The 140,762-nt window shown below is 51.0% G+C and overlaps 4 protein-coding genes and 1 long non-coding RNA gene across 5 annotated transcripts; 3 read left to right on the top strand and 2 right to left on the bottom strand.

Moving 5' to 3' along the window:
- Positions 1-42,369: 42,369 nt before the first annotated feature.
- On the bottom strand, positions 42,370-45,567 carry LOC127014433 (uncharacterized). The gene is made up of 2 exons (XR_007766179.1): positions 45,317-45,567; positions 42,370-43,089 (listed from the first exon to the last, which is right to left on the bottom strand). It is a non-coding gene; the product is annotated as an uncharacterized LOC127014433 (long non-coding RNA).
- Positions 45,568-46,883: 1,316 nt separating this feature from the next.
- Positions 46,884-76,784, top strand: GATA4 (GATA binding protein 4). The gene is given in 7 exon segments (XM_050893821.1): positions 46,884-47,265; positions 47,268-47,537; positions 66,566-66,735; positions 69,452-69,577; positions 70,756-70,843; positions 71,117-71,259; positions 72,394-76,784. Coding segments are annotated over 7 exon segments (1,233 nt in total). The 5' UTR covers positions 46,884-47,012; the 3' UTR covers positions 72,577-76,784.
- Positions 76,785-78,319: 1,535 nt separating this feature from the next.
- NEIL2 (nei like DNA glycosylase 2) lies at positions 78,320-86,075 on the top strand. Its single transcript, XM_050894372.1, is given in 5 exon segments — positions 78,320-78,374; positions 80,707-80,897; positions 82,517-82,521; positions 83,578-83,774; positions 84,228-86,075. Coding segments are annotated over 4 exon segments (657 nt in total). The 5' UTR covers positions 78,320-78,374; positions 80,707-80,759; the 3' UTR covers positions 84,545-86,075.
- A 546-nt stretch (positions 86,076-86,621) lies between these two features.
- FDFT1 (farnesyl-diphosphate farnesyltransferase 1) lies at positions 86,622-101,398 on the top strand. The gene is made up of 8 exons (XM_050893618.1): positions 86,622-86,723; positions 88,029-88,126; positions 93,306-93,489; positions 95,958-96,086; positions 96,522-96,713; positions 97,765-97,941; positions 98,204-98,356; positions 99,605-101,398. The coding sequence occupies exons 1-8, from the start codon at positions 86,622-86,624 to the stop codon at positions 99,824-99,826; spliced, it is 1,257 nt and encodes a 418-aa protein (XP_050749575.1). The 3' UTR covers positions 99,827-101,398.
- A 1,731-nt stretch (positions 101,399-103,129) lies between these two features.
- CTSB (cathepsin B) lies at positions 103,130-113,519 on the bottom strand. The gene is made up of 10 exons (XM_050893721.1): positions 113,430-113,519; positions 108,060-108,211; positions 107,407-107,492; positions 106,888-107,002; positions 106,523-106,641; positions 105,745-105,830; positions 104,891-105,037; positions 104,125-104,241; positions 103,445-103,573; positions 103,130-103,351 (listed from the first exon to the last, which is right to left on the bottom strand). Exons 2-10 carry the CDS (start codon positions 108,183-108,185, stop codon positions 103,254-103,256), a joined length of 1,023 nt encoding a protein of 340 aa, XP_050749678.1. The 5' UTR covers positions 108,186-108,211; positions 113,430-113,519; the 3' UTR covers positions 103,130-103,253.
- Positions 113,520-140,762: the final 27,243 nt, after the last annotated feature.

Here is a 140,762-nt window from a genome sequence, read left to right as displayed (position 1 = left end):
CACAGGTCCCCACAGATCTGTTGTCGTATCTGTGTGACACCAGATAAATGTAAATGTCTCAGGAAAAAAACGTCTTGGGGTTGGAACTAGATGATCTTTAAGGTCCCTTCCAACCCAAACCATTCTATGATTCTATGATAAACCCTAGAGCATCTCAGAGGGCACTAGATGCCTACATGTGTGCAGCTGAATGGATGCGTCTGCTCAAGCTAATGACCTCTAGGCTCCCTTTCCAGTCACTGCAGACCCTTGCAGACAAGCAGGCATGAATTATTTGACCTCTTTGAGACGCCTGCTTTAGGCTGAGACGAACTGTGCCTTAGAAGTGCCTGTCTCTCTTTGCTGACTACAAAGTGAGCTCGAGGTGATTAGCTCAGCTCTGGATGTTTACAATGCGTACGGCAAAATTTGGCCAGAAGCCTCTCACCCTTGGGCCTTTGCTATTCTACATGTCCCTGTGTCCCTTCCAAGGCTGGGTTTCTAATAGAAAAAGGGAAAAGAGAAAGACAAAGAGGCCCTCCCACTCTGTCTCTGCTTACATCGTCCTTACACTAAATGGAGAAGATCCTAATAGGATATTTAGAAGAGGTTAGCTCTTCAGAAGCCTCCGTCTCTGCCCTACATCCTGGACGCCTGCCAGAGCAAAGCCAAGGATAACAAACCAGCTTTCGTTCAAGTATTCTGAGCCAATTAAAAAAGACAAATTAGTTTGGCCTTATCTCTCCCTCCTCCTCCCCCTTCCCACCCGAGAGACAAGAGGGGATTCGCAGAGGAATGTTTCTCCTCTGTGATGGCTCTGCCTCGCTGAACTCTTCAAGGTCTATGATGGATGAAAGCTCTCTCTTCCATTATGCTTCCGACAGCCTGCTGGGTCCTAATGGGACGGGGGGCAGGGGCAGCGGTGGGGGGACTGGAGTGGCAAAGTAGGGAGAAAGCTTTACACGGGGGATGAAGGCAATGGAGCTAATGGACATCTCTTCCCCATCCAAGCTCAGCCTGAGGATCTCTGCAACCTTGCAAGCCCCAGTGCAAGATAAACAAGAACTACCCTGCGCTATCTGCCCTTTTCTTTTGTTTTTCTTTCTTCCTCTGCATTTTTTGACATGCAGTTGCTGCATTTTCCACGTGCTGCAAGCAGAAACTCTGGCATGGCCTGGGTATGCCAGGAGGGAAAAAAAAAAATGCCAGGAAAGGCTTTTGGGAAGAACTATCTGGTTCAGTTCTGGGCTTTTTAAAGATATCACGTGCTGGTTTGACCTCTGCCATGGTCTGAGCTCATCTGCATGAAAAGCAGGGCAAAAACATCTGAGCGGCCGCAATGAGTCAGAGCAGAGCTCTATCTGCTTACGCGCTCTTTCCCAACCCTGGCCACTAGCAAATGTTTATGTAAAGGGTTTAAGAAGCAGGGCAAGAGGAGCAATACATCAACAGGCTCAGCTGTGCTGTGGCCACATGCTCGCTGCACCCAGAGGGGGTTCAGATAGGGCACCCCAAGAGACTGGGTGCTCCACCTGAACCTCATCTGGGTGAAGCAGCATCCCTGTGCTCAGACCACAAAGACATTGCCCTGTGCAGGTTTAGGATGGCTTAGGTTGGCACTAGTTGGTTGGGGCCAAAACTGTGCCAAGCATTGTGGTGATACAGACAATCAAGTTCCAGTATCTGTGCTTGGCACTGTTTAATTTATTAGTAGAGCTGTGTCCTGTGACGGAAAAGATCATCTCATTCCCAAGATTAGGAACCCACTTGTTCTTGTTATTCATGATAACGCTGAGCTCCTTTCATCCCACTCTTGCACTGTCTTTATTTCACAGCTGGGGGAGACGCATGATGAGACACTGCAAGGAGGGGAGTTTAAATCCCATCTTACTTCCCAAACTAACACTCTACCCAGTGGGTAACTAAATATGTCTTGCTTGGCTAACTGGTTGCCTGGGGAAGGCAGGGACAGGACCCAACACACACTGCAGATAACCCTAAGGTACTCTGTCCCCACTCCATGGACCTTGGGCTGAAGAAAGCCAAAACATCCAAGCAATTCAGGAGAACAAGACTCCTTCGTTTCCATCCAGTCTCAATCTCCTAGACTCTTTAGGGATTTTGCAATATGCTGCTTCTGAGAGTCTAAGAGAAACACTCCAGGATGTCTTCACAGTAAGACTGTATCTTTACAGAAGGAGCAAGAAAGACTTTATAGAAAGGTCTTGGGGAAGTCTCCAGTCCCCTTTGTGAAACAGCTATTGGGAAGGAGTTGCATGCACTTGACTTTCTGCTAATGCTGTCCAATAGTTGGCAATGTGGAGAAACAGCAGCAGACCAGGAGGTATGGGGACAGCAAGAGGACGGGCTCTCAGAGACAGAGAAAGGATGAAAACACAAAACAAGTCAGAGGTCCATGGAGAGAAGAAGATGCTCATTTGCACTTTGTTAGTTCCATGCGATTTGGGCTGAGAGTTGGGTTTGAAAGGCTGGTGGGGGCAGGATGGTGGTGGTGTGTGGCGTTCTCCCTTCTTCCTGTTTAATCAGCCTGACCAGCCACTGCTGTTGACTACCAGGATGCCAGAGAGCCCCAGATTTCCCACAGCACAAGCATCTCTCAGACAACAGCAGTGCAAGACTCCTCCTACCTTGCCCTACCACTTGCCTCTTCCCCACCACCACCACTGCTTTGGAAGGAGATCATCACAGGAAGGTTAGCTCCTGATCTGCATCCTTACATCTGCCCCGCAGGGACCCTGCAAGCAAGAGTGGTTGGGATGGTATGGACACTCCTTGGGTAAAACCTAGACTAAGGAAAAGGGCTCACAAATTATCTAGGAAGTGGTAGCCACGTAGAGCTCCTGGAGACGGGAGACGTGCACAAATGGGGGGGTCACACTATATCCTCCGTAACTGCAATTTTTTAAGGACCTGGTCTCTGCGTAGTGTCTGCAGCAGCAGGGACTTTGCAGAGACGTGGCCAACGCCAGGCACAGCCTTCCCAGGGCAGAGTTGTGACTATACCCCATGGGCAAGGCGCCAGGAAGGTTTTCTAGGAAGCACTCAAAGGACCCACGGGGCTTGAGGTCAATGCTGCAGCACTTTCACATCAGTCCTGGGGACAGAGAGTGTAAAAGACTATCAGAGGCCCAGGAGCAGTCCCTTGGAGGGGCTCTGGCCGGTTATAAAAGGAACTGGTCTCTGCTAAATTCCACAGGGAGGGAACATGCTGTAATTACGCTGGTGCTGTCTCAATCGACAGTGGCACAAACCAGAACCTTCCAGTTCTGCGGTGAACAACAGCAGAAAAAACGCCTTGTGCCCTTGAAACAGGGAGCCTGCAAATTAAAGTTTAGTCTGAAGCTCCACTCCTCTGCAAGCTCAGCCCTGGCCTTGGAAAGGGAGTGTGCATGTGGGCTGCTGGAGAGGGAAACAGTGGGAGAAAAAGCAGGAAAGGGAGAGGTGGAGGGGGAGACGTGAAAAGGAGAAAAGAAAGATTTAGGATAAACATATCCCAGCTGATAAGCAATCAGGGTCAAGACGGGAGGGACTGGAAAACCTGCTCAGAAGGAATGAATGGAGGGGCTTTCTTTTCTTCAGCCATGCAATGAAAGGCATCACGGCCTCTCTATATGCAGGAGCCTACAGCCCCTCCCTGCCATGCCAAAGGCTGTGTACACAGGGCATGAAACACTTGATGCCCTCCAGAGTTGGGAGCTCACCTCCGTCTCATATGGAGATGACCAGCCTGATTTCCAAAGGGTCTGGGTCACCACTGGTTCTGTGGGTGTCAGAGAAACTTAGCAAGAAGAGAGCAGAGTATTTCCATGGGCATCATATAGAAACTCTGCACTGGGAGCTGAGTATTTGTGAGAATACAGAGTAATCTCCATAGATCAAAGGGTTGTGGGAAAAAGGAGAATTTAGTAAAGAGATTCTGCACGCAACAAGATAGGATTGATGGCGGCCAACCACAAGGCAACAGATCAACAGGAGCAGAAGAGGATCTGCATTGCAGATCAGAAGCTGAGCATGAGTCAGCTGGTGCAAAGGAGGTTAACTCCACACTGAGATGTAGAAACTGGTGCATAACCTGGGATACAGGAGGTCCAGACTGCTCAGTGCTGGAGCACAGGGTCCGGCTTGAGGCATCACATGGGGCTACAGGAGCAAGTGGAGGGAATGCAGAAGACAGCAACAAGGATGAGCAGGGGAGTGGAAAACACAGACAATGAGGAGCAGTTGAAGGACATGGAGCGTTCGGTTCAAAGATAAGACATAGGGTAAATGTGATATGTACCTCATTTGCCTGTCTAGGGAGAGAGTAGAGAGGAAGAACAGTGTCTCCATCACTAGTGGTTTACAAGAACAGGCTGCACAAGGAGGAAAGGTTATGGAGGTCTAATCCAGCCGAGGGAGGAGTGTTTGGACTGGCTGAGTTTTTCAAGGGCCCCTACCTGTTACAATATCCTTCACTCCTGTTCTCTTTTCATTCCTCCGTTGCTAAAGATTTGCTCAAGATTTGCTCAAGTTGCCCTCCTGATGGTCGCACCTTGTAGCCCATAGTCTAAACGGTGTTTTTAGAATCTGTTTAGCTGCTGGCAGCTCTCCCCATTGGTGATCCATCAAGAGCTTTGCTCAGAACGGTAGGCAGAGCTCGGAAAAAGCATTTTGCAAGCAACACATTTGGTGAAAGTCTGTCCTGCAAATCTTGCCCATTGATAATGAAGCAGCAGGGAGTGAAATATGCCTTTAAAGGGGGAAAAAAAAAAGTAAAAAATTAAGAAGAACAGAATGAGTAATAAAGAAAGGACAAGTCCATTTTGAAGAGGTGAAGTACTAAATCACACAGCTTTCCTGTTTGCTTATGACCTGCAAACCCCGCAGGACCAGTGTAATAACACTGGTATAAAAGCACAAGAAAACATTTCCTGGATTACTCCAAGTTCTTCTGGTGAAATTTCTCACTCTGGTTTCTCCATCACCTTGATTGGGTGAGCTGTTAACCTTACCTTGAGCAGAAGCTCCATGACCATGAATAAGCTCTTGTAAGCACTTACCAAACTGGCTAACAAGTAGGTGCCAGGTCCCCCTCAGCAGTCCTTCCAGGTTTGCCGAAGCAAATCCAGCTGGAATCTCCATCCATCAGCTAGGTAACAAAAAAGGATCTGCCCACATCCTTTTCCTAAATCCCCCCTCACTTTTCATGAATCACAGCATTCAAGGTCCCCGTGGTCTCACCTCCCATATAGCTCAACCCATTATATTTCAGCACTGTAAGTATGATATTCAGATGTAGCTCCCGCCCATAACTCAACAGCTTGCACTTCGCTAAAACATTGCTTCCAGAAAGGCATCTGCTCTTAATTTAAATGTATCCAGGGATGAAGAACCTGGGTAGCCCATTGACTAATTACCCTCAGAGGTAACCACAAGCCTGGGTGGTTTGGCTCTGCTTTGCAGCCATGGGAAGGCCATTTTTGCTAGATTAAAGAGATTGTTCGCATCAGGCATTTTTCTCCCCAAGTAATTCTTCTCCAGTCACCTCTCCATCTCCTTTTCTGATAAGCCGACCAGAACAAGCTTTCTGGGCCTGTCACGCTAAGGCTTTCTCTTCACTCTTCAGATAATTTCTGTAGCCCTTTTTTCCATGCCCTTTCTCATTTTTCAGTATCTTCTTTAAAGCAGCAATGTGGCTTTCCCAGTGTCTATCTCTGCCTTCACAGAGAGAAGACCTCTCTGTTTTAAGATATGTGGCTGGTTAGAAATGACAGGCAAAGAGCCAGGAGGTTTTATAAAGGTATAGAAATTAGGAGGTTTTCATCTTTCCTTTTCTATATTTTCATTCATTCCTTCCTGTTTACAGTGACAAATCGTAATAAAAACTTGACTACAGAATCTATATTTGAGGAAACTCCTATATCTTCGGGGAGCGCCGCTTTTCACCTTCATTTTCGGAAAAGAGTGGGAAAATTTCAGAAATGGGAACATTTCCTGCAGATTTTTTTCTTTCCGTCTAGCTACACCAGTCAAGGAAATAGGGCCAAGAACACCCGTTGGCACCGGCCCACAGTCACCCACACCATTGTTAGCAAAGTCTTTGCCATGGCCTTTGCCCTTGACCAACCAGCAGGTGAGCTTCTCAACAAGTAGTTGAGCTTCCCAAGACCTAAGTCCTACCTGGAAGACACGACCTGCGTGAGTAGGGATTGCCTGCCCACAGTAGCATTGACCCTGGACTGCAGGGACCTCCAGCCCTGCCTTTGGTCCTCAAGAAAAGTTGGCTAATTAACAGAAGAGCCAAAGTGCAGTATTGCTGGGTAGTGGAGAGAGGTGAAGGAGAAGGAGATGTTGCTCACTTAGGGACTAGTGGATGTGTTAGATGAGCCACAATGCCTCACACGCATGGCTTTCTTTTCAGGCCCTCAATACAGCTACCTCGACCCGGTCCAAGGCAGATGAGGACCACCCTGGCTTTAAAGCAATGCACACCCCAGAGAATATTGGAAGTGGGATCCAACATTGTTTTGGGACACAGCAAATGTGAAAGGTCACCACAGGCCAAGGAGTGCTGGGTTTCACAGGCAGAGCTTTGCACCATCCTGTTCTGCAGCTGAAAGAAAACCCATAGAGTGCCTAAAAGTGGGTGTCGCACCTCATCTCCTCATGTCCAGCAATGCCAATGAAATAAAACAAAATCAGAGCAAGGACAGAGCAATGCTTCCCCAACACCCTCTTCCAGCCTCTAGCAAGTTACATCCACGTGACATCCTGAGCTGGATGAAGCTGATCTCGTGTTTAATGGCCCTCGATAGACTGTTTTTCCTCCGCTCAACTGTCCGGTTGCTTTTCTGAACCCACATGAACCTCTAGCTGGGCTGGAGTTCAGCTTGCCGGGTTTGATCCCGCGCCCTGGTGTCATGAGGCCAAGCTTCTTGCAGACGCTAGGTTTGAGGACGTGGTGGGGGCCAGAGGAGCCCTATCAGCCTTACCCGCCACTGAACTCCCGCTGACACCGAAAGGAGCCAGCCAGACTCCCCGGAATGCTGAGCGCAGGGGAACTGCGCAGGCCACGTCCCAAACAAACAGGAGGGAAGAGGCAGAAATTGGTCTGTGTAAAAAATGAGAGGGGGAAGTAAGGGGCAAAGTGAGAAGGGAAACGTCTGATTCATTATACGCTTGTTTTGCTTTTGTCTTCTCCAAGGAGGAAGAGGATGGAGCGCCGTCGAAGACAGAGACAGAAGGATGTTTCCTGGCCCGGCCTGGGAGAGGATCAGATAATGGGCAGATAACAATAGAAATGATGACTGAGACGAAACCGCAGCCATTTGCCCGGCAAAGAGAGCAGCTGGCCCTGCCGTGGGCGGCCGGAGGCTGAAGAGGAAGAGGCGAGAGCACAAACAGCTTCGCTGGCTGGTCCAGGTAGGACCGCTGTGAGCCGAGACCCTCCAGGGCGGCTGCACCCCATTGCATGAGCGCTTCCACGTTTTTATTTGGGGTCTGAGGACACAACAGCAAATTCAAACCATAAATGTGGCCGGAGATGGGCAGTAACCATTTACCGTGACTCCTTCTGCATGCCATGGTTCACGTCTCTACTCTTGCTTTCCCTTCATCAGCAGTTCAGACACTGCCACCTAAGCACTCTGTTTGAACCCAGGTCTGTTGAGTCCCCATCACAGTAGGATTTCCACAAATCTGATGGGTGCCATCCTGTACAAAGGGGCAATAAATCAAACTAACTCCGAAGGTCTTCTCAGAAAGATGTGTTTCGATTTCTCCATTGCAAGTAAAACATGCTGTGGTCTTCACACATCTCCAGGGGTCCACATGCAAACGTAGTCATCCAGGGTACGCAAACACAGATGCAAAAGTACGGGTAGGCAAATGCAAAAGTCCCAGGCTGAAGCCTGTTCTGTGTGGATGAAAAGTGCTGTTGTTCATGTCTGAATTAGTGGTAGACAGGACACACTACTGTGTATGAGGTAACTTCCAGCATCAGACCCCAATGGAAACTGCTGCAAGATGCGTATGTACGTACCACTCACCTTCTCCTCTGGGGAAAGCATGTTGTGTATGAGTACTCCTGCAGCTGGAGAGCGATGTCGGTCACACCCCAGACAATGGCCCAGAGGATGATGCTTACACGTGTTTGTCCAGGGTTAGTATTAGCAGTTCACTGTAAGTTCCTCTTGTCTCAAGGGTAAACTCTGAAGAGATGCAAATGGGTCCTGAGTAGCTTTTTGGAGCTCCACAGACTCTTCCTATGTATCACAGAAAAGCCTTGACTCTGACTCTAGCTATTAAACAGGAGTTTAGGGGTGTGTAGCAAGACACGTGATTGCTTATCCTTCCACATCAAACAAGCCTGCTGAGCCGACACCAGAGCTGCTGAGCTGCTGGGGTGATGGATGTGCAGCAGACACCTATCTAGAGCCACACAATACAACCCCTCGCCCGGAGTGAGTCACCCAGTAGTTGAACCCAAGGTCCTAAATCAATGCTGTCCTCTGCTTGGTCACACTGTGAATCAGGCACTAGTGAAGCAGCCAAAGTATGAGTCATACCAGGTTATTAATAACACATTAATTATTCTACGGCTTCTACAAGTGGCTATACATACTTTCTGAGGACGTACCCCGGCTCCAGCTTCTTTACCGGCCTACGGGGCTTGAGTGAGGCAAAATAGGAAATGAGCAAGTTCATTATAAGCAGTGGAAACCCAAGCTGGCACATGTACCTGCAAACATCTTCTGATCCTACCTCTGTGCACAGAGTCAGGCAGAAAGGATAAGCACGAAATCCCACCAAGGAAGGAGCAGAGAGCACCTGATGCGGTCCAGCCCCCTCACACCAGAGACCGCTCCAAGAGGGAGTTACAGTGGGCTTGAAAATACTGGTGCTGCTGACTTTGGCCAAGGGATGGTCACACAACAGGGCTGCCACATGGGCTGGGGTAGCTGAGTGAAATCAGGCCATAGCACTCAAGGATGATGCTCAGGTATGACTCCAGATGGCCCGTGCCCCGGGTTGATAACCTCAGTGCTGCTCTTACTGCTGCTGGATAGGCTAAATCTAACATGCTTAATCCTACCTGGCCATATAACTCATGTTCCTGTATTAACATAAATTCCATGTGCTTCTCTCTTCCCACGTAGCAGCTGAAGTGACTCTGCCCCTGTTGCTGTAATGGAGATGGGTCCTGAGGATTTAAATGTCAGGAAGCAAAGCCTATGAGGCCACTTTGTCATGTTACTACTTCATGCAGGTAGCTTCATTTGTCCTTCCCATTCAACCCCAGAAATTTTTTAAGCCATTGGCCACTTAAGGATGCTAAGTTGCTGGCTGTTTTTTGAAAACAGATGTTTAGAGATGTGAAAAAAAATGGGGGAAAAGCTACAGCGGGAGCTCAACTAGTATATCAGCCAGTGAAAAGCTGCCCGGGAAAGTGCTGTTAGAGATGACCCGTGCTGCAGGACAAATCTGGGCTCACCCTGCCACCAGCAGCTGGGCCAGTCCAGCTGCAGAAAGCCAGGTCTGCACCTTCTGGGGCTTGCAGAAGGAACCAGAGAGGACATTTATCCTGACAAGTGAGCACTTCGGTTAAAAATAGTCTGGAGGGGGGGAGAAGAAATTATGTTCATTAAATTGCTGGCTGCAAATAGTCTGCTCAGCTCAGGCTGGTAGCCCCCCTCCACCACCCAGCCAGCCCTCCCTCCCCGCTCCATGCAGGAGAAGGGTTCCTATCTCCTGAGAATCCCGATAAACCCTCCTCTCGCGCCCTCCCCTTCCCCCCCCCGAAATAAAAGTGAGCTGTCTTAGTGCTAGGATGCAGAAACCACTTCCAAGCCAGCATTACATCAACATTGCAGCTGATAAAGGGATGCACAATGGAGTGTTAGACTAATAGAAAAACACAGCTCAGATAAGGCAGGCTCCTGATAGCCTGGGCTGATGTAAAATGCCATTGTCTCCCTTTCTGTCAGCTGAGTCACGGAGCGATAGGGAATTCCAGTGGCAACGGGCAAGTCAGGGGTCAGAAACCACAAACCCTGGGCAACGCAAATCCCCCGGTGTGGGCACTGGTGGGCAGAGACAGAGCTGGGGTGGGAGGACGTTGCCTGGGGCGTAGGTGGTGGCAAATGCCCCGCGGTTGCAGGGATGGGGAGAGAGGATGAAGGATGGAAAGGGTCCAGGCTGCAAGACTGAGCCAGGCTCTGTGTGCAAGGATGTACCCGGTGTAGATCCCTCAGCCCCACCAGTCCTGGCATGGGATCCATCGATTTTAGTGGCTTTTCCTCGCTGTTTCACCTCCCTCCCACTACCTCATCCATCTCCTGTATTTTCCCCGGGTACTCTGAAGTCAGGGAGGGTGGGAAGTCAGCTGGAGAATGAAGGGGAGGAGATGCTGATGGCACTGCCCTGGGTAACTGCAGTCTCCCAAGTTCTTTTGGCTCAAGATCATCTCTTCCATGGGGCTTGAACAGCACCAGGCACAAGAGGGGCCGAATCTCATCTCAAGCTGCTGTCTCACGCTAGTCTGAATGATAAGGTGGGAGAGGCATGGAGAAGGACACCATGCCCGCACCCACCCGGGTGCCCGGAGCCAGAGGAGGATGTCTGTCTCCATCCCTCCTGTGAACGGGAACTCCCAAAGCCCGCCGAGGGCTGTGATTAGTCCCCCGGCCGGCGGGTGAGGGTGTTTTTCCCTCTATGGGCTCTGCTCTCGTTTTCCTGTGCTGCCCTTTGATCTCCTCTCACACGGCCCCAGCCCGCAAGGCTGCCCCAAAGGAGGAACTCCAGATTACATGACAGGGTTATGTCATTTTTCCAGCGGACGTGCTGGCCTGCCTTTCAGTTGAGAGGGCTTTTTTTAGTGCCGGCACTGCACTCATTGGCCGGACAGGTCCTAGAGAAACCCTGCGGTGGGGACGCGGCAAAGACCTTGTGCCCCAGTGAAAATCTGGGCCAGCCAGATAGGACACAAGACAGGCTCAGGAACCAGCCCTGGTCCTTCTATCTGTGTTTGCTCGCACCTCCGTGGGAATACGAGGGGTTCAGAGCCTGCCACAAGCCAGCTGGTGCAAGATCAGCCCTGGCTGAAGCCCCAGTGTAAAGGCAGAGCATGGGTTTTATGCTGGGGAATGGGTGCTGCCTCCTACCCAAGTCCTTGGAGGTGGAGCAGACCTACAAGGACATGGCACATTACAGGGGTAGAAAACATGAAACTCCAGTGACAGAGAATCAAATCTGGCTGAAAATCTTCATAGATTGTCCTTCTGTTTCATCAGAAGCGGAGACTTTTGCTGAAAAGTAAACAAACAAAAAAAAATCATGTTTGTTTTCGATAAAGCTTTCTTACATATTTTTCTTCTGAAAAATTTCTGATTAAAACCTTTCTCTTCTCCCCAAACTAGTGGGCTTTCTTACCAGTCTGGACACTTGGGGACCACTTCCTCATTGTTCAAAGGTAGAAGCAAAACCCAAAAGGTTGAAGAGTGCAAAAAAAGGAGGATGGAGGCCCATCATCTACATGATTGTGAAGGAGCCAAGATGGCCAGGCAAAGCTGCTGAAGGTGGAAGATGGTGGAAGAGACCCTGTCACATAAGGAACTCTGATTCTTGCATCTTGATCCTAGCTATAGTCTCTTTGTTTCAATAAACTGACACTGACCAACCGAAGGAGCCCCCCATGTCAGTCCCACTACAAACTCTTGTGAGTGTGGAAAGACCCAGCCTGAACCTGGCTTCTGATACCAGCCAGATGGATGGAGGGTACTTTCTTGTCGTAGTGCCTGGCTTTAGTACTTAGGGATACAAGGAAGGACAGAAGGTCCTCTCCATTTGGAAGAAGAGAGTGATGGAGGCTCAAGCCCGCCTTGCTCATCAGGACTGCTGGGAGTACAGTTTGTGCCCTGATTGCATTGGCTAGTAGAGGTGTGCTTGTGAAGGACAAAGACAGTGTTCCAGAAAGTGCTCCCGAAGTGCTAAAGGCTTCTTCTGACTCAATCAAGATGAATCGGTATTTCAGAGGTTGACCCACGCTCCCTCAAAACTCAATATCCTCCTGGAGGTTCCCATCCCCTGGAGGTTCCTACCTCTTGTCTATCATTGACTGAGGCAAACATGGGCCACAGTCTGCATGCATTGGCGTGGATCAGGGCTTGCGGTCTGCCAGCACTGATCACCTCCAGGACAGAGCAGGAGAAGAGGTCTGGCTTTGTATGGAAACTGCAGGGAGATGTTCACGGCAGAAATTCATTATCTGCTCTGGAACACCACCAGGGCAATGGACTAACACCTCTGTTCCCATGGGGAAATCTTTAATGACCACAGGTTTTGCAGGGAATTTTCCATGAATAAAGGACCATTTCACACAATTAAAAGCATCACCCCTTCTGGAAAGAAAGGGTCCCTGGAATAGCCTCTCTCTTCCAGAAGAAACTATGCCACCTTTGACTCAAGACTACTTGAAGAAGAGGGGCTCTGCAGTGCCGAACTGCAGCCCAGAAGAAGAAGGTGTTTCCCTGTGACACGTTTCTTTGTTGAAATGATCAAAGCCGCCTGAAGGCTCAAACTACAGTTGATACGACCTCAGTGCTGTGCTGTTTCCCTCCCCTGACCTCATCGGTTCTTAGATCTGGCTTTGAAAGGCGGAAGCTGTGTTGTGTTAGCTGCAGACATGGTTGAGGACTGGGGACCAGGCTTCAGAGACCCAGGGAGAGGGGATGTGGGGTAGATTCTGGATTTCAGGAAACAGAACAGCCTGGGTCTGGTCTCAAATTCTTGCAGATGCTCAGCGCTGTGCTTTGGAAATGCTTCAGTAGGAATAGTTACGAAACACAAGAGTCTCCGCACCAGATCCTCAAAGATCTTTTGAAGCCAATGGGATTTCCTTATCGATATGACTGTGGGGGTGTCGTGCTCTCATGAAAAACCCTTTACCTCCCACAGTACAAAACCCGTGGGGAGATCCTCTTTATCTGCAGAGAAATTCATAGTGTTTATCCTTCCACAAAGATCTTGGATGGGATTCAGCTGAAAGATTCAGGAACCTAAATTTAGGGCTTAAGATGGTTGTCATCACTGAAGATGCACTAGAGCAGCCAAGATGCCCACATGGGGCTGGAAGGCAACGGAAATAGAGGTGACTCATGCCCTTCTGTCCAGCAGCTGGGGATGAAGTGGGGATATCCCAAGGCTGACCTAAGCCTGATGCCTGGATTAGCGTGAGTTAATCTGCTCCTCTGCCTTCATGAACTGGATCTCCAGTGACTATTATGGGAGCTCAGGCACTCAGAGCCTATGGAGACCCTTCCAATGTACGTACGCAGTGCAGGTGTCTGATCCTGCAAGAGGAATCCCTCCCTCCATCCCCTTCTGCCAGCACAGGGAGGCCTCAAACTAAGCAGAAAGTTACTCCTACCCATTTTAAACATAGTGTTATTACCATGGACCTTCACTCAACAAAGGCCTAGCTTTTTCCCTTTCCTCTTATCCCTCCAGTTATACTTGACAGTAGCTGTCTCCACATCAGTGCAAGGCTTGGAGGCCACCAAAGAGCTCAGACCATCACCTACAGTGGAGACCTACCTGGTCACCTACTCCCACTGTAGGTCTGTTTCCACGGCAAAAACCTACCGCTGGGTCTTATTTTGAAGCCAGCTCCAAAACCACTTAAATCATGCATGTGTTGGGAGAGGAGCTATGAGGATAAACTCTGGAGAGTGCAGCTGGGCTGTTGCAGATGGTTTAGATCCTGAGAGCCAAGATCCCACCCATCAGCTCACCCTTTTTCAAGAGAGACAGAGACTGCTGAGTTTTTGCTGGGGAAGAAAAATACAGTCTGGCATTCAACCCTTGAAAGGTTTCCGGCCCCTGGATTAGATGACCTCAGTATGCCTTTTTCATATCTGCTACCACAGATACAGGCCTAACTTGAGCCCGCTGGGAATTTTTGGACAAAACTACTCTTTTCTTTTTTTTCTTTTTAAATGGAGAAAGCCAGTTTGTTTAGCTTTTTTATTATTATTATTACTATTATTATTATTACACTTTTCTATGGAAATGTGCTTGTTTCAGTGAATCCTGTAAAAATTGTCAATGTTGGATGGAATTTCTGCTCAAAATTATCACATTTCTCATCCTATAGATTTGAAGACCTTTACAGTCCAAATCAGCCATTTAATTCTCAGTTTCTCAGAACAGGGATCAGCTTTTACTCTTTGGACATCTCTTTTTAATGTTTCCCCATGACAATCCACAGCTAGGCACAAGGGTTCACTGCTTTGCGAATAAATGGCCAGAGAACGGCTTCCCCACTTGAAAACAGTCTCCGGATTTCAGAGTTCTGCACAAACCCTTTTTTTTTTGCCTATCCTGAAATAAAATTAAAAGGAAATGCACACCCTGTCAAAAAGCAGCGGCTCGTATTAGGTCTCCTATCCCAACGCTCTTGATGATAGTGTTGTTTTCTCATCTTTCTTGCTTTTTTCCGTGTTAGCTGGGGGGCAGAGGAACCAACTGACTCCAGTCCTCCGCTAGCCTGCAAGACAGGTTGTGGCTTGCTGCTTATGACCAAATGTTAAAGCATCTTGGCTCCCTCCCCTCAAACCCCTCGTAGCTCGGTGGTCCTGGCATCCTGGGCAACACCACGTCCTCTGAAGGAGCCACGGAAAGGGAGGATAGCTGTGGCTTGGAGCAAACAGTGATGTGATCCCAGCTTCTCTCCTCAAGGATTAAAAACGGTTCAGACATGAATGTTTAAGACACTCTTCAGCTATGCAGTGCTATCCTCAGCTTGTTATAAGTCAGCTTCTTTATACCTGCATCCTTTTCAGTATTCTCAGACAGCTGGTCCAGTCTCTATCAAAGTCAATGGAAAGTCTTCTACAGAGCAAAGGTATTGTTGCTTGCAGGTGGTGCCTTTCCATGACCTCTGCCTGCATATGTGTGAATACAGCACCCGTTATGATGCACTGTAATGGTAGAAGATGTCCATATTATTTACTATGAAATCTGGAATTGCCTTCTTTATGGAAAACAGGCTGACTTAAAAAGCTGACTTCATTTTGGAAGTGATCAGCTTGGCATGCCTTAAAAACATCTTGTTGTCATGCAGCACCAAATACATTCTCCTGCCCCGAGATGACATTGTAAAGTGGCTGGAGTCAAATCTTCCCAAAGCCATTATTGAATGTCTTGGCCCACCTCAAGAAATTGATTTTCCTGAAGGAGACAGCTCCCAGTCTGAGCATCGCCACTGCCAGCCTCCTGAGAGCAGCTGTGGGGTTAGGAGAGATGCCAGCAACCAGAAATCCACTTTTTGCCCTGGTACACCAAATCGGGGCTAGCAGAAATCCTCCATGCAGCAATCATTGCCACTAAAAACACACCCTCATGAAAGCTGGTTTGCAAGTATGACGGTGTCCTATCTGAAGGCAGGAAGCTGAAAGGTCCAGGTTGTTTCGGTTTGTTTTGCTTTTCAGGGAAGGAAAGGAGTTTCATTTTCAATCAATATCTTTATGTCAAAGTTTGGAGTGGAAAAGACAACTTGTGGCTCAAATCAGTTTGAAACTGCCCTGAGGGAAATGGAAATTCTGCAGCCAAAGAAATTCTAAATCAGGTGTGTTCGTTTTATAAATGTATTTTGAAGAAAAGCAATGACTCTCAGAGTGCGTCCTTTCATGGGTGCAGAAGGGCATATACGCCCTTTGGAGATATGGCTGCTGAATTCCCCTTTTTTGGTCCAACACTTTCCTTCCCCACCACGCCAAGACCCATGGGGGACGCAGTGGGATGGGACAGCTACAACAGCAGTCTGGGTGCTGGGGGTTACTTCCATCACCCCAATGGGAATATCATCCTCTCCTTCCCATGCTGCCAATGGGAAAGGGTCCCGGAGCTGGAGGTGCTGGCACAAAAGGAGACCAGGGTGAGCATGCAAAAGGGGGGGATGAGGATGGAGAGAGCAAGGGGAGAGGCGAGCTGTATCGATTGGTGTGTGAAAGGCCTCCCGGGAGCCCCGTTGCTGAGAGACAGCCCTGGGAGATGCAAGGCTGGAATTAATAACTGCTCCATTGGGGCCCTGTTTGCTCTCCTTGCCCAGAGCCAGAGGACTTTGGTCGCAGCTTATCACCCAGCCGAAAGCCCCAGGAATGCAGTCACAGGCAAATGTGCATGTTCACACAACATCTATTAATCAAATGGCTCCCCCACCCTTTAACCCTTTGCAGGTCAGGGAGGGGGGAGGAGGTGAGCATAGCTCTGCTTTGTCTAAAATCAGGGTCCCAGGAGTCTCTTTAGAGATAGGGGTAAGTCTTCTGTGAACTTTGGTTAAGATACCATCCTCTTGCTCTGCATCCAGGGCTTTTCTAAAATGATATCCCCCACCCCCTTCAAAATGCTTAGGGAACTGATTTTGGTACATGCACCTGAAGACATCCCTTTTCAGTAGGAGCTAAGCATCTAACTGCCTTAAAATACCCTGGAAGTCCCAATCATTGGCCCTGAAAAATTATCACAGACTTTTCTTCCTCTTCACTCTATTTCAAATTTCAGGTGCTATTTGCACTCACACCATGGTGGTTGTTGTACAGCTTCCCCGAGCTGCCCGTGGCTATGGTTCCTCTGCTGATGTAGATGTCCGTAACGGGATGATCTCCGCTCTGAACAGCACAGGGCTAATCACACACACTCTTTCTCCCCAGCTTTCACCTGGGGACACAAAACATCGCAGGCAAATGGCTCTGTTGCAGCGTACCGCAGGCAGGATTTACGCCAACTTGGTGTCTCCATGGCAAGACCAACCACCCTCTTGCCTTGTTGTTGAGTGTTTTAGTCTCAGCAGTGTGCAGCAGAGTGAGTTCCTGCCTTGACACATGAGGTTGAGGAAGGTTTTCAGGCTCTTGACTTGTTAGCAGTTATTTAGGCAGCTAAATTAGCCGGAGAGTCTCTGTAGGCCCTCCATGGCAACGGAAGAGACAGTGGCACCTCCTGAGGGCAATTTAGCACACCAAAGTTAGGTTCCTGCTCTGTATCATCCCCTGGAAGTCCCTGATGACAGACACCCCAGGAAAACATTACCTGCTGAATTAAATGTTGCAAGCTGGCCAGGATGGACATTGCTTCATTGCTTACCCTGAGATGTCACCTCATCCTTGCCAATACCCTGAAATCCACAAGTTGGATCAACAAGTCAGTTAAACATAGACAGACACCAAATAGACCCTTCAGGAAGGCATCAGGGATGCTCCAGTGCTGCAAGGTACATGTGAGCCTGGGAAATGTCAGCTGGGCATTAGAAGATGGCTGCTACAGAGGAGTGAGGCTCTGGGACAGCCTCCCAGATAGGACAAGAAGCCCACCCAACCTACAGATGGACTCTGAGCAGCTTCTGGTGTGGTGACCTAGAGTGGAAGCTGATGCTGCTCCTCCCTGTCCTCTGTCCCTTGTTCCTGGGTAAACAGTGCCCAGCGATAAGGTGCCCATTTGTAAAAGGGATGGGGACTGAGCAGCCCTGGAGAAGTGTGGTCAGGTCCCCATCACCTGAAGTTTTCCATCCAGATTGGCATCTCCTCCCCGAACACCGCCACCACCAGCAGCCAAGTTGGGTGACAGGGTGAGGCTATGGCGTTTGCCACAGGCCAGATCAGATTGGATGACGGGGTCGATGACTTTTAGTCTTCCCGCACCAGGAAGGAAGAAGGATAGATTTTTGTGCGTCAGGCCTTGAGAGGTCGTTAGCCCTGGATCCTGTCCTGTCTACCTTGTGTCAAGAGGAGGAGCATGAACTGAAGCGCTTGAATGAAGACAGAAGGCATCACCCCAGAGGTGGGATTTGGTGTATTTTTACCTGCATTTGAGTTCCTAGCCTAATTCATGAAATCTCCCAGGCTTAGCTCCCAGGCTCTCACAAGCCAAAGGGGCCAGGACAACAGCTGCCTTCTCATCAGGGCAGGTTTCATCTGTTAAGGACAGTGATGGAGACGAAGTACATATTGTTATTAGCTGGCATTTTTAGGTGTGCAAAATTTTGGGTTCTTCTAGCTGTTAAAGAACCAAGCACATCTTTTGGAGCTGAATCATTTAATTTCTGAAGCATCATCACACCCCAGTCTCTGTTTTGAGCCTTGAAAAATTCCCCCTCAGATCCAACTGTGCCTAAAAATCTGGATTCCTTCTGAATGAAACTAACGCAAAAGATGCACTACCGCTGCTAATGGGTCTTTTTGTCTATGGGACCAGAGCAAGGCTGGCCCAGAGTAAACCCTTGCTGAAATGTGTGCAGTGTGGACATCACGTGCTCAAGACCAACCCTTTGGCTACATTCACCTACTCCTACATGGCCACCCCACTGGCTGGTGTAGTCTTTCTTCTTGCTCTTCTACAACCTATTGCATAGGACTTGCCACATGTCTGTGCAGCTTCCAAAGCAAAGGGACCTAGTGGGGCCCCAGCATGAAAGACAAGCAGTAATACTTATTACAGGATCCCGTTCCTTATTCCTGATGAATCAATGCACAGAGAGAAAGAGATACAAACAGAAAAAAATGCATTATGAACCCTGCAGTCCAAACAACCTCCAGCAAACCAGATATTAAGAAAGGGAAGGGGGGGAAAAAAAAAAACCTTCAAGCAATTTGACACTTCTACCTGTAAATAATTATTCATCCAAACCCTAGCGATAAGCGCATGACACTGTCCATGCAGATTAGGACCCCGCCGGAGAAGAAAACCCTTCTTGCTTTCCCTCTTCCCGTCAAAGGCCGTATTGTTCCCAAAGAGTTAACAGCAAAGCAGGTCTGCAATTACCCGGGAATAATGGGGTGTGATTGGGGCACTAAAGAGCTGGAATTGATTTTTTTTCATGCTTTCAGCCCTGGAAGCCCCTCCCTGACTTCCTGGTAACTCATGACCAGCAGGGTCAATAGAGCAGAAATCCTTCCAAAGGGCCAATCTGTATTTGAATTATTTAAACAATGTAGTACAGCCAAGTTAAATGGGGCTTATCAAACGTTACACCTCTTAAAGCACAATTGGAGACAGAAGGATATTAACTGCTGAATGCTCCACCGCTGGCCCGAGAGAGGAGAAGCGAGAAAAAAGGGGGGAGAAAGAAGGGAAAAAAAGGGGGGCCAAGGCAGGCCAATTTGTACAAGGGGAGGAGCAGGTGTCTGCTGCAGGGTCTTGGCCAGAGACGGTCTCTTCTTCCTTTTGGAGACCCTCCACGCTTACCCAAACCGGGGTTGGCTTTACCATCCTGACCCAAGGGAATTAAAAACCCAGACTTGGGGTATTTGAGTGCTTAATCTGCATCATCTCCCCCCCCCCACTCCCAGGATGAGAGCAACTGGGGATATGGCACTAGAGGATACGGGTCTTTTTTTTTGCCTTTCCCGAAGGAAATGCAGGCAGAGATTGTTTCCACGTCACGATAGGCTGTGGGTTATTATCCCCGTGCGCAGCTCGGGATGTGCACTTTGCCCAGAAAGGGCTGAGACACAGAGCCGTCCGCAGGGCACAGTGGAAAAAGGAACAGGAAGCTAAAAAACATAATAATAGCAGGATTTTCCTCCAAATTTGGGAGCCAAACAAAAAACTCTTATATATTGAGAGGGGCTAAGGCCAACCAGGGAAAGCCCAGCTTGCCGAGCAGCCCCAAAAGACAACTGCGAGTATTTTTGCCCATAAAAGCAGTGAGCTTGCTTAGGTTTGGGAGCCAGGAATTTGTCCAGGAAAACAGCTCTTGATTTTCTTACAAAGGTGAAAGCAAAAAAGAATCCACCTGGATGTTTTTCTGGCCATTTATCCTGCTTTACCCCAACCCTTTCATGGTGTTTCAGGTGACCAGCCGTGCATCGGGAAGCTCGGAGGGTCCCTGGTGGGATGCAAGGGGTAAATAGTTCACAGGTAATTTGCGCACTGACTTTTTCACGTGACTTATTTGACCCAGAGAGAAAACAAATATGTTTGCAAGTAAGAAAGCCTGATCTGCCAACAAACTGCAAACAGGCCCCAAAAGAGCCTGAATTCACTAGACAAGGTATGGTTGGGTGAGAAATAATTCAGCCACATACAACCATGCAGTAAGGATATAGGGGAAATGGTATAGGGGGAAAGGGTTTGTGAACGATTTGCGGACCAAAAATGTATAAATATTGGTTAATTGACGTGCAAAGGTTTTACCAGAAAACACTGAGTCTCAAGGAAAGGAGGAAAGAGGAAGAAATGCAAATTAACACTGCTGTCTTAATGACCCACATCCTTCACTAATATAACTACTGTGCTGCCTCTGAGCTAATTATCCCCGTCAATTAATGGGAATTCAAACTGTTTTCTCTGTGCTGTGCGCACAGAGGTACCAGCTTCCCGAGAGCTGATTTTGGGGGGGGTCTTTGCCCACCCCTGAGCTGAGCTGCGGTGCCCAGGCTGAACCTCCAGCCTGACGGCAGCAGGTCGGGGACATGCAGTCAGCCAGAGCTGGCCAGGAAAACCCGGAGGGAAACATTTCCTGCTGCGAGAGGCTCTCCCATCCAAACTGGAACATTTCAGGAGACGTTGCTGATTTCACTGAGGTTGTGGTTTTGTTTTATTTTTTTTTTAGGAAAAAAAAAAAGAAAAATAATGAGGAGAAGGAGAGGAAACTTTTCCTGACTCTGTTCCATTCTTTTTATCAGAAGTTAGGAATATAAGAAGGTGCCTCGCGGCTCAAATCCAGCCCAGTGCTATCTCAGTATTTGACATTATTTGTCATTTGGGGAAGAATTTCAAAATGTTTAGATTTCATTATGGTTCAAAATGAAGCCCCAAACTCAACCCTTCCTCCCCCCTTCTCACCAAGCGGTGTTTGCCATCCTTCCCCAGCCGCACTTTTAGGATTATTGTCTGCCGCAAACCCGAACGGGTTTTTGGGCCAATGTCTGTAACCTCCAGCTCAAACAAAACCGGGCGCTGGGTTTGCTCACTCGGCTGTGACAGATCCAGCCCCAGCCACCCTCTGCCTTCCCGTGCATGTGGAGGTCCTGTCCCCGCCGGCTCTGGACGTCACATCTCCAACGGGTTCTTCCACCTTGAACGCCGGACGTCTCGGCGAAGGTCACCATTGCCAGCAGCCCCTGCTTTCGCACGCTGCCTTCCCACCCTGCAGCACCGGGCGACGTTGGAAGGGGACGGGATGATCACGGTATTGAGAAAGCTCAACCCAAGCAAATGGAGGATTTATAAACTCCTGGCCTAGCCCGCAGGCTGCAAGGTCGCCCCTTATCTGAGTTTGCAGAGGGTTTGCAAAGTGCTGGCAGCCCTCCAAATATGTTTGGGAGTTTTTACTCTAACCTAAGGCTGCCGGACTCCCACATTTGACATTTTCCAAGTGCTGTTAAACGACGAGGCAGCGACCGGGAACAATGTGTGATTATAACAGCCGGCTGGGAAAGGGAAAGCCGCTAGCTGAGGCTTTCCAAGAGCCGTAGCAAGTGTGAAGGCTCAGCAGCCTGGCTGCCCGCCCCACGGGAGCCGTCTTCATCAAGGATACTGCAGGGTGGAGGGGGGTGCTGGACAAAGCCAGTGCTCGCCCCTTGAAAGCCTTTTAATTGCAGCCCAAAGGTGAAATAATGAAGTTTTGCAAAGGGGGAAAAGCTGGGGTACCTTTATCAGAGCTGCTCCGGGAGCATCCCTGCCTGGTTGCCTCTGCTCTGCCTGCAGATGCCCCATAGGCTGCACCATCGTGGTCCAAGACCCTGCAAGGGATCCTACGCACTGCTCTTTGCCCACATGGCTGGGCTACCACCCCCGTTTTACAAAGAAACAAGACAAAAATTAGCCATACGACGATTCAGAGTCAGTAAAGGAGCTTGTGGACTTGAACCCAGGTTTCTCAAGGTCTGAGTTAACCTGCATAGACTATTCTTTCCCTCTGTGCCTTAATTAATCCATCAGTAGCAAGGGTTAACCACAGTTAAAGAGCTGCATTCCTTAATGGATGTGCTCAATATTGCACGATAATTTAAATGAGCTGAGGTGCCCTAATTCTCAGCTGGAATATTTCTGTTATTTGGTGGAAAAAAGGGGAAGAGAGGAAATCCACGCTGAAGACAGATAAAAATAAAAACTTGCTCGTTGTTTTATTTCCCCTTTTTCTTCCTTTTATCTGGCTGGAAAACTGACTGTGCAGGACACTGAGTAAAAGAAAACAAAAGAAAGAGGAAGGAAAACCAAAAAACAAAAGTGCTGTTTTTCCTTCTTTCTTTCTTAAGAAAACAAGCACAGAAAATTCCTTCCCAAATACAGTTTTTCACCCGACAGATGCCCCCACTTAAAAATATATATTTTTGAGAGGGGAAATGAAAGGAGAGGAATGGCTGAGGAGAAGCGACATGTGCTTGAATACAAATTGGACTGGAAGTGCAAAGGGGGTTATTAGTCAGATAGGGAAGATTATTTTACAACTCGACCACCTATACAACCACGCGTGCAACTGCCTAAATGAAATGTTGGCTTAATCATCCTGGTCAAAGTCCTCTGGCTACAAGCAAGGCTTGTGGTACTGTGGATTAACAGGGGGAAAAAAAATTAAGGGATTCTATATACACAGTTTTTCTGGCTTTGGTTAGAAACCCCAGGGTCAGAGTAAAGCTCTGATTTCAAACAACTGTATTTTGAGTGATCCTGTTTATTCCAAGTGTCTGCGGAGGCTTTGACTCCAAGCTATTAATACAAAATAAATAATTATCACACGAGCTATTTTTTCCTCCATTGCCAGAAAAATAAAGCAAGGCGGCCACAGCATCGACACGTGTGAACAGCAGAGAGGGAGTGAGAGGGGGCCGTGGGCTGCTGTGATTTTCTCGGCTGCTGAATGACACACGGAGCTCTGCTGGCAAAGGATGCCGAGCGAGACTGCCTTGGCCAGCATGACGAAGGATGCTTTTGCGACACATACAGGGTGGTGGGAGACTCCCAGGGTGTGTTAGACCACGGGTTTTATGGCATCTAAATCCACTGCTGTTCGAGAGGGTGTGTGACCTGCAATAAAGGTAGCTTAGCCTCTGTCAGCGGTAGCTTCGAAACCTGCCCATTGCAGATCCTGCCAGGCAGATGTGAGCCCAGATGAGGCAGATGTGAGCCCAGATGAGGCAGATGTGCTGGTACAAGACCCTGCAGTGGGTGCAGATGCATCCAGAGGACTGTCCTTCTGTGGGGCTGGGTGCAAATATGTTTTTTGGGTAGCAGCATCCCACCACAGTGCTCCCAAGTAAGGATCCAAGGGATCCCTCGAGGAGTCTCATTCCCCGTGGTGTGGGACCCATCCAGGCTGGCTGGGATGCCCTTGGACCCACGGCATTTGGATCCTCAGGGCAGGGGAGCAAGAGGTCAAGAGATAAAGGTAGTGGGTCCCTGCTCAGCTGCGTTCCCAGCACATGCCAGGGATGGGCTGTATTTGCACACCTGCAGCTGAGCCCCCTCCCACGCTGATGGTTGTACACTCACAGCCCCTTACCTTCTCCACCAGCTGCTTTCCTGGTCCCCTTTTTGCAGGTTGATGTCTTGAGCTCACCAGGTCTCTGCATCTGGGTACCAGATTTTAGATTTAGTGATGGAGGGAAAGGCGAGGGAGGTTCAAATAGTAGCATGCACTCCAACAAATGAGGGCCTCAAAGATGGGAAATAATTCTGCAAAGCCTCTGCAGAGGCCACCTGGCCTCCTTCTGTGGTGTACCTGAAGGACAGCCCTGCTATTTGTCTCCAAGAACCACTTTAAAGTCTCCACCACTTGCTTGTTGTGCGCCCCGTAATAAAGGGGCTTCACCAGGGTTTAGAGGTTCAGAAGTGATGTCAGCCTTGGGGGGCATCGGCAAGGCAAGGAGAAGGCAACTAGTGAAAGGGCAAAGTGATTGCCTCTCAAAACCACAGCCCTTAACCTATATCCATGTCAGGCACTCAAATCTGCTTGGGGAAATGGAGATCTCTGCTCTCCGCTAACACCGTGGCCCCTCCGTTGAAATAAGCACCAGCTGGACCAGGAAAGGCTCTCCCACCTCTGATGGATACAAATCATGGAGGGATGCAGCCTGACCCCGAGGTGTTTCGCATGCTCAGACTCACACAGGCACAAGGAAAGACCTTCAAAGTTGCCAGACAAAGGACCTGGTGTGGAAGGCTCCCTCTGGAGCAGGCGGGGGAATTGATTGCTGCGGAGATGTGGGAGGTGTTTGCTGGAGTCTGAGAGTCTGCAGGGAGAGCACGCGGCTGGAAAACTCTGCCTGCCATTCATATCTGGGTCCTGCAGTTTTGGTGCTGGTTTTTAAGGATCTATTAAACTATGTATTGATCCATCTAGCTAGCTAGCTTAAATTATCAAGTTATAAACAGACATACATTCATTTAAACTGTAAGATCTCCAAGATGGGACTGTGTCCTACAGAAGGCGAGCATTGCAGTGAGGTGTAACATCCCTGTTAAACTACTGGGATGTAGAAGAAGCAGACAAGGCTTCAGATATACAGGTGTTTCTTAAGGAAAAAAAATGAAGATAAGGATTTAAACACATTTATATCAATTCTGGTTCTGGATATCTATCACCTTCAATTTTCTAGAGGCAGGGGGAGGGATCCTACTCTGTACCAGGGGAAAATCTCTACAAGCTTACTTTGTTCTCATCTTTTTCCACAGATATCTCCTAACAGCCAACTATTTTCAGTTTGGAGGAAGGAGGTATAACACAGTCCATCACTGTCACAAATTATACATTTCAGTTTTCCATGTTTGGCAAAATCAGGGCTCAGCATACCCCCGGTGCAAAGCACCAGCTTGATTTTACTGTCACCCTTGGAGACGCCAGTTGGCTGGACCACTGTCATGTTAATAAGGTCTTGATCTCAAATAGAGCACCTGTACACCCCATAATATGGCTAAATACCAATAAAATCGTACGTGTCCTGCCCATCCTTCCTGGCAGGGCTTGGGATCTGCAGTGTCCCAAAGGAAATCTATGAATAACCCAAATCTGAGGTCCCACCAGGACCAAGGCAGGAGAGCAGAGGGGGCCAGCTGGCTTTCCCGAGCCGTGAGCTGTAGGCATCTATTAACAATTAGCTTTTTGGCTCCACTAAGTGCACTCAGCCTGACTTGGTTTTATTGGCATCACCCATCTCCCAGTAAATGTGATAAGAGAGTCTGATTAGCCACGGCGTTCAGACCAGGCTCTGAGCTAGTCTCAGGCACGGCTGTCTGAAGGCTACTTACCACATGTGCTTTCCACGCCACGCTTCCAGGCCCAGGAAGGTCTAATGAAGATTGTCCCTGGACCTCATTGTTTACTTTTAGGCAAGCATCAGAATTAAGACCAATTTAGCTGCCCCTTCTTTTCCTTTTCTTTTTTTCACCAGGCTCAGTCTAAACATGCATCTCAAGAAAGAGACTTTTTTACGGCCAAGACAATGCGTGATAAGGAAAGATCATCTGTCTGCGAGAAAATTACTTCTGTGGGGTTCAGAAAGTGGTCCCAAGGGTCTGATTCCAGCACAGGAACAGCCCCTGGAGAACATTAAAGAATTATAACCCCCATGATAAGGCACTTTCTTTTATAGTTTTTTATTTCATAGCGATAGTCACAGCTTAAAGATAAGAACAACATACATTTTGTTTAACTAGGCTCTTGTTCCTTGGTGTGGGGCTCCCTGTGAACTGGCATCCATCAAACTCTTTTGTGATTTACATGAATACCTGATTCTTCTGATAAGGGAAAGTGTAAGTCAACACAGTTCTGTTGTAATTGGGTGTTACCTGTTTAGATACTGAACTGCTATCGCAGCATCAGTTCACAGGCAAGCTCGACTTTACCTTTTCTTGCTAGGTGCAGAGAGAATGTCTCTTGGTTTTGCATTGGCCCCCAGGTGTTGCAACAAGCTGCCTGGAAGTATCTTTTCTCTTCAGTCTAGTAGAGGTGGCCACAGGACGTTGCAGATGCTAAAAGCCAATGTGCATTCAAACAGTGATGGGAAAAAATTACAGACGAAAAATCCCCAGTTAAAACCAAAGTCCCCACTTCAGGTTCAGCATAAACCCTGGCCACGGGCTGGTGGAGACTGCATGGTCTAGCAAAGAGGTACTACCATATCCTTATTTTGCTGATATAATTATTTATCTTAGTGAGCAGCGTTTCATGCTTATAGTATAAAAAAGATATTACTGATGTGCGTATGATAGCAGCAATCTCTGACCCTCAGCGTACCAAGACTTCTTTGCATTAGATGATGGAGATACTAAGACATCTCAAAGCCTGAGAAGTTTGCAACCTAAAAACAAACCACAAAAGGAGCCCAGTAAAGGATTTGATGACTGCCATGAAGCAGGACTTCTCGGAACAGAGACCATAGCTCCTGCCTTGGACCGTACCACCTTTAATTAGATGCCAGTGTCCCAGGAGACAACTGCTTACTTCTAACAAAAATAAGAGCAGCTGATCTTCCATAACAAGAATAACTAGAAACAAAAAAAGAAAGAAGGAAAGACCACGAACAGCCTGAATCTCTCACCTGCAGGCTCCGAGGGCCAGAGGACTGAAGAAATTAAATGCAAATCACTAACCAAAATGTTCATTTTGGATAAGGAATACCCCAGAGGCTGCCCAGTGTTTGCTCTCTCTCTGCCTGACATCTTTAGCAGAGCCAAGCTCAGGAACCTGAAGTGGAGAAGCAGCATGGAAGTCAGCCATTAGCAGCAAGACGATTTCTTCTGCTTCCATCCCAAGTTTTAATATCAGCCTACAACTTTTCACGATTTCCCTGGCCTAAGCCAGGGCCCCAGCAAACCCCCTGGAGCGGCAGAGGTGTGGGCAGTGGCACAGGACTGCAGCGATCTCTCAGGAACTGCTGGTAGAGGGGCCAGGAGACCATCAGTCAGTGAGATGCAGACTGGGAAGATCCCATACAAGGGCTGTGAAGGGATGTTTGGGTGTATCTCCCTCCCAAAATCAAAAGTGAATCTGGGTGATTTGCCAGCTCCTAGCTGGGATGATGCAGGAATGCGCAAAGGTCTTTTATTAGGCCAAATTCTCCTCTTGGTATGAACCCACTTGATTGCAGCAAAGGTGCAGCAATGCTTTGCCATGAAAGGGCTGTTCATGGCAGATCTCCCCAAACCACAGTGATATCCCCCGTGCTAAACCTACGCCACTGCCCAGATGGGAGGAACATTGCTTCCTGCCGGCAAACACTCAGGGCTGGATAAATAAGAGGAGTAGCAGAGTAAGATACAGCCTTCTTCCCAGGTTCCAGGCCTTCAAAAAGAGTAAGACTCAAAGCCTGGTCCCTTCTCAGCCTCCCCAAAAGCTTCTGCTCAACGCAAAGTCTTGGTTGAGCCCCCTCATCCAAGTGTTGGGCTCCAGGGTGCAGTGGGTCATGCACCACCTAAAACATCATCTTGGCCATGCTTGGCCAAGGGCCCTCTCTGTGGAGCTAGCTACTGGTTGGGTGGGCACCTCTTGGCAAGTGGAGATCATGGCTCTGTTGGCCTCAGGCGTCTTCAGAGGCTGGCAATATTTGATATTGGGAGAGATTTGAAAAAATGCTCCAGCCTACGTAGTTGAAAAGGCAGCTTGTTGTATTGGCTTGTTTTTATGAGTTTGAAAGAATTTCTTGGCCACCACACTGTTACAAGACAGGGATTTTATGGTGGTATAGAGAAAGACAGATATATAGATGTATATTTATATAAAATGCTAAATATACTTTTAGCACGGGAGAGCTGAGGTTTAAGAGGTTATTTCCTGGCTTAGTCTAATTCTCTCGACATTTTCCTTCACACTAAGTGAAATTCTGGCTGAATTAAAGAACCACTTTTCCTCTTATCTGCTGTTCCTGTTATCTAACTCCAAGGCAAAGGCTGGGAGCTGAGAGACAGCCAGGGCATACCATTTTACAGCTCGCCTTCCCACCGTTCCCCTGGGCTTGCATCAAATGCCAGGAAGATTTGTTAAAAAATAGCCTGTCATTCTCAACCCAACTATACAGGGGGAACAGCAATGGGAAAGCCACAAAATAGGTGGCTTTGCTGGATATCTTCTTTTTTTTTTTTTAGGAGGGGTGTCCCAAAATCTCCTACAGACCCCAGTGAAGCAGTTGCACTATGACCTCTGTGGAGCAGGGACCATCCTTTCCATTAAAAGGTCCAGGTCCATTCACATGTGCAAGCCTCCAAGGGTGTTACGAAAAGGGAAGGAATAAAAAGCACCAACCCCGTTCATTATTTACTGTCACTACTTGTTTCTGGCTCCTGAGTCAGGTTGGTGCAACCAGCAGGACCCGAGACACCTCAGCTCCCTCCCTGACTCCACCACTGACTTACTGCTTAGACCTGGACAAGTTCCTCCACTTACTTTCACCTCTTTCTCCACCTTCAGCAAAGTCTCTGTCTTGGTTATAAAGGTTTCCAGTTTTGGGGGAGCAGGATATGTTTGTCCAGCACCAAACACAACCGAGGCTCCTACTTCCAACTGATCCTCTTCATGCCATGGTGAGAACAATACTCGTGCCTAATTAGAGTAGCCCTTAACTAAGAAAGCTCTTTTATCCTTGGAGTTTCCATTAGTGTCTTGTCCCAGAGTTATTCACACACCTTTCTCCAGGATTCCTCCAAGGCCTCCCTTGTCTCAAGGTACCATCAGTCTCTTCCTCGCTTCTTGTTTGTGCATCCCAGACTTTGCAACTGAGTTAGCTGTGCCAAGAGCTGCACTTCTCACTCAGGCCAGGTTTATTAGGTTTGCATTGGCATTGTGTGACGTGTCTGTTCCCTAAGTTAAGAATACACTGCTAGGCAGAGGCGTTTAGAGCCCTTGAAACCAAATTAGCTACTGTCCATTTTGCTCACATGCAGGTTCCTTAGATATATCCTTAATTCAGGGGTTCTTGCAACCCACCCCCTTGCAGCATCCTGCTGTCTCTGGCAAAATCAAGAGAAAAATCAAGAAAAATCAAGAAAAAAAAAAAACACAAACAAAAAAACCCCAAGTTCCTTCCTTGCAGGACCCAGACATCCTTCCAAGAAGTTCCCTGCTCCACAGGCAGCTGGGAAGTGCAGCAGCCTCAATTTCAAAGGCAGTATGGATGCTGGGTCTCAGGAGAAGCTGTTATTTCCAAGGTTTTCCAGAAACGGACAGGGCAGCATATGTATAGGTCTATGACAGACTGCATGAGCTGCAGTTCTGCCACTGTGAAGTTCTGCCTGTAGAGAAGTGTCAAAATAGTATGCCACAGGTGAACATGGTTGTGGTTGGACATCTTCTGGGGGACAGCTGTGGGGAGCTGAGATGGTGACGAGTGCCCAGGCGTTTGTTAGCACTCCTTCCTCCTTTTTTCACCACCCTCTTGCACAGCTGGTGTTCACCTGTAGACCATGAGGCCAATAAATCTTAGGAAGTGGAAATCAGAGATCCACCTTTGAGGGAGCCAAGAGGTCTTGGTTTGAAGCATGATCTCATGCCCAGAGCAACAAAGAGGCAGAGTCCTGTTTGTCCTCCCAGGCCTCTCCCTTGCCTCCTGGGGAACTTTAGGAAAAGCCTCCTGTTTTGATTTCCCCTCCTGTAAAACAGGAGTGAAATCTTCTTCCTCTGAGACTGGCTAGTGAAAAGGCACGTACAGCATCATAAAATGATGGTGATTAGAATGACGTGCCTCTTCCTATCTGAAACAGATACAGATCTGGACCAATAATTCCACAAAAAATCTTGGTCTGAATATCTTTAATACACTGATCTGATTTAAAAAGAAACAGAAACCTGGAGTTAAAAAGCAGGTGGGTTTTATCACCTCTTTTATTATTTAATTTGGCTGGAATGTCTTTCTTTTCTTTTAAGATGAATGAACCTTCTGCTGACAGCAACTCCCTTACTTTTTGCTTTCAAACCAAAATAGACGGGATTTTAGGGGATTTTCTGTTTTAAAAAAAAACCTTCCTCATAGTGTGTTCAGCTGCTGTCCTGAAAAACTCTGGCTAAAACCACAGTAACCTTCTGGGGAAGTTACTCCACGTAGAGTAGTTGCAGCCCAGAACGTTTCTGGTCTCTCCTGCTCTGACAGGTTTAGATGCCCAGTCCTTCAGACATCCACATAAATTCAGGCTATGGTAAGGACAACTTTAGGGTGCCTGGGACCAGGTCAGCATCCCTGCACCTACCTGCCACAAGGCACTAATCAGGGCTTGGACTTCTTTAAAGTTACGCTGAATCAGACGGTGTGCACCTTGGCCAATGCCACCCAGGTGTGGTTTGCCACCCAAGCTCCAGGAAACTCTGCCTCTAAGACACAAAAAACTTGGTACAAGAAACCTTGCCATGGTATATGTCTTCCTAAGACTGAGCACTTGCTTGCACAGCGCCAGAAGACTGCAGCACCACTTGGTGATACCTCCCCATGCGAATCTATGGGGCTACGCGCTTGGATAAGACAAGTTAGCTGTAAATTCAGCTCAAAGCCAAGCCTCACAGAGGTTTGGGCAGTATGGTCTTCATAGATGCGTAGCACTGAGAGGTTGGCTCGCGTTATTGCTGTCCAGCTCCCCAAGAAGTAACATCGCCAGTAAAACATCACGGCTTACTTGGTTTAGGTGAAGATGTAAAAAAATGATCATCAGCATTACCTCAGCGACAGCTAAGCAGGGCTAAACCTGTGGAAGCCCGGTATTTGCTAGTAAAATTCTTTTAAGCAGGAAACATGTGGCTTTACCTCTAGACAAATATCCTCCTGAGCATCAGCGCGAGAGCTGAAAGCCCTCCATCTAGCAGAGCATAAGCTGGAGACCTCCAAAACTTGCCTGAGCAACCTTAGATTTTTCCATAAAAAATAATACGGTCACTTCTTTGCATTTCTTCTAGCTCATCACATGGGCTTGTCCAACCAGCCATCGTCAATGCCTTTATCTCCCTCCTCTCACCCTTGGGGGATGCCACTTCTTGGCCCAGCAGTGAAGAACCACAGCTGACCCAGGAGACCTGTAAAGCAGAGCAGCAACCTTGCAACCCGAATAGAAAATAAAGCAGGCAGCTACATATTTTCTTTAGACAAGGCATATCGGGGACAACTGGAGCCCGGACTTTGCTTCCTCACATTGTGTGGATTCAGAAGGTTTTTTCTTGCTGCAGCAATAGCCCATGCTCACTAGAAGTAACCTCTGCATCTTTAAGTGCATAATTTGTGGTCTCTGCCAAGTGGCCAGGAAATTAATGAAGTTTAAATGAAGAGCTGCTCCCTTTTCTAGCCGTCTGATTATTTCTTTTGATTTAGTATAATCCTGGCAGAGTGCTCCTGATCTAATCACAGGAGCTTGCACTTCATGATCCAATTACTGCCAAGTTTCTGGACGTTCCTTTTGCTTTGATGGGAACATTTAAATGTGTGAACTTCGCAGGGGCTGGCTGACAGCTCTCAGCTCTGGGATCTCATTTTAATTATAGGCCCAGTGGAAATGGGTGCAAATTGGTTGTCTCAAAGCATAATGTTGTGAGAGCAGATTTCTTTCCGTAGGAAAGCTAGAATCCTTTCATTTGGGGGAAAAAAAATGAAATAGCATGATTTTTCACAGACCAGAACATCTACTTCACTGTTAGCCAGTCTTGCAGCCTGTCCATAGCTTAGCCATGCAAACAGCTCCTGGCTCAGCATTGCTTCTAGCCAGAGTCTGTGAATCCTGGTTATTCTTACTCTTACCTACAGGTCTCCACCCCTCTGCCAAACCTGGCTTGAACTCATCAGTAAATTTAAATGTTATCTGGACAAACGTGCAGCCAGCACACTCACATAGTTTCGGTTTTAAAAAGGAAGCTACAGACATAACACTGAGCCTGTTTTCCAACAGCCTTCCCCAGCCCAAACTTGCACAAAGTTGGGCTGAGAACTGATGATTTCAGTGTCTTGGTGAGAGGGTCCAAGACATCTGCTTTGCACACTGATTTTCCAGCGCTGTTGCCCAAACACCATCACGTTGTGCCCTCAGTCTTTCATGACCTAAGGTTGCCGCAGTCGACAATCCCCTCCCAACACCACCAGGCAGAAAAAGCAGCCCCTGGGGTCTGCCTTGCGCGACAGCATCACCCCACCGGCTCCCAGAGCCTTCCTTGCGATGCCGCTGCCCGGTGTTTGCTCATGTCCTCGCATTGTCCCCAAACCTGATATCTCCTCTGTTCAACGTTATCGTCTTATCGCCGCAGTGGCACTGCCGAGCCATCAGCCCTCCACGTTTCGCAGGGAGAGCACCAAGCTCCAGCCGCTGATAGACCTATCTATAAGCCCATTCAGGATTGTTTTGATCAGTGGCTTAATCTCTGTTTGCACGGTCGAATCCCTCCCTCCCTTGTCTGCAAGCTGGATGCGGGGATGAATGTCCCCTCGGCTCGTGCCGTCTCAGGGCCTGGCTACGCGGAGAGCACGTCGCAGTCAAAGATTCACCGTTTGCACCCCACGGGGCTTTATTACCCTTATTTTAGCAGATGGGCAACTGAGGTCCCAAGAGAGGTGCAGTGGCCTCTCCAAAGTCTCAGGACAATTGAGAATTGAGCTAGAGTTTCCCAAGCCTTAAGGACATCCTTCTCCTCCAACAGTGCTGTAAAGAACCGACCAAGTCAGGGCGTTACTGTGCTGACAGCCGAACACAGGAGCCTTGACCAGAGACACCTTTCCATCTAAAGTCTTGATATCTTTTGAAGACGTGACCATTTGCTTAGCTTTATTTACTGAGCAACCCTCTTCCAGTCAATGGAACGGAGATAAGGACATGCAGAGATCTTGATCAGATCAGGATTCATCTGATAGGACAAGAATAGGGTGGAGAAGAAGAAAGAAAAAAAGTAAAAGTAAAAGCTCATTGATGATCCAGGCTCCAAAACAGGCGAAATCTGAAGGGCAGAGCTCTCCCCCAAATACTTCTCTTTTTTTTTTTTTCCAAAAATGGCAATGATGTAAGGCTTTTGGGCTCCAGCATTGAACCAGCAGCAGAGAGAAAAAAATGAGAGCGGGGGAAAGAGAAACCAGGAAAAATGGATAAAAATGGGGAAAAGCTGTATACATTTTCACCTCCTTTTTTTTTTTTCCCCAAACATGAAAAACGTGAAATTGGCCAAGAATTCTGAAGAATAAATCCATCACCAACAGCAGATGTCCTCACTCTCCGCCTTGTGTTTAACATTGGTGTCCAACTTTACACAAGGGAAGGGAACCAAGCCCGTTTCACAGAAGGAGGACCTGGCCTGGAGGCCCAGCTGTACCCACCTGACTTCAGATGCTTCCCAGTGGTGTCTAAATTATTGTCAGTAATGGATGGAAAGGGATGGTTCCTCCTCCTGAGAAGCACCCACCACTCTGGAGTGACTGCAGAGGGACATTAAGCTTACAGGATTTGCCCAAAGGCTCGCCGGCAGCTTGCAGCAGAGTTAAGGGAATTGGCTGCAGCATCCTCAGAAACATCAAGTAAGTTATAACAGAGCCAGGCTTGGGTTTTGGCCAGGTGGCCACATCCATCCTATTGAACTCCAGCTCCCAACTCAGAGTGGCAACAGCCAAGCTCCCTCGTGGGAGCAGTCTCGGCACGTTCCCACAAAGAGTTCGGGATATGTCTGTTTGGTTGTCCCTACGGCTGATGTCCAGCACCCTTGCTCCAGTGTGGCTAAACCTTCTAGGAGACATCCTGCCTCAAAATCTGGTGGGAAACCCTTAGCAGAGAGATCATCCTCCCAGTTAATAGCAGAACAAAGTGGACGCACAGCTGTTCACGGCCACCATCTCCTGATCTCCGCATTTGATGGGACTCCACCAGCTTCGGTCTATGGGCCCCTGGAGAAAGGGAAGGGACTAACCCTGGAAGATAAGGGGCCTGACTCCGGCCTTGCTTTCACCAGCTGCCCCTCAGCCACGGTCCCTGCCTGTGGTAGATGTGGTATGTCTATGACTTGATTTGATCCTGTTCAGCTGAGGATGAAAGTGGAACATCCATTTTGCAATTCACAGGAGGTACCTGGACAGCAGAGGAAAGGAGCGGATCAGAGAGATTTCCATGATTACAAACAACCCCTGAATTTTGCTCACAGCCTTGAATGTCTGAAGAAAGTCGATACGGTGGGAGCAATTCTCCAGGTATCTCCCCCACAGCCAGAGCACCCAGGCTCCATCAGATGCGAACAGCTCTGCATGGCATATTAACTCACGTCACCTCTGATTTGGGGCTGAAATCCCAACGACAGACAAAAGGCAGGAAAATAGACAGGCACAGCTAAGGCTCAAAGATGCTCTTCACACAAATGATCACTGGAAAATGAAAGATTTTAGGGTGCCCTCGAAAAAAACCTGTGATTTATTCCAAATGGGATATGAAGATGGGCAGAACAAAGAGCAAAACCTCTGTTCCTAAGTGCATCTCGCCTAAAACCTCGAGACCAGGGCTGATGTGACCCAGCTACGACGCTGAGATTTGCTCAAAGAACAGGTGAGTAGAAGAAACATCTGCAAGGGGTGATGACAGAAATGTGCATCCTCTGCAAACAAGTGAGAAAAACAACATTGGAGACTTCTCCGTTATCCTGGTGTTTGTGGCAGAGAGCTGTGGCTCTCTTACATTTTTAATAACATTTTCCATGGAAGATGAAAAGCCAGGAAATAAATAGTTAAACAACAAAGGCCCCATTGGGTTTTTTTGTTTGTGTGTGTGTTTTTTGCCTGCAACAACATAAAATGTAACATCTTTTGTCCATTCTGTGTTTTTCCGACTGCATGCTGTTAACAGCCAAGGCTTTTTAGACTTGCAGGCATGCAATACAAAGACAGAATTTTGAAAAAGTTTTTTATTCTCTATATGAACCCCCCAAAAAAGAAGACTCTGGAAAGAAGGAATATATTTTTACTGCAAGCTAAGGAAAATACTTCAAAATGTTTTCAGCTATAATTAGTAAAGCCCATCTGAATTCATGCTCCAGTTATATTGTCCTTTCAAGAACAAAACCTCAACCCTAAACGTAGCTGAAAACAATTGGAAATGTTTAAACTTCTTGCTTATAGCAGTTCAAGCCCAGCTTTTCTTTTTATTGAGTTTAAACAGCAATTCATCCAGAAATGTCTTCGAATCTTCTTAAAACAAGCAAACCAACCAAAACCAAACCAAAAACCCAAAAGTGAAAGTGAAATTCAATTAAATTTAAAAAAAAAAAAAATTGAACTGAACTATTACACTTCAGAGCTTTGTTCAGCCAGAAACAAAAAATATTGAATCGTCCAGTTTGCCGATTTCGTATTTCTACCTCTTCCAGATGAAACACAAATGACAATTTTCTTGATTTTGGGAGGATTTTCCACTGAACCAAACAATGCATTTCCTAATCAGTTCTACTGCTGACATGTGTGTTTTTCAGGAGTGAATATTAGACGTACAGCTCTACCACGGTCTGTAGGGAAAGGTGCTAAAAATTGTCCTCTTTGCATGTCAGAAGAAGACAGTAAATCAAAAGTATATATTTTGCAGAGGAGCCCTCCGTGCGTGCACGCAGCCATTTCTCCGTGGCGGTTTACGTATCTTTGGGTGTTAACAACTGGAATACGCTCCGATGCCTCCGATGTCCCACTGGCATTACAGTGAGACTTCACAGCTGTTCTGCCAAAAATACATAATCCTCTGTTGAGGCACGGGACTAAGTGCTCTGTGAGAGACGGGCCCTGTCCTGGATCTGCTATCCCCCACAAGCCTTTTAATCATCCTTTCCCTTGTCTTCCCAGATAATAAGATCTACCTGCCCTGCAGCGCTGTTGTGAGGCTTAACTTGGTAATCTTTATGAAGTGCCCAGGGATCCTTTGTAAAAGAGAAAAGAAAAAGAAAAGAAAACAGAAAAATCTATGATCCAGCCTGATTCTGGTCTCATATGGCCAAGGAGCGACTCCCGGGGAGCTACAGCTGATCAACACAAGGAAGCCCAAGATCAGCTGTCTGTCTTGGAGGTTATCATCGTAGAGCACAGGACCCATCCTTCATTTAGCCTCTTGGGTACCAGCAAGGGTGACACTGCAGTGACACGTTTTTCCAGCCCATCTGAAGACCTGTGCTTTTGCGTTGTCTTCGCTGTTACGTACTAAATCAAAGTCTGCTTTGTCCCCCTTGCTTGAAATGCTGTTAGTACATCTTTTCTCCAGCGCAATATTCCCCTTAGAGTCAACCATGAAGATGGTGGCCACCTAGATGGGAGGGCAAAGGAAGACCTCTGCCTCCGCCCAGGACCTCCGAAAGGTCAGGGAACCCCATTCACCCTAAAAAAGGTGAGGGCTTCCAGGCAAAGGCATGCTTTTTTTTCCCCCAAAAGATGTCAGCTGGTCTAATAAAAGCTACACCCTCTCCCTGCACTCCTGCTCCTCCTTTATTACTGGTTTTATGCTACTAGCAAGAATGTTAAGCCAAAGAAGTCTCAAACCGGTCATGGGGCAAGACCCCAAGAGCAGGTGCAAGGTGCAGTTCACGCTGTCCAGCTCAAGCAGAGGTTTCACTTTCCTTAATGACAACGGATGAGGATCTCCCACCGCCCTGCTTAAGGCATCCATCCAGTCCCTGGTACCTGGCCAGGGTAGGACAACGTGGGGCTGGGCCCGAGCTGCTCTCTCCTGCAAGCCAAGAGCTATATACAGCTACTCAAAGCACTGTCTGTTCAGCTAGGTACACTGCAAACTCGTATAGCTGCGTGTACAAGCACATCAGGCTTTATCTAAATCTACATCTATATTTTTTCCACCTGGAACAATAGATAAATTGATCGATGGATTAATGGATTGATTGACAGACAATAGCTAGAACTACACAGACATTCAAGTCCAGGTTTCTCCAGCCTCTAACTGGCTTTTTTTTTTTTTTCATTTCCAATAAAAACCTCCAAAACCCAAGCGATGCCCAGGACTCCCCCTCTCCCCCTCACGCACTGCCAGCCCCAAGACTCACAGTGTTCCTCCTGACTTGTATGATGCCAGTGGAGATGCATGAAAAATCAGAGGTGCATCTATCTCCAAGCGCATTGCCTAACAGGTATTACCGTTTATTAATAATATCAACACTGTATTAATGCTCTAAGAATGAGGGCTAATTAGATATAAATTTGCCAACATACCTGAGTATTCTCTCCACGGTGTGCTGCACTGGAGTTTTGCCTAACGGTAACAATATCATTTCATGATAAAAGGAACTTTCACATCACGGTACGTTTTACGATTACAGCGTGTTGTGTATTTTCTTGCTTTTCCCCACAGATGACAAAATGCCACCTTCCCCCAAGATTTTCCATCCTGGACAGCACTCCTAGGTCGGTGCGAAGCTGCGTGCTGAGTCTGAAAGCCAAAGCCGGGCTGGGTTTCAGCAGATTTAAGGGATCATCAGCTCTGCTGCTCTCGAGTAATGCCAATGCATCAGCAATATTAACACCGTCGATACTTGTCTTTACAGTACAAAGCCAAAAGAGGAGAAGCAGAAGAGCAAGCAGGCTCTTCCCGATGGTAAAGGGAAGCTGGAAGCTTTATTTGTGCAGCCATAGGAATCTCATCGGCATAGTCTGAATTCCTGCTGCCGGGAGCGAAGCTGGGGAAGGTTGCGATGTTTGCTTGGCTGGAGAACAGCAGCGCAAGGGGTGCTCTGAGTGGTTTTTTGGTGGGATATTTTTGGAAAGTTGGATGGCCCCGTCATTAGGAAAGAAGAAAATGGCCATGATGTTGCCTCAACTCCAGAAATTGTTGTGTAGATCACAGGGCAATTAGATATAATCCAAAGGAGCTCCGGCAGCGCTTGGAGATTAATGACTATTTATTAGCACCAGCTCTGCTTATCCAGCCTCTGATCCTAAACATCCCCAGCACTGAAGGAGCTGAGTCCTTCCCACGTGCAGTTGTCCTAACACCTCTCAAGGTGTCTGAGGCTTTTAGATCCCCGATTCCCTCAGGAGTTCGGGGCCTCCTTTCCTTTGCAAAGCTGAGGCCGGGGGACTTGGGGGAGGCTGCGTGAGCATCTGCTGGGTCCCAGCCCAGTGTCCCGAGCTCAGGGAATTCGTCTGTGACAGATCCAGGTGAAGAGAGGAAGATTCCCAGAAAGCTCCCAGCTGCCTCCACTGTCCCTTGCTGGAGGACGCTGTCAACCTCAGATCACACACTCACCCTGCGCCAGAGGGTTTTTTTCCTTGTTGAAAAAGACTAGATGTTTTTAAGCCTTTTTTTCAAGTTCTCCATTTTAAAATTGTCAATATTTTGTGTTTTTTGACCGGTAATCTAGTCCAAGGTCAAACCAGCCTCCTGCATTACCGCTCAGTCCTGCCAGCACTTGACTGCACGTGAAACCCTACTTGTCCTTTGCTCATGTGAGAGCATTTCACGTGGATTTGGCACTTGGAGGTTCAGTGCTTGGAGCACTGAGCATCAGTATGAAAAACGACCGTTTGGTTTTCTGGTTTCACTTTTGCTTCTCTTTTTTTTTCCCCCTCTGCAGAATAGGTGGATTAATTCAAGCCCATGCAACCCCCTGATGTGTCAGTGCAGAGAGAGAAATGGTTTTTTTCAGCCCAGAAGGAAATCAGTGATGAAGCCTCCATCCTGACACCGCATCTGCCACCCAGAGGCAGAGGATTTGGGTCAGGATTCGCCCTTTCTCATCATATCCAACCTCACCGCTGCAGTTCCCACAGCCCAGTGCCCGGTGCATGATGCTCGGAAGGGGGAGCAGGGGCATCCCCTCCGGGTCCAGCCCTTCCCTTCCCGGCGGCAGCAGGGCTGGCCAGGGCACTGACCCCAGCGCCGGGGAGTCTGGAGCGAAGCCGGCGGCCGCCACTCCCCGCCATCAGCCCACACCTCATCAATAGGGGCTGACAGCCTTGGCCTCGCCGACCCGATGGCACCGCTGACGGCACTGTTCGGCACAGCTCGGCACGGCTGGGAGTCGGGGCTGCAAGCAGGCAGCCCCCAAAAGTCGGGGTTGCAGGCAGACCCGAGGGTCTGAGGTGCAGGCAGCCCCATCAGCCCGGGCTGTAGGGAGACCAACGGTTTTGGGATACAGGCAGCAATATGGGGAGGTGTGCAGGCAGGGCTGTGGGTCCGGGTGCAGGCAGCCCGGTGGGTCTGAGATGCAGGCAGCGCTGTGGGTCCAGGTGGAGGCAGTCCCAGGGGGTCCGGGGTACAGGCAGCCCTGTAAGTCAAGGTGCAGAGAGCCTTGTGGGTCGGGTTGCAGGCAGCCCCATTGATCTGGGGTGTAGGCAGCCCTGTGGGTCGGGGGGTACAGGCAGCTTCCCAGGTCAGGACACAGGCAGCCTCATGAGTCCAGGGTGTCCAGACATTCCCACAGGCTGGGAGTGCAGACAGCTCCATAGGTCTGGGGTAGCGGCAGCATCACTTGTCAGGGGGTACGAACTGCCCTGCGGGTCTGGGAGACGGGCAGACCGGAGGGTCAAGGCAGCCATGGATCTGGCAGGGGTACAGGCAGCACCACTTGTCAGGGGGTGTGGGGAGCCCCACGGGCCCTGGGGGCACAGAGAGCCCCATAGTTGAGGTGGTACTGACAGCTGCCTGGGTCGGGGCTCAGCGGACAGACTCGTAATAGACTTTCACAGGGAGGGATACACAGATGCAGCCGTACGCGAAGATACAGTGACAGATAAGGATATATAGTGGGTAGGTATAGGCACGTAGGCAGATAGACACATAAGTGAGAGAGACATAGACACGTGGATAGATATGTATAGATAAATAAATAGGTATTTCGGCAAGTAGATAGGCACAAGTAGGCAAATAGACATAGAAATGACTAGAAAGTTACATAGATATATGGGTATATGGCTAGATAGATAGATGGATAGATGGATAGATGGATAGATGGATAGATGGATAGTGATACTGACTGAGGTTCTGCATTGCCAGGGCTCCAGCCCATGCATTTCCAAGCAGCCCAGCCTTCCGCCTGACGCGGGAGGCTTTTCCAGCCTCTCCGACATGGGAAGGGGCTTTCCATCACCGCTGCCGTTACTGCCGGACATGAGGGGCTGTGCCTGGGCCTGAGCCGCCGGTTGGTACCCAACAGCCAGGAAGGTGATTTCACGGTAGGTGTGCTCCGCACGTGTGGTTTTATTGTCATTACGTCAAAGCACCGCGGTGCTTTGACGTAATGACAATAAAACCACACGTGCGGACGGCGGTGCGAGCGGGCCACGGGAACCCGGGCAGTGGCGCGCCCCCGTTCATCCCCCTTGGGCTTCCCCCGTCCCTGGAGGCGATGCTCGCCCATTCATCCCCACACCGGCAGCCCCGAGGGATCCCCCCACCCACCGGTGACGTGCGCCCGCAGGTTCCCACACGGCCATTCATCACGCCGCGGGTGGCGGCAGCGCAGCCCCTCTCCCCCGGGGGAAGCCCCCTTTGTGCAGGGCTTTCACGGCTCCCCGCCAGCTGAGAGGGTCCCGGATCGGGAAATGCAAAGCCCTGATATTTTAGGCTCAATTCGCTTGATTTTGGCAGTAAAGCTGAACAGGAATGTAACACTTTGATTTACCACTGTATTTTCTACCCTGGGACGCCTCTGTCCCCTGCAGCAGGGTTCCGCCACGCACACGCAGCAGCACAGACACGCGTGGCATCACGCAAGGGCACACGTGTTCACATCCTGTGGCCCCCGTTTCCCTAAAGATCCCCGTTCCGGGTGGGTTTCAGATCCTGACTCTCCCCAAATCACCCCAGCACTGACCCTCACCGCTCAGCCTCTCTCCTCTCCTGCTGCATCGGAGCATGAAGCGCTGCTCCACGCACCTCTGCACCCACGGCTTCGTCCTTGAGGAAGTCACTGGGGGGGGGGGAGAAAAAAAGAAAAAGCAATAACATAATATTTGGGGGCGGAGAGGGCAGTCAAGAAGAATTTTCAAATGCCCCTGGAGCATCAGTGAGCCGTGATGCTCTTTGGACACCCTTCTCCCAGGTGGTAGTACCTGGCTTTTGGGAGGGGGGGGGTGTAGGTGAGGCGCGGGGGGCATTTTAGGACCACAGACATCCTGTAAACAGATGTGATGTTTGTTTAGGTAAGTGTCTCTGAAGGTGTGACATGAGACTTTGATAAGTTGGGGGGGGGTGGTAGCCAAAGTAGGGCCCCTCCAGCTCTGACACCTTCCTGCCCACATGCTCCCTCAGTTGTGGGGAGGGGGGGGGGGTTTGTCCCACTGGTTCCCCCCCCAAGCCGTGGGGCCGGCTGCCCACAGTCTCCTGTGGGGTTTCCTTGGGCCAGGATGTCCCAACACGTGGACAGGGGTGCAAGGGGGTGCAAGGTGGTCCGGCGCAAGGACTGCAAGGCTAACTGGGGGGGGGGGGGGCAGGATCAGTCCCAAGGAGGGGGGACTGATTCCCCCTCCCCTAGCAGCACTCCAGCGGGGTTTGATGCTCGGGGGTCGCCCCCTTGGTCGGCGTCGGCCAGATCGGGGGAGGGCAGGAGCCGGCAGGGAGGGGATCAGCGACATCCCCCCCCCCTCACCCCTCCATCCCCAGACCCCCAAAGGCGGTGGGGGGGAGGCGGGGGGAGGCGGGTGCTCTCCGCCGCGGTGCCGCCCCGGGATGTCTCCGGGCTCGCAGGGTGCCTCTCCCGGCCCCCGGCCAGCACCCCCCCACCACCCCACACACACACCCCCGCCCGGTCTGATCCTGCCGCGCTGCCCCCCAAAAAACAGGGGTGCAGCCGGGCCCCGTCCCCTCGGCTTGGGACCCCCCCCCTCCACATCCCAAATTGCACCGGCTGCTCTAATACAAGACGGCGCCGTGCAAACTCCGCCGGCTGCATCTCCGCATCCCTTATACCTATCGATGTATACCTATAGATATACCTCTAGATATATACCGCCCGCAGATGCCACCCAGCCGAGGGCACTGGTTTTTTGGAGCCCGGTTGCTGGCCCCCACGCTGCTCCGGGATGGCCGGTCCCCTCCCGCAGCCCGTAACACCCGGACCCCCGACCCCCCCCCAAAACCCTTCCCGGCTGGCAGGCAAGGCACGAAATAAATAAAATAATTTAAAAAAACAAAAAAAAAGTTCAAAAATACCCGCGCATGCTTGGCACAGCAGCCGCCGGCTGCGTTTATCCCTTTCGCTCTGCTAAAACCACACTTGCACGCTGGTTTGGGGTTTTTTTTTCCATTTTTTAACCATTTTTTTCGTGATTTTTTGAAATTAAAATTTTTGAAAAATTAAATCGACTTTTCCGCCCCTCTCTCCCCTCATCCCCAATCCTTAATGTGGGTTGGTTTTCTTTTTGTTGTTGTTGTTGTTGTTGTTCGCTGCCACTCGCGGGTGCATTTATCAACACCCGGAGATTTAACTCTAAAACCGCCGCGGAATTAAAACTTCGATGCGGGGACAAAAAAAAAACCCAAAACCCGGCATCGTATCGATTTATTTCCTCCCTGGAGGAGAAGAGGGGGCTGGAAAGGAAAGTAGAAAGGCCGAGGTTTGTTCCGCAGGGTTATTTTCAGCCAGGTTTCGTTAAGCGCTTCGCTTTGCGGGCGAGAGCACTCTGTAATCGCAGGGAAAAAAAGCTCCTCCGAGTGCAGAGCAGAGATTTTTTTTTTTCATTGTCACCGCACTCTTCTGTGTCCCATCCTCTGCTTTTTTTCGGGATAAAAAAGTGTCCGAAATCCATCCTCTCCCTCCCGGCTGGGTAGTTTATACCAGGCTGGGGCTCGGCTCAGCTCCTCACGGCATCATTGCTTTTTCGGGGTGCGCACCCCCCGCGACGCGATGCTGGGCACAAGGACCAAGGACCGAGATTTCCCCGGGGAAAGAGGCTGGATCCGGCCACGCACACGCAAAACCGACCACGGGGGGTTTTTTTTGTGTGTGTGTGTGTTTTTTCCTGGAAGAGGCAAAGCCAAAGGCAGGTCCTTGAAATCATCTCTGCTCCTGGTAGAGCTGCTCGGGCGGTTTTAATCGGTTTTAATGGGGTTTTTGCTTTCTTTTTTTAAGGAAAGCGCTGATATTCAGTAGGAATTCGACGAAGCTTCAGCAAAGCGCTGCTTTGGTAGAGAAAATCGCCAGGGATTTTGCAAGGCGTGGAGAAGGAGATGCGTGTCCGAAACCCAGCACATCTGGATACGCAGCTGCTTTGGGAGAAGAAAAAAAAGAAAAAAAAAAAGACATCGATACATTCAATTCTCCCTTCTTTCTCTGCACGCCGATAGCCCTACGTTCATAAGCATATTTTTATATATATACACACGCACACAGCGTGGTATAAACTACACTGTATATTTAGGTATGGGAGTATATACATGTTTATATGTAACACACGTTCCCGTGTCTAATATGCATTAAGTCCCATCTATATACAATATTTGTATTGGTACGTATATAACTACCTACTTATTATCACATACATATTTCCCCCGCGTGCTTAAAGTATGGATATCTGCATGGCACACAGCAGCACCGTTGCCGATATTTCTCTGCACCGTATTTATGCGCCTGTAATTTTATTTCTATACGTGCCTATAACCATCTTCGTGCCTATATTTGTGTATTTGCCCGGATTTAGCTTTAGCCGCGTTTTTAGCCTTTGCCGGTGCTCACATGCATCCCCGCCGGGCTGGAGCCCCCTTTTTGGGGTTTCCCGGCCACAGAATCCCTGTGCCCCCCCCTCGGGTGCCCCGGAGTAACGGGGAGGCGGGGGGGGGGGGGTTGCGGGCGGCTCCGGGGTGGAGGATGGGGGGGACCCCGCGTCCCCCGGGACCCGCTCCCGGCCTCGGGGCACCCCCGAGCGCTCCCTTCAATAAGTCGTTCCCCCCCCCCTTCCTTTTTTCCCCCCCTGCTCCCTCCGCCTCTTTCATACGGAGATTTTTAATTTCCTCGGAGATTTTTTTCTTTCCGAGCCCCAAAAGCGCTGCCAGCCTTCCCTCCCCCGCCCCCCCCCCCCCCGGCAGAGTAGGACCCCCAAATTTCCAAGGGGAACCCCGGAGCCGGGGTGTAGGAAATATTAAGGGTGTGAGCGTTATTGCCGGGGTGCAGGGCTGTAGGACCCCCCCGGCGGCTCTCACAGGCTGGAGCCACCCCGGGGGGAAATGAGCCCCCGGGAGAGGGGGGGCAGTGGGGGGGCTGAGCCCCCCCCCCCGTGGGCTCGGTGCCTGGTGGGACCCCGCATTGCAGAGGGGTGCAGCCGGCCCTGGGCTGTCCCTGCGCTGCACCATTAACCTTTAGACCCGGCGGCCTCTGCAGCGCACGGGGAGGCGGTGGTGGGCAAGAGATGGGTGCCCAGTTTGGGGGGGACACCCCCCCCCCCCCCCAAACAGGCTGGGGTGGAGGGGAGAGCAGCTGCGACCTCTTCACTCTGCTTGGACCAGGAAGATTTGGGGCAGGAGCTTGGAGAAATCCCCCCTGTGCAATATCCCCATGGAAGGGAGGTTGCCTCCAAAGGGATTGGGGAGCTGGGGGGGTGTCTGCCCCCCCCCCCCAGCAAATACCCCTTATTATTTCTGCGAGCTGGGCATGGGTGTCCCTCTGGGTGCGTGGGGAGGTGCGGACCAGGGCTGCCCGGCTGGACTTTGCCTGCAGCGTGGGGCCAGCCGTGCGGCCATGCCCGGGGTGGTGGTTTGATTTTATTATTTTATTCCTCTTTTTTTTTTTTTTTTCCACGGCAATGAAACCTGGCGCCCGGCTGATGGTGTAACAGATACCAGCCACCCCCCTCTTACCCCCCCCCCCCCACCTCTTTCCTCCCATCGCCGCCCACTTCCACGTGACGTGGGCAAACCAGTCAGCGAGTGGGACTGGGGAATCTGGCCACACTGGGGAGCCAAGGCGGGGGGGGGGAAGACAGAGCCCCGCTGCCCCTAACCCCCCCTCCCACGAAGCAGGAGCAGGCAGGAGCCAGGCATCTCCTAGCCCTCTGCCTTCCCCGCAGCGAGGGGGTGTCCTGCCCCACGGCCTCGCCCCCCTCCACCCCTTGCCCCCCCCAGCACTGAAGGTGGGTAGCGCTTCTCTGTCCCCTCGCTCCTCTCCCTCGCTGTCACAGCCGGGACCCCGGCGAGCCCCTTCCTACAGGCCTCCCTTGAAAGCTTCCTCCTATTGTCTCCTCGGGCTTGAAAATGGACTCGATTTTGCTTTTTTTGGTTGATTTTTTTTATTATCATCATTACTATTTTTAAGGCAGGAGGGGAATTCACTCCTTTTTCCCCTCCTGTGGATCCTGCTCCTCTCTGGAGAGTCCTGTGGAAACGCTCCATCCGAGGCTGGTTACACGCACACAAACCAGCCACTCCTCTGTCCCCTGGGTTTTGGGGGGAAGCAGAGCTCCCTTAAACCCCCTTCTTCCCGGCTCGCTTCCATCCTTACCCCTTCCCAACGCTGCCTCTGGCTTCTCCCCCCTTCCTCGGCTGCCTGCCGGTCTCCCGCTGTCCTCCTGGGTATCAGTCCTTATCTCCCGGTTATCTCTTCTGCTGCTAAATTCAGCCCAGCGGAGGGGTTCAGCCTGGGGAATCTGCTAGTTTAATCTAAATCAGTCCCAAGAGTTATTTCTCCAGCCATAATTCCCCCCCATCCAGCCCTTCTCCGGGTGTGAGATGGTTTTCTAGGATCCCTCCACGATCTGCAGAGAAAACAGCATCTCAGATCATTTCACTCCCCTCCCGGACCCACCTTGGGAAGGGTATTTCACCCTGACCCCCCCCACAAGTGTTTTTTGGGGTTTTGCCGTTGCAAGCCACATGCAAGGCCCCAGCGGCATCCCACAACTTGTGCCGTGCCCGAAAATCAGCCCCTCCACCCCAACCCCCCCCACCCACAGGAGCCCAAATCAGAAACAAAACCAACATGGGAAAAAGCACCCATCGCACCCACCCTGCACTGTGACTCTGGGAAATGTCTCCCCATCCGGACCCACGGCATCCCTGGTCCCCAGTGGGTCAGCCCGCTCTGCTTCCAGCTTCTCCCAGCTCCCCACGTGGGAAAAGCGGGGAGGAGAGGGGATTAAAAACACGCGGGAGGGGGAGTTTTGTGGGTGCTGCTAGGGGTCTGCTCCCCACACGCTGTCACTTACAAGTGGGTCTGGGCAGCATTGAAGCGGGGGGGGGTGCAGCGGTTAATGCCCCCCCTCGCCTTTTAAGCACTCCCCTCCCTCCACGCGTGGCTGGCCTTCGGGGGGGTGCGGACACGCGTGGGGCAAGCGCCGGGTGGGAGGGTCGAGGCGGCCTTCCTCCTCCTCCTCCTCCCCTCCTTTCCCCACCGTCTGCCTAATTTAATTCCCCCCCCCCCCCCCCCCCTCGCCCTCCGCAGCTTCAGCCTCCGGGTCGCCTCCCCGCCGCCAGCCCACATCAAACGCCGGCCTCGGGGGCCATTAACAACTTAAAGCACCCATCGTACCTGCGGGACAAAGGTTTTTGCTCCAGGCCCTAGGAGAGAGCATCGCTGTCTCTCACCTTCCAGGCTGTGTACCCCCCTTCTTTCACCTCCCCCCCCCCCCCGGACTGCTCTAACCTCCTTATCTCCTCCGCCCCGAGGGGGGGTCCCGGGGCTGCCGCCGCCTCCTCCCGCATCCCCGGCCGCATCTCCCCCTGCCTCCCCCGGAGGTGTTGGTGGACGGGGCGGGGGGGGGGGGGGGGGGGGGGGGAAGAAAGGCGGGGAGGAGACTGACCGAGGGTTTTAAGCAGCCCAGCCCCATCGTGGAGGGGGGGGGGGGGGGGGGGGGGGGGAGGTGATGGATGGAGCCCGGTGGGAGAAGCTAAATCCAGGCGGGAGCTAAATCTCTCCTCCGGAGGGACGTGGACTTCTTGCTTGGGGTCTCGAAGTGGCGGCCGGACCTGCTGAAGGTGGGGAAGGTGGGCGGTGGGGAAGGGTGGGGTGGGGGGGGTTTGGAGGAAAATTGCATCGCTGGTGGTGTTTTGGTTTTGGCTGGAAGGCTGTACCCACGCGAGACCGCTCCGGCCACCGCTCACCGCAAGGGGAAAGTGGAGCCTGGGGTTTTTCACCCGCTCCCCATCGCTCTGGATTGTGGCCGGGGAGCCGGCTGGGGTTTGGGGAGGCCCGTCGCGAGATGTACCAGAGTTTAGCCATGGCAGCTAACCCCGGCCCTCCGGCGTACGAGGGGGCAGGTGGCTTCATGCACAGCGCAGCCGCAGCATCCCCCGTCTATGTGCCCACCACGAGGGTCACCTCCATGCTCCCCAGCCTGCCGTACCTCCAGAGCAGCGGCTCTTCCCAGCAAGGCAGCCCCGTCTCCAGCCACTCCATCTGGACTCAACCCGGAGCCGAAAGCGCCACTTACAACCCCGGATCTTCTCACCCTCCGTGTCACCTCGGTTCTCCTTCTCCACCAGCACCCCCATCCCTGCCACCTCTTCTCGGGAAGCCGCGGCGGCTTACAGCAGCTCCTTGAACCTTTCTGCTAACGGGAGGGAGCAGTACAGCAGGGGTTTCGGCAGCTCCTATTCCAGCCCCTACCCGGCTTATATGAGCCCCGAAATGGCCACGACCTGGACTTCTTCGCCCTTCGACAGCCCCATGCTGCACAACCTGCAGAGCCGAGGGACGCCCGCAGCCACCCGGCATGCCAACATCGGTGAGCGCAGCCAGGGTTGGGATAGGGGAGGGAGGGTTTCACCCCGCTGCCCCCCAATCCCCCCAAAATTTTGCTCATGCACCCCTCTTTGGGTAGGGCAGGAGGGAGAAATTCAGCAGATTCGGGATGTCGCTGCCGGAGCCGCCTCTCTGGCTGCAAAACGTGGGGGGTACCCGCGGTGCTGTGGTTGCCCCCCCCCTGCACGTACACTTTCTCTGCAAGACCGCCATTTCAAAATAGCCTCAAGGACCACAGATTTCAAAAATAAATATAATTTAGGGTAGGCCTGGCGCGGCAAGAAATGATGTGCCGAGCTCCTGCGCAAGGGCCTGCTGGCTCCACAAATAGCTCCGAGGGGATTTAGGGGCTGTGATGGGGATGACCACGGTGTGCAGGACCACGATGCTCCACGGGCACGCAGGCAGCCCCTTCCTGGGCTTGCTTTAGGTGTAAAATGCGGAAAATTTGTTTGGAAAATGGGGAGATCAAAGTTTGGCCCGTGAATCCCAGATCTTCCCTTTGGGCTGTTTTATGTTATGTTTTTTTCTTTAATTTTTGGAAAGGTCAGTTAGGCTAGAAAAAGCGAAAGCAAAGGGAAATTTGGCGCCGAGGGGGGAGAGACGACGGAGACGGAGAAAAAGAAATGCATCCACATTTATTATTGTGCTTTTTGGGGGGACTCACAGGCACATCTGAACGACCCAGCCCTGTATTGCAGTGTCTCCTTGCCCCAAAAAATCTCAGCCCCAATCTCTCGTGCTGATCCCGATCTCGGAGCCTTTCATTTCATTAAGCGCCCCTGGGTCCTACGGCCAGAAATCGGCCTGAATAGCTTAAAATATTGCTTTTATATTTTATACACATCTTTGTATCGTGGTTTCAGAAACCCTTTTTTCCTCCCCGCCTTCTCTCCATGAAGGTATTTCTGTCGGCTTCGGGGTTGGGGGTTAACAAAGAAAATAACTCAAATTTGTCTGCAGATACGTTCTTTAACTTGAATTTTGGAGGGTAATTTTTCCATCGTGTCTAGCAAGATTTGCTTTATCTTTAGCATTATTTTAAGACGTTAAAGAAAGGAAAGGTGGGCGTCGGTGAAGGCTTGGCCTTGCCAATGCCTTTTGCTTTTCTTTGGGCATTATGAAATTGCTTAAACTGGGGAACAGATTTACCTTTAACAATGAAGTTTTGGCCAACCAGGCAATGTTTTTGGGAAGCCATGAGAAGGTAGAAAGTATAGGAAAAAAAGCAGGGTGAATCGAATAATCAAATAATAATAATTGAATATTATCAACAAGGACATATGTACATTTGTATTTGACTCCCGTGCCATCTCTTCCTTGGGAAAAAAATATCACCTTTTGGCAGTGGTCTGAAAAGGGCTCTTAGTAATAAAAATAACTTGAAACCAAAATAATGCAAATGAAGAACTGCAGTTGCAGAAATACCCAGCAGCTTTTAAGGTGCCAGAAATTGAGCGTAGTGATTTTGGGGTTTCAAGCCCTGCGTTAAGCAGTGGTTTGCGTTGCAGGTCTCGCAGCCCGCCCTTTTGGTGGCAAAAAGTGCTTTTTATCTGGGCTCTTAAATAGCACCGGGAAGACGGGATGCGTTGAGCCAGTCCAGAAAACATTAGCGGTCGCTAATGAAGGAGGAAGGAGTCGGGGACCCCTTTCCATAGCCAGGTCCTGATTTGGGTGCTGGATTCACGGCACCACCTCCGGCATCGCCGAGGGCAGGGCGGCAGAAACCGGGGGATTTATTAGTGTGGCTCTAATTACGTCTCTGCCTTGAATGTGGAAAAAGCATTCGAGTTTTAAATACGAAGGGCTTGGGTTTTGGTAAAAAAAAAAAAAAAAAAGAAACTGCCTGAAAGCTGTCGAGTTTTAAATTCAGGATTAAAATGGATTTTTGGAAGGCAGCTCCCCCGGCAAGTAGTTTAAGGCTCAGACCTGCCCCTTCCCTCTTCTCCCCGAGTCGGGACGCGGCCGCTGCCCGGCTGCTCCCAGCCGGGTCCCTTCTCGATGCCGGGGCGATGCTTTGTACAGGCTGCGGGTATCGAGGAGGTTGTATGAAGCATGTAAAGGCTGGCTGGTGGTTTCTGAGAGGGGAGAAGGGGTTTTTTTTATGAGCAAGCCCTGACGGGCTGAAAAACTGAAGGCACGGAAAGATTTAGTGGGAGGGAAACACCGTCGCGGATTGCACCCATCACAGACCGACTTTAATAGCACATCTGAGCCTGGCTCAGCATCTGAGCAGTCCCTGGCACAGGGGAGCCCAGACTCCTTCCTTTGCCTTTCCTTAGGACGAAAGATATTTCTATTCTCTCCACAATGAGGAATCTCAGGGTGGAAGCAAAATCCTTCCTGCAAGGCTATATTAAATCCAGTGATTTTTGCAGCACTCTCATTTCCCTCCAGTGATTTTGGTTCCTGGAGAACCGTCACCTTTGGATAGCGCTAATTGCAGAGCATCCCTGGGATCACTGGAATATTAACTATTATAATTTTTTAATAATGAAGATCAAGTCTATGCAGATGTAGCTGGATATGCAGACACAGATATACAGTCTATGTAATTGGGCATGGCATTTTTTTCCCCGCTGTAAAGCAATGCACTGGGGAAAGGGAGTTAGTGAAACTGTATACAAAGACGATAGAAAATGGAAAAAGCAAAAAGATCTTTATTTCTACTAAAAGAAATAAGGATCTTATTGCTTTTTTCTAATAAGAGGAATTTTGGCCTGGGTTAAAACGTGCCAATGCAGCTCTGTGGTACAAAGTGGGAAGGCTGGGCGCGTAAATCACATGGGCCTATTTGAAAAACTTTCCCCAGTGTGGGTTCAAAATGCCAAATTTGGGCTTTTCAGGGTAAGTTTGGCGAATGATTTCATTACCCTGAAGGGCAGGATCAGACCCTGCGGTCGAGGCCGTGAACTTGCTCCAGGCATTGCCTGGGATGGCGTTACAGTGAATTCCCGACTTAATGAGGCATGAAAAGGACCCGCTGCAAAGTCCCCTTTCAGGAGACTTCCCTGCCAGCGCCAAAAACCTCTTGAAATCTGTCCCAAAATAAGCACGGACGGGCAGCTTGCTCCTTCCCCCTTCCCCAGGCAGAGGGGAGCGGGGATCGAGGGCAGCACCGGACCCTGACCGCATCCAGCCCGCTGCCGCTTGCTGCCTCCTGGATGTTTCCAGGCTGGGGATGGAGGGCCAGATCCTGGTTTGCCATCCCCACCCCCTGTAATTTTGCTTTTTGCAAAAAAGCAGCGGGGTTTTTCTTTTGCTGTGGCATCGAGGAGGTTGATGTGGTTGGGAGTGGGTCGGGCCGAGGGGCTGCGGGCATTTCTGATGGGTGCTTTGCATTTTGTTTTGACTGAGGCGAAGTCAGGGTTCCCCGAACAGGCACCGTTTGAACACAGCAGCAGCATCTGGGAAGATCAAAGCCCAGAGCAGACGCTCGGTTGGAAAATGTCTTCTCCACTGCTGGTGGGGGAGAGATTGTGAACCAGATCTTAAGCTTTCCCATAGGGATGCTAAGAGATTTGCCCTGTAGCATCCCCGGGGCCGGCATTTCCAGTGATTCATTGGCATTTGTTACAACCCTCTGCTCTACAAGCAGCCCCTGACCTTCCTCACGTACCTAAGGACAAGGTGGCTGCTCCCCGTGGGGCAGCGGGCGATGCAGGGAGCCCAGCATCTCTGCTGTCCCTGCCCTGGGAGGGATGGGGCCGTAGGACGGAGGGATGGGGCCGGAGGATGTGTCTGTATTTTGCACGGGACCCTACATCCCCCGGTTTGCAAGCGGTTGCAGTTCTCACCTCGGCTCCGCCGGCGGGGAAGGTTGGCCCAGGGCTTTGTTCCCCCCCTCCCCGACCCGGGGTTTCAAGCCACCTTCTGCTCTCCTGCCTAATTTAATTGTCACCGGTCAGACTGGGATTTGGGATGAAACCCACAGAATTAGGGTTTCTAATCTTTGAGCAAGATCAAGCTCAAACACGCAACTGATTATTACCCCCCAAATCCCCAAAGAGTATATTTTAAATTGTAAATAAAGCAACAATAATAATAAAAGTATCACCATCACGGGCACTATATCACCCTTATTAGTAATACAATTCCTTAAATGAAAATTGCACTTTATTACCAAATACAAATACATATGTTGCATAGAACAGCCATGGTGTAGTATATAATACATTATAAATGCTCATTAATTTTTGTAACGCAGTAAAACTTAGGGCGATGGATAGTGGCACTGAATCTAAGACTTTATTAAGCCAGGATTAATTATTTTTCTCCTCCGCACACGCACTCATGTACGTGTCTTTATCCCTGTAACAATAACAGCAATATTTTTTTTAAGAGACAGCTGATATTTTCCTCTCTCCGTATTTATTTCCACCAATTTTGGGAGAAAGAGGCGAAATCCTTGGAAACAGATGAGTGTTTATCAGGCGGTGTTTCCTAAAAGAAATTTGGGTCTGATCCTGCTGCCTCTGTGCTCTTCTGAGGATGGGGAAACCTTGGCTCGGCAGGCAGAGAGGGGTCCCCAAAATGAGTTATCCCAAACGCAGCTGGGTATTTTGAATGGGCAAACCATCTCACTCTGAAAAATTAAGGATGCCTCAAAAAAAAAACCAACCCACCAACAAAGCACCAACCAGCAAATAAAACCCTAAAGAGGATGAAAAAGCAGCAGCGCAGTGACATGAGCAAGTTTTTGTGCCTGAGGGTCGGCAGCCTGTTGCTGCTGGGGGAAGATGTGTGCAGGGGCTGTTAAAATAAAGGTGGAAAAATACAATTTTAAGGAAAATTCAATTAAAAAAAAATTATAGTGTAGTCCCGAAACCTGCAGAGACCTTGTTTCTCATCGGCACAGGGCTCTGGGCTGAAATTTTTGCTCCTCGAGCCCCGCAGAGCTTTGCACGTGTAGGAAAAAGGGGTGCAAACATAATGTATCATCTTTCAGAGGTTTTGTTCCCAAATTCATACGCCAGCCCGGTGTGTCCTTCCCTCCCTACAACCTCCTTACTGAAAGGGAGGTGCAGAAATGGAATATTCGGGGATCTCCCCCTGCTCGGCGATGCTGCCGGGGGCACGAGGCAGAGGAAGGTGGGGGAATGCAGCTGAACATCTCGGGTCCTTCGAGGCTTTTGCAACCCTATTATAAAAAGACTTAACGAAGCGTCTGCCTCCCATTTGGGGCTCACCGCTGCCTGCGAAACCAGGCGGGGATCTGTGTCGAGAGCTCAGACCGTGGGCTTAAAGCGGCCGGTTTTGCTCACGCTGGGAGGGCAGAGGCAGAAATGCAGATTTTTTTTGCTGGGACAGCTGCGCCGGCCCCATGTTACGGGGACGCGTGATCCCCGAATAACGCGATTACGCTGCCAAAACCCTTCAGTCGTACTGGCAAGGTTGGGTTGTTATGGGTCCGGCTTGCTTTTTGGGGGTGATGTGTGTAATTATGCCTGTGGGATTGCAAAAAGGGAGAGTGGAAATGCCAAATATTCACCTTGTCGATGGCTCCCGAATTCACGCTGCTGTCTGGCAGGAAGGTGTAAATACGCCTTTGGTGCGCGAGTGTGAAACGCTGCTTAAATAACCAGGGAAATACGTGAGAATGTGCTCTCGCCTCCAAAATTAACCCAAATTATAAAAGCAAATTTCATCATAAGGTTGGATTGAAGGGTTTTTTATTTTGGGGCGGGGGGAAGAAAAAAGCCTTGTGGGTCCCCTTTGTGGGGCAAAACCCTTGCAGCTGTCTATGATAACGTCCAGCATTACAGCAAAATATTAAAATCTCTCTGGCCTTTACAAGTCTTCCCCACATCATCGGTCACGGTGACCTGTCCAAGCTGTAAATACATCTGTAATGACAAATTAAACCCAATTATCTGCCATGCCTGAGCAGCGAGGTCTTTATACATGGGTGCTTACACGTGCGTGACAGCGCTTGAAAATAATTCGATCATCATTGGCTTCGCAGCGGCTGGTACAAGCGGTAGTAAAGGCTCTTTTGAAACCCCCCCGTGTTTCTGCCGCACCGAGCGATGCCGTTGTAAGGTCTCGTACGGCAGAAGTGTTTTGGGTTGTTTTTTTTTTTCCCCTTGCAGTTTTTCAGAAGGTCACTGGCTGCAGGGTATGCTTGAGTTTGCGGCATTCCCCGTGCTCTTGCACCCTTTTAAACACTTGGGGCACTCGGTGGTGATTTCTTTTTCAATATGATAAGCTGGAGCTGGATTTTCTCATCCCAAAAAAGCGCAGGCAGGCGGGCGGGCGCTGAGTCTGCTAGGAAAGAAGATCTGGGCAGAGATTTTTGAAGCTGGACATAGATCTGACCCCGCCATCAGCGCTGAAACGTTTCAGCTTTCAGGTTTTGGCAGGATCTGGATTTTAAAACCAAGTTTGGGGCAGTGTCAACTGGAAGCGAAAATCATTTTTTCTTTTCCAAGAAGTACCCGGTGATTATTTTTTTCTTAATTATTTGCTGGCAGAGAGGGTTTTTTTTGCTTAATTCGGTGGACACCTAAATGTAGGATGCACCCTTTGCTTGCAGGGGAGCAAAGCTGGGTCATTCCCACATCTTTCTGCTGTTTTCTCTGTCTTTCTAAGAAGAATCCTGCTGTTTTGCCCAGGCAAGGCTTGCAGGATCAGGCCCCCCGGTAAACATATTCAGTATGGACTGTGGAAAAAAAAAATATAACCCCCCAACCCCCCCCACCTCGCTCAGAACTGAAACCATCCCTGTTTTAAAGCAAAGCGGGGTGAGCCTGGGGCCGGTGCAGAATCAGGCCCACGCAAGAAGCTTCCATAGGGAAGAAAAATGCAGCCCCCCTGCAAACTAGTTGGAGACCTACAGATTTTCTCGGGGAGGTGAAGCCCCAAAAGGCAGTGGGACCTTTCTTTTTCCTTTCTGGAAAGTGGCCACTCGGTTTATATGTTGCAGCGTGAAAGGATTTGTGCTTTTTTTTTTTTTTTTAATTATTTTTAGTGACCCGTAAAGCTGGTGAGCCCCTTATCGGAGCCAGCTGGGCTCGAACAGCTCACGCCAGCCTTGGGAGAGACTCAGAAATTCATTTTGTTTGTGAAAGAGGAAAAAAAATAATTCATGGAAAGTCAAGGAAAAGTAAGTTTTCCACCAGAGGTGGGGTGAAGGCAGCCGGATGAGGGATGCAGCGCGGCTGATCCCCGTCTCCACCAGGGACTGGTACTGGATGCTTCTGAATCTGGGATAACAAAATCGCTGCCTGGAAATGTTTCCTCCTAATCCCTGGGAATTAGGTCGGTGTCTGCCGGGGGAGCATTTCAGGAGAGGTCCTGCGGTGGGACGCCGCTGCCTGCTCTTGCTCTTCTTCCCAAAGCTCAGCCGTTTTCCTCCGGTCGATGCTTCCAGCTGCAGCGCGGTGTATTTACGGGGTGCCGGGGCAGGGCTGCGTGCCTGTTGCCGTCAGGCTCTCCTAAAAGGTTAAAACCCAAGCCCAGCAGAAGAAGTTGGGGGCAGAGATGGAGCAAGGGGGGTGGGGGGGGAGAAGGAGACCACACCGCTCCCTCGGAGCAAGATTTGGCCAATTCTTGCTTTTTTTTCACACTTCCTACTTGCATGGTGCTCTCTGGCTGTGTCTAGAATATTGAAGCAAGTTCCAGGTTGTTCTCCGGCTTCGAGGGCCAGGGGAGCGGGCTGTCTCCTTTGGCTCTGCAAACATCTCCGAACAGTTTGGGAGACATCTCCCTCTCGTCTGCATCTCAGCTGCCTGCCTCTGGCTGTCGCCAGCCGTTGTGCCTCCATGCGCCTTGGTTTTCCTTCAAGCTCCAGCTTCCGGAGTCATGTTATCATACGTCAGGCTCTGGTTTTGCAGGAGCAGCTTTTCTGGACAAGAGAAAAGCTGGGAAACCCTGATTCCTATGTGCTGAAACTCTAGAAGAGACAACAAAATAACCTAATATTTATTATTTAAACTCATAAGCCAGGTTCTTGGGTTTGCAAGCCAGGGAGCCATCATTATTTAATATTCAGGGCGTGCAGTGCTGGAGCTGTAGAAAATCAGCGAGGCGGTGAGCCCCAGACATCAGGACTCCTCCGAATGACATGTTTGGCCCCAGATGTCTGAGATTATTTTGGGAAGGGAGTGCTGGCCCCAGGGGCTGGCTGCTCAGGCGACGGGCTGCTGGGAAGGACGCTGAGTTGGGACATGCCTTGGTGATGTGGAGCACGAGAGGGGCAGCTGGCTTGGGGGGGGGATGTCTCCTCCTCACGCTTCCCTAGGCTGGGAGGATGCCCTGGATCCTGGGCACGACCGAGGCTTTTCTCCAGGGGCTTCCCAGTTTGGTCCTTCTTTGCTTCAGTGGGGCAGATTATCGATGCTGTGATTTACCCTGACCCTCTGGATGTGAAGATCTGGCCTCGAGGGTTTTCCCAGTTCCCAGCACAAGCAGGACCACAAGCAGGAGGGTGAAATCCTCCTCACTCCTCCTTCCCTTTGCCCCCAGCCAGGGAAAGGTCTCACTCCGGCAGGGCTAGCTGCCTGCCCTGCTGCCTGCCCCGCTGCCTGCCCTCCCCAACCATTTCTATTCCTAAACCAACATCCCAGTCAGACTCTGTCACCTCCCTTCACGCGAAATCAATAACAACGGGTGAGCAGGTTAATTATAATCACAGAATAAACGCCGCGGTCTCAAAGTTCACTCAACTTCAGCAGCGTTTCAAAACGAGTGGACGACGCCAAGAAACTTTCATTGATTCCTCCGGGGCAGGTGTGGGAGTTTGAACCGGTCCCCAGGCTGATCTTGATTCAAGACCTACTCAATTTTCTTCCTTATCTCGACTTTCGCCTATCTTATAATGCCTGTTATTTTAGATAAAAAGTCCAATCAATTGAGTTAGAAAAACTGCAAGTTATATGTTGCCCTGATAAGTTCGGTACCTGCCATTTTATTGGCCTGGGCTGCAGTTTCTGTGCGAACTGACCTTTGCAGATACTTTATCGGCGGCTGGGAGAATCGCTCCATCCTCCCGCCCCGCTCGGGGGCTGAGTTGACTTAATGTTCAGAATAACTAATAAAAGAGGAAAAGAGAAGGGCCAGGCATCGGACGAACAGACTGTCCCCTATAACGTGACGAACCGTAGTAAACACCTTTTTGTTTGTCCCTGGCTGGCGTCCCGTAGGGAGGTCAGGATCTGGCCTAACTTATTTTGGTGTAACTCCTCTGAGTGGGATTTATCAGTGTAACACCTCCAAATTGGAGTCAGAGCCTGTGTCTAAATTAGTGAGCTAAAGAAAGCTGGGGCAGGGGTTTGGATACGCACGTAATCGTCAGCATTGGTTAGTGCCGTCATGCTCAGGGAGGGCTTAGACGTGTGGAGCAGTATATACCCTACATATTTCATATGTTCCTACACATGGTATATATATGTTTTATATATATAAAGTGAGTTTTTTAATATATATCTCTCTCTGTGTGTGTCTGTGTGTGTTATATTTGTGCACGTATATATAAATATATATACACACACACACACAATTCTATATAGCTATGTTCTATATAGCCATAGAATAATAATTCTAATAGCAAAACCAGAGAGAATTGATTAGAGATGACTTCTAGCTTGCTACAATAGCATTCTTAAGGACATGGTATATGTGTATATATACAAATATACTCGTTTATATGTACATACATATATACATACACATGTATAATACACACATATGATAACAATAATACAATTAATTGTATTCCTACAAGCAGGATTTTGCCCATTTGACTTGGATAAATTTCTTTCATTCTGATCTGCACCAGTCTGGGAAAAAAAACCCCAACTTTTTGTTTCTGGAGTTGCAGGACTGTGGAAATGCAGGTTGGAAGATCTCTAGCCCAGCCTCCTGCTTGAAGCAGGACAACCACCAGCAGTGGCTGAGGTCAGCTGTGGCTTTACCTGGATGAGGCTTGGAAATGCCCAGGGATGGAAATTCCCCCACCTCCCAACGAAAATGCTTTTCCTAATGCCCAGCCTGTGGTTTGTGCTGCGTCCCCTTGTGCCTTCTCCCACTATTGAGAAGAGTTTGGCTCTGTTGTCTGCATACATCTGCCTAGCTGATGTCCTCGTAATGATCCCAAACAGCACCAACTTCCCTGGGCCTAGAGCTGGCCCTGGCTTTGGTCCACCTGGGTGCTGGTAGTCACCTCTACAGACAGACACATGGTCACCATTAGACAGACAGATGCTGCACTAGGACGTACGACCACAAACCGTTGGGTTCCTGTGGTTTAAGGAGTTTCAGCTCATCAGCTGCTCTGTAGGAGCCCAAGCGGGCCAAGAGCACGTGAAGGCTGTGTCATGCTTGATGATGAACTAGTGCCAGATGCCAACCATGGGAACCCAACAGACCATGCTCTTCAATGGTTAGCACGGCCCCTGGCACGGTCCAAGCACAGACCATCTCAGCCTGACCTAAGCATCTCCTGATGCAGGTCCTGGGAAGCAGTTTGGATGGGACCACTGTAGATTGGAGTCCAAGAGCATCTGAACATGGCCAGACTCTGCCAGCTGGGCTTAGGGTCAGGGTTCACCAGTTACCCCGTAACTGGCCCTGGTTCACCAGTTACCCAGTAGCCATAAGGCCAGTTCCCATGGCTCAGCCGTGGAGCAGCAGCTTGGCATGCCTCCACAGCACACCTGCTTGTGGTCCCCTGTGGGTACATCAGACAGGGCTGCACACGTCGGAAGTGATCCATTGCCTGTGCCCAACTCAGAAACAGCTGCCCAGGTGGGATCATGGCATTGCAAATCCCAAGCTTTCCTGATCCTCTTTTTCCCCACCATGGACTAGATCATCTTCAAAGGTCCCTTCCAACCCAAACCATTCTGTGATTCTGTGACCCTTCCCTTGCAGTCATCAAAGAAGAGCCTCTGCTAGGCTCTTCTCCCATTTGGAGATGGGACGTATTTCAAGGATAACACTGTAGCTGTTTTTCCTTTGTCAAAAGAGAGAAAGACCATTTCCAGGTGCCTCCTGCCAAGCAGACCCCAGGCTGTGGATGGCTCCATTCTAGTCATTCCCTGGGCTCTCCACACTAATCTAAGATTTGTTAAAAAATATTTGGACAGTTGATAAGCAGAGGAATCTCCTGTTTATCAGAAGAGCCTCAGATATTTACAAGTGTAAGAATTGTAAGTAGGAGTATGAAAAGGCAGGTCACCTTGGTGGGTGGGATCAGGCGTGCATCCCAGCAAAAGAAAGCAGACCTTGGAGTTCAGTCACGCACAACTTGACAGTCAGCAGAAGTTGCTGTAGGACACCAGGTTGCTGTCAAAGGGGTGGCCAGCAAATGCTCCGACCAAAAGCACCCTACACCCTCAGGCGTGTTTGCATGCCTGTCTCCTGTATAGCAGACTGTGTACCTTTTGGACGTGGGACACAGTACTTCAGTGTGTGGGTCGACAGTCTCTCCACTCAGTTCTGGTACAACCATTGGGCTTGGTGGTTTGGGGTCTGGTGGTTCTGGTGTGCTGGAGAGCTGTCAATGGTTTTCCAAGCAACCAGGCGGGCCAGTCCCTCAGGACCATCTCCTGCCCCTTCCCAAAACAGGCAGTTTGTCTGTATCTGCTTTAGAGAAATCCGGCCCGTTTTCACCCACCCTTTTTCCATCCACTGCTTGCCTCCACATCTATGACTGTGGCCTTTGAAAGTTGTCCTGTTGCCCCCACCCAGCGAGGCAGGGAAGAGCCTTTACTCCTTCTCACGGGGGAAGAACAGTATTGCAAGGAGATGAAAAGCCTTGCTCAAGGGAAGCCTATTGCAGAGCCAAGACTGAACTCCAATCCAGGCCCAGGATTTGACCAACCTTCCCGTCGTGTCCTTCTTGCCACATGATCTCAGCTGGTCCCTTGGCTGCTTCTAACTCCACTGTCCTTCAAACTGGGGAAAACATATCCACGAAGTAAAGGAGTATTCTTGGCTGTTGGCAATGGTGTGTGCCATAGACCTTGGCTTGCCGCAGGCAGAAGAGGGAACTTTGCAGGGGAGGGACACAACATTCCCTTTGCCTTGATGTGAAACATTTGGCCTGGGAAGGGTTGCACAGGAACAGCCTCGCTGTGGTGCTTCACGAAGCAAGGGAAAAACAGATTTTTTTGCCTTTTTGAAAGCAGCATGTGGCTCAGCCAGATTGTAGGTTGAATGTTTCCTCAGCAATAAGTAGGGTCTTTACGTTTGCAGGGGGAAAGCTGTTTGGTCTAGGCAGCCAACTGAGTAACCAACCATTTTCTCCACCGTAGATGTGTCAGATAAACCCCAAAACATTCTGGGACAGCATCGAGCCATTTCTGTGAAGCTTCACAATGATACATTTTGCTTGAAACTGTGTTTCTGGTTAACAGCAAGGAATTTACCCCCTTCTCCATTTCCTGCAGATCAGCAATCACACAGGCGATGTCTTCTGTTAATCCAGACCAGAGGAGAGTAGGGAGCCACATTCCCACCAGCAACCAGCTCAGTGATGGGCACTACTCAAACAGGCACTGTCCTGCTCTCCCCATGTCTAGGTCCCATTAGTCTCTAAAATAGTGGGGCCCTGGATGAATTTCTCCCAAATTCTGTCAGAGGGGAAACAGGCAGAGAAGAAGGAGCGGGGAAAAAGCCAATGGGCAGAACCTGTTTTACAGAAACATCCTCGGCTCCATTAGCTGAAGGGTAAGATAATGCACATGGGCTTTCTGATCCCAGTCTGTGTGTCAAGCTGATGATGTCCCTGTCGAAAAAAGGAAAGGCTCACTGACAGCTTTTTTTTGGCTACAGATCTCTCCCATACATAAATTTGGGCTCTTTTATTTACAGTCACTCCCTGCTCCTTCTACTTTTGTCTCTCCTTGGTTTTTGCTGCTGTCTCCCTTTCCAGTTCAGCCCTGCTCTGCCATGGTACTGGACCAGCCAGCACTTTTAACTGCTGTGATCTGACCAGAAACCTTTTGGTGGGTTTTTTGCCTTGAAACTTCAGCTTCTGGAGTCATGCAATTCATGGGAGCATCTCAACCCATTCAAAAGAAACAGAAGATGGGACTTTCAGCTCCACTAGCTGCAGGAAAACGCTTATTAAAAGGAGCCCTAAAGGCCTGAACTGTAGGAAGGATTTCCACACTGTCACTTTTTAACGGAAACAATCTTGGGATTTGGGACAAACCATGCTGAGCAGCTGGGAAAGGCAAGTCCTGTTTCCCCCTGCCATGCTCTCCCTTGAAGCAGAAGGTGAGGGTGTCTTGGGTGGGATTCCAGGGTGTCCATGTGTCCGAGGGGCCAATGTCCTTTGCCTCAGCTGCGAGTGCCCCTGAGAGTTCATTTGGGATTCGTGTATACACAGGACTGTGGCTCTCACCTCTTATCGTAACAAATTGTTTTAGGAAACTGCTTCTCTGCAGGGAAAACTGCTCTCAGGCTCTGTTTAGAGCCTGTAAGTGCCTGGCTGTGTTTGAAGGACAGCTTCTCCTTTGCTAAGTTGCTTCATTGGGTTGAGAAGACACTTCTGCAGGGGGAAATGTTGATATCAAATATCCCTCCAGCTGTAAACAAAACTCCAGTGCTATATTAATGGAAGTCTCTTCCCATTCCTCTTCACCCAGAGGGGGTGAAGGCAGGAGGGGGCTGGAGGGCAGGAGAAGGTAGACAACCTCGTTGTTGTTTCTCATGCAGCAGGGTCTGACCCAAACCCACGCAGGGAGGGCTCTCTGTCCCCTTCTAGAGGCTGGTTTGGGAACAGAAACTTATAAACTGGTTGCTGGCTCTGGACTGAAGGATTCAAAATCTTTCTATCGGAGGTGCTTTTACTGTTATTATTCTTTTGGGTCCTGATCCATCAAGTTTACGCATTCAAGATGATCTCTCCAAGGTTAACAGATTTAGGGTTACTAAAGAAAAGCCCAAACAAACCCAGAAGTTCTGGACCTAGGAACGGACATACTGTGAGGCTGGCAGAGTTGGGGTTTGCAGAGATCGTGGCAAGACCCAGAGAAGGCAGGTCAAGCCACTCTTCAGACTCAGGCCCTGGGCAACCTCCTTCTGATCCCCAGCTGACTTGGTTGCAAGAGGGTATCCGATTCTCCTGGTTGGGAAGGCAAAAGTATGCAGACTTTGGGTGGGCCATGTCCTTGGTCAGAGATGCTGTCATGTCCCAGCCATGCTGGAAAAAGTGCCTGTAGGTGTGGGCTGGCTGGCGGTGCTCAGATCTGCTTTCTTGTTGAGCCCTGCATTGTCCGTACCAGTTGATCTCTGTGGACCTGGCGGTGGATGTGAAGGACCACTCCCAATGACTAAGAGCCATGAAGGGCCATATCCAAGAATGCTTTTTCCCTACTAGACCCCAGCGCCCCACTTAGGAGTTACTCCTGGCTCCCTGGGGACTGAATGTCCCATTGTGGAAAGTATTTCTGACATTAGCATGCTCAAGGCCTCACCCAAGATTAGGAGGCTGTTGTGCAACCCACAAGTGACATTTCCTGCCCTGGGGACCTTGCAGTCCTCATAAACAGTAGGTGTGAGGGGAAAAAGATCTCCTTTTACACAGCAAGCTGATGACCAGGATCAAGACAGGACCCAAGCCATCCTTTCCACCGGCCGGGTCATTCAGCGAGATTTCATGATCTGCTCTCATGTGAGAAGCTCTTTCATGGACTAAAGGTAGGGTCTTACGAAGATTTAAGTAGAAGGCCATTAGCATTAGTCAATGCCAGGGACCCAACCCATAAAAAGGACTGAATGATCCCAAGACCGACATTATCCAAGATAAGGGCTAGGCAAAGGCACTTGGGGGAGCTGTACGTTCAAAGAGGAAGATGAGGCCATTCAGCACACATGAGGCTACTCCAGCCATGGGCCGGTGTCCTTCTCAGCCTAACCAGCAAACGTTATCCTTTCCTCAACCCTGTCCCAGTGCTGGCCATACCTGGCTTTGGGAGAGGGAGTAAATCTTTCCAGCAGAAAGGCTATTACAGAGGTCACCGGACGGACCCATAAATCTCCATTATCAGGCAGCGGCTCCTGTGCCACGAAACGGAAATTATTGCCCTGAGTGCGACTGGGGGAGCCTTTCCTTCCCCCCGCATTGTTCAGGGCCCTCCGGGAGCTGCTTGGGCAATTTGCTGCCTGAATAAATGTTTCCTTTCCCGGCTGCTAAGTACAAGGAGTAAGTGTCAGGGGATCTCATAATGCCAGGATTTAGAGCTCCAGCCCCGAGACGGAAGCCAAGAAAACACTTTGCTGCTTTTTCCCGGGGAGCCTCCTTAATCCCCTTTATTAATAACGATGGCAAATTAAACAATTAGTGCGCTTGAAGCCCAGTGACCTCCATGCCCAATATAGCTCAGCCTGCCAGTGGATCACGGTTCCCGTGGGCTCTGAGCCCTGGGAACGTTTGGGTTTCCTACGTCTTGGACACCCACTCACATCAAACTGCATGGGCTGCAGCTCTTCAGGTGATACTTTCTCATTATTTTGTGGACCCTCAAGTTTTCAAGAGCAGCTGGGATGTCTCACCTGTGTAGCCAGAAGGTCAGCTCAGAAAGCTCCCCTTGGCAACTTTATCCCCGAGTTTAGCGATGCTATGAAATTACAGCACCTTTTTTAGAAAGAAATCCAGTCCCTTGCCTTCCACTTCTCCACTGGGGCCCAAATGCCCTTCGTTCACTAAAGGGCATGCACTAAGCCTACATCATCTTCTCCGAGCCAGTATCCAGTAGTGTCCAAGACACATCCTTTGCCATCATCAAGCATACTTTGAAGCAGGAAAGGATATTTCTCCTCCAGGTGAGATCTCTTGAGGTCAAGGAGCTCCCTCTGCTCTGATGGGCCTCCGGGAATGGTTTTAATGAGGTTGCACTCTGCAGATGTCATCTTCTGACTCAGCACTGGGTGGTGCACGCAAGGGACGCACCCATCTGATATCGCCCCATGAGGGCTGTGATTAGGGAGAGCCACCCATTGCGTGGAGCCTCAGTGTGCCCTGGGAACAAAGTCTGTTCCTTCCCCGTCTCGAGCACCAGTGATTCCTGTTTATTAACGTTCACAAGGATCACCTTTGTCTACAGCTGAGAGGGGAAAATCACACAAATGTTATTACTACGGAAGCTGAAGAGGTTTTTTTGAAACTTAAACCAGTGAAAGTCCCTCAAGAGAGAAGCTCCAGTCCAAATCCCATGGAAACTGAAAAAAAAAAAAACAAAACCAACCCCCAAACAAGTAGTGAAGAATATAACTCAAACAAATACAGACGAAAAAGGAGAGCAAAGGGAGCAGGTCTCAAGACTGCTTTGTACTGGCATTTTAGATGTCTGATTACAAACCAACAGTGAAAATAATGTGGACAGTGGAGCTCGGTGTCACACAAACTCTTAGGAAATAACACTCAGTATTCAGTAGCAAATTTGATTATTGTCAGAAAATCAAAGACTTACACTTTGCCTGGTTTCAACTCCACATCCTCTGTTTTTTTTCTAAAAACAAAAGTATTCCTATACTTGACATTTCTTCTTATCATACCCACTTTGAGGGACCTTCTTCTTCAAGAGCTAGTCCAACTCTTAACATTTCTGAGGGACTGTTAGGAATTTTGTCCTTTTTCTTCGATTAAAAACTTTCAGATTTTGATTATCTGGTGGAAAAATCTCCAGGAAATATGATATTTTGTAATTAGTCACAGACACAACTCAATCGGTCAAGAGTTTCAACTGTTACCTTTGGACTCCTCTGCTCTGCTAAATTCTCCCTGGATTATGTCAACAAGTTTGAACTGAATTATTTTCAAGGAAGAAGGGATTTTCTCACAGGACGAAAATTACTGTGAAAATAATGTGGCTTTTTCTTTGGAAAATGATAATCAAAAACCTCAACAACTTCTAAGATGAACAAAATAGTGAAATGTTTTCCTTTCTTGAAATTTTTCAAGGAAATGAGTTCTTTCCTGACCAGCTGTTCCAATCCCTTCTCTTTTCAAAGGAAGTTTATTTGATCTAGATTTTGGCTGCAGCTCAATGGTGATTTTAAAGGGGAAAGTGAGGCATTATGGTTACAGTATCACTGAATCCACGTGTACAAAAATCACCTGGAGAGATTCCCATCTTTCCTAAACCACCAGAATTGCTCAAAGGTAATGAGATTTTCCTAAACTGCTGAGAAGATACTGGATTCCTTCTTTTCTGGCTCCCGAGCCCCTTGGGTACACTCATTTGCTGTTTTACTGGTATTTCCCCATGGCCACACAGTGTAATCTCTTGCCATTTTTAGCCTTTTTTTCTAGGGAGAATTAGGCTCACGTGAATCTTTTTCTCTGTGTCTCTGTTTACTGGTGCCACTCTAGTAATTTTTTAATTCTTTGGCTGTTTCATGGTTATGTAGTTTCCTACAGGTTTTCCAAAAATAATCTGGAGAAAAGAGAAAATAAGGCTGGCGCTGGAACGTAACCCTTATTAGATATCAGAGAATCCACGTGGGATTGAGACACAGATCGGCAAGAAGCCAGATTTTGTTGGTTTGCTGTTTGGGGAACTATCATCTTCCAGCAGAAAGCTGAGATACTCATATAACAAGCAGGTGGACAAGCACAAAATATAGCAAGATGCACAATAACATTTTAAGAGTTAATGGTATGCTGGTCTGTAATGGCTGAAGGTCCTGATGCAAAGCTCTTGCCATCCTCCAAACGTCTCCTCTGCGCTGCAGTTTGTTGGGAATTTTTTCAGCAGCCTGGTTTATTCCCAGCCTACGCTAAGTAATGGAGCCGTTTGCTGTCATTTGTCTTTTTCTTCTTCTCCCCAATTATTTTACCATCTAGTGTTCCCTTTTTGGTGCCCACAACAGAACGTGTCCATGTGCAGGAAGGAATGGTTTTGTAATAGAAGAAATACATCCCCAAGCTGAACTCAATAGCTGATACTCTCCAGGTGGGATCACCATCAGGAACGTACATTTTCAAGGGCCATGCCAGCTGGATGCAGCTATATTTACATCTCAGCAAGGCCTATAGCTGATGCTCATATTTTATTAGGTGAAGTTCTTGGCTTCTCAAGGGCATTGTATCCAGCTGACCTGTGTCTTTCCAAATGACGATGCAGTCGAGGTGCGTTGTGTTGACCTCTGCACCGCGTTGCAGATGATATGGACCTGCCATAGCCAGAGGGATTGGACTGGCCCAGCCCAGGGCAGTTGTCCTCACCCTCACATCACGGCTGCAGCCGGGCCCCGGTGGAGGATGAAGCAGGAATGTGGTGGGTGAATGCACCAAGCCCTGGAGAGTGTCATCAAGCACGATGGAGATTTGCATCAAAAGCTGAGTCTCTGACACCTGTGAATGCCCAACGATGTCTGTTAGCCGCCAGCCTGAGCTGTACATGTGCATTCTTGTAGCTCAGGATATGTTTCTCGTGCAGAGAATAGGGCGAAGGCACGTGAACATCTCTCCCCCTTGGCTCTCTGCAGCCATTCCCCTCTGCAGAGGGGCTGGGTGGGAGCTGGCGTGGGCCGGGTGAGGAGCAGTCCTGCAGGGCACATGGCATGGCTTTCCCTGCCCACGCCTGCTTGAGTCCCGTTGAGAGATGCTTGGGCAGCTGTCTGATCTCTGGGCAGTTCTGCTTTGTGGGTCCAGGCTTGTGTTTGTCCGTGGTCGCAGGCAATTTGTCTCGATCGTAAACACGGCTGTTCGCCTGCCCCAGTCTGTTTGCCCTGGCTATATCCAATCTTGAAAATTGGATAACGTCAGAGCAGAAGGGAAGGTTTCTATTTCTGTCTCCTTGTATCTGTGTCCCAGCACATCCCTGCTGCCACAGAAGTCCTGCAGCCAACATTGTATGGCAGGGAAAGGGGTTCCTCTTCCCAATAATCCCAGGGGCTTCCTTGAGAAAGGAAGAGCTGTTTCTTGCAACCTATGAAATCTGAATGTTTGTGATTTCTTGAAATGTCACTTCTGGGCTAAATTGAGAACCAGACCAGAAATTAAATGTACGGCCACCTAATTAACCAAGTCTTTTCCCTTCTCTCCCATCATGGCAGCAGAATTTTTTGATGATTATTCAGAGGGGCGAGAATGTGTCAACTGTGGGGCCATGTCCACCCCACTCTGGAGGAGAGATGGCACGGGGCACTACCTCTGCAACGCCTGCGGGCTCTACCACAAGATGAACGGCATCAACCGGCCCTTGTTCAAACCTCAGAGGAGGCTGGTAAGTCAAGATCACACAACGCATGTGGGGCAAGGCTGCGTGCGAGGATGAGGCAAAAAGAACTCGGCTAGGTGGAGATGCCAGGGGTGTTTCAGCTCCTTGGGTCCCCATCTGCCCAACCTAGGTGGTTTTGGTCCAGATTTCCAAAATAAGCCAGATTGTCTTGTGCTTGGTACACTGCAAGACCTTGTACTGTCCAGACTAGTTCTGCAGACACCCAGGCCAGGCAGTGGAAGGGGCTGTAGGACACGGGGCAGTACCTTGGTGTCGGTTTAGCAAAAGCCAGTCTTTGCTTTAGTATCCCTGTAGGCATATTAGGACAAATGGAAACCCTTTTCAGCTCCACCACACTACCAGTCCATCTTCTCTTACCCTCAGGGTTCTTATTCCCCGGTCACTACTGGGTGACCCCTCTCACTTCATGGTGACTGGCCACCTTTTCTGGATACCCTGCTCCCAGCTCCGTTGGGTGAGCTGAAGCAGAGCTTGTGGGGCAGGTCCGAGCATCCTAAAGCCTGGCGGGTCAGGGCATCTCAAAGCCTGTGGGGTCAGGATGGGGTATGCATGAGGAACCTGGGGGATGAGAACATCTCGGTGTTGATATCCTGCCTGTCCCTGCCCATTTTGGTGAGGGGTTTTGGGAAGGTCTCTGTAGTCTGTGCCCCAGGGACACGGGTCCATCATGACCCCAGGAGCCAGCAAGCCATCCCTGAGGCCCATGTTTCCCCACTCCTTGTCTTCCATGAGGCTCCATTCCCAACGTGCCTGCCCTCTGCATCGCCCAGACCTGTCTGCGCCCAAACCCAGCCATCCCCTGCAAGTGTCAAAAATGACACTGGCAGCTTGAGCGCTGCCACCAGCCACAGCCACCCAGCGCCCTCTTGTGAAAACCCCTTCTTAGACATTGCACTGACTGAGCCAGGCAGCGTCTGCACCCTGGCACCCAGGCCCTTGCCCTCTTTCATTTTCTGGTCTACGTGTTATCCTTGGGCACATCTGTGTAGGCAGGGATGGCCCGTTGGGTGCCGGGCTTGGTCCTTTACAGCAAGCAGCAATGCATGCTGTTAACTCTGCACAGCCTTGGAGTAAGGTTTGGAAAACCCCGTGAGAAATATAAACGCGTGAGCTGTGCAGATCTGCGCATGCACTTTTGTCACTTGGCTGGGCAGCTGGCAATCTGGAAATCTTGCAAAAATGGCCAAATTTCTGCTTTTTCTTCTAGAAGAGAATTTCCATGAACAAAAAGAAGGACATGTCTAGGGATGCAATGTAGGGATGTGGTTAAAGTAATGCCAACTGGTATACCTAAATACGTATATTCAGTACAAGTGATTGGGTTTAATCTGTCACTGTGTAACCCCTTTTTTCAGAGACTGAGCTATGCCAGAGAGCGCTGCAAGGGGAGATCTTTGCCTTCGCTGCAAGCTCTCTTTTAAGCTCTTGGTCCACTTACAAAGGCCAACGATTGAAGCTAATACATGGTGAGGTTACAACTAAAGAAGAGTTTGGTTTCTCTGCACCAAAGGGGCTTCCAGCTTTTGAAGTCTTAAGAAGTACTTGAATTTCAATTTTTATTGTCCTGCTGCCATAGATTAACTGATTCTGTTTTATAATGAGGGAGAAGACACAGAGAGAAAGCTGTGGCAAAGATCACAGAGGAAGTCCCTGGTAGCTGCCAGGTCCTCATCTCCCAGGCTTTCACCCCATTATACAGCTGCCAGCTATGCTGTTCAGATCTGCAGAGCTGATGAGATGTCCAAGACCACCAGATTTCCTCCCTATAGGCTCCTCTTCAGGCACTGCGAGAACAGGCATCTTCACACAGCTCTAGCACGTCTGTTCAGTCCCCAGTTTATCAGCAAGCAAAGAGGGAATTTGACCCCAGCCCATCCAGACTGTATCCTCAGCCTCTTAAGACCCGAGCTTTGAAGGATGCTGGGAAGAGTCAGGCAGGCATGGAGGTTGTGGCTTTTTCTTCCTCCACCTCCCACTCTGCTTCCAAGCTCAAAACTTGTATTTTATATGGTTTCAAGCCCATTGTCTTTCTCCTGTGGCCTTTTGAGCCTGGCTAAACCAGTTCACCCAGAAAGGGAACTTCAAAAGGCCTGTTCCCTGCACGGCTTCATTAGTGGGGATTCCTATTAATTATCCCTCTTTATCTTTAGGAAGACGATGCTGCGGGAAGCACTCTTTTTCTTATCTCCCCCTCAAGCCACATGAGCAACATCACGCAAAGCCAGCAAGGAGTATGTAACATTCATGGCATTGATAACATCTTCCGGGATATGCCATGATGCTTGGAAGGTGAAGGGCTTGGGAGCCTGAAAGGGGAGGACGGTCTGAGATCCAGACACCTTACCGTAGGTGTGTGCATGTGCTCTAAGCTGCTACTAGACCCGCTGGAGATCTGGGGCTCTGTTCAGGTGATGTCTCTGGCATCATCTGAGATGCCCCAGGACAGCTGAGATGTCTGCGCAGCACTGGCAGGTAGGAGGCAGTGGAAAGGCAGCGGAGGAGAAGCTGAAAGGCAAGAGGGGAAGAAAAAGGCAGTTGTGTTATCCACTGCAGCAAGGCAAGAGAAAAAGACAGAGAAATAAGAGAGGCAAGAGGAGAGGAAAACCTGAGGCGTGCTGGAGCGAGCTCGTTGGGATCTGAGATGCCACTGGTGGCAGCAGTGGAGGGCTGATGTGTTTTTTTCCTCTGCATTTTCTCACAGTCGGCTTCCCGCCGCGTTGGCCTCTCTTGTGCCAACTGCCACACAACGACAACCACGCTCTGGCGCAGAAACGCCGAGGGAGAGCCCGTCTGTAATGCCTGCGGTCTCTACATGAAGCTCCATGGGGTAACACCTTCATTGATCTTTACTCTCAATGGGGAGGGTATCGATAGCACCAAGCTGGGGATTGGCTTCGTTGCACAGCTCCGTGCTCTCTTGGAGCTGTTCTTCCTACGGGCTTTAGTCCCCCTCAACATTACATCATGTTTATACTGGCAAGGGGTGACGGACACAGGGCATTTCTCACATTAGCTACCGTTTGCATCAAAGTCTTAAAACCCAATAAAACTAGGCCCCGATTCTTCCCACCTAAATTCAGGTACTTTAGTGAAAAATCTGAGTCAGAAGCCCAAAGAAGGGCTGAGCTCCTCCACACGGGGTGTCAGATCCCAGCTAAGACTTGGTTGTAGACTTGTCATGGGACTGATAGATGACTTTTCTTGCACGGATGTCCAGATAGTCTCTTCCTGTCAGTGGGGGCTTCATGTATCTATGTCATGTCTGACTGATATATCTAGAAGAGTCCTGTTGGAGTCCAAGGCATAGCAGGACTTCAAGATGCAAATCTCCAGTCCTTCTCCCATCAGTCAGCGGCAACGGGGCCACTGTCTCCATGGCAGAGACAGAGGCCTTCAACACCCTGGTGATTGCTTAGTAGCAAACCCCAGTTCCGCTTCTCATTGCTGTTCCTGGGGTTTTTATACACATCCATGCTCTTAATGATGTCCAGTGCTTCAGAGTGGATGGAAGAGCATTCATGAGAGACAGGTCAAAGCTGGAAGACAAGGTGGATGAGGGGAAGCCTTACCTAACCCAACTAATTCTTCCTAGAAATCCCAGCGTGTTTCTGATCATGAGGGTGACTACCTCAGTGGGATCAGTTCCTAAGGGAGGTCTCCCCACACAGACTTGGTACCTTTCCAGAAAGCAGGCATTAGCCAGAAAGACATCTTCTGCTCTGAGTTAAACAGTAAATCACCTGAGCTGTTGTTCTCTTCTGGCCTTAGAACACTCTATACCTATGGTGTGAAAGCCCTACCTATTCCCATTTGGATGCACATCGTGTAGCTTTGACAGATCTCTTCACACAGCAGTGCTGACCAGTCACTTTGGGCTCCATCTTTTTGCTTTGAATTAAATCAGCTGGTTTTTGTGGAGCCTACGAGGCAGAGCTGGAATCATGTTCTCCTAGATGACCTTATGGCCATACAGAAACTAATGTGCTTTTATATTTGGTTCTGTAGGTTCCAAGGCCTTTAGCAATGAGAAAAGAGGGCATTCAGACAAGGAAGCGCAAGCCAAAGAACCTTAACAAAACAAAGACGCCAGCAGGTAAGTGTTGAACGAGGGAGTTTATTGTATGCGTATATGTGTGTGCACTTGTGTTTCTGACCATCATGTCCTGTGAGTCAGACACCCAACCACAAAATGGGCTGATTCTTCAAAAATGAGGGATGTCTCAATGCCTTTCAGAAGTAACAAAGCCCTTCCCACTATTTTTTTTTTTATTATTATTTTTACCTACACTAACTTTGGGTGGGTGGGTTCAGCTCTGTACCGAAAGGTCTTTGGGAAGGGCCTGGTTTACTGTCTGCTTTCTCACAGGTCCATCCAGCAGCGAGAGTCTTACCCCGACCACCAGCTCCACCAGCAGCAGCAGCAGTGCCACGACCACTGAGGAAATGCGCCCCATAAAAACAGAACCTGGGCTCTCATCTCATTACGGGCACCCCAGCCCAATTTCTCAGGTACAGAGGGGAGATGCTGGCAGCGGGACAAAGATGGGAACTAGGACGGTAGACATGGTGAGAAGAACATCCTCAAAACCTCTGTGGAAAGAGGCTGCCTCTTTTCAACCCAGGGGTTTAAGAGTTCACAGTAAGAGATCTGTCCTCTGGGATGGGGCAAACCCCCACATTCTTGTTGCCATGTCTGCAGCACAATATAGCTTTTTACTGATGTGTGGCAGTTCTGAATGGACAACGAGAAGCAGCAGCTTTGCTGAAAACATGAAATTCCTTCTAGGGGGGGCAGCTATATAGGTCCCGTAGCAAGAAAATGCCCGTTCCCTTTTTATGATTTGATTCGATTTGTCTTGAGCAAGGAAAAACTTGGCAATGTTACCCTACTTTCTCTGCACTGGCTGGCTGTGTGTTGAGCGATACGAGAAATGCAATGTGAGGAGAATAAATTCATACAGCCCGAATCTGAGTCGAGTCCCCGCGAAGGTAAAGCAAGCCAGCGTGAGGGCAGAGAGCTGCAGGGTGAAGTGGGGTGCTCTGTACCATACCCACCACTAGATGTCTTGGGACCAGCACTGCATCCACACAAGGTGCGTATCCTGCCGAGCAACACCCAGATCTGGAAGCTGATCTGTGTGCAGGTTTAATAACTGTGCCTTGGTTAATCATCCCCATCGCACAGCACGACTAAGAGACAGAGCAGTATATGATAGTTGCTTGCCTTTTGGGTTCGTACAGGGAACTCCAGTTTTCTCCCTGGAGAAAAAAAATACGTGGTTGAGTGTTGTGCTGGACTGATCCCGCACCTGCAACACTTCGCAGCACTGTTCACGTGTCCTGCAACCCACAGGAGGCCATTTGAAAGCCAGGAGAGCCCAAGGCCAATGAAATCTCAAGCCTTGGGAGGTAAAATGATCATTTCTGACATTTAGAAGAGAACAAGATGCCCTGTATGCAGTAGTAGGAAAGAACAGGGTTTAGAACAAGAAGGAAAGAGCCTGTCCAAAGTATCATGCATAAGCTGCAATCTGCAGCAAATCCGCAGACATGTTATTACAATAGCACCGGTCCCCCGTAAAGGGTTTCATATGGTCCCCTATGGTTTGAAGCTTTGTTCACAGGATTTTCCTTTTCCCACAGGCATTCTCAGTCTCTGCCATGTCCGGACATGGATCATCTATTCACCCTGCGATTTCAGCTCTGAAGCTTTCCCCGCAGGCTTACCAGTCAGCTATCGGCCAGTCTCCACAAACCAGCTCCAAACAGGACTCCTGGAACAGCCTGGTGTTAGCTGAAAACCATGGGGATATCATAACTGCATAACCTGGTCTTCTACCCATGAACTTCAGGCTGATCCACTTGAGAGATGAAGAAGATGCCATGTAATCATCAAGTCAATGCTGTTTCCCACCTCCCCTGCTCTCCTGCCTTCTCTCCCCTTGTGAGATGTTCCAGCAAAGAGGTAAAGAGGACTTATCTGAGGTTTAGGAGAGCTCTTACACAACGAACAGAGAAGACTCAAATCTCAAAGTAACTAATGGATTTGAAGCCTTTTTTTCCCACTTTAAATGAGCCTCTCTATTTGATTGTCACCGCCTTCTGTGAAATAGCCAGAAACACAAAGATGGACACAGTTCTTGAGTTTTGTTTATTTAAAAATACCTGGCATTTAAGACTCAGACAATGGTGGAGCAGAGATACATTTTTCTTCTGTCACCATCTGTTCTTTTCCTGACCAGAAGAAAATGCCACCATCTTCTCATTTCCCAAATTCAGTGATCTTTCACCAAATGGAGCCAGTTCCAGAACAGTTTGTTGAACAGACTTCACTAGACATGCTGTGGTGGCTTTAGTGGATTTGATATGATCTAGGGCAGAGAAAAAAAGAGACCCTCCCCCCCAAACATCCTCAGCTCACACATCTAGAGCATTGTCTTCATTTTCCTAGATGGTCTGAAAAGCTAATGAATGTCCGTATTTAGTAACTCCTTTCCTATTTATCATTACAAAAGCATGGGACTGTGTTTCCAAAAGGTTGTTGGCTGAGCCTGGAGAAGGTCTGTCCAAAGTCAAAGCAGGATTTGGGAAGGAGGAACCTTCTGGAAGCAGGTAGAGGAGACCCATGTTGGTCATCAAATCCTGGAGGAAATTGCTGGGCTCCTCCCTTACGGATAGCTACAAGCCAGGCCCAGAGATTATTCAAGAGCACAGCAAGTGAAAGATGCTCTTCTAACGCTGCTGTGCCATTGCTTTTGAGACAGCTAATTTAATTATTTTGCATACTTTTATGTTGGTTTTGATGTCATTGATGAAATCTGATTGTCATTTATTTTTGGCTGTACTGTGAGTGCCCACTTTCCTTCTAACAGCTGGCTCGTGACCACTTCACACATCTAACCCTTTAGGATTTCACCTTTTGCAACAAGCAAGGGCTTCAGCCTCTAATGGAGGTAGGCAGGGGCCGTTTTCTTTACCAAGCATGTGCACAGACTTGCTTGCCTGCAAGAGAAGCATAAGTCCATTCATGCATGAGTATTAAACAAGACTCGTGTTTTTTCTTGCCCATAAGGCTCTCAGCAACCAGGGAATCCTAGCAAATGGAGCTGGAAGAGATGCTGAGAGCTCACCGACTCATTCCCTTTTCCCAAAGGGATCAATTCTACCTAACCTAGCCCTGACTGCTCTTTCTCTAGCATGCGCTTAACAAACTCCAGCATCGCAGATGCCACAGCTCCCCTGCGCAGCCTAAGTGCTTCACCAGATGCTTGCCATGACGTTTTCATCAACGTTTCTGAGGAGGGACAGCTTTGCCTGTCCAGGCAGAGAATTTCTGGGAGACCTCATCCTACAAGATTCTCCACTTTTGTTTCTGTCCACTCCCAAACTGTTACTCTTCTTGCCTTCCCAGCTCCTCTCTTTTCCTCCCTGCATCCAGAACTCAAGTACGGAACTACCAAGTGAAAATCTAGAATAGGGATCGTGCATCCCTCCTAAATGTGCCATCCTCTGTCTCCCACTGTTTAACATTCCCACAGAGAGTGTTTCCACCCAAACACCAAGATACATGGCTTGGCGAAGAGGAAAGCCACATATATGTTTGAAGAAAAAGAATGGCATTGTGTTGTCTTTGAACTCGCCATTTTCCTCCTGATGGTAGAAAAGCTTCTTTAAGGAGAAGGATTCAACTGGACTGGTCATGATAAAGACTGGGACTGGAGTCACAGTAGAGACCTGGACCCTTCCACATTCCCTGTGCTCTGCGTAACTCAGATTTGCAGGGTTTTGGAGGGGTGACAGAGCCTCTGCACTCCTCAGAGAAAAACACCATGGCAGTGACGCCATGGGAATGGCTGGATGGTGTCTGCCCCAGAGTTTCCACTCTGTCTTGCTGAGCTAATGCAGGGTCTAGCCTCATTAGTGTTAATTACAGACAAGGAAAAGACATTCATGAAACATGAATAAAAATAAATAAAATGCTGCGATTCTGCTCAGGTGTGGTAGGCTGCAGAGAAGAGGCCAGAAATAGCACCTAAAAATATGAATTTGGGGTGAAAACATAAAGGCAGTTCTCCCCGGGCGTGCAGGTCTTTAGCCAGCCTCCTCCTTGACCTATATTCCTTTGTAAATGGCAACTGAGGTCTCTTGGGATCTGGCTGTGAATTCCTGTCCGTAACAGAGAAGCACGCACCACAAAGATGCCACTTGGCTAATGCACACATTTGAGACACCTAGAACTACCCTGGACAACCTGAGAGGGAGGGGAGCCGGTGGCCTCCTGGAGAGGAGCTAAAGTCCGGACTAACCACACGCCTCATTTCTCTTTCCATACGGATGCTCCCAGAGGCTCTGTCCACCTTGCCTTATTACTGCACTCCTCCTACTGCCCTCAGAGCTAAACTCCCTGGCTGCATTTTTTCTCCTGCCCTTAAAACACACTCTGAGATGCCATAAAGGAGTCTGTTTGCAATGCAAGAGGGGAAAACCTCTGCAGGACATAAGCTTGCCTTATGCTCCCTCAGGTTATCTAAATGACCATGGTAGAGATTTGTTAACTGGTTCTCAGCCTTCCGCAAAGCCTTAAAAATAATTCTTGAAATGCAGTGAGGAGCATTTACGAGGACCCTGATAACAGAACAAGTCGTCTGCATTGAGAAGGTGAGGCTAAGGGGGCTGTGAGGACAACTTGTCTCTCTTTAGTGGTAGAAATTAACTCTTTTGTCCCCCCTTTTGCACCACAAGCAGTAGAAGTTCAGATGCGCCTGGTTCTGCTGTTCCTTTCAATCACCCAAAACTGTTGTAGAGCTATTGACCACCCTCATGGTGGAAATGTTTTTCCAAATAAACGTTAGATTCTAATGAGAAGCACAATCATTGGTAAATTAATTGCTCAGGCTTGGGGACTCCCAAGCAATGAGTCATTGCAGGAGACTGAAAGTTGTCTCCAAGCCCAGGAGTCACACTGAGCCCCTTCTGGTAGGTAGGAGCTGGGATGGCCAGCGCAGGATGACAAACACCAGAAGTGACAGGTGAAGGGATACTCACAGGACGAGAGGATAAAAGTGCTACCAGTTTCAGGACACTCAGCTCATTCTAGCAGGAGGGGCAACTTACAAAATTCTGGGTTCCACCTGAGCTCTGCTTTCCTTCCCATGATGGGGGAGGCATTTAGAGCCTGTTTCGCTAATGAAATTAGATACACTTATTAGGCAAGATAATTATTGCTATTATTATTGCTGTAATTTATTTCATTGCAGCGTGGCTGGAGAACCTAGTGAGGACCATACCAGGCCAGGTCCTACACAAATGCAGGACCAAGAACCATCCCTGCCCTGAGGAGTAAGAGGCAAGGGCCCAGTCCTGCAAAACACTTAAGCACGTATATAAATGCGTTTAGTGGGATTTGTTCCCTTAGAGGTCATCACTAATCACACATGCAAATTTTGATGTCGAAGGGTTTGCAGCACAAGGTTTGATTGTGCCAAGCCAGGCCTTTGCAATGGCTCAGTGGTCACCGGAGTGAAATGAGCAGATGAGAAGCAGGACGGGAAGCCAGAGGGGTAGAAAGGTCATTTAACCATTTCTAAATGTCTTTCCTCTTTGTGGAAGTGCAATATCTTGAATCACTTCAGTTCTTCTTTTGTAAATTGATCAGAAGAGATCCATATTTTCCTTGCAATCTTATGGGCTGACTGGAGAGGGTGCAATCAGGAGGAGCTCAGGAATATTGTAAGGGAGCTTTAAAAGCGATCAACAACTCTTAATGTAACACTGAAGCTGTGACTATGTCAGGGGTGGTGTTCTGTTTTGCTTTTTTCCCCCCCCATGTATAAAGTTTGAAGCTTCCCAGGTCATCTGGGAAGGTCCCATGGAAATAGACACTTATTTGTAAGGGGGAGAGGGAAACCAACCAACTGAACAAGCTGTAATTATTTAAAGATCTAAAAAACTATATATTATGAAGTAGTATGGCTACCAATCCACGTAACTTCTACACCTTTAGAACTAATGGAAATAAAACAATGATAATAAAACCAGAAGGCTGCTGCTTGACTCTGACTACCCTCGTGGGCTTCTTGGAGAGGGCTGGGGGTAAATGACCACATATGCAGTGCACCTGGAGAAGCAACGCTGCAGTGGGTCCTGTCCTAGGGAGCTCATAATGATAGAATTACAGAGTAATTTAAATCAGAAGGGACTAGATCAGGTTTCTCAGGGTCCTGCTCAGTCAAGCGTTGAATATCCCCAAGGATGGAAATCCTACAACCTCTTCGGGTCCCTGTTCCAGCGTTTGACCACCCTCATGGTGGAAATGTTTTTCCAAATAAATGTTAGATTCTAATGAGAGGCACAATCATTGGTTAATTAATTGCTCAGACCTGGGGACACCCAAGCAATGAGTCATTGCAGGAGACTGAATGTTGCCTCCAAGCCCAGGAGCCACACTGAGCCCCTTCTCTTAGGTAGGAGCTGGGATGGCCAGCGCAGGATGACAAACACCAGAAGTGACAGACCCAGCAATGGAGCAATTCAAGGCCAGGCTGGATGGGGCTTTGAGCAAGCTGGTCTAGTGGAAGGTGTCCCTGCCGATGGCAGGGGGGTTGGAACTAGGTGATCTTCAAGGTCCCTTCCAACCCAAACCATCCTATGATTTTAATACAAAGGGGGAAAAGCACCCAATATGTCTTCCATGCAGCAGGTAATCCCCCTAGCACAGCAGAGAGAGGAAAAGCTCCTCAGGGCACTTTAATACCATCATGACTTATCTTTTTGGTGTGCTCACTAACACCGTTTTGCGTAGTAGGCTGTTGTTCAGCCTAAATGCTTCCAGCCGAACTCAGAGAGACCCCCCTCAGGCCAAAATCACATTGCCAGCAGGGGCTGCGCTGCTGCAGGGGGTGGAGGTGCCTGAGCACAGCTCTCCTACAAGCACCCAACCTTCCTTTCAGGGCGCCCAGCCTCCTTCCCAGTCCAACCAGTCCTTGGACACTGGTGCAACTGGTGGGGTGACTACAGCCAGAACTTGAAACCCCACCCCTTCCTCCCCCAGCAGCCAATTGGGAAGCTCCCCTCCTATTTAGGGGGGGAGGGTCCTCCTCCTCTATAAAAGTGGATGGGTGGAAGGGTTTTGGGTGCAGATGGTGATGTTGAGGGTGGGTAAGTTGGTCATGGAGAGTGTGGAGGTGCTGTGGGAGGTGGCTGGGGGTGTTGGAAGGGGAACTGAGGGCAGAGGAAGGGCTCTGGAGCATGGAGGAGCAGAAGGGGGGCAAGGAAGGAGGGGAGAAAGGCTGTGTGGTCTGCTTCCCAGGTGCATGTGTAGGGTGGGCCTGGGAAGGGCAGTGGCTTGAGGGCTGGATGCAGGAATATGGGGTTTGGGGGAGCGCAATGGGTGCCTCCCCTGCCCTGGGGAGAATGGGGTGGAAACTCTGGGCTCAGTTGTTTTGGAGAGGTGCAAATTGATGCTTGGCTGAGTGTGAGAAGATGGGGAGCTCTGTACCCCCCCAATTGCACGTGGAGGGTCAGGGCTGTGCCTTGAAATCCCTGCAGGAGCCATGTACAGGGGTGTGAAGCCACGGTGGGGCTTCCTCCACAGCGGCGTGTGGGGCTGCGATCCCTGGGTGCAGGTGAGCTGGCAGTGTGGGTATGCAGGTAAAGCTGGGTTGAGGTGGGTGAACTTGGCACTCTTGTCCTTGTAATGTCCCGGTGTGGGTGCTTGGCTTCTGTCTGAGCACCAGGACTGGAAATGAGCCCATACATGGGGAGGATTTCTCCTGGAGGCCTGGCTCCCTGCCCCAGACCTGTAGTGGTACCAGCTCAGGTGGCTTGCTGGGACAGGCTCTGGGGTGCCATGGTCATGCTCTTGGGGAGATGGGTGTCATGCCCTGCAGAGAGCTGGGGCTTGTTATCCTCCTCTTCCTCCTTGGAGGGGGGAAGCATTTTGGAAGAGGCTGAAGTAGGTTTGGAGCGAAAAGGCAAAGTAGGGAGGTCCATGGAGAGAAGGAGGAGACCAGAGACAGCAGATGCTGGTTCTTCTAATGCCCTGGGGGAAAGGGCAGGCTCTCCTCTTGAAGAGGAGCATTATTCTGCTGTCCAGAGTGGCTACAGCTGGGGGAGTGTGTGCATTAAAACCTTACAAAGTGCTCAGCACTTGTAGTGTCTCACAACGAGCCTGCTGTGAGCTGAATCAGCAGCAACTGGAGCTGTGCAGCTCTGCAGGTGATGGGCTTCCTTGGGGTCTGGGCTGTGGGAGCTGTCCTGGGGCTCAATCCATGCTGCCTGATATGAAGCCAGTGCCTGGATAGTCAGGAGGAAGACCCAAAGGGCCCTGGGGCATGGGCAGACCCCTTGGATGACCTGTGTCCAGCAGCCAAACGCTGCTCCCAGGGATCCAGGTTGCTGCTGATGCCTTCGGTAGCAGGAGCTTGTCTTTAGCTGACTCTTGATCTGCAACTGGCTTTTGACTAAAGTCTGAACACAATATGCAGCTGTTTTGGGTGAAACTGGAGCAGGCCTGTGAATAATTATCCCATGCCCTAGGAGACACAGGAATAAAGCTCAGTCTTTTACTCCTGGTAAAGCTAGTTTGTATGAACAAATAATATTTTGAATTTCATATCTTGGATCCAGGTAACATTTTCCTCCTAAGGCCTTCCAAAAAGGGCTTTGGTTTGTCCTGCAGAACATGAAGGCGTTTACAGCCATGCTGCCTTGCCTGCTCCTGTTGAGGGTATGTCCGCACCTCGCTGCTGTTCACAGCCCCGTGGAGGTGGCTGCTGGCTTAAATGCCTCTTCTGGGCTAAGAGCTTCAGTGGACAAGGATGTCCCCTTGCTGTGGCAGGAGCATGTGGCACTGAAGGCTTTGGTTTTACAGTCTCTCTGAGCTGATACAACCATGGGCTGCTGTATCTGAGCTAGCCCAGACAGTGGAGAAGCTGAGATGCTAGATGAGGTGGGAATGCCTCTTCTGGTGGGGGACCATGCACAAGATTGCTGTTGATTTTCACATCAAGCTATCTCAGAGCTGTGCCAGGTAGCTTCAGAGCCTTGTACCGAGTGCTGTGGAGTTTGAAGCTGAGCCTCTGGTGAGTGCTGGTCTCCGGGATTAGTCTGCAGGGGGAACTGGCACTGTGAGATGAAAGCCAAACTGTGCTTTCCTTGTCCTGGAGCCTGCTTTCTTGTACACCCAGTCCTGGCAGAAGTCCTCAGAAGAACTGCAAGTGACATGTGGCTGGCATTTCATGCCAGAAATAACTCCTTATGTACTGCTGTGACTTCCTGGAGGGAGCTACAGGATGCTGTAGGATGGTGCTGCTTCATCTCCCCCTCATCCAGAGTATTCTGATCCCAGATGCTGCTGGTAGAGTGTATGAATGCTCCCTAACTGGCCCCATGCTATTGCACTCAGTGGGGCAAGCAGCTGGTAAAGCAAGGGGAGGGGATGAGGTAACTCCAGGGCTGAGCAGGGACCAGGGCTTGCCTTCGTGGCTGTATCAGGAAAAGGATGGCTCACTGGCCTGCGCTGGTTCTGGTTCATTAATATCTATGTAAGGTTGCAGTCATCCTTTGTACTAGGACATCAAGACTGTAACAGAGAATGGTTGGAGTTAGGTGAGGTCTTGTTCTTGGTGAGGAGAGAGATGCTAAACAGTCTAATTTAAGATCCTCTGACTCCTGGAGAACCTGTGGTAGGAAAGGACTTCTGGAGATCCCCAGGCCAAATTCCTGCCTGTGGGGTGAAAATTACCATTAGAGCAGGTTGCTCAGGGCCTTATTTGATTGAATTACAAATATCCCCAAGGTTGGAAATTCCCCCACCTCTCTGGGCCTGAAAGGAACCTATTTCTCTTCATGGACTTTGCCACAGGGACTTGAGGAGGAAAATGGGGGTGAGGAGATTGTGGTGAGCTCAGCCTCTGACTGGTTTTGTGCATTTCTGAGTTGCAACTTTCCTTCAAGCCTAGGGCACCAAGCGTGAGAAGGACCTGCTATTCCCTCAACAGCTGCTGGAGATGCCGGAGGGCCCATTGGTGAGGAAGTTCCAGCTGCTGACCTCCCCTTTTGTGGGACAAGTGGTGGCCAAGGTGGGGGGAAGCAGCTGAAAGATCAATGTGAATGACCTGAATGCCCTGAGGCTCCAGGACTCCCAGGTGAGCTGTACTAAAGATGAACTTAGTGGTCCATGACCAGTCTGAGGCAAACCGCCATTGTCCTGCATCTGGGTCACAGAAGGTGCATAACCTAAGAATGACACCAAGCTTGTGTTGGAGGTGGGCCATTGGCTTTGTTTATAGCCACAAAATGGGTGCGTGTGGCCAAAGAGATGTGAATGCCCATTTTGGAGTACTGCTCTGTGTTGCAAAGTTTGGGATGAAGGTTACTGTGAGGAGAGGCTGTTGCAGTGATGTGGCTAGACATGGAGGTGCCCAGAATTATTTGCAGTTTTGAGTCAGTCATGCTAATGTACTGGTTCTGTGCCTCTCAAGGGATAAGGAATTGATGAGGGCTGTTTGTAGAAGATGAGAGTTGATTTCTTCAGTATGTGGATATCAGAAGCAGCAGCCTTGTTTCCCTCAGCTGTGAACTTGCACAGTTGCTTCCCGTATGCCAGAGAGCAGGGTTTCACCTGGCTAGGTTGAAATGCCTATGCACTTGTGAGATAGTTACACTGGGTCAGTCCTGCTGGGGACTTCACTTGCCTGACTTCCCTCGGATGATGACTTGGACTTGACTGACCAAATGCTAGTGCAGCCTCACCTCTGATTACCTGATAGTCTCAGCTAGGGGCACAGATGTGAGCTGCTCAACTGTCATTTGTGGCTAGCCTGTGGCTTCAGACCCACCATTGAGTTAAGTCACCTTAGCCTGACATGCTTGAGGCCAGCACAAAGTGGGGAGGCAAACGCGAAGCAGTGATGACAGACTTTGAAACCCTGAGTGTCTGTCCTGGTGTGTCTCTTTGGCCTGACAGGAGCCTCTGGGGGGGGCTTCACACTGGAGTGGCATCTAAACACCTTGTGCGTCATGTAGACAAAGAAGGGATGCTGAGAGGATGACTGCAGCTCTGATGGGAATGGCTCAGATGCTGGGGTGATGTGCCTTCTATCTAAAAGAGGTTGTAGAAAATAGTCACTTGTATGGAAACAGCCAGAGGTTATATGGATCCTCAGTACATCCCACCTTTTTTCTCAGGTTCATGGGAAGAACTTGTACCTGGCATTTGTGGCAGCTGAAGGTCCCTTAGGACCAACTGCAGAAGAGGGAGTGCTGCAAAGAGAGGCTGCTAGTGGGGCAAGTTCTCCTGCCCAGGGAGGGCTAGAACAGGTTTGTGCTCCACAGGCACATCCCCGGGATGAGGAGCTGCAAGAACTCCAGCATTCAAGATCTGAAGTCCCAGATGCAGCAGAAGGTCCGGGCAACTGGCTGCGCTTCCACTTTGGCTTGTTTGGCAGCATTCGGGCAAATGAGTTCTCAAGAGCAAACAAAGCCAATAAGAGGGGGGACTGGAAGGACCCTATACCCAGGTATTTAGTGGAGTCCTCACAAACTGTGCTTTCTCCCTGCCTCCCATTCTGGAGAGGCACTCTTCTGTCTCGAACTACATTTGTGTGGGGATGATCTTAACCCTGTCTTTTCTTTGATAGTTCTTAAGATAAGTAGGCATGAGAGATGGCATGAGTGGGTGTGGGGTGTGTTCAGCCAGGGAATCCACAATGCACTTGTGGGATGTATGTTGCCTGCCAGCCTGGGGATCATGGTACCAGCTCAGTTACGGTTTTTATTCAAAGAGAGAAATTTTAGGATGCCAGACTGAATCATGCCCTGAAAATGCCAGTTTCTCCCAATTATGTGTTTTTAAAAAAGCCTTGGATAAAAGGCATATGTCTAGGGCAGCTGGAATCACAGGCTGGAGTGATGCTGTTACAGGCAGCAGGGCGTTGAAAACAAGGACACAGCCTGTAGTCCGAAGTCCCACTGGAAGTGTACTGAACAAGGGGTAAATACTGGAAGATAGTGTGGACTCCGCTCTTGTGAGCTGTTTAGCCTGAGTGGTTAATAATGCACAAGGTGGGTCTGGCCCCTGCGTACATGGTATACTTGGTAGGGACACACTCCGTGCCCCCCCATCCTGCAATCTTTTGAGGGATTACTTCATTTCTATACAAGTAGTTTTAGACACAGTCAGTTTTGTGTGCTACTTCCAGCATCGGTTTCCCTGATTTGTGGACCCTGCTGCTGGAGCCCTTGGTCATCCGCCTTGCCTGCTGGGGAGAGCTAAGATGCTGGTACATCTCCCTGCCTGCTGCTGTCTCTCGGCTAGGGACCACAGGGCAGCAGAATGAACAATAGTCCACAAGTTGTGTGGGTTCACAACCAAGTTTCTTGGCTGAAATCATTAAAGAGGCTACCTTGTATTAAGATGGTGGCCTGCTGTGTTGGAGTGCCTGCTGTGACCCTGTGCACACAAGCAAGTGTAGTGATAAGCTGCAGGGAAGGAATAGCTGGGCTAGGGTACAGCCTTTGATTCCCGCTTGAACTGTGGCAGTCCTCCTGCCTGAGGAGGCCTGGGGGACTGGTACTTCAAGATGTCTCCCTGGCTCTCGTGAGAATGAGTAGGCATGTGCGAGGGCTGATGCCTCACTGTGTGCTTCTCCCTAAGCTTATGTCACGTACAGGCTCTTTTCTCACCTTCCAGTAGCTTTTCACTCTATTGCTACGCTGCTGTCTCTTTCTGCTCTTGCTGTGCAAGTTTCTTCAGCCAGAGCAGAATATAACAAATGGTTCAGGGATGTTTCTGACGAGAGACTTCTACTTCTCTGCTTCTCCCAGGCTGGTTCTGCACTTTGAGAGCGGAGGCTTCCTTGTTTTCTACAACTGCCGAATGCAGTGGTGCTCCTCTCCGAGGGCTGATCCTACTTCTGATATACTGTCTGTGGAGTTCCACCGTGGCCAGGCGCTGGATGCCCTCCGCACACCCAATCCCATCTGCTACACCCTCTTAGACCAAAGATATTTTTCAGGGCTGGGTGAGTTCCAGGGCATAGTGGCAGAGCAAGAAATGGAGGAAGGTGGGTGGGATGTCTACAGATCTGGAGCTGTGTGTCTGAGCTTTTTACTCCTTAGCCTTATGGCTTCTGGTTGATCCAGCTGAGGGTATGTGGTCATCTTGCTGAGGACAAGGCTTGCAGTCTGTAGCCACAGGCTTCAGATGCTTGAGTGCACCACGTGAGCACAGTGAACTGTCTTTGCATGCGTAACTATGCATTGGCTTGTATTTGTGGAAGAAAGGAAGGTCTGCTTCAAGGGTAGTGGGAAGAGAACATCTTCCAGTCCAATCCCAGCTGTATGCCACCTCTGATATGGGGAATGGTGTTGCTAGCTGTGATCCTTGAGGCACAAGTCACAGATTGGAGCCATAGGTCTTGCATCATCTTGATAAGAAATATCCTTATTGTCTCCTTATTTCTGACCATTTCCAGGGAACATCATTAAGAATGAGATCTTGTACCTGGCCAAGATCCATCCGTTAACACACGGCTCTCTCTTGGCTCTCTCGGATCTGGAACGTCTGCTCGATTGTGCCATTCAATTCAGCTCTGACTGGCTGCACAGCAAGCTGCACGGCAAAGGGCTGCACCCTCAGATCTACCAGAAGGAGCAGTGTCCCCTCGGGCATGCAGTGATGAAGGAAACTCTTGGACCTTCAGGTGGCTTTAAGAGACTTACGTGGTGGTGTCCTCAGTGCCAGCCTGCAGTGCTGTCAGGGGATGGGGATCCTTCCCCAGTCACCAAGTGACCTGGCTTTCTGTGTTCCTTCTGTCCTGGAGGGTGTCTAGGTCATCTCTGAACCATGCTCTTAGTTGTCCTGAGAAGGTCTTCATGGTTTCTTTGAAGCTGTTGAGTTTGCTCCTTAGGGACAGTGAGCTGGCAGGGTTAAGTGCTCGGTGGAGGTTCCAGGAATCGCTGCAGTACTGTATGCCTCTGGATGCAAAAAGGAAAGTGGTTGTACATGTCTATCGCTTTTTGTCACGGTGACACAACAGCGTAAATAGTCTGACTAGTTCCGAGGTCTCTTGGTCACCCTGTTCAGACTACAGTGAATGGAAAGCGTAGGGTGTTGAGCGGGTGATTACTGTGGTCTGAAGTGACCCTATCCCTTGATCCTGGTGCGGGAGCAATGCCTTACGGTGGAGTTAGCAGAAAGAGGTTTATCCCTTTCTGCCTAAACAGCTTGATTAATTCAGTATTAGATAATCCGGCCTCTGCTTGTAGCTGAATACCTGTGTGCTGGGCTGCGATTAGGTGTAGTTAAAAGTGAGTGGCTGTTCCCTCTGTCAGCTCTTACAGGAACAGCTGCCTCCTTCCGTGGGGAGAAAATAAACCTCGGCAGTGCTTGGGGGAGCTCATCTCTGCTCTCACAGGTTTCGGTTTTGTGGCAAGCTGCCAATTCCAGATCTCCCTGTAAAAATAAAGAAATGCTATGCTTGTGACAGGGATTGCATAAAACTCATGATCTCCAAGGTAACTTGAAAGCAGAAAGGTTTGGAAATAGAGATGATGTGGTCCCTCCTTTGTTGAGCTGTGTGTCTCTATGCAGTAGGCAGAAGCTGTTGCTGTCCTCTCTCCCTGGATCTGGGTTTACTCGAACAATAGATTGTTGACTTGAGTGAAAAATAAAAGCTGGAGTTAGAACTGGTGATGTTCAGCTTAACCTCAGTGTGTCTTTTCTGGTAGTTTCTTGGTTAAAAACTGAGGTGTCCAGGGAAACTCCAGTGTTTGGTGCTGCCCTTTAGTATGATGTACCAACAGCTTTTCTCAGCTGTGTAAGAGTGGCTCAGCAGGAAAACTCTTTCATGGGAACCGGATCTAAAGGCGGATTGCAAATCAACAGGGAATGCTGGAGTTAAATGCTTCCCAAACAAGACTTGCACAGCCTCTCCCCTGTGAACTGCAACGCGCTTGAGTGGTTGCAGGTTATGGGACTGCTGAATAATCCAGTTAATGGGGTTATGGTGCCAAAGAAGATAGTTAATGTCACTTCTGAGCGTGTCCTGCAGGGTGTTAGCGAAGGCCTGGACACGAGGCATGGTATTTTCAGTGCCCTGCTAAACCAAAGAAAACAACCGCCCCAAAAAAAAAGAACCCCCCCAAAAGCTGAACCTCACACCTGGAAGGATGAGGCAGCAGCTGGGTATCTGTGGGGGACAGATGGCAGAGCTAGCGGAGGTCGCCGGGTGAGGTCTCATGTGCTGACTCACAGCAGGCTGGGACCATCCTGCTGAGCGAAGGGTGACTCCAGAGGAGAAGTGCCACCAGGGAGAAGGACAGAAGGGGACTGAAACAAATAAACCGCCCCCCCCCCCACGTCTGAAGCAGGGAGGGCCTGGCTGCACCCCCGGCGGCTGCCTGAGGAAGGCGGGGCGGGAAAAGGGGCGGTGGAGCGGAGCAGGTGACCTCAGGGGGAGCGGGGGGAGGGTGGTGTGCCTTCCCCGGGACCCCACGGGCCTGAGTGGGGGCTGACTCCGAGACGCTCCGTGGCGGCGGGGCCGCGCGTGGGCCGCCCGCTTCCTTCCCGCTCCGCCGGCGCGGCGCGCGTGGTGACAGGTGCCGCTAGCCAGTCAGCGCCGGCCGGCGGCCGTCACACCAGCCTCGCCGCCTTCCTATTGGCTGGCGTTCCCCTGGTGCGAGCGCGCCTTGGCCAATAAGCGCCCCGCCGGCCCACCGAGCGATGGGACGAGCGAGCTGATTGGCGGAGGGGCGGGGCAGAGGCACCCCCCCCTCCCCCCCCCCCCCCCGACGCCGGTTAAGCACCGGGCGGGGCGGGGGGGGCGGCGGGAGCAGGCGGCGACGGCGGGGGGATGAGCGTGGCCCCCATGGAGCTGCTGAGGAAATGGCTGGGCCACCCCGAGGACATCTACAACCTGCTGCGGTTTAAGATGGGCGGCTACCGGGCCGTCATGCCGCGGATCGACCCGGTGAGCGGGACGGGATGCGATGACGGGGGGGAGGGGGATGCGCTTCGCTGTCGGGGGCGGGGGGGGGGGGGGGGGGGGGGGGGGGGGGGGGCCGGGAGGAGGAGGAGGAGGGGGCTGTTATCTCCCTGCGCGGCTGCGGCGTTACCGTGGGTGAGCGTTGCACGGTCGCCGTCCGCAGCACCGGCCCGGTGTTACCCGTAGGCAGCACCGGCTCGGCTTTGTGCGCCTTGCACAGTGTTAGTGCTTCCCGGGCGTTGCACCGGTTCGGGCCTCTCATTTATCGCACCGGCTCCGGTGCATCGCAGCGGCTTCTGGCTTTCCATGTATTGCAGCGGGTCTGGCTTCACCGTGCATCGCTCGGAGCCGGTGCAATGCAGGCAGGGTACCGACTCCGACCGATGCACGGTCCTGATGCTTCGCGTGCATCGCACTGACGCAGGGCATTGCACGGCCCGGGTGCTTTGCACCGGCTTCATGCATCCCATGCACCGCACCGGTGCGGCCTTTGCGTGCATTGCACGGCCCGGGTGCTTTGCGTGCATCTCACCGGCTGCGGGCATTGCACGGCCCGGGTGCTTTGCGTGCATCTCAGCGGCTGCGGGCATTGCACGGCCCGGGTGCTTTGCGTGCATCTCAGCGGCTGCGGGCATTGCACGGCCCGGGTGCTTTGCGTGCATCTCAGCGGCTGCGGGCATTGCACGGCCCGGGTGCTTTGCGTGCATCTCAGCGGCTGCGGGCATTGCACGGCCCGGGTGCTTTGCGTGCATCTCAGCGGCTGCGGGCATTGCACGGCCCGGGTGCTTTGCGTGCATCTCAGCGGCTGCGGGCATTGCACGGCCCGGGTGCTTTGCACCGGCTTTCTGCTTCCCGTACATTGCACGGCTCCGGGTATCGCACGGGCCCGGTGCCTTGCACCGGCTGCAGGCTTTCCGTGCATTGCTCGGGGCCGGTACCCTGCCTGCATTGCTCAGGGCCGGGTGCTTTCCGTGCACGGCCCCGGCGCTCGGACGGAACGGGCGCCGAGCGGGTTAAGGGGGCGGGCGGCGGGCGGGCCGGGGGGGGGGGGGGGGCGGAGCGGGCCGCAGCCCCCCGCCGCCGCGCCCCCATGGCGGCCAGCACCAAAGCCGTCTCCCTCTTCAAGCGGACGCTGGCCCTCTCCCCGCCGCGGGGCTCCCCCCGGGCGCTGGGGCGGCTGCGGGGCGGCGGGCGGAGGGCGCAGCAGCGCGGTGCCCCCCCGACCCCCCGACCCCGCCGCCGGTCGCCCCCCGCCTCCAGCCGCCCCCCTGCACCCCGCTCTGCCCGCAGGACTCGCTGGGACGCGGCCTCCGCACTTGCTACCGCTACCTCAACCAGACCAGCCGCAGCTTCGCCGCCGTCATCCAGGCCCTGGACGGAGAGCTGCGGTGAGCGGGGAGGGGGGGGACGGGGTGGCTGGGAGGTGACGGTTGCAATGCCCCCCCCCCAAGACCAGGATTCCTTGGGACGTGGTGGGTGCAATGCCCCCCACAATGCTAGGGCTCCCTGGGAGGTGACGGTTGCAATGCTCCCCCTTGCAAGACCAGGATTCCTTGGGACATGGTGGGTGCAGTGCCCCCCACAATGCTAGAGCTCCTCAGGAGGTGACGGTTGCAATGCCAACCACCCCCCCCCAGGATTTCTTGGGACATGGTGGGTGCAATGCCCCCCACAATGCCAGGGCTCCCCGGGAGGTGGTGGGTGCAATGCCCCCCCCCAAGACCATGATTCCTCAGGATGTGGTGGGTGCAATGCCCCCCACAATGCCAGGGTTCCTCAGGAGGTGACGGTTGCAATGCCCGCCCCCCCCAAGACCACGATTCCTCAGGATGTGGTGGGTGCAATGCCCCCCACAATGCTAGGGCTCCCCGTGAGGTGGTGGGTGCAATGCTTCCCCCCCCCCCCAAGACTAGGATTCCTTGAGAGGTGGCGGGTGCAATGGGCCCCCAACGCTGGGGCTCCCTGGCAGAGCTGGCCAGGAGGTGCTCCACGCAGTGCCCCCACATGCCGTGTTTCTTTAGCTGAGCTGGCGGGAAATGCTCCCCCTTCAGTCCCCGTGCAGCAGATCGCCAGGGAACTGGGCTGAACTGGTGGGGAGACGCTGGGTGCAGCCCCGCCCCGTGCAGCTGGATGTGGGATTTTTCACGTCCGAGCTGGCTGGCTGTAATGCACGGCCCCCCCCGACTCCCGGGTTGCGTTCCTTGGCCGAGCAGGCCCGGGCACTGCAGCTTCTCAGCCAGCAGACAGTTAAACACGGCGCCTGGCCCTGTGCTGTTTGTGACACCCTGGGAATGTGTCCTGGCAGTGCCGAGGCTGGCGCTGGCCTTCGGGCTGGCCGGAGGGACGTGGGCCCGCTGGTGGGAGGAGGTGAGCAAAAACCCGGGGCTGACCGAGGGTCTGGACCCTGCCTGGAAGGTGCTTTTGAAAGCAGCTGCCTCAAACCCTGCACAGGCGTCGGAGGGGGCTTGCTGCACGCTCATTTTTTGCTGTACAAATTTTGCTGACCTGTGCAGGAAAGCTTCAGATGGTAATAGTAACAGAGGATGCAAACCTCAGCTGGCCTGGGACTCCGTGCATATATATATATATATATGCTCTATATAATTCCTTATGTGCATACGGTAATTACTGATTTCAGTACGTAGATCTCTCTCCAGTTAATCCCAAACTGGGTTAATCGTCAAAATTAGGGGTTTCTGTAGGTTGCACCAGACACGTCTCACGCTGCGGTTGCAACGCCGCCGAGCAGTCGCAGGCGTCAGCCTGAACACTGGGTTATCTGTTGGGTTTCTGAGCCTTGGTTTGGCATTTTGGACGGTGCCCCATAGCTGTCATCCAGCATTTATGAAATGGTCGTCTGCAGCCTGTTTTACAGGAAATGCGAAGAAATTCAGTGGCTTGGCCAGGGTTGCGTGGAAAGGTACGAGTGGGGCCAAGAATTAAACTTTTTTTTCCATGCTTGATATATTAGCTAATGTAGAAATTAAGAAAAAAAAAAGCCAATCGATAAAACACCTTGAAACCTGTTAGCAGTGTCAGTATGCAGTGTGCTTGCCTTGATCTTCCTGCAGTTATCTGTCTTGTCTGTCTTTTCTGTTCTTTAATCCTTGCATTGCAGCTTGCTCGGATCAGGAAGGCTCCCTACCGTCAGGGCACAGAAACTTCTGCCTGGCATCCTAAAAATGCTATTGCCGGATCTTTACAACCTACGGCTTCGCAGGGATTGCTGCTGAATTACAGCTGGCTCTGTAATGGATCAGAAGAAACTAATTTTCAAAGCACAGTAGCTCCGCTGAAGAGTTTAGGGACAAAAGAGGGAAATGCAAAATAGGCAGAATATAGAAATAGGCAGAGCAGCAAGCTTACCGAAGGAATTAGTTTTGCTGGATCACGTCAAAGTGCTTTCATTGACGTTAACCCCATTAGGGGGTTAAACTGAACCCCTGTGGTTACAGACTGTTTAATATTTGCCTCTGCGCTCGGTGGTTGAAAGAGCTGGTGGTGTAGGGTTCAAGCATTAAAACAACCACGCCATGCTGAGAAACGCAGCACTGCCTGGCATCTGCTCCCAAGCGCGGTGTGCTACGCCACAGCCCGGTCCCCTCCCCTGCCGCCACTTTGTTTGCGACTCCTTTGGAGTGAAATCTCCTCGTTTGAAGGCTGGGGAAGCGTGAAGCTCTTGCTCCCTGGTTCGCATCCCTGCTCCCGGGAGAGTTTCCGTGCATCCCCCCAAGGACTGGTGGAAAATGGAGAGCTTGGTGGAAAATGGATGCGTGCTTGGAGCGATGCTCCCCAGGCTAGTGCACAGGGAGTTGAGCTAAAATGTTTGCTTTCTTCCTGCTTTTTTTTTTTGGCCCCTAAACTGTATGTTTTTCTGGCCAGGCCCATGTCCAGCCCATAGCTCCATGGTTAGGGTGTTTTCTTGGCAGGTGGGAGGCTCAAAACTGCAGCTTCATCGGCAGCTGAGCCAACATCGTAACTCCTGTCCTGCTGGTGGAGAGGAGGAGAGGGATGCTCCTGCCTTCCCCTGCTGCCTGTGGTCCTGCCTGTCCCTGGGACCCCTCAGGATCAATTCCTGCAGATTCAGCTGCTTTGTGGAGAGGACCAGCCTTGTGCTGGCAGAGGGTGAACGTGGTGGCACGGAGAAAGGAGACCTCCTCACCTGGGAAGGTGGGAGCTGTGCCTAGGACAGGGCTGGAGTTTGAGCCCTGAGATGAAGCTGGGCTTGGTCTTCGGAAGTGGGCACTTCCAGTTGTGCAAAGGGGAGGTAACGCCGGAGCGTCCTCTTCCCAGCACTGTTACGCATGTTTTCTGGTGAAGACTGCGTGGCTTTGGTTGGCCCCTGTCATCCCCATGGATCTCAGGTTGGAGCCCAGCTGGGACCATGGTGCCTGGGCACCCTGCAGAGAAACGGGGAGCTGCTGCAGGCAGACCACGCTCACTGTGTAGTTGTTTTTGTGATCTTATGTTTCATAGAATCATAGAATGGTTTGGGTTGGAAGGGACCTTTAAAGGTCATCTAGTCCAACCCCCCTGCCATGGGCAGGGACATCTTCAACTCGATCAGGTTGCTCAGAGCCCCGTCCAACCTGACCTGGAATGTTTGCAGGGACGGGGCATCTACCACCTCTCTGGGCAACCTGTGCCGGTGTTTCACCACCCTCATCGTAAAAAATTTCTTCCTTTGATTTGCCCAAATCGCCATGGAGCTAAATTCAGCATCTGATGGAAGCTAGGGATGCAGTTAAGGTTTGGATGCAGAAGTGGGGTTAAATAAGTGTTTTAACTATGCTGGGCTCCGGAGTTATTGCTAGCTCTTTCCTTGGCACGGTGTCAGTGTGAGAGGTGCTTCTGGGATGGCTTTTCAGGTTTTGCTCTGCCTTTCTTGGTTGCTGCCGGTGGAAGTTGCCGCTGAAGGCGGGTAGGAGTCCTGGGCCCTTGCATCATGTCAGATGAACGTTTGCAGCCTGGTTGAAATGGAATAACTCAGTCACGCAAAGGAACAGGAGGGCACGAGAGCGCTGCTCTGACCGCTCAGATGCGTGGTTTGACGGAGGTATTAAATACCTTTCAATTAAGGAAAAAAAATGCCAAATTTATCAGTATTGGCTCTAAGTGCCAGGCAGTTTTCCCTGGCTGCTTAATCACCGCTTGCATGTTGTCATCCCAGGAGAGCAACGCTTTCACCTAGTAATTAGCGCTTAAGCAGTCCAAGCTAATTTCCATTTGTCAAACAAGTAATAAACGCCTCATCTCCTTGATATATCAGTGTGCTCATTTAGAGCTAAGGGATTATTTTATATAAATCCTGGAGTCAGAGCCGGTATTTCTTGCCATCAGGACTTTTTTTCGCTTCAGCTGCAGAAATGTGGAGCCCGAGTGGGGAAGGCAGGGGCAGTGGGTCCAGGAGGGGAAGCGGTTCTCCAGCACCTTTCCGCTGGCGTGCTGGGACACTTGGGCTGTCTCCAGTGTCTTGTGCATGGAGATATAAAATACAGGGCGTTTTTGGCTCTGTCTGCCAGTCCTAATGTTCCTGTTGCACAGTAAGGGACCCTCTTGTTCTCCCCCAAACAGGATAAAAGGGTGCTGGGTGCAGAGAAGGGGAAGTGATAGGAAAAGTATGCCTGCTTTTTTCCCCTTCCTTATTTTGCATTTGCTTTTTCCAGTAAGGTGACCTCAGGCTCTGTCCTCTGGGTCCTACGGAGTGCTGGCCTTGCTGGCAGGGTTGGATCTTGCTTGCAGGGTTGGATCTGGCAGTGCCCTGCCCTGCCCAGGGAGACCTTACAGGCCCGTCCCTTCCCCGATGCGCATCTTAGAAAGCCAGAAGCCGTGCTGTAGTTCTCTGCGTGAAGGGAAAAACCTGGGTTTCCTAACCCAGCTCGGGCGTGCCGCAGCTTTCGCAGCCGTCAGCCCATGGGGAGTTTGTGCGGAGGCACCTCTGTTGCTCAGAGTGGAGGTTTGAGGAGATGATGAGCAAGGTAGGTGGGAAGCGCTGCTGTTGGTGCTTTCCATTCCTAACCTGCTCCTGTGACCCTGGGATTTGAGCAGCACGTTTCTAACGCATTTATTTTACGTTCCTGCACTGCAGGGGACAGCCACGGTCCCCAGATGAGGGCTGGGGAAGCTGACACCCTGGATCTAGTTGAAGATGTCCCTGCTCATTGCAGAGGGGTTGGACTAGATGACCTTTAAAGGTCCCTTCCAACCCAAACCATTCTATGATTTGATGGAAGAGGGATTGGACGTGGGCATCCCTTGACCAAGGCTGGTTTCCAAACTGTAGGAGACACTGGGATACAACGGTGGGGGCTGGGAAGGTTTTCACATCACCGCTTTCTCTTCTCAGTGGCTGAAGTACCGTATCGCTTGAAACGTGAAAGCGAAATTGTGCTGGAAGTGCTTGTATCTTCCAAGGCATCAACGACCTGGCAGTGCCAGTGCGTGTCGTGTTGAGCTGGAGGCACCTGTGCCAAAGGCTGTGTGGTTAATCTAAACTGTTTGTCCTGCCTAATAGGCAATCCCAAGTAAGGCATGATTGTTTTTTCTCCCCCCCCCTCCGACCCCCAGGCATGCCGTCTGCATATTCTACCTAGTTCTCCGTGCCCTGGACACTATAGAGGATGACATGACCATCAGCTTAGATGTAAAGGTCCCGATGCTGCACGAGTTTCACTCCTATCTGTATCAACCAGAGTGGAAGTACATGGAGAGCAAGGAGAGGGACCGGCAGGTGCTCGAGGACTTCCCAACGGTAAGGCATCCTTGCTTCAGCTGCCTTGTGTCACCTTTGTGTGCATGGTTGTCTCTCCACATTACACCTGAGCTCGTTCAGTCCCTGGTGAGCCCATAGCTCTTCCGAAGAGCTACATCACCTGCACGTGGGGCTGGATGCAGAGCTGGAGTGAGAAACCCAAACGTTGTGCAACTGTCTATATGAGCCGGAGGTAGTCTGGCTGTGGAAGAGTGCCAGTTCTAAAAAGTGGCTTTTTGCCTCCCTTGTTGGAAGAGTAAACGACCATCGCCTTGTGGAGAGCGGTTTGGATTTGTTGCCTGGCTTGGGTATCCTGTGACCCCTACCAGATGGGGAGAAGAGGAAAGCTTGTCTGGCATCTGGCTTATGGATGGACCAGTGTTTGCAGCAGCCCTGCAAGCTCTGCTCTAGAGCTACAGGAGTCTGTCTGCAGATCTTTGACATGCATATAAGATAAAAAGCACCCTCATTGTTAGTAACAGTATCGCCCAAAGTCTTACTGCTCTAAGGATCCTTCCAAGAAGTAGCCACAGACAGTCTGCATCTCCACTAGCAAGCTAAAGCAGAGCTTCTTCTCTGACCTGGAGGCCAGTCGAGAAAATCTGGCCATGTCCAAGCCATTAAACTCCTCTCAGCATCCAGAACAGTGTGGTTGCATCCCAGACTGTCCTTGAGAAGTGGTTTCTGGCCCACGCTACCTCCCGAGCTCTGCCTGGGGATTGCTTGGGGTCAGAAGCGCAGCAGGGGCCGTGCTGATGGGGTAGCTGCAGGTGATTGAGTCCATGCTTAAAGTGCAGATGTGGCTGTAGGACCTTGACTCTGTGCTGTAGGTGCTCAGGATGGCAGGCAGCAAGAGGTGAAATCACGATGCTCGTCCTGGGCTCCTGCCAGGTTTCAGCCCCAGTAGAAGCAACGGGATGATGGAGCTTTGCTGCACCGAGATGCGGTATCTCCCAGTGCCGTGTTACAGAGTGGAACGGGGAACCCATCTGGCCGGTCGTCCCAGAGGGGATCCATCAAGCTTACAGCCAAAAGAGATGCTGTGGCTGGAAGGCAAGGCTGGGCTCTGCTGAGTGGGGATACAGACGTCTGGTTTTGGTGAGGGCACAAGGACCGGCCCTTGGTGGATGCTGCAGTTTCGCTGTTGCTCACATTGATCGAGAATAGCTGGGTTTATTTTTTAGGTTTTTTCCAAGCTCTGTTTAAGAAAAAGTATAACAGTTATAGTGAGGAGCATTTCATTTTCTGAGGAAGTTCTGTTTTGTTCGGCTTTTTACCATTTTAAATTTATTCTACCCTTATAGGGCTTTCCCTAGCAGTGGGAATGGGATAATTGTTTGGAAAACTGAGGTGTATTGTAAATTCTGATGCTCAGCCTTGGGATAACAGTGACTGTGCCCTATCTGGGAGGGGCGTGCGCTGTAGGAGACGGTCGTGTTAGGGGATTCTTCATGTATAGTGATAGAGATATGGTAGGTATGCCAATGGCTTGGTACTTTAGAAAAGCTTTTGAGAAGGTGTTTATGGCACTTTGTTGTTCTCTCTTGGTGTGTATGTGTTACTCGGGCAATCTGAGTTCATGTTCAGGTATGATTTTAATAATACTTGGTAGAGGTGTACTCACAGGTCGTGCTTCTCTGTGTAGTGGATTGAAGCCATTGAGACAGAAGGAGAGTTGATATGCTTATTTTACAGACAGACTGAGACACAGGGCAAGGACACACCGGCAGCCGTGGATAGAGTCAGGAGGAGAGCCTGGATCTGCGGTGGTGTCTGAGCTGTAATCGTTCAGACCGCTGTCCTTCTTGGACACACACCCTGGGCTGGCTGTAGTTACCCACTGATGGAGGATAAAGCTCAGCACAATAAAATGTGATGCCCCACAGTTTTGGGAAGGAGAGGATGCGCTTTTTAATTTTTTTTTTTTCAGTGTGAGAGCGATTGAGTCACTGAATCATGTTATTGGACATGCAGAAGAAGGATTTCACACTTTCTCCGTTGCTTGATGCCTTTCTAGTTGTGCAAAATGTGCCCTGCAGAGCCAGAGCTGGAGAGGGCTCGGGAGAACAGAGCACCAGAAACCTCCCCTGTCTTTTTCCCAAGGCTGGCATGATGGTAGTGCTCTCACAAATTACAAAAAAAACAACTCTGTGCACCAAGCGTAGATAGTTTTGTCCTGCAACTCCCAGGTGATACCAGTCCAAGGCCACAGAGCCTTCCCAAAGATATTGCTGTGTCTGATCTACTGCCAGAGACCATACCGTTTAGACTGAGAACAGACTGAGCCTGTGCTTTAAGGGCCTTGAAACAAATCTGGTTGTGGGAGTTGTCCTAGATCTCCAGCCACAGCGGGATAAGAGCCTGGTAAACAGTGTTTTTCTGATTTCTTAATAAATGTTGAGCTTTGCTTTTTTTTTCCTAACACTGTCTTTTTTTTTTTTTTTTCCTTGTGGCGGTTTGTGCTGCAGATCTCTATGGAGTTCAGGAACCTGTCAAAGGTCTACCAGGATGTGATTTCGGATATTTGCCACAAAATGGGAGTCGGGATGGCGGAGTTCTTGGAGAAGAAGGTGGACTCTCAGCATGAGTGGGATAAGGTAAGTCAGCCCGGACAGAGGAGTGGACTGAACGTGAGTAGGGTCCACCTTGTCTCTGTGGAAAGAGGAGACAGAGCATCCCTGTGGGAAGAGGGTTCAGCTGGATGAGGGAGGCTGTGCGGGCTTGGGAAGGCTTTTGAGAGACGGCTGGTCCTGTGGGTAACAGGAAGATGGCATGGATTGTTGGTGTTGCCCACCAGCACGTGTTTGGATGTCCCTTTGGATGGTAGGACATCCTTGGTGAGGTGTTTACTGGGCATGGGAAAGCTGAGACATCCCAGGGAGGGCCGTGAGAACTTGAAGAAAGCGTACTGTCAATTGCCTCCTGAGCATCGCTTTTGTAAAACTCGCTGTGGCAAATAGGCAGCTCTTTGTAACTGCTCCTTTTATCTTGTTTTTTTTTTTCCTGCCCCTTCCCCTCTCGGTGCCTCGCAGTATTGTCACTACGTTGCTGGGTTGGTGGGGATAGGACTTTCCCGTCTCTTCTCTGCATCAGAGCTAGAAGATCCTATCGTCGGGCAGGACACGGAGCTGGCCAACTCCATGGGCCTCTTCCTGCAGAAAACCAACATCATCCGTGACTATCTGGAGGACCAGCTGGAGGGAAGGGAGTTCTGGCCCAGAGAGGTGAGGGAAAACGCTGCCTTGGGGCAAGCGTTTGTGCTGTGCCTCTGTGGGAAATGCACTAAGACTGAAGGTACTGTTGTTGCTGCTCTGATACAGTGAGTCGCATCCTCTCGTTAGAAGGGTTCCTGCTGGAATTTCCTTTGAAATCCCCAAAGCCAGGGTTTTTCCCACCGTTTGTTGGTGTCCCTTGACAATCTTTCATACTTCTGGCCAAGACCTGTAATGGATGTAGCCAACGGGCCATGCTTCCCAGGACACCTGCCTTGGGAATGCGTTACAGGGTACATAGCAGAAGGTGCACAGCTAAAATTGTAGTGTCTCTCATGTCCCTTTGATTTAAAGTTAACAGGAGAGACTTGACGGTCTGCTTTAATTTTATTAAGACCCTACAGTAAAGCTGTGCTGCATAAGATCGCTCCTGTGGGTCGTACATCTTCTTGATAATAACAGTTCTTCTAATGACGGCTGGCTGAGAAGTTCCACATCTACCTACAGCCGTCTGGGTACAGATGTGGGGGTGAGGTGATGCCTCCCCGCGCTGCCAAGAACTTGTTGGGCAGCTTTGTCCCCTCTCTGTTACGTTGGTTCTAGGAATGAGGGAGAATAAGAGTGGGTAAGATCTTGAGAGGGTACCTAGCCTGTTCCCAAAGGCAGGATCAGCTCTGCCTGTGCCTGACAGATGCTTGTCTGCTCTTCTTGAGGCCCTCCAAGAATTTTTCTCTCCCTTTTCCACGTGGCTCACCTGTCTCATAGAGCGTTTCTTGATGTCAGCCTGATGTGTGAGGCGTCTTTTCCTTGCCCTGCCTAGAGAAGATGTGGAGATGAGTTGTATCCTTCTTCTTTGCAACCCCTTTGTGTATGCAAAGGCCACTGTCATGTCTCCGCAGCCTGCCTGCCCTTCTTTTCTTTAGCCTAGTAAGCCCCAATCCTTCAAGGCTTTCATGGGTCTCTGGTGGTTCGTGGTGCTCTCCCAGACCTCACGCTGGTACTGATGTCTGTCTTACAGCATGAATGTACCCTCCAACTTGTGAATCCTTATCTTGATGTTTAGGTTTGGAGCAGATACGCAAAGAAGCTCTCGGATCTTGCCAAACCAGAGAACATCGATATGGCTGTCCAGTGTCTGAATGAGCTCATCACCAACGCCCTCCACCATGTCCCTGATGTCCTCACGTACTTATCCCGCCTGAAAAACCAAAGTGTCTTCAACTTCTGCGCTATCCCCCAGGTGAGTTATGTTTTCAAGTGGTTCCTCATTGTCTGCAGCCCGGCTGATGAGAAGTTGGAGGTATGGGGGGATTATATGTCATGTCAGTACAAGCCTGTTTTATTCTCCATCTCTTCCTTCTTTCCTGGTACCTGCCGTTTCTGCTGTCGGTGAGGTTGTGGCTTCCCTCCAGAGTGTTTTGCCATCGATTTCACTAGGGCCAAGGTTACTCCCTTGGCAAGGTCCTTGCAATGCGGTAAGGCCTCTTGGTGTTTCTCCTTAGGTGATGGCTATTGCCACGTTGGCTGCCTGCTATAACAACAAGCAGGTGTTCAGGGGTGTCGTGAAGATCCGGAAGGGACAAGCCGTCACTCTCATGATGGATGCCACAAACATACAAGCTGTCAAAGCCATCATGTACCAGTATGTGGAAGAGGTAGGTTGAGCAGTTTTGCTTTGAGTAATTTCTGGCTGTTCCCATCCTCATTCCTGGTGTGGAATTGGGAAGACTTGTGTATCCGTTCATTCTTTACATCTCTTAGTTCAGTGATGGCAGGGAACAGTGACCCTGATGTGGTTTTGGCCTGGACCAAACTGGGTGCTTGATGTGTTCCCTCAAATGTACCCTTGGTCTGTGCCTGTGTTGAGAGGTAGAGACTGAAGTCCTGCCGTCCTTCTGGTGGAGAACCAGAGGAGTCAGCTGTCACGGTGCAGGGCTTCCCCTGGGCTGAGCAGGCACAGAGGACCTTTCTCACAACACACTTCTGCGTCATCCCCCCCATGGGCTGCTCCAGCGAGCAGTCTTGTTTTCTCTATGTCTGTAGTTGCAGCTGGCAGCATGATGTGGTGGTTGTTTCCTTGCGCTCCATGGCCAACGGTAAATAAGGGCAGCTCTTCACAGGTGGTTAAAGCAGTGGGGCTCCCGACTTCAGGGTACTATGGAGGTTAAAAGCTCACGTGGAGGATCAGCTGGTGGGTGGTTACATGGGGAAAAAAAAACCCAACCCCAAAAAACAAATCCAGCGAGGGCAGCTGAATAAAAAGACATTACTTCTGCACCAGAGAGACCCCAAACCATGGGTTATTAGAGCTCCCTTTGTGGGCTGGCCAACCCCACGGCAAGGGACAGTGACACCTCAGCACCTTAGCCCAGAAGAGGGTTTCTGCTTGTGCATGCCTCCCTAAGACTCATGCAGACAAGTATCTCCAAGACCATCGGGTTTGCAGACCACGAAAAGAGAACACCAAAGACCATGGGGTTATCTGGTGGAGGTGGCCATTTCCTGGCAGTCACACCGGCTGCTGGTCACACTGGGGTGTCCTCACTGGTTTGGGGTTGGCTGCAGCACACTGGCAATGAGTGGGGATTGCTGGGCGCGAGAACCGCTGGTTCCCAGCAACACCACTTGTGGTTGAGGGATTGTGTCTGAGGCCGTGCGGTCCGTCTCCCATCATGGGGTGCCCTGAAGAGGCTGCTTGGCTTAATGCACTTCTCAAGGGAAATGGGCCCTGGCCCCATCCAGGCATCCCTTGCAGCTGGTCCTTGCTCCATGGCAGTCCACCACTGAGGTTGCTCTTGAGGACATGGTGGCCCTAAAGGCTTCCTCTTCCACCCGGTGGTCCCGTTTGTCTCCTCAACCTCGGGTGAGAACCGTAACTCCTCCTTCCTTCCCCCCCTCCCCAGATCTACCAGAAGATCCCAAGCACGGACCCGTCATCCAACAAGACGCAGCAGGTCATCGCCTCCATCCGCGCCATGAGCTTGCCCAGCGGCCCCATGGCATCACGCCACCACTACTCCCCCATCTACCTGTCATGCGCCATGCTCCTGGCCGCCCTGAGCTGGCAGTACCTGAGCACCATCTCCAAAGCCACCGAGGAGTACGTCCAGGCGGGCGAAAACTGATGGGCAGCGGGCAGGCGGGGGGAGAGATGGTTGGCGGATGGGCAGCGGATGGGCAGGAGGCTCCTCGTCCCCTGCCGGTGGGGATGGCCGGGCACCGGGGTGCTGCGGGGCCTGGGACGGTGACGAGGACGGGACGCTGGTGAGCTGCAGCCCCGGGGCGACGGTGTGGTGTTGCCGGACTCCGCTCCTCGCCTCCCTTGCCGTCTGCTTGGATGGTTACAAACGCTAATCGGAGTCTTACTGTTTGGGGTTGAATATTTTTTTTTTTTTTCCCTTCTTTCCTGTTGGATGGTTTACCTGAATTTTTTTTTTTTTTTGGTTAGGATGGTTTTAAATAGAAACTCCAGTTGCCTCTTTTCTTGCTTGAGAGGAGACGCCTTTCCAGCTCAGAGCTGAGCAAAACCTTTTGGGTTTTGCCTCCCTTTCTCAGGCAGCCTGTTCCCCATCGCCTCCGGTGCCTGCTCTGCACTGGAAGGACACTACTTCAGCCAGGAGAGGAACGTGCTTCCTTATCCAGGGAAAAAGCTCTGGCTGCCTTCTGGCCCTCAGCCCAGGCTGGTTGACATCCTGCAGCCTGGAAACAGGCAGAGGCAACCTTCACATTTCTATTGTTGTGCTGAAGGAGGCTGCTAGGCTTGAAACAAGCCCTTTTAATGTTAAATAAAGTTGGAGGTGGGATGCTCTGTCCACTTTAATGTGCCCCCAGCTGAAAGCCATCTATCGCAGCTCCCTGCCCTCTAGCAGATGTGGACCCTGCACTTGCAAAGCTTTGTGTTTTAGCAGCTGGGGGGGTGGTTCAGAGGAGAAGGGAGCTGCTTGCATGGCCCTGAGCTAATAACCCTGTGCCCGACTCTGCTGTGGGGTCTGGGCTCTGCACCACTTCTTCAGCCCGAGGGGATGGGTGGCTGTGGCAGAGCAGCACCATCACGGCAGCGCCAGGTGCCTCAGCAAGGCAGTAGAGTGAGGGTTTGTACCACGCCGTCCCTTGTGGGATGCTTTTTTGGGGGCCTTGGTGCATCGGCCACCCTGAAAGGCAGCGGTGATCCCTGCCGCAGGCTGGGAAGGCTTGAGCCACTGAGGAGATGGCCAGGGCAGGTTTCCCTGGCCCACTTGGCTCTAGCTTAGGATGCTGCTTTGGGTTAGACTGATGTGCAAACTGGAAGAGGCTTCTACTGCTGTTTTGAAATACATCAGGCTGGACATACAGGTGGGCCATCTTCCTCCTGGGAAGAGCTTGGGTGAGAAGAAACAATGCTTCAAAGGCAAGTCCTGTTTTCCTGGGGTGGATTTTTGTTTTCATGGTCCCTATCACCCCCGAATGCTGCTTTGCCTTTGTGAAGGGGAGGGCAGCCTGCATCCTGGTGCAGGACAGAGCTAAGTCTACCAGGTATGGTTCGGTGGCCTTTGCAAGGCCAAGCCCATGTGGCCACTGTTACTCAGAGGGAGGACCCCTACTCCACAAGTACCAATGTAGATAGTTTTAAGCTGTTGTTCAAAAAAATCTTGTGGTAGCTCTCTTTGTGCAGCTTCCTGTCTTGTTGAAATTAAAGTTTTCTTTGGGAAAAAAAAAAAGATAATTTTCTTTAGCTGTCATTTCTTTTACGTTGGTAATTCCCCACCATGCCACAAGTTACAAGCCCTCAGCTCAGATGAAATGCCGATGCTTCCTTGCTGTCACTCACGGGCATCACAGTTAAAGGGGTGTGTGCCAGACCCGAAGGAAGATTTTTAACCAGGGTGAGAGACAGCTAAAGGTCAGTAAATAAACTTTTAATGGACCTTGCACTGCAGGCAGCAGGAGTGGTGGCACAGCCCTGGGCTGCGGGCATGCTCTCCCCACGCACCCTCCGTGCCAGTGTGCAGAGATGCTGGGGGCAGTCCTGGCTGCACTCTGGTCCGTGTTGAAGCACCTTCCCCATCACCACGAGCAGGCAATGCCCAGGGGCTGCTCAGGAGTCGGCACAAGTCACACTGTCACCAGTATGGCCAGAGGCCAGGGCTGGGACTGACCGTGCTTGCGTGAAGACAGAAGGGTCTCACCTGGCTTCCACAATGCACGGAACAACAGGAGAATAGCTTGAGGTGGTTTGAAGTCAAGCAGAAGCAACCAAAGGCCAGGAGACAAGACACCGGAGAAATCATTTATTGGCACAGTTGTTTCAATCATATACACCACAGCTCTGTCTCACTGGTGTCTGAGTAAGCAGAGGTAAGGGGCTATTTTACAGTGCAAGGGAGAGCCTGCTTCACGCATTTCAGGCCTGTAGCCTCAGCTCAGCAATAAACTTTGTGCTTTAAAATTAAAAAAAAAAAAAAAAAGCTCTTTCGCTATATTAGTGTTGGCAAATCACATGATTCCTCCTACACAGCTATTATACCTCTCCCCAGTAACAAAAATAAGGTTTTTTCTTCTTCCTTAATGCCTGCAGCTCAAAAAAAAAAAGCTTCAATTGTGTGCAAGTTAGTTAGCGAGATACCTCCAAACGTCTCCATGAGGTCCCTGCAGCAGACCTGGGGAACATCCCTCACCTCTGCTCAGCGTTCAGCGCCCGCAGTCCCAAAGCACCACACCAATTTCGGATGCGGCACCCTTGCCAAGGCATGACCCGCTGCATGCACCGAGCTGCCCAGCCACGGATGCAAAGTGGTTTGCTCTTTCCAGTGTGCTCCTAGATGCTTGCAGGACATTTGATCAAAGGCTCATGGAGCTCCAGCCAGGCCCTTCCCTAGGATCAATAACCCCAGCCTACAGCAGGGAAAAAAAAAAAAGCAAATAAACAGCTGAGGAACAAGTGGTTTAAAAAGCAGCCGAATGGATGGAGCAGAGCAAGCGATGCGCAAAGGACTTGCTGCAGGCAGGAAGGGGCCTTAACGCAGCTCCGGCCAGAGCCAGCCCCACATCAAGTTTGTCAGTATTTCGTCATTAATAAGTCTAAGTTTAGCCAATTCAAGGCACACGCTAACACACCCTGCTTGTTTTGGGTGCTAACAGTCAGACCAACCCAGGCAGGGGTGCACAAATCACCCCTAGCCATGGCTTCCCAGCAGGTTCCATCTCCGCTGCCCCACCAAGTCCCTAGTCCCAGCACAAAGCTACTGCGTCCTACCCACCCAGTAACAGACTGGGCTGGAAGGGGTCCAGGCTAACCAAATACCATGGCTCAAGAGGCCAACGAGCCCTCCAGCAGTCCTTTGAGCAGGGAATGCCCCATAGCTGTGACCCACCAGGAGCAGAGGGCTTGCAGAGAGCAGTTCCACCTCCAGCTCCATCATACAATTAAAAAAAAAAAAAAAAAAAAAAAAAAGATAAAAAGCTTTAATAAAGTAACCTCAACTATAGTCTCTTAGAAGGGGGGGTTCTGCACCCAACCCGCTATCAGTTAAAAGCATGGGGGACTCAGGATTATTTGTGGTTTGATCAAGAGGGTTACACCCTCTTCCAGTACTGCTCCGTGCTGGGGATGCCGGCCACGATCTCGGACTCGATGCCGCAGTGGTCCTCTCCTCGGAGGATTTTGAAGAAGCCTGGAAGCACACCAAGAGCAAAAGTCAACCTCCCCATCGTGCCAAGGAGAACAGGGAAAGGGTTCCCTCCGGCAGCATCTAGGGGTACCTCACCGTTGTCCCCCCAGTCGGTGTTCCAGGAGTTAGCGGCCAGCCAGTACGGAGTGCCGTTGTCCACCCCCCAGCCCAGGATCCGGATCGCGTGCCCTCCAACCTGCTCGCCGGACACGTGCTGGTAGACCCCTGCAAGGCAACACGCCAACACGTCAACGGGCGCCGCGTCTCCCCCCCGCTTCAGACGGCTGCCAGCTTGCGAGACGTTCGATATCAAAGCCCAGAGACCAGCTGAGAAGGTTTTTTTGGTTAAATGCAAATCTGGAGCTTAGCGTAGAGTCTGGAGGAAAGACTGATGCTAAGTGTCAGCTCAGCACGCAGGACACCCAGAGACATTCAGCAAGGGGCCCAAAGGCAGCACATCCCAAGCAGTTCAGAACACACCAGGAGAGCCATCTGCCAGGATTTTACCTAAAATCCTAGCTGTTGTTCTCAGCTGCAATTCTGGGGGCTCCCCACTGGGGCTTCCTCCCTGAGCGAGTCCCTGGCACCTATTCCCCTTGCTGTAAACCAGTGGATACAGGAGATGCTATCTGCCCATGTTCTTGCAACACCAGATACTCAAGTGTGAACTTGAGATCTCCTTTCAGACTTGAGTAGAGGGACAAGGGCCACAAAAGATAGAACCTATGGATGAAGTAGGGAACAGGGCTCCCTACAGCCTTGGTGTTGATGCTCACCAGACTTGTACATCAGGAAGTCCTCATAGACAATAAAGGCTCCTTCCACCGGGCCGTTCTTGTAGATCTCAGCCATGATTTCCTTCTCACTGTGAGGGACACCATAGGATGTGATGCCTAGGGAGAAAAAAAGTCCCACCATTAGTATGGCATTGTCAGGCCACACAGGTCTTGGGACAGCTGGACAGTGACTGCTTGGCGTGCCGGTGCAAGAAGCCTTCTCCACTTAAAGGTTAAATTCAAACCCAGCTGCTCCAGAGGCACTGACACAGCCAGGCAGGGAAAGTAGGCTCCAACCATCCCTCTTCCAGAGGGAATGATTTAACCTGAGTCCTGTTCTGTACCCAAAGACCTATTCCAGGCAATTTCAGTGAGAAGGGAACTTTTCCAAAACAAACCAAATTACTCGAGGCTAAGACAAATCTCCAAGAAACAGCCAGACTCTCCTACAGGTATAGTGCTGGCTACCATCAAGGAGTAGGAAGGAGGTGGCTTTGACACCAGACTCCCCCAGGGCTCACCACCATGCTCTTCAACCCAGGCATGTGCACCACGAGGACCCAGATCAGTTCCCCCAATCTCAGTTGAGTCTCAGCAAATACAAACTGTGCATCTGCCAGGCTTGCTCCAGGACCACCCAAACTGAGGGCGCAGAAAACAGCCTCCATAAAACAGCTTAGAAAGAGGTCCAACCCCACCGAGCTACCGCTAGGTACAGCTCTGGAGCTGCGGTGCATCCAGCAGCGGCCAAGGCCACCTCCCTTACCGTAGTGCTTGTCCTCCTTGTACGAGGGCGAGTAACCGGGTTCGCAGTGCCGGCTGCACCTGGGGGTTTCCCCCCCTTCCCCGGTGCACGGCGGCCGGGAGCCGTTGACGTGGTGCTCGCAGGGTGGGATGGAGTAGGGACGGCAGCCTGTTGAGGACAGAGGCGGCATGAACTGGCTGTCCCCAAGCACCCCTGTCCCCAACGGCCATGCTGGAGAAGGCACCAGATGCCCCGAGAAAGGGTATGACCTTTCTGACCTAGAAACCCCACAGATCAGTGGGGTGCAAGCAAGAGTAGGTCTGCCGCTGCCAGATGAGCAATCCCTGCATCAGCAATGGGTTTCCCCTCTGGACCTGCTTCCCACCTTGTCAAGAGCGAGGTGGTGATGGAAAAGATGGAAACACAAACCAACTCACAGCCATGCTAGGAGGAGGCAGAGGTTTCCAGTCTAGAAGTTACTTTTTGAGAGGAAACACGTCAGGAAGACTCCTGCCCTCATCCAAAGTGTACTGAGCTGGTCCAAAACCAGCAACAACAACAAATTCACAGCCTGATTCATTCCTGCTACGGAAGCAGGAGCCTTGTGGGGTTAAGTCCGGCTACCGTGCTCCCTTCCTGGATGGGTCTCCTGCCACTAGGTGCTGCTCGGGGACCCTTGTCCCAAAGGGGTGCCCAGAAGGAGCCATGAGGACAGGAGCAGCCAGCTGGGACAGCAGAGGTGTTTGAGCCCAGACCTGAAGGAGGGAGCAGCCACAAGGATGCAGACCAGAAGAGAAGCACCCTCAAGGACATGAACCTCTAACCGAGCAGAGATGCTCCTCTTTGCTTTCACAAGGGTATCTGCCAGGACTTACCCACATGGGAATCGTAGAGACCCCCAGACACGAGGCCCCTCTCTGTCCAGTACCTCCACGCGCCAGAGGGGTAACCACCATTGCACCTGCAGAAAGAGGCAGCAGTTCCAGCTCCAGCCTGCTCAGAGCCATCCCCTTTTGGGGGAGGCAGGGCAAATGGAGCCAGCTTGGGATGGCTGAAGGGAAGCTTTCAGCACGCTGAACCTTTTTAAGTCTGTCCCTGCCTTCCCCAGGATTTCTAGGCCTCGAGACACCAAAGTCTCAGGGCAAGAAGGAGCTAAGACCACCCATGCCTCCAAATCCCAAAGCAGCGGTGCCTCCTTACCCAGGTCCCTGGTCAGCCTCTGCCGCCAGGAACAGCAGAAGCCACACAACTTGGAGACCCAACTCCCCGCTCTGCTCTCAACAACGGCAAAAGCCACAGGCAAAAAGGCTTGGGCCTGAAAACCAAGGCTCTGGGGCTATTAAAAGATCCTTCCTTTGGCTTAGGCAGCTGCCAACTCTGTATGGGAAAGCACACTTATGTGCGTGCCCTCCCTCCACCAGCCATCATCATCCACTACTGCTGGGGGCAGGACGTGGCCCAGAGGGACTTTCAGTCCATGCAGTCACCTTTATGTTCCCACCTAACTCCAGCACCTACAGCACAAACCACTGGTGGGGCTTCCTGCTCATTAGGAAGGCTAGGAAGACAGGGCTGAAACGATCAGCATCATCGGATTGTGTCCCTGCTCCTCCCACCCACCTTTTAAGTGCACAAGAACCAAGAGCAGCTCACCCCATGCCGCACTCGAAGCCGCAGCACGACAGCAAGTCCTCCGCCGAGACCTCCACGCTCACCTTGGCGTTCGTGTGAACGCAGATTCTGTCTGAAATCGCTTCTACGGCACCAAAAGCCTGCGGGCAGCCCCAAAAACCCAAGGGAAGACCGTTAGAGCTGGCCATGGGAGAGAAACCAGACAACCTTGTGGCAATGAGTGCAGCAAGCATGAGCCTGGCTGGGAGAAGCCCACCGAGAAGCTCAGACGCTGCAGGATCCCGCGTGTCCCCCCATTTATGCAGTTCAGTAGCAAACTCAACAGCATGGTTTTTTTGTCCAGCAAACTCTGTATCGACATGACCTTAAACCACCCATGCTCTTACCCAGCAAGAGCCACAAGAGCCCTGGTCTCTTATCTCATTGATGGTAGGACAGTTAGGCCACTGCGTCCGCGAGTCAAAGTTATCAGGCAGCTCCATATCTGCAGCAAAATCTACCCTGCAAGTGAGAAGAGTGAAGTCCTGTTACAGGAACACCAGTGTAACAGGACTGGGTGCACAGGACTCTCCAGCCTCCTCTGAAGGTGACCTGGAGGACTCTTGTTGTTTGCTTACTGAAGGAGAATAAATACTTCTGAAGTCCTCAGACCGGGTCAGCAGCTCCTCCAGTGTTTTGAGTTTCAAGGAGTACAAATTACACGATTGGTCAAGTATCTGGCCGGACAGAGGATGGATGTTCCCCCCACGCATGCTTCTCTGCTTAATTCCATGCAAGATGTCCACCAAGCCGCACCCAGGGGAACCCCACTCGCAGTCTGCCAGGAGAGACCCTCACCCACTCCAGACACACCAGGAGCATCCACACAAGCTTTTACAGGGCCCTCGTCTTCTCCCGGCACTCACCTCTCAGGGAGCTTGGGCCCACCCAAGAAGGTGCCGCAGAGCTTCTTCACATAGCTCATGTCAGTGTTGTGGAAGTTGTGCCCTGCCTGGGAAGAGACACAGAGAAATGGGAGATGACTCTTCACAGCCACCAAGTGCATTGCTGAGACCAGCCTCATGCTCCAGATCTCCCTCAAACCCAACCAGTGTCTGACACTTGCTATAAAACCCAGGGGCCGAGAGCCAAACTACCTATAGACGCAGAACACAGCCCCTTCCAGGATCAGTGCATCATGACCAGTAAGCTAAGGTCCAACTCTAGGCTTTGGCCACAGCAGCCTGGCCGAGGAGGGTTTGGCCAGGTCACCAATACAGCTTGACACTTGCTGCTTGTTTCCAGCCTCCCACAGAGCTTCCTCCTCTTAGCATTGCTCCTACTCTACAAATTCATCAGTGCTCTGCTCCAAAGAGGAGAAGCTCCACAGTTACTGTCACCTCAGGAATTCCTGACAGCATCAACTCACTGGAGAAGTCAACTGGGACCAAGGCTGGTTTGATGCAACCACCACGGTGAGACTCCCAAAGCTCAGCTATTGAGTCCCACAAAGAGATTGTTGAGCAATGCATCAAAAAAAAAAATCCCAAAACAAAACAAAACCCAACCCGGTACTCACCTTCCAGGTGGTGTTGAGCTTGTTTATGTGGTTGACCAAGTCACTGGAGAGAGGAGGGTAGTAAGGAATGCTGCGAGCATTGGCGAAGGCCACCAGGACACACAGGATGGACACGGACAGCCACATCTTGGCGACAGAACGGGACACACTACCTGCAGCCAGATTTGGGTATCATTGGAAACCTTCCCAAGGCGGACTCCGACCACGAGCAAGGACTTGGCAGAAGGACCGTCGCAGCAACACATGGGAGGATAAAACACGTGGCTGCACGAAGTCCCTCCCAATCCCGATTTACCCCAAAGGTCAGGAGAGACGCAGGAGCAGACTAATAACCCCTCTCCCGCAGCTCAGAAGAAATCAGACAAGGCAACCCTGTTTGTTGACCACTGCAGGATTAGTAGCAGCAGGAAAATATCTTTTGAAGCAGATCCAAGGGATTTGGAGGGTATTAAAAGCTGTGTTTACTTCCACAAAAATGGAAAATAAGGACTAGGAGAAGGAATAAGTGACGCCCCACCTCCACGGCAAGCTGCAGGGAGGGCTGCAGCCCCGGGGACTTGCTAGCCCCTGCCCTAGTGCAGTGCTCTTCCCTTTGAAGATATCACTCCAAATCACATTTTTGGCCTTTACGGCCTCATTTTGGCCAGCCCATTGCCCTGGGGACCCTGATCGTGGTCACAGCCCTGGGGTAGTGACCCCCTGCCCATGCAGGGGGGGGTCCGCATGCACCGGAGCTGCCTGTGGCTGCTGCCTGTGCTCCCCTCCCACCGGGGCTTTTCACGAGGGAGGCTGTGAAGCCGCATCCCTTGGCGCAGGGCACCAGGAAAGTCCCAGTTTGGGGAACAGAGACGCAGGGAAAGTCCAGGAGCACGGCAAGAGTGGCCCACAGCCTCCCGTGCAGGAGCACAAGCATCACCCAGCCCAAAGATGCTCCAGGGCTCAGTGGTTTCTCTGCTCTCCTGCCTTTTTATTCACATTAAATTGCCCAACTCCAGTTTAACCCCCAATGCCAGCAGCCACCGCTTGCTCCGCGTCCTCACGCCTGACTCAGACACACAGCCAGGCCACGAACTGCTCGACCTCTGCAAACACACCAGGGCACCCTCCTCCTCCAAAACCTCCCAGCTCCCCTTCCACCAACCCCACATCCACCCCGACGAGCACCAAACCTGGTGAGCAACCCAAGACCTCAGATACTCCACAGCAGCCTGAACAGCAGAGATATTTAGGCTTTAATTCCTACTCATCTCAGCGAGCTGAACATGTAATCACCTTTGCAAGCCTGGGCTTAAACCCTTCTGGGCAAATACGCCCGAGCAGCCGGACACGCAGCTCTTGCCAGCAGCTCTCCAGCCCGGCGGCAAGCAGAGCTTGCTGAGCAGGGGCAGGGGATGGGGAGACGCACACGCATTTCCATGCAGGCTGCCTCCACCCACTCGCAGCCAAGTTTAGCCTTTCCAGGGAAGAAAAACCAGCAGGAGTGTCCTACTTTCTGCCAGCGACAAACCCAGGCAGCTGCAGCTAACTGTAGAAAGGGGCTTTTTTTTTTTTCTTTCCCCCTCCTCCTTCCACCACTTATTTATTTTTCTTCCCACTCTCCATGCTTTCAGCAGGATGCTCAGCCCAAAAAGCTAGTTGAGTTTCAGCAGCACATGGGTCCTCCTACCCCTAAATCTCACCTCTCTGAAGGGGTTTCATGCATCTTTGCTTGCTTAGAGGTTTCTCCCAGACAAGGGACTCGCTGGCACTGACGGTGTCCCCGCCGTGCTCCCCTGCTTACACAGCAGGAAGGAGGTTATGCCCAGAGAAACAAATATACATTTCTAAGGCTAGTGTGGTTTTTGCCTTGTGCCCCTTCAACATGGCCATAGGAAGCCTATAGGTGACTGGCCTGAGCTGAAGCACCTTTTCTAATGAAAAATCTTTAAAAAAAAGAACAACAAAAAACCAAACCAAACCCAAAAACCTCTGTACTTCCTGCAGTCAACTTTGTATTTTCTGCAGCACAGCAGCGAGGCATTTTTGAGGCTGGAAGCCACCCGATACACTTTTGTTTTCAGCAGGATGCTTGTAAATTTGCTGGCACGCTGAAGCCCGCCCTGCAAAGCCTCCTGCATCGATACGCCTGCTTGCACCGAGCTCTTGATGGATGGACATGGGAGGCCTCACATCCTCAGGTTACCAGACCACACCGGCTGCAGACTGCGAGCTCCAGGCAACCCGAGACCAAACTGAAAAAAGATAGCAGGCAGTTTCCCCTCCGACAGGCATTCGTCTTTTAAGCTCTGCTGCATTGCATCCGCCCCGCGACATGGCCGACGGCCAGCAAACCCAGCAGAAGCAGCAAGACTTTGCCCAGCGCAACCCAAATAACTGGGAGCCAGTCGGTTGTTTCAGCAAACAAGCCTCTTGCCAAGTCTCCTATGGGCATGAAATCTTGGGGGGGGGGGGGGAGCTGATACTCTCAGCTGGATGGCACAGAGTATCCCAAGACGTGGGTGGAGAAAGAAGGGGAAATCCTTGATCTCGTGCAATTTCTTCCTCCCTGCCCTCCCACGGCTTTAGCAAGCGCCCTGTGTACAGCAAACCTATATATAGAGAGCACAGGCACGGGACTCGCAGGACGAATTTCCACCGACGGCAAGTCACGTGCCGCCGGAGGCACGCCGACCCCAGCGGCAACGCAGCAAGTACGAAAAGGCTGCTGGTTTCCACCATCACCCCCCCTTTCCCCACACACAGGGTGCAGCAAGACGCTTCCCCTGGCAGCGTTATCGCCTGCGTGCTTCCCCCACCACCGCTATCTCCTCCACACACGCCTCCCTCCCCCTAAAGCCCCACGGCTGTTCTGACCACCACCAAAAGAGCAGCACCAAAACGAAACTTGCCTAACAGCTGCTGCACCCGACAGATATCTGCTCTTTTTCCGCACGGCGAAGCAGGCCAGAGGAGTTTCTCCAGCAACCCCAGGAGATTCCCTTCCCTCTGCACCTCCCAGGTCTCTGGAGGTGCCTCGCAGCTTCAGGATAACCCTGGCAAAGGCTGTCTTCACAGGTCACATCCCGCCACAGCTTATTAGCTTGAAAATAGAAGCAAAGCTTGGCTCTTGGACTTCTTAAGACACGGCAGCTTCACCCTAGCAAACTCTCCAGACGGCAGGAGGATGTTTGGGGCTTGCAGAGAGCCCCCCAAGCTGCTCTACCTCCTCTTGGGCTGCGGACCTGGCAGCTGAGAACAAGTCCCCTGCCCCCTGCTTAGGGATCCAAAGTATCTGGTAATGCAATTTCTTGAAGGCTGAGCAAGAAATAACTCCCGAAAGCTGCTACTCACCAGCACACCTGACCCTGGGCAGAACTCTCACAATTCAGCCCGCGGGTTGCTTAAAAAGAGGAAATTTGGGCCACCTAAGTGCAACCCTTGAGCCCCCCCCCCCCCCCAGCCAGCGAGGAGGAAGCACTGAGGCTGAAGGCCCTCCAACACGAGCTGCTCAGAGCAGCTGCAGCATGCGAGGGAAGCGAGATGGCTGCGGCTGGTGCTGCACCACCCACCCGCAGTCCCGCTACGCTGCCAGCTGCTGCCTGCAACGGCGCAGGCAGGGAGGAGGGAAGGAGGTGACATCACCCAGGTGCCTTCTCCATCCCTCCTGATCAGGAGATCTTGGAGCCAGAGGCAGTTCCCTGCCTGCTTTCTCAGGGACAGAGCTCCAACTATTTGGACCGCATTATGCCAGCCATCAGCAGGGTCCCACGGCCTCCTCCAGCACCCAAGGGAGATGCGCGGCGCCCGCGACAGCAAATCCCTCTGCAGTTCACCGCTGCAGAGTCCCACCACGGAGGTCTTCTCCACGTCGCCCAGAAACCAAAGCCCACAAGTCCTATTTAACTGGGCATTTCTCTGCCCGGTCAAAAAAAGAAAAACACCCAAACCAGGCTATTCAAAGCTCACATGACTCAGTTTAGGCTGGTCAGGCCATGAGATAAGTCACAGCCCTGAAGCACCTCTCCGTTCCTCTGCTGTCTGGGCCAAACCCCTCCAGGCACAGACGGAGGCATCCACACACCCACACACCCTTTTCGGAGAGTTTGAGGAAGATAAAAGCTGTCCCACCCTCACAGCTACAACACCCCCACCCCTCCAGGGTGAGAGGTACTCAGCAAAGCCCAAGTCATGTGTCCTCCTCCAGCAAGCAGCCCTTTACCCGAGCTTTGTCCTTTGTTCTAGCTGCCAGTATTTGTGCCTGACTCTGAGCCACAATAAAGCAAGCCTATAAACAAAGCAATCCAGCTTAGCTTGCTACGCCGCCAGGTTAGCTTGGTGGCCCCATAGGCACGCACCAAACTCATGGCCTGGTGACTTCATTACAGCTATTATCAAAGCTTGATTTTTTTTGTCTTTTCAAAAAAAAAAGGGGGGGGGGGGGGCACGAGGCACTCTTCCCCACACCCATTCCTTTCCAGGAAAGCCAAATCATTAGTGCAGATTAGAAATCTGACAAAATAAATACATCTTGAGACAAGTTGCAGCGCTTGCCTCTACAGCTTACATTCACAGAAAGTGCAAGACTCCTCCCAAATGGAGCTGCACTGATTTTTTTTTTTTTCTCTTCTTCTTGCAGACCAATCCATAAACCAGAGTCTTGCACAAGACCTCAGCTGCTGTAGCAGACACCCTGCGCTACTGAAATGCCTTGCCCTCATCCGCACCCTCAACCTTGCAACCTGGAGCTAAATACAAGAAGGAAACGATCTTTGCTGTATCACGCCCGCAGCGCAACCCTGAGAGTGCGATATATGGACGACAGATATAGATGCGAGGGAGCTTTTCTCCAGCGCCGTCTCCAAGCCATGGTCCTGGTGCCAGACCCAAGCTCGGCCGTGCATCACGGGATGTTCCCAGAAGCACTTCACCGGGTGCCAAACCGACCTCCTTAGAGTCAGCTGACGAGCAGGGCTGGGTTTTTTTTTTTTTTTCCATCTTCATTGCAAAAACAAGGTTTCATCTCTCCTCCCCTCCACTTACAGGAAGATTTGCTGGTTTTGAGACGCACTGAGGGTTAATGGCATTTTCCCGGCAACAAACCTCACCTCAGAGCCGCAGAGCATCCCTCCTGGACCCGCCACCGCCAAAAATAACCCCCAATTGCAGCTGGAAAACGTGGGAGACGCTGCTGCTGCTGCTGCCCCAAGGGGGTGTTTCGCAGCACCAGGGCTGGGGTCCCCCCCCCCTGCGGGCACAGGGCTTCCTGCCCGGCCCCGCTGCTCCCCACGGAGCCGCCCCACGGCGCCAGTGGAAGGAGATGCCTCATCCCCACCCCACGCGTGTCCCCCTGCCCCAAGGCGGGCCGTCCAGCGCAGCATCCCTTCCCCTTACCTGCCCTCGCTCCAGCGCCCGCACCCGCGCCCCGCTCCGCTCCTTATGCCCGGCTCGGCCCGGCCCGGCCCGGCCCCCCGCCGGGACTCACCGCCCCGCACGGCCCCGCACGGCCCCGGCCGGCCCCGCGCTCCCTCGGCGGCCGCGGAAGGGGCAGCTCCCGGCGGCTGAGTCATCCCGGCCCCGGCCCGCCCCCGGCGTGACTGCATCCTGCCTGCTCCCCGCCTCCATCCCGCCTGCCGCCCTCCTCCTGCAGCCTGCCGGCTTCCATCCCTCCTCAATCCCACCCGCGTTCCACCGCCATCCCTCCTCAGTCCCACCCGCGTTCCACCGCCATCCCTCCTCAGTCCCACCCGCGTTCCACCTCCATCCCTCCTCAATCCCACCCGCGTTCCACCGCCATCCCTCCTCAATCCCACCCGCGTTCCACCGCCATCCCTCCTCAATCCCACCCGCGTTCCACCTCCATCCCTCCTCAGTCCCACCCGCGTTCCACCGCCATCCCTCCTCAATCCCACCCGCGTTCCACCGCCATCCCTCCTCAGTCCCACCCGCAGCCTGCCGGCTTCCTTCCTCCAGCCTGTCCCCATCCCTCCTGCTTCCCTCCTCCAGCCTGCCCGCAGCCTGCCTCCATCCCACCTAACTTGCCTCCTCCAACCTGCTTGCATCCCACCACCATCCTGTCTCCGTCCCACCTCCTCCTGCCTGCTTCCCACCTCCAACCAGCCTCCATCCCGCCTGCCACCCTCCTCCTGCAGCCTGCCTGCTTCCATCCCTCCTCAATCCCACCCGCGTTCCACCTCCATCCCTCCTCAATCCCACCCGCAGCCTGCCGGCTTCCTTCCTCCAGCCTGTCTCCATCCCTCCTGCTTCCCTCCTCCAGCCTGCCCGCAGCCTGCCTCCATCCCACCTAACTTGCCTCCTCCAACCTGCTTGCATCCCACCGCCATCCTGTCTCCATCCCACCTCCATCCTGCCTGCTTCCCACCTCCAACCAGCCTCCATCCCGCCTGCTTCTCTCCTGCATCCTATCTCCATCCCCTGCCCATCCCAGTTCCAGCCTGCCAGTGTCCTTTGAAGTTTTCATCTGGAAGTCCAGCAAGTTTTTACTGTGTTATTGTGTTGTTACTGTGTTAAGTGACTTTTTTTTTCCCTCATTTTGGCTGATTTTCAGAAGGGCACATGAAAGGTCATCTTAAGAGCCAGTTTCAGGCCCTGTTCTAAACCACAATGATGCTAAAGCTTCTCTTTACTAGGAAAGACTATCCTTTTTTTTCCTTTCTCACCCCGCTCTGGGAGAAGGCGGGGATAAAATATATTCCCCGCCATCCTCAGAAATGGACACACCGTTTGGCCTGGAATAGAAAATAATAACTCTAATCAGTGACCAAAAGCCTACTGACATCCAGCAGCCAGCGGGGAAAATGAAAGCTTGGCAAAGGGAATCACCTGGGACTTATTTCAGGCATTGAAAAGGGGAACCCTGAGGCCTCCTTAGCAGGAATGGAGAACAGCAGGGATGGTCCATGGTGCTGCCCAGATGGAGCAGAAGGGCTGGCCTGCAAAGGCCAGAGGGATGCAATGCTACTGACCGGCTTCTCTAGACTTTCAGGAAGCTTTAGGTGCCTTATAGGAGCTCAGGCTTTATGGCAGGACGCAAGCGGATGCCAAACAGGATGGAATAAAAGCAGATGATTGATCCTGATTTCTTCCCAGCTTCGTCTGTGGTGCCTGGGCAAGGCTGCTCCAAGATCTCCAGCCACCTGAGAGCATTTCTGCAAGGCAGCAAATGCATCCCTTGGCAGTTGGTAAGATCCCTCTCTCTGTTGGGTTTTTACAAGCATTGTGCTTTGTATACATATTTTTCCATAAGGTTTAGGATTTGCATTCTACTTTTTGGAAGTTTTGTTATATATTTGCTCTAGAAAATCAGTGATTATACCCCCCCCCCCCCCCCCGCTGCTATTTAAATCCAATCATTTTTTGGTCACATTCACATTTTAAAGATTGATTTTTGGGTTAGGAGGCTTCCTAGTGAAGTGATGAAAAAAATCAGAAAAATAATATTTAATACACTTGATTGTATACCCCAGTATTTATGCAGTAAAATTGGAGGTGGTTTTGTTGTGTTTAAATGTATTTATGCTTTGATACACTGTGTGTAAAGGCCCTTGGACCATTGTCTGCTTTTACATATAATTTTTAACCAGCAAAGAGTAAAGCCCTTCACTATGTTTTTATTTGTGCTTTGGCAATTAAAATAATAATAAAAAAGTAAATAAATCACTTGTAACCTGTCTAACCTCCCTCTGACTCGCACAGGATTTCTTCGCTCTGCTCATTACTGTTTGGTTTTGCAATCAGGTGTCGTCGACATAAAACACGGGCAAAAGAACCCGATTTTTGCCCTGCCCTTTGTACGACCCGGCTCAGAAATCCTCGGCGCCGCCAGCCACGCAGGCACGGTGTGCGATGCCGGGGAGCTGGAGTCAGGACATCACTAATGCTCATTTTTCCCAGCAATTGCTGCATGTACCTCTTTATTCCCAATACCTCCTTATTTCCAAATAGGTTTTTGCCTAGAAGTTGCATATTAGCAATTTTAAACCTGTGCGGTCCTATAAAACACCTTTTACTTTGTTATGGGGCATCATGGAGCCCATCCTTTGGGCTATGCCGATGTCCTCCGCTGTTTGTCCAGGGGGGAGCAGCCGCCTGTTTTTCTGCAAATGCTTTGCGGCTTTTTCAAGAACTGAAAGTATGAACTAAAACTTTGCACAGACTGCTGGCCTTTCTACCCTCTTTGGGGAAGTGTTGAAGTTGCCATCCTGTTTTCAGTCAGTTTGGGCTGAAAACATACCAATTTTTGAGATAGGTTGGTTTTATATATGAAGCTGAATGCTCTGGGAAAGTTTCCCCGTTAGAGATGCTCTCCAGGGAGCCTGTAAATCCTTTGTGTGCCCAAATCAGGCGTGAAACAACCCCCTTTTTCTCTTTTGTGGGATTTTTTTAGTGTCTTGGAGAAATAAATGGCGTTTGCTCAGGCCATGGCAAGCTTCAGCCTTTGGAGCAAAATCTACCACTACAGGAATGAGATAAGGAAAACAGCCCGGAGGTCTTGGGCAACCTTCTGTTATGATTGACTCATGGTGTCTCTGCTTCAACATTAAGCAGCAAATAGCTCCTAACGAAGCCGCTGCAGGACCAACACCTCTACGTTTAAGAAAAAAAGCTTCTATGCATATTCATCTCCCACCAGAAAAAAAAAAAAAGAAGCCCTAAATAATGCAGGTATGGTTTTTTTCATCTCCAGGGTTTAAAATCATTATCGCTTACGACAAGGGTATGAAATGCAGATATATTTAATAAGCAAATGGCTTGGCTTGGCTTTGGATAGGAGTGAAGCGTGCTCCTCCCTGAACCCAAAGCCTGCGCTGCGCAGTTGGGCTGCCAGACCTCCTTCTGCGTGTATCCACCCAGATTTTTCCGAATTCACCTTTATCAGCCACCTTTAAACACTAAAATTTTACTACCAAAACAACACTACAGAATTTGCTTTTTAAGGTCTTTAATATTCTTGCCCTCTCCTCATTCCTTCACATTTTTATCCTTGACTTTGTGTCCTTCTTCAAGCATCACCATTCATCCTCAAAAGTCAACACTGCCCTTCTCCATGCCCGTTTTCCCCTTCCCAGCTGTCTTCTTGTTGGGTGTTGAATCACCTCATCTACAAAATATTGCAGGTTACCCAACATGAGGCATTTGGGAAATAAATTAAATAAATGGAATTAATGAACTAGAAATGCATTTTTGGCCCAGAGACATTACTTCAAGGGTGCGTATCAGCATTTATTGCTTTAAATTGAGAATTAGCCAGCCTAGATTGGTCACCCGTGTCATTTTAGACAATATATCTGGGTTTTTCATCAGTAAAACGGAAAAGCAGCATCTCAGCGATTTGAAAGGGTACATCAGATGTACATCTTGTACCCAAATTTGCAAACTAATTCATTTGAATGTGAGTTGTATCTGTGTCCCTAACAGCGATCTATCGCTTCTGTAGATTTTGCACCTGACTTGCAAACCCTCGCAGCGGCAGAACCTCTCCCGCGACTCATCGGTTGGGTTTTGATGGGGATAATAACGGTTCTTAGGGTTGGATCAGCTGCCAAAGTAAATAACTCAGCCAGGGCAACTGGTAAGCAGGATTTTATAAAGCTATAACCTTGCCTGATAAATCCTTGCTGGAAGGGTTAGGCACCGATGTAATTCTCACCTCTCCATGGGAGCTGGGACATCCTGAGTTCAAAGCCTCACGCTCGAAGCTTTCAACAGCTGCCAGAGCTACTGCTGGAGCACATGGCTTTAAAAAACTCACTGAAACATGCCTTGGACTGGCTGTTGGCTAACGCTGCTGGATTTAGGCTTGTCCAGTGGCAGCTGGGGGTTTGTTGACCAGATTTTTCTGCCCAGGCAGAAAATGAGCTTTGCTGCTCGCATTGAGCAAGAGGCTGGCCAGGCTGCCCCGGCTGCTGGATGGGCGAGGGGGCTGCGTGCTCCTGTTGTGGGTGGGAGATAAGCAAAGTGCCTCAATGCCACGGGGATGGCTCCCCGGCCATGGGGGAGATGTGGGAAGGGTTGCTGTGAGGGCAGAGCCTGGCTTTGCAGCTCTGCTCCTTCCCCCTTTGCAGGTTTGGTCTGTATCTAACCCAAGAACGGCCAAGCAGGAGGCAGCAGCGCTCGGCCATGCCATAAAGGCATCAGCAGAGCTAAATCCAACACCGAGCCTGGATTTCCATCCATGCAGCAAGGCAGGTGGAAACTCGGGGGGTCTTGGTGTCCTCCAACCCCTGTGCACCCCTTTTGCCTTAGGCTGCTGATGCTCCTTAAGAGGCTGAAGGCCCCTTCTGGATCTGGAGGATCCTGCAGCGTCCTCCCCCCTGCTCCCTGCAAATCCTTGCAAACAGGGAACTCTGGTTCTCTGCAAATCCTTGCAAACAGGGAACTCCGGTTATGCAACACCGCAGCGCCTGGTGACTCAGCCGAGCTCACGAGGAAGCAGGTGACTTTGCCTGGAGGTGACTCAGGAATGGGTGACATAAGCAAAAAGCTTCTTCCCACCATTGCTGGAACAAATCAAATCCGGATCTGGGTGAGCAGAGAGATGACGAGGACAGAGCCTGCGGACGCTGGCTGGGTTTGGGACGGCAATGGCAGGGCTATCATTTGCTCCTGCAAAGTTTATGTCCCTTTGCACAGCACTGGCTATGGGCAGGAGGGAAAATGAAGGAAAAAACCACTCAGGACCTCTCTTCCCAGTTTATTCCAGCTGCTGCTGCCAGGGCTGTGGTTTGAACAAAGGGGGCTGCAGGACACAGCTGATCCTTGGCTCCAATGTAAGGCAAAATCCTTGTCTAAATTAAACATTAATAGCATTTTCTGTATTTTCTATTGAAAAGCTTTCCTTGGTTCCCTTGCTTCATCCATCCCATCTTCCTGGGGTGTCTCCCCTCCTTTGACTTCAAGCAAACACGATCAGCTGTGCTAAGTCTACGCTGTGCCCAAGGAGCTGCCAAACTGCTCTCATCTGAAGGTGGAAATGTCTGTCTTCATGTCTGGCACGTAAGAGAGGCTGAGAGCAAAACTTCTCCTGCATCTGGTTTGAGACAGACCTTTGTACCTCGAATACTGTGTTCAGTTTTGGGCCCCTCACTGCAAGACAGACATTGAGGTGCTGGAGCGTGTCCAAAGAAGAGCAACGAAGCTGGTGAAGGGTCTGGAGCACAAGTCCTATGAGGAGCGGCTGAGGGCACTGGGGTTGTTCAGCCTGGAGAAAAGGAGGCTCAGGGGAGACCTTCTCGCTCTCTACAACTACCTGAAAGGAGGGTGTAGCGAGGTGGGGGTTGGGCTCTTTTCCCAAGTAACAAGCGATAGGACGAGAGGAAACGGCCTCAGGTTGCACCAGGGGAGGTTTAGATTGGATATTAGGAAAAATGTCTTCCCAGAAAAGGTTGTCAAGCACTGGAACAGGCTGCCCAGGGAAGTGGTTGAGTCACCATCCCTGGAGGTATTTAAAAGACGTGTAGATGTGTCACGTAGAGACACGGTTTAGTGGTGGACTTGGCAGTGTAAGGTTTATGGTTGGACTTGATGATCTTAAGGGTCTTTTCCAACCTAAATGATTCTATGATCCAGGTGTGAATGTTGCTGCTCATTTATTCAGTCTTACCAGACCTCTCTTGCCAGCTCTCCCAGCAATTTTTGGCTGTGGTACTCTTGGATCCAGAGGTGGACCTCTGTGTTTAGCAGTCCAGGATTGATTTTTTTTTTTCCTCCATGACTCTGATTTTTGAGTCTACAGGAACTTTTTCCATTTACTCCGTCCTCCAGCAAGGGGGCTTCTTCCTCAGCTTTTTGGGCTGGGCCAGCTCCCCAGTGCTGTCCCCCCTTTGATGTGGGGCTGGTTGGGGTTTCGGTAGGTGATAGGGTCCCAGGCAGACCAAGATGTCCCTCTTGGGAAACACCTTACCTCCAGGGAACTTTTCCCATGTGCTTTCCATACGAGGTGTCAGGCAGGTTCAGACACTTTGGGGCAGATGCTGTGGCCTCGTTTCCCTTTGTGGTACGTGCCTGACTTTGGTCTTGCTCCTACCGTACCTCAGCCTTCCGCGAAATTCAAGAGCGGTGGCAAGTGCTCGGATCTCAGCTGCTCTCCCTGGGCACCTGATCCTGACCTCCTGCCTCCGTCACTTGCTGAGCTCGTGCTTTTGAGAGCCGCCCGGCCGCAATCTCTGTCCGTCTGTCCCAGCTTGTGACGGAAAGCGGGAGCTGACTTCCCCTCCGTGCCCCGCTGTGGTCACCCCCCGCTCAGATGACAGGTTTGTGTAAGAAAAGCCAAGGATGAGGACAGCTCTTGTGCTTCAAAAAAGAAACCTTCAGCTGGCCTCGGAGGAGGAAATCCACTGGAAAGAAGAAGTGAGAAAGAAGCTGGGGTGCTGACACACACCATGAAAATTTGCATCCAGAGCATTTTTCTGTGGGTGCTGGACACAGAGGCAGATAAAGCAAACCCCCCCTTTCATGTACTTTGCTCTTCTGCAGGACCAGCATGTCAGTGCCTTCCATTGAGAGCAACTTTGACATCCTGACTTTACAGGGAGACCTCTGGGAACAGCTTTTTGGGGGAGTGTTTAACAATTTTGCCTTTCTCTGAAGGCTCAGAGGTTGGCTGTGCCCAAGACGAGAGCCTGAACAAGGTGGGCACGTGGGCTTTTGGCTGATGGGGCTTGCTCGTACACTCACGTGTGTCTTCCCTCCCCATACAGGGTTGGGAAGATGCTTTCCCAAAGTGGCTGGCCGAGGAACGGGGCTGTACTTGCCCTTGTCTATTTAAAGAGACCCTCCAGACTCTTATCTGTGTCACTGAATCTCCATCTCTTGATCTCTTCTGCTCACACCATGAAAGACACGTTGTGGTGGGGTTCCTTAGGCCAAAATATTTGTTCTGTATTGTGTTTGGTTTTGATAGATGATATGGGGATGCAGGCTGTGTCTTGTACATGCAGAATTCAGGTTCAGGGAGATATCAGTTTCTCTGCAGAGCCATTATCAGTGTCCGCTTTGCAGAAGGGAAACTGAGGCATAAAGGGTCCATCCCATGGTACGCCCAGATGGAGAAAGCAGCAGTCCTGGCCCATGGAGAGCCCTGCTGCAACCACTTGGCCATGCTGCCTGCACCTTTCTCCTGCCTGCAAAGCTAGAAGGGTTGCTGGCTCCTGGCAGGAAGGGAAACCTCCCAAGATTCTTCGGAAATGGTTTTTTTGGTGCTCTGGTGAGAGGTTATCTCATCAGGCACCGTGCCAGGCACTCAGTGACGTGTGAGGGTCTGTCACACGCCGCCGGCCACCCGGGACCCATTTTCTCCTGGTAACCCTGTTTTTCTCTGTTCTTTGCTTTGTTTATACATGAGCCTCAGGGGGGAAGTGGAACTAGGAGGAGGACTGGTGGAACTGGAAATCAGGGTCATTCGTAAGGAGCTGGGGCAGGAAGGGCAAAGTGCTGAGAGGGTTTTCTGAGGGTCAGCGGCAAGGGACTCTGAACCGGCTGAGAAGGGTACCTAAAAGCCAGCCTGGACCTATTTTGGATATGAGGGAAACTGGAAGTACATTTTATTTCATTTTAATTTATTTAGAAAAAAATGTGCAGGACGAGGAAGCCAATGGGGAGTTTCCCACGGGCAGAAGGGACATCCCTGCGAGGAGGGACATGCTGCACCGTCCGTCCCAGCAGGATCCCACTCAGAACCTCTGGTTTTGCTGGACGAGGACAGACCAGAGGGGAAACCAGTCTGTTTCAGGCTGCACTGGTTTTTGATGCCATCTCGTGGTCCGGGAAGGCTTTACAAAGGGATGTGTGGAGCGTATTTCCTTGGCTAGGCAGAAAACTGCAGAGTCAACCAGCTCCTGCTGCCACTTCCCGGGGCATCATGAGAGCTGGCCCTGGCCCCATCCCTTTGAACAGGTCTCATTCCTGGAGGATGATTTCCACCACCTCATCCCGTGTCTGGAAACTGCCATCCTGAATACCTCTAGGGAGCTGGGCTATCTCATCCCATCTCATTTTAAGCTCCTATGGGGGAAAGTCCCTCACCCTAGCATCCCTCCAAGGCAGTGGACAGAGATGAGCAGGGAGGGTTTGCCTCACCTTCAGCCCTAACCCTCTCCAGATGTGGTCATTGCCCTCTGTCCCTACAGAGCGGGCTCGGGTGGTCACCTCCTCTTTCTGCCCCTCCCTAAATGAAACAAAGGCAGATCCCCTTCAGAGGTGAGGAAAATCAGGAGGTGATGAGATACTGGAGCTGCAGCATCCTTATCTGCATCTACAGAAGAGATTGAATCAAGTCCCAGCCCAATGACACCCTTGTCAGCTGCTCAGGCTGGAAGCAGCCTTGTTGCACAACATTTAGCAAGTATTGACCCTCACAGAAATTGGGGGGACCATTTAAAGTGCCTGCTGGCAGCTAAATAAAGCAACTGCGGAGCCCTGCTTCATCACAGCACAGAAAGAAAAAAAAACAGGTCAGAGACCAAAAGGCAAGGAGCGTGTGCATCAGGAATGAACACCATAAAATCTCTGAGCACCATAAAATCTCCACAGCAAAGGGGATTGAACCTCTGTTGCTGCAAGCCCGGTTGCCCAACAGCAGTCCGTGTGCTGTGGTGTACAGCAGAAATCACTTGCGAAGCTTGCTCAACATCTGCAGCTGCAGAGATTGGAGCGAGTACCTCCTGGCTGGCACAGGCAGGGCTTCCAGCTGGGAACAGATCTTACCAAGGGATGCAAAAAAGTGAGGGGTAAAAGGCAGCTGCATGCTGTCCTTTCTCACTGTGGGGGTTTTGGAGAGGTTTCGCCTCTTCTTCTCCTCTGGTCTCACTGCCACAGGATAGCCTGGAGGTGTCAAAACTTTTTTAGGTACTTAAATGCATCAGTCTTGCTTTCATCAGCAAGAATTCCCATTTTAGGCTGACTATCCCTGTGGTTTCAGAGGAATGGCACTGAGGGACAGGGGGAGGACAAATTGCTTTGGACCATCTCCTGGGCAGGAGAAAAGTGGCACCAGCTCATCCTGGAAATCTCTCGTTAGAGATGAGGATTGTGAAGGTTTGGGAGGCAAGCAGGTCTCCAGCACAAGGACAATGAGCCCAGCTGGCCGTGCACAAGGGTGCTAAAGACTTAAAAATTATCTGTAGAGCATTAGCAATTCAACAGATGATGAGCAGCCTCCCAACTTTACACTGGAATTGCCCCGAGGGAGATGTGAGAGCATCTTGCAACAGCCACATCAGGACGGAGGCGGCTGCAGGTTTTCTCCCATGGCTGATTTCCAAGGTCTCTCCACCCCCGCTGCCGCCCCAAGCACTTTCCAGCCAGCTAAATCATTCTGATAAATATAGCAGGAGGAAGGCTGCAGGTTCAGCTTGGGAAGAGAGGATGGAGCTGGCTCTGAGACAGCGAGCGTGCTTCATACTCATTGCAATGGAGTCACGTGCGTGTATTTAAACTGAGACCCAAGTGTAAAATTATGCTATTCTGGGACTTTGGAGAAGTCTTGAGATTTGGAGGGGAAGTTGGCAGCTGGGTGTTTTCCTAGCTGATGAGGTGGCAAGTCAGCTAGATTAAAATGGGTCTTCTTTAGCTATGAGGTGGCCTTCTTCACCTGGGGAAAGGGAGGCAGATATCCTAACACACAGCCCTTGTGCACAGTCCTGTTGGTATCTCCAGCTATGCCTGTGCAGTGGGGGCCAAGGGGCTGTCCCCCAGGTCCTCGTTCCTGTTCCCCATCCCGGGGCATCACTTGGCTGCAGGACGTTCCTGGGATGGAGAGCCTCTGGGATGGAGAAAGAGGTGGTGGTGACTTCTGGCTGCAGCCTCCACTGTGCTAAGGTACCCGGTCGCTCACCGGGGGATGGACCTCAGCGTTTGAGGGCTGACAAAACACCATGAGGTCTTCCCAGAGGGGCCTCACTGCATGCTCCAAGCACAGGGAGCATCTGCAGCCTCTCCGAGGACTTGTAGGCAACAAATACTATGTGCTGGTGTTTGCAAGAGCCACGGGCTCCTGAGACTGGCCCACTAAGGTGTATGGTGGACATCATCTATGGTAGTCCTCACAAGGCAGGCAGCTGTCCCACGGGATGGACTGTGTCACCGTGGCCTTGTGTGTGCAACTAGTGCCTGTAGGTCTTACGTGAGCGGCAAGGGATAGCCCTGGGTCTTTCCAGCACCAGGCACAGTGAGGTCCTAACCCCGAATTGGCACCCACCCAAGGCAACAAACACCAAAAAAGAAGGGACCCTCTCCTGGGAACTGCTGTGTCAGGGCTTGGCCCTCCTAACGTTGTCTCCCCATGGCCTTGAGCATCTTCCTCGCTGCCATGGTGCTGAGCTGCACGTCCCAAGGTGAGCAGAGGCCGAATAAACAATCGCCCCCGCTCCAAAAAGGATGCTGGCGCCCGCTGGGAAAGCCCAGACCAGTGTTTGTGCCAGAAGACGCGCAAACATCTCAGATGAACAGCCCTGACCTCCTCCTCCTTCCCCCCGAAATGAGGCTTTTTCTGCTTATCTCTGCATCCCTGGGGTAACCCTTTGCGGAGATATTCTGGGAGCCCAGTGCCGTCGTTTCCTCCCAGCGCTGTTTCCTTCGGCGCAGGGTCAGCCCCACCACCCTCTCCCGACGGGGCCCTGCGGGATGCCCGTGGTCCCCCGGGATGCTTGGGGCTATCACTGGGAGGACATTGGCCGGAGAAGGAGGAAGCACTTCGACAGGAGCCGATGGTCCAGGAGCCGGGGAGGCTGGAGGGTGCTGGGCGAGGAAGAAAAACAGGAAGGTGGTGGCAGATAAGGAAAAGACTCTGGAAGAGGAATATAGAGGGATAATGGACGGTAGGAGGGAAATGAAGATCACGGCTTCTCCTACAGCAGACGTCGTGCCGTGAGAGGAAGCTGCTGAGACAAAGGCAGCCCAGAAAAATCCTTCTCGTCGTGTTAGGAAGCAGGTCTCAGCCTCACAGCAAGGTGGGAGCTGGGGATGCTCCAGCAGGTCTGGGGTGAGGGGGGTTATCACACACCCACAGGGTCGTACTGGGCTGGGAGACTCCAAGCACAGCCCTATGGGAAACTGTTAATTAGCTTGTTGTGAAGTGCTGCTAATTAATCTGTGAGTGGCACGCTTCCCATCGTGGTGCGACCAAGTCACTGCCTTGCTCTTGGGATAGACAAAGAGGGGGTGTCTTGGGGACAGGACTTGATGTGAACTCAAAACCTTGCTATCCTGCCGGGATGAAACATATCAGAGACAAGGGCTTGTGTCCATGTCCCAGGTCTGTCCTGCCTCAGGGTTCCCTTTGCAGGTGTCCTGGTGTTTAATCTTACTGTGGTAGAACCTAACAAACAACTGTGTTTCCTGACTGATTTCTGCAGACACCACCACTTTCCTGCTGGTCACTCAGGCATATGCTCTTGGTATCACCTTTGAGCAGGTCTCACTTGTGGCACATGGAAATCTGGTGCATACTTTCTCCACGACACAGCCTGTCTTCTACACCTGCATGGATAAAACCCCAATCCAGGTGCTTACCATCGTCCATCCTGATTATGGCTGTAACCTTTGGTGTAACCCTCCCCAAAACACAGATAGGTGCGATGGAGGGACACCTAAACTGGTGGCCCTTCAGAATCATTTCTCTACCCGCAGGCTCCTGGGAGCGTGCCAGGTCTGAGACCTCTTCACTGCAGGAGAGCTTGTTGGGAATGTACTGATGGCCAAACTGTGCCCAGGGCTTGTTTAGCTCAGTCCTCACTGGTCAGCGTTAAAAGCAAGGACCTAGTAATTTAAAAGTGTAGACAAAGGCACTTATTTAATTCCCTCCTTGACAGGAGGGATTATCCGTGTACTGCCAAGGTAACCTGCCAACAGTGAGGGTCTGGTAGATGATAACCCCAGAAGGGAAGAGGTCAATCCTTCAGATATACCAGAGGTTGAAGAGACCTACAGGGTGACTGCGTCCCCCGTGATGAGATGGGATGCAGCACACCTGCCTGCGCTGCCAGACAAGGGATGTGGGCAGATGAGCCCAAGCAGAATCATCTCAGTAACCTGATCCAGGAGCCATCACTGATGGTGCTGGGGATGGAAACCAAAATCCCAGCCTGAGAGTGACAACCACAAACGCACAGGGAATTGGCTGACTTGGCCAGGACATGGCTGGTGTCCACCGAAGGCAGAACCAGTCCCTCTAACACCTAGGATGTGGGACATGGGCCAAAAGGAAAGGAGATGAAGTATCTGTGGGCTGAATCCCTCCATCCGTGCCACAGGGTTGTCTTCCGTTCCTCTCTTCGTGTTTCCCCTGGGCTCCCCATCTCTCTGGTGCAGGGTGGGATATCACGTGGTGATAAGAGCTAGGTAATGGTAGGCAAACTCCCCGGGCATTTCCAGGCATGGCTTGGGCAACCTTGAGAAGAGGGGACAAAGGAAGAGCTTGGCCACCAGTCTTCTCTAGACAGTCCATCTCATCCCACCACTAACATCGGTGATATGCTGAAGCTGAGCCTGTGCTCATGGTACCGCTGGCAGGTCTCCAGCTGGCATTAGTGGGGCAGGGTTGGACCACAAACAGTTGGTGATGAAGCCCAGCCAGGTCATGTGGAGAAAGCAAAGAGGGAACCCTGGGGGCTGTGTGATCTGTCCCTCAGCATCCTACTGCTGATCTGATCTGGATGTCTCCAAGCACGCTCTAGAGATGGATACCGTGCGTCCTCTCCAGATGGGTCTGGAGGTGGACATGTGATCACATCATGGGCATGACGTGGAGGGTAGGCTATGAGAAGGTGGTGCATCGGATGGGCCATGACAAGGGAGAACCATGATCCTAAACTGCATCTAGTTAGTGAAAGAAAGGTGGGCTCAGTGAATCGTTTGTGCATGGGCTGCATGAAGGAGGAGACCCTCTTTTCCTTTGCAACGTAACAAAAAGAGAGTGAGTGACATACAACGCCCTGTCTTGCTAGCATTGTGGTCTCTTGGCCAAGGAAGTCAGACCAACTTCTCTAGGCCTGATCAGAAAGCCTTTGGAGGGCAGGGTAGGCTCCCTCGTGGTGCCTTGTTAGGTGATAAGATGCCAACAATAAGAAAGTCTGGGTGACTCTGCACATGAAAGTGGCAATGCCCAAAGCTGGGCCAGCTCCACGACTGGTCTCCAGGAATTGCTGGGCCCAGGACTGCATTTGTCTCCTTTGCTGAGCCACCCGAAGGGCAGCATCACTGGAAGAGAGAAGGAAACAAGCGAGAGCAGAAGCCAGCCCATGAGGCATGGTCTGCTCCTTGCAGCATCTTTGCTTCCTCCATACACAGCCAAATTCCAGCAACAACAGTTATGAATGGCGTTGGGTTTGGGAGAGCACTTGGTAACCCATCAGCCTCCAGCTCTGCCGCAGGCAGGCTGTGTGACCTCGGTGACATCACCGCATCCCTTCTCCCCTGCCTACAAGGCTGGAGATGAAGAGGGAGAAGAACAGGGGTCCACACCAGGTGGTGGTGGCCGGGTTGTCCTCCTCAAGGGGGTGGGGAGGACGTTTTTCTGAATGGAAATTTGTCTCTGGGTCCCTGCCTGGGTCGGTTATCTCTGCTGCTATTTTGGTTGGCAAGAAACAGCCAAACCCGTGCCAGATGCGGCGGTGGCAGGGGCCGGAGGGGAGCGGGGCGATGGGAGAGGGTGGGGAGCCGGGGCAGCTCCTCTGCCGCCAGAAAACCGCGAGCCCCCGCCAAGGTCTCAGCCGGTGCCGGAGATAGCAGAGGTCCCCTGGAGATGGGGCCGGCCCCGGGGTGGGCGCGCAGTGGCTGAGCTAAGTGGGATCGGTGACAGGCTGCACATGAGTGCCGATAAGAGCTGGGAAGCGGTAGCCAAACTCCCACGGTCTCTTCAGGCATGGCTGGGTACCCTGGGGACTGGCGGAGAGGGAGGAAGCCTGGGGGGCTCGCCCCGGGGAGAAACCTGCGGACGGCTTTGGGCTGCCCCACTCGTGGGGACTGCGTGACCCCCTGCCGATCCATCTTCTCCGGGGATGGCGGGTGGGGAGGGAAACAGGTTCACCCCCTCCACCACCCCCAAGAAGGAAAGTTTCATGGCAAGAAGTGAATATCACTTTTTTAGACTTTTTTTTTTTTTTTTTTTTTTTTTGAGATTATATGGAGGCATTTTCCTGCTGAATGCTTTTGGTTTTCAATTTGCACAAGGGAAAAAAAAATATCAGGGTCACAGGCTGTTTCTGTGGGAGGTTTAATCCTGTCAAAAATCACTTTCTTCAGTATGGATGTCTCTAACAGCCCATGGCCCAAGATAGCCTTTACTATTGTAGGATATTATAAAGATCATATTCTAAGATATTTCTTAAAAAATCTAATAAATGGTGTTTGACCCCCTGGGACACCTCCTTCAGATTTCCCCAAAAGCAGCTGATCTATGTTGCCCTAGCTGGAGCAGGGGGTGGATCAGAGATCTCTTGAGGTCCCACCCAGCCCCAATTACTTCGTGTCTTCAGGAGCTGTTCTCCAGCATTCACCTTTGGGAGAGAGAGTTATCTTTGCCCCCATCTTACAGATGGGTAAACTGAGGCAGGAAAGCTTTCAAAGCTGTTCAGAGACAGGAGCGGAGACCAGCTCTCCACATACCTGGTCACGTGCTGTAGGAAAAGCTCTACCCCGAAGCTGAACAAGTGCCAAACCTTAAATAAGGTTGCTTCCCACAGCAAGCCTTTACTGACCTCCTGTTTGCTGGGATGCTGGCTCAGGCAGGCTCAGCCCAGAAAAAAAACACTCATTTTTTGATTCAGCATTTCTGTCACTGTCTGGGAGGAGCATCCGGCACCAGGGACATTTCTGGACTGGTGCATGCACTCATCCAGACAGGCAACACCTCCTTGAAAGTAGACATTGTTGGTAGCTGTTTTGCTGCGTGTGTTTATTGACAGTAGGGCTAAATGAGTCAAAAAGATCCGGTTTACTCCTGGGGTTTCTCAAGGAAGACAAACCATTGAGGGAAGCCTCCTCTCCGTTCCCCCCATGGCTCGTGCAAATGGTTTTACTAGCTAATCGATGCATGGTTGAATGTTAATTTGGGAGCTGTCTGCCTCCAGAACCGTATCATCAGGGTCAGCCGGCGATGCCCTATGTGATTTTGGCAAAGCAGTGACACAGGCACTCCTGACTCCCTATCACCACTCCTTAAGGAGGGAAGAGGGAACCCTGGTTTTGCTCGTGGTTGTTTTGCATGATGCAGGGTTGGGTCTGCAGCTTCATAACTTCTTGCTGGGTGGTTGCCTGACCCAACCCAGGACAGGCCCACAAGGATGGGTTCCCAAAAGGCTTTGTGGTGCATAGATGCCTTGGCTTTACCATCTGTTACATCGGGCTTTCCCAGCTAATGGAGGAACTTCCCCACATCCCTCAAAACAAGCGTATCTCTGTACTCACTGCCCTGTTTCTGTGAGGAAAAGGAGAAGAGAGGAAAGGAGAAAGGAAAGGTCTGCTGTCTCCCCTCCATCACTTTTAGTGCCCTCCAGATGTCCACTGATACCTCCTGAGCTCAAAGGACAGTCCCAGGCACAGGGAGCAGAGCTGCCAGCTCAGGTGATGTGACCCTTGGGGACAGCTCTCATAGACATGTGAGCATGGCAGGTTGAAAAATATCTTTTCAAGGAAACGGGATTGCTCTTTTGCTATACACGAGAGCTGGCTTATTTCTGTTTCTGATGGCGTGTGGTGGTTTGTCCTTTGACACTTGGCCAATATATTCCTGTCCTGTTCCTAATTCCTTGTGCAGTTGTGCCTTGGTCCATACAAGTTGGTCCATGCTTCACCTGTGTTATCTAGCCCATGACCCCAGCAGTGGGGCCCTTACCTCCAGTACCACTAGCTCACCTTCCTTCCATGGTGCAGATACCACCCTTCCAGAGCAGGTTCTCTCCACTTTGGTCATCCACAATGTGTGAAGACAGAGAACAGCAAAGAGATGGGCAAGGACCACCTAGGCAAACAACTGGAGGTGTCTCTGACCTCTGCCTTGTTGCCACCCCTGCAGTCCAGGTGGACTGCTTATCTGCTGGATGGTCAGGTTTGGAAGACCTTCTGGGTGCCTAGGGGAAACTCTTCAGCCCTTCAGTTGCCTGGATGGTGAAAGGGCAATCTGGGAAAAGTCTTTTGTTCTCAAGAGCAGCACAACATGGACATGGATGCATTGGGCTTATGTACAGATACGAGAGAATTTAAAAAAGAAAAAAAAGCACCTTCTCACCTCCCACCCTGCTGGAGGATATTCGTTGGCCTTATAACACCATCATCCTTCACAAACCTCATTTATTGGTCTAAGGATGACCACTGCCCTCATGAGAGGGTTACTGCTGCAAACAGACTCATCCATGAGAAACCCACTCGTCTCTGTCCCACCCTCAAGTCACAGAAGGTCTTCACACGTATTTTGAGATTCAGTTTTATCTCAGGATGGTCCAGCTGGTGGCTTGGGGCCTGGCAATAGCTGGTGGGATGATTCTGCCTGTTTCTGAAAGCACTTTGAAGGCTTTCACCACGTGACTCTAGTGAGTAACAGGGCTGTTGTGGAAGCTGATAGCTGGATTAGCTCGAGCCAAAATTGCTTCTGCCTACGCTCAGCAGGACCTTGGTTCATCCCTCACTGTGTCAGCTCGCAAAATGCAAAGGACCCTTTTCAAGCCTGTGCTTAACCCACCACAGTTAGTCACCCCCCCAGGGGACTCTGCTAATGAACTGTGCTTAAAGACCGTCATCTCCCAGCAGATAGCAGTTCCCCAAGGAACAGTCAGCCTGGGGGTGATGGTGCTGATGGTGAAACCTCCCATCCATCACAGAAGCACAGACACTACCTCCCCACACCAGCTACCAGAAGTAATCACATCACTGAGCAGACAAAGTACGCACATTTTTCCCCTGCCATGAGCTTCCATGTGTTTTCTCTCCCATGTGCTCAGTGTCAGGAGATGTCTGGTGCTCAGACAGGGCTGCCCCTTGACTGGGGACCATACATTAAAAGACTGTATTGTCATCCAGCCCCATCCTTGGAAACACCAGCCTGGAGAGTCCATAATGCACTCAACGGGCAAATCCATAACTGTCCTCCTTGGGGAGATAAACCTATTCACATGCCAGCAAGGAGGACCTCAGCTTCACCTCTGCCTTCAGAGGTGACTCCTTTGGGCAATTACCTCCCCATGGTCCCGAGACAGCATTGCCAAACTTCTTGCCTTGAAGAAAAACCAGGGCAGTGTTGTCTTGGGCTTTCCTTGCAAGCAGCAGCTTGGTGGGAGAGGTTATTTAATCTATTTTTTTCATTCCAGGAACCGTGTTTTATTTGAGGTGGCTGCTTCAAAGGGCTGCTATGGACCAAGCAGAAACCCAGCGCTTGGGAGGAAAGGGGCTAATGGCAAACTTGGGGTACACTTGAACTTGCCTACCTTGGAATAAATCTAGTGGTTTCCAGAGCAAACGTAGTGACCCCCTGAAATCACACCTCTATCCTCAGCTCCTTGTCCTGCAGACCTGACTGAGATGTGTTGCCATTGCAAGTGCTGCCAACTCCAGACCTCCATCAGAAGACTCACCAAGTCTTGTAGTTCCCTAAAGCCTTCCCATCAGTCCGGCTGCAGGTTTGGTTTTGTCCTCACAGCTCCTGTAGCTGCACAAACCTCAGTTTCCTGGTGCCCCAGGACCATGGCATCAGGTCCTCCAGGCTGGGGATGGACTGCCAGGCTTGAAGAGCCATACCTTACTTCTGCTCCCTCTGTCTTCTCCGGACGAAGACCTAGAGAGCCAGGTTTCAGGTTCTGCTCTGCAAAACAGGGTTGTGGGCCAAGACCTTGCCTTCCCAGGGCTTGATAAAAGTGACCACTGCGAAAACCCAGCAAGATGCAATGCGCAGTTGACAACTGCAGCCACAGTGATGGGGTCCCAGTTGCTCTGTCCGTGTCTGATACAGCTGAGCTTTTTACTCTATTATTATCTTTCCTGCTGGCTGGAGCTTCCCCCAGTCCTGGGAAGGATCAGTCTGACACCAAGGAGGGGTCATACCCCTTGGGGTCTTGCTAGCCCAGCCAACATCCTTGCAGAAGGTCTCTCCATTTGTACGTACACCCATATGAATTAAGAGATATGTTTTCAGGAAGAGTGTTTTCGGATCTTACCCAAGGAATTTAAGACTGTCTCTACTGGGCCAGGACGCTGTAGGTCTGACACAACTGCTTTGCCAACACGTTCCTGCAAAAACCCATTTTTCCTCTCCTTCTTTCATAGGTTTGGGGGAGCATGGGGTGGGTGAAGGATGGGGTAGGTGGGTGTTCATGCCCATGCACCTCCCCTCCTTCCCCTGTCCTCCCCATCACCCTCCCCAGCCCCTTCCCCTCTTCTCAGCAACGATAAACTTGCCGATGGAAAAAATGTTGTCACACATATCTCACTTCCAGTGTGTGGGAGTCACTGATAGTGGCACGAAGATCTGGAAAATAAAGCCTCCTGACAGCTTTTGTGTCCGTCCCAGGCATGGGGACCTGGTCCTGGAGGAAGGGCTGAGCGCTCGCAGGGCTTGGGGAAGGGTCCTGCAAGCGGTGGCCCTGGGGAGGAGAATGGAGAGGGGAAAGGGGTCCTTTACCCTCCCTTATCTGGGATGCAAAGCCTTTCCCCTGCACTTTCCCCAAGTTCAGCATTGCCTCTCATCCCTGGGGCGTCTGCAAACCAAGAGCCAGAAGCTTTTGGCTGCTGGTGGTTTTGCCAGCGCACTGGGAAGCAGCCCAGCAGCTGCTCACCACGGTGTTTGTTTTGGAGCATCCCGACCGGCCAGCGCTCCCTCCCTGGGGAGAAGGGGGCTGTGTTGCTCCAGCACTGCTGTTCTTCCGTGTGGGGCTGCCGAAAGAGCCCAGAGCACCTCGCCAGAAGGGTGAAGTCATTTATTTACACCTAGAAAAAAATGTACTTTATTACACAGCCTCTGAGATGTTAGGGCTGAGCAACTGCCAGGCTTTCGCTCTGACGTAGACACCCGAGGTCAGTACGGGGCAGTCCCGGTGGTTGCGTCTTTTCTTAGTCCCCTTGTAGGGGTGTACAAACAGGACATCAATTTATTCATGTAAAAAAATTGCCAAGATTTTGCTGGCAGAGGTTCATTTGACCAACGGAAGTGTCTCCATGGTGGCAGGTCACCCTGGGCTCCCTTCGCCATCCACAGAGATAAGAAAACCCCGGTAAGACATAATTTCTTGCTGCACGAAGCCTGTTCCTCCAGTTCTCAAGGGAGCCATGGAGGCCAAGGAGATGGAGACCTTTGCTTCAAGAAGTTCAAATCGCTTACCCAATGCAAGGGCTTGGTTCTGCCCGAGATGAGAGGGGCTCTTCTGAAACAGGGCTTAGATGTGAAAGAGTCCCTGAATGTGACCCTGGTTTTATAGCACTCCTAGTTTTTCAGTCTCTATTTTCTCACTGTAATTACAACAAGTGAGAAAATGATTTTTACAGAAAATCTCATTTTTTCCAAGCAAAAAAAAATCAATTTTATGAAATTTCCAGCTAGAAAGAGAACCACTCAGTGTTTACATTTCTGCCCCATGCCTCGGGGGCTGTCATTCCTGTCTCCAAAGTCTCCATTTTCCTCTAGAGCAGTGGTCTCCAAAGTGGGATGTGAGCAAGACAATCCGTGGGGATGGGGGAAGAAAATTTTCTTTGTACTATTAATAAATAATATAAAATAAAATAAAAATATTAAAAGACCACTGCTGTAGGGAACTGTTTCTCTCCTTGGGCTGCAGCTCCCATGTCCCACAAGGCTTTTCCCTCCTGAGGGCTGTGTTGTAGGAGATAGGAAGCACAGTTTGTTTCTAGATTTAGCCAAAAATATTTCATTCTCTTCTGATCAAACCACGTTTCTGGGGGAGAGAAGAAAAGAGTGGGTGGCATTAGGAATTATTGCTGTTTTATGGAGAATGAAGTTTTTCCATTGGAAGTTGGGGAAAAATTGCCAAAAACATTTAGAGGAGGACCAATGCTCCATCTCAAAACCATTTCCATGGTCAATTTGTAGCCAGCCCTGCTTGAGATCACTCCTAACCCCAAACTTTGGGTAAGGGGCAGATGGATTCACCTCCCCCTCTTTGCCCTGGCCTCATCCTTTGATGGCAAGGGGGATCTTTTAACCCTTTGCGGACAGTCACGCAGGATTTTCCAGGTTGCCTGCCCGGGACGTGAGAGGTTAAACTGTCCCAAGCCTTAGCAGGAGTGGAGCTGGGCGACAGCATCGCCCGTGACTTGTCTGGTTTTCGGCATAGAGGCGCTTTCTTCTCCGCGGCGGCCGATAGCCGGCTCCATCCTGCTGAGAGCAATTTCCCTCTGCAGCTCCTGCCAGCGAGCGCACACACACACACACACGTAGCCATGTGCACACCCAGGCGTGCATGCTTCTCACAAGGCTCACATTCAGGGGCTCCCCACCTCCTTTCCCTTGCAACCCCGGCAGCCCGTCCCCGAGATGTCATCCTGCCCCTGATAAGGCGCAGAGGCGGCTGCGAAAGGAAGGCTCCCAGTTGCTCCCGGCGCCAGGCTGGGTAGAGGCAGACGTGTCTAACCCTTGCCTCCTCCGGCAGCGCCTGCTCCTCTGCAGGGCCAAAAACAGATGACATCACCCCCCTCGTCGTCCTCCCCCCAGCATCCCTGTCAGCCCCACGGCAAGACGTGTGCATGGAGGAGCGAGGAGGAAGAGGGAAGGCGGGGGGGAAGGAGGTCAGGGAAAAGGAGGGAAGACGAAGGCTGGAGCTGGAAGTTGGTTACTTTGGCAAAAAGACAAAGTTCTGCAAAACTTCACCGGCCAGACTTCAAAAAGGTGGAAAAACTGGAGGCTCATTTCTGGCAGGTCTTGTTATCAAGGGGAGCCTTATCTGCTCGATGGGACTGATGGCTCGAGTGAGCCGGAGTGGCTGCTAACCTCTGGCTGAGCTTTCCAAGGCCTCCGAGGAGCCGGACCATCACTCAACAGAGAGGAGCAACATCCAGGAGAGAGGACTGCGTGAAGGCGTTGCCGCCGTGTTTGCAGCCTGCAGAGCGAGAGGAGCAAGGATGGGGGTATCCCCAGCCCGGGAGCGCATGGGACCCCAGTCCCTCACTGGTTTAATTCATGGTGGTAGGAGGAGCGGGGGAATCTCTCACTGCTCAGAGTCCAGACAGAGATGGGACAGATCTCCTCAGGGTGTCACCTGGCACAGTTGAGTCACTGGTTTTACTGGTTTCCCTCTGTTTCCTCCAGGGCAAGACTGGTCCCTCTGGGGTAGATAGCAGAGTGGGTTTAGGTTAAAGCTAGGTGTGTAGCTGGGCGTTTTGCAATTCAAGGAAGCTTTTGGGTGGGAATTTTGGCCACTTCGTTGCTTGCATGTCCCAGATACCACGCTGGGTGTTTTCCAGAGATGAACCTTCCAACTTTTCTCTCGAGGAGACTTTCATATCCCGTCATGCCCTCTCTCTCCTCACACCTCCAAGACATCTTTACTCTTGCTCACCCTATACCACCTTCTTTCCTAGGTGAAGACCTGCTCCTGGGGTCCCACTCCAGAGCACATCGTAGTGGGCAATTCCCCTTCCTTCTTAGCACCACAGTCAACAACATTTACTCCCTGGTGAGGAGTTGCTGTAAATGAACTTGGCCTTGGCCCATTCCCACTTGTAATTCCACTCAATAGATTGGCGTATGCAGGAAAAGAGGCAGTGATGCCCCTCATGTGATGTTGGGATATGGTCTGAAATACAAGAATTTATTCTCTTTCACCTCCAAAAACGCTGCATGGATGAGGCATGGGTGAAACTGCCCCTGGGCTTTTGTTCTGTGCCAGTTGGTCCAGACACAACCCTAGCATGGCTCAGGGAACAGCACAGGCCAGATGGTCTTCCTACCATGCAGGCATCCTTCCCTTCCCTTCCCTTCCCTTCCCTTCCTTCCCTTCCCTTCCCTTCCCTTCCCTTCCCTTCCCTTCCCTTCCCTTCCCTTCCCTTCCCTTCCCTTCCCTTCCTTCCCTTCCCTTCCCTTCCCTTCCCTTCCCTTCCCTTCCCTTCCCTTCCCTTCCCTTCCCTTCCCTTCCCTTCCCTTCCCTTCCCTTCCCTGACATGTGTCCCAAGCCTCCCTTTTGGGGGGGTGCCCAGGATAGTGGGGTTTGGAGGGATGCTCCCCAGCCAGGGCGGTGGTTTGCTGGCTCTGGTATCTCCTTCTCCTCCTTCACATGTTCATCATTTCCTCTCTGGCAAGAATTTTCCCCTTTTTCTCCCACTAAGCAAACAGCATTTTTTCAGCATTATTTTACACCCACCCCAAAAGCAAGTGCTTCGTACGTGTCGGCGTTCAGGGTCCGTCCAAAATCAGGTTGGCTGCTTCAGTCCTCTTCTCCTGCCCCCAGACCCACAACCTCACTCAGCCTGGGGTATCCCTCACCAGCAAATAGCAGTGAGGCCAGAAAAGCTCCTTTTGCTTTTATCATCAGCCTTACGAGCAGTTTCTCTTTTTATTTAAACCTTGCACTATGCAAGTAAGGTTTCACATGAGAATTGCTCCATGCAGAAGCAGGACAGATGCAGAACCCACCACACTCGCTGTGCGACCACCGGGTGAATTGTTTCGCTCATGGGAGTGGGATTTCTCCATCTCACCCACCTTTACCTCATCTCAGGGGTGGATAACCTCAGCCATCCACTCAGGTTCACCTTGTTGTTGTTATGGGGAAGGAAGAGGCACTTCTGGAGGGCAAATCACACCTCTGTCTTGGATCTGTCCCCTTGAAGAGGATGGATCCTACTGTGGTCTCTTCTGTTGACAGAGCAAGAGACAGAGGTTGATAAAGGCTGTGACAGAGACAGAGATAGAGGTATGGGCTAGAAGAGAGGCTTCATAACTTCTTGGACAAGCCCAGCAGATCCCTCTCTTGCTGCCACCCTGGAAGGGCACAGCGTGCCCTTGGTCCTGTGCCATATCTGCCAGCCTCACACAGATGTTTTGGATACCCCAGTGCATCTCAAGCAGCATCAAACCCCAAGTGTTAGGCAGGGTGGTCCATCTCAGAGGGAAACACGGCTGCACTCTGGACCCAGAAGGACATATAAAACCAACACATTTATTGGTGATGGACAAACTGAGCTGCGGGGGTAGGCACGGAGGTGTCCGAGAGCAGATCCTACGTACAGTTGCGGTTGCAGGGTCACTGGGCTGGTCCCCCTGGGGTGCCGGGGTCCGTCCCAGCGTGGCCACTCTCATCGGCAGCAGCGCAGGCGACCATTACTGCAGCTCCCTTCCCAGCGCTCCATGTGGAAGCAAAGCCTCCGGCAGTGGCCGTGGTTGCTTCTGCACTGCTGGCTGTCCGAAAAGCCTCTTGCTGCAGGGGGAAAGGGGAGGGGAGACCTGCTTAGGGGACCTGCAAACCCACGCGGGGATCCGCTGGTGTCGGTGGCTGAGCAATGAGACGCTTGCAGTTGGCAACGGGGAAATTCAGCTGGCTTCACGGTGAAGTTCAGATGTGCTTGGGAGGAGCACCTCGCTCCAGCAAGCGCTGGGAGTCTCTTAACAACTAGCGTAGGTGAGATGGCCAGCTTGGGGTTGGCTAAGTTAGGTTAGATGAGTTAGGTGAAGTGGATCCCTTGGGCAACATCAAAAGTCAGAGGAGTGTCTTTTTGGAACAGGTGCTTTATCTATTGGTTTGTTTGGGGTTTTTTGTGATTGTTGGTTTCTTGGTGTTTCGGGGTTTTTTTTGTTTTTTAAATCTTGTTTTGATAAAAAGGGTATGTGCTGCTTCTCTTTCCACACAGCAGGAACACCAAGTTTGGGGTTTCTGGAGGGATACACTGGTGGGTATCCACCATCAGTGGAGTGGGCAAACCCTTCTCTCTCCCCTCTTTATCCTTAGGACTTAAGTTAACTAAATGAGAGCATAAACAGGCTGAGCAAGTAAATCTCCTCTTCTTGGTTATCAGGTTTGTTTTCTGGGAAAGTTATACCACCATAGGCCTAGTAACATCATAGTGACCTTACAGCTGAATGAAACCTGAATTCCTAACATATATATACAAGCAACCAGTGAAAAAGCCAAGCCAAGGAAGATTTTTCTATTAAAACAGAATCCCAAACAGACAGACAAAAAAATAAACTAGCAGTCTTTCCTCCTGCTTTTTTTCCCCTGAAAGATGCTTTTGATTTCGTGGGGTTCTCCTTGTTTTGTGGAGAACGAGGCTGGTATCCTGGTCAGGAGCAGAGCTCAGGCTCCTGGCTTAGGCTCAGCATTGCTGGGTGGGTTCTGAGGGGATGGAGAGGAGGGGACGTACAGTCTATGAACCTGAGACACCTGCATCCAGGAACTTCACGGAGACCGTTTCAGAAGGAATTTGTTCCTTGGAAGCAAGAGTCAGTTCAGCCTCAACTTGGTTTGACTTGAGGGCCCTGTCTTGTCCTTTTCTACCTCGGGGTAGGAACCTGACTTTTCTCTCTCCACAGTCCTGCAGAAACCCCTGTGAGTATTTTGTCCTTACCGGGAACGTCCTGGAGCAGGAGAATGACAATGACTGCAGAGAGCAGCTGGAGGATCCGCATGGCTGAATGTGGGTGGCGGTTCCACCACGAGGAGGAGTGAAGGGCCGTAGAGAGATGGAGAAGAGGGAAATCCTGGATTTATAGTGCCCGGGGGGTTGTGTAACGCTCCTGGAGTGGAGGGAACTTTGTCAATCTCAGATTTATTTCAACATGACAGCAAACAGTTGCACTGGGATGTGCCCACTCTTGGGCACACCATGTTACAGGGGCGGGGGTAAGGAAAAAAAAAAAAAAGAAAAAGAAAAAAGAAAAAAAAAAAAGGCAAGGTTTTGTCAACAAATTGCACTGAGCACTGGGGAGTCTGCTACTGCTTGCTGCTGGAGACAGGATGTTGGGGCTGACCCAGTCTGGCTCTTCTTGTGTTTGTAGGCTCGAGCATGTGATGTTAAAATCCCGTCCAAGTGTTTGCAGTATCAAAGTTTTTTTTTTTTATTTCCAGCTCCCAGTCTCTGTGTTTAGCACTGACACAGTCAAGCATGAAAAAATCCAGAGTCTCCTCCAGAGTCTCCTCCAACACACAAAGTTGGCTTGAAAATCATGGGATTCTTAAAAATCAAAGGTCTGTTTGTACTTCCCAACTTCTAGGCTGCAAAGAGACTGTTTGCCAAGGTTTTGTTTACAATTGTCAAGAAAAATGGCAATTTAGCATCTTATTCATTTATGTATTTATTAAATGGGAAAGCTGGGATACCTCCCCGTAATTATCAGGAGCAGGAGCATTGGGAAAGCTTGTGTATTACAGCTCTCCCAAGAAAGCTGGCAGGCTCTCTGGTTTGTACTAGTTCTCCAGGTTGGTTCCAGGAAATCAGTAGAGGTGGGACCTGAGTTTCAACTTCGGAAAACAACACAAAGCAAACAACGACCAGAAATCTCCCCCAACAAACAACAAATAGAGGAAGAGGAAATAAAAACTTTATAAAGGTTTCTTTTTACAGCAACAACACAGCAGAGGGCATCACCACGTCTTCCATTTTCACTTAATAAGTCACCTTGATGGCTTTTTATTTGCAGGCTGGATGCCAGGTAGTGCTGGAAAATGTAAAACCAATGGCCTTCGGGCTGCTTGAACAGAACAAGGATCACCTTCATCAAACAGTGCAGATAAGGGGCCCTTCACCAGCTGGACTTTGGATCACGGGACACTGAGCATTTAAACAGGGTGTCGTGCAAACTGGCCACACAAAACCCGGGGAAAGAAAACGGGTCTGTAACCCCATCTGCGGGAGGGTTGGTTGCAAGGATGTGTGTAGAGCCTCTCTATAACTGTTGGTGCTTTGCATGTCTGGTGGTACTGCTTGGTGCAGTGGGTGGCAGACCATAACCCACCACGCACCTCTGAGGATCGGCATCTCCAATGTGAGAGCTGGTGCAATGGGGCTGGGGCAGAGTTTGTCTAGCAGAAACGAGACTGCAGCTCTTGAGCTACAGCCCAAGCAGGGAGGAGCGTGTGGATGCTCATATGAGCGTCCTGCTCTGAGGGTGTGACCTGATGTGTCTGAACATGTGTGTGCAGGCAGCTTGATGCGCTCTAGAGAGGAGGTTTAGCGCAGAGCCAGAGTACCACGTGGCCATGGTGTTCCCGACGATGGATGGCAAAACGCCACGTTTTATCTCGAGCTCAGCTGCTCTCCCTTGGTGGGAGCAGCACCATCTCAGAGGATGAGTTGTGTCTGGAGCTGTTTGAATGCTGCAGGCGCCACAGGGGCGGGCACACAGGTGGCCAGGATGCGTCCTCCACACCACCACAAGCCCCTGCTCTGCAGCTGTGGTGCATGGGTCGAGTTGCAGAATGTGGCTTGGGAAAGAAAGCCAAGACCAGACAGTACCAACATAAACAAGATTTCCCCCAGAAATCAGGGGCAGGAAGTCTCTGTCCCCTGGGCAATTGCTGAAACAGCAGCTGGGCTTGCTCCCTCCGGCGTGGTCCCTGTGCCGTGTTGGCCGCAGCCTCTGGTGAGCCTACTGGGGCTGGTCCAGCAGCCTCCTGCCCTTCCCCGCTCCCCAACCTGCCACCAGATGTTTCTTTTCAGAGCTCACCATGCACAAAGGCTGATCTGTGCTCAGCGACACACGGCACAGAAATTAGCTCCTGGGTGCCTTAGAGGTTTTGAGGTTGGGGAGGAGTCAAGTCAATCTGCATCCGCCCCACA

This window comes from Gymnogyps californianus, chromosome 3 (assembly GCF_018139145.2).
Source record: "Gymnogyps californianus isolate 813 chromosome 3, ASM1813914v2, whole genome shotgun sequence".
Lineage (NCBI taxonomy): Eukaryota > Metazoa > Chordata > Aves > Accipitriformes > Cathartidae > Gymnogyps > Gymnogyps californianus.
The sequence above is the reverse complement of the archived record's forward strand: the minus strand, read 5'-3'. Positions and strand labels throughout refer to the sequence as shown.

What these genes read in the sequence shown, in the direction of transcription:
- FDFT1 (XM_050893618.1), top strand. Translation starts at nt 86,622, where the DNA reads ATGGAGCTGCTGAGGAAATGGCTGGGCCACCCCGAGGACATCTACAAC. An exon ending in TCATGCCGCGGATCGACCCG is followed by an intron (nt 86,724 to 88,028) that starts GTGAGCGGGACG and finishes CTCTGCCCGCAG; the next exon opens with GACTCGCTGGGACGCGGCCT. An exon ending in ACTTCTGCGCTATCCCCCAG is followed by an intron (nt 97,942 to 98,203) that starts GTGAGTTATGTT and finishes GTTTCTCCTTAG; the next exon opens with GTGATGGCTATTGCCACGTT.
- CTSB (XM_050893721.1), bottom strand. Translation starts at nt 108,185, where the DNA reads ATGTGGCTGTCCGTGTCCATCCTGTGTGTCCTGGTGGCCTTCGCCAAT. An exon ending in AGCTCAACACCACCTGGAAG is followed by an intron (nt 107,493 to 108,059) that starts GTGAGTACCGGG and finishes GTCTCTTCCCAG; the next exon opens with GCAGGGCACAACTTCCACAA. An exon ending in CACCGACTGGGGGGACAACG is followed by an intron (nt 103,352 to 103,444) that starts GTGAGGTACCCC and finishes GTGTGCTTCCAG; the next exon opens with GCTTCTTCAAAATCCTCCGA.